Source organism: Mytilus californianus, unplaced genomic scaffold, assembly GCF_021869535.1.
Source record: "Mytilus californianus isolate M0D057914Y unplaced genomic scaffold, xbMytCali1.0.p SCAF_3, whole genome shotgun sequence".
Taxonomy (NCBI): Eukaryota; Metazoa; Mollusca; class Bivalvia; order Mytilida; family Mytilidae; genus Mytilus; species Mytilus californianus.
In genome coordinates this window covers 112,909,116-113,029,288 of record NW_026262679.1, presented here as the reverse complement: position 1 = coordinate 113,029,288, position 120,173 = coordinate 112,909,116, and the positions used below count along the sequence as shown (strand labels likewise).

The 120,173-nt window shown below is 31.8% G+C and overlaps 1 protein-coding gene and 1 long non-coding RNA gene across 6 annotated transcripts; one reads left to right on the top strand and one right to left on the bottom strand.

The window, feature by feature from the left end:
- Window positions 1–19,000: 19,000 nt before the first annotated feature.
- LOC127735859 (golgin subfamily B member 1-like) lies at window positions 19,001–100,633 on the top strand. Of its 5 annotated transcripts, XM_052246256.1 has the most exons (38): window positions 19,001–19,143; window positions 23,845–24,009; window positions 24,975–25,022; window positions 25,775–25,915; window positions 26,673–26,843; window positions 28,174–28,245; window positions 29,185–29,301; window positions 31,597–31,725; window positions 33,539–33,622; window positions 38,576–38,641; window positions 39,268–39,378; window positions 55,967–56,089; window positions 57,141–57,284; window positions 58,535–59,197; window positions 61,162–64,230; window positions 67,017–67,123; window positions 72,290–72,614; window positions 73,689–74,600; window positions 75,255–75,533; window positions 76,040–76,111; window positions 76,600–76,660; window positions 80,758–80,954; window positions 81,578–81,640; window positions 83,849–84,332; window positions 85,419–85,570; window positions 85,971–86,036; window positions 86,493–86,555; window positions 87,859–87,954; window positions 88,205–88,351; window positions 89,058–89,234; window positions 93,565–93,660; window positions 94,083–94,208; window positions 94,921–95,107; window positions 95,439–95,717; window positions 96,133–96,230; window positions 96,610–96,963; window positions 98,815–98,880; window positions 99,650–100,633. In XM_052246256.1, the coding sequence occupies exons 1-38, from the start codon at window positions 19,063–19,065 to the stop codon at window positions 99,686–99,688; spliced, it is 9,630 nt and encodes a 3,209-aa protein (XP_052102216.1). In that variant the 5' UTR covers window positions 19,001–19,062; the 3' UTR covers window positions 99,689–100,633. The 5 variants fall into 5 exon arrangements, with proteins under 5 accessions (XP_052102216.1, XP_052102217.1, XP_052102218.1 ...); XM_052246257.1 differs by lacking the exon at window positions 58,535–59,197; XM_052246258.1 differs by lacking the exons at window positions 19,001–19,143; window positions 23,845–24,009; window positions 24,975–25,022; ... (5 more) ...; window positions 33,539–33,622; window positions 38,576–38,641 and adding an exon at window positions 38,914–39,008.
- Window positions 100,634–110,624: 9,991 nt separating this feature from the next.
- On the bottom strand, window positions 110,625–114,330 carry LOC127733604 (uncharacterized). Its single transcript, XR_007997140.1, has 3 exons — window positions 114,224–114,330; window positions 113,544–113,658; window positions 110,625–110,729 (listed from the first exon to the last, which is right to left on the bottom strand). It is a non-coding gene; the product is annotated as an uncharacterized LOC127733604 (long non-coding RNA).
- Between the last annotated feature and the right edge of the window lie 5,843 nt (window positions 114,331–120,173).

Below are 120,173 nucleotides of genomic sequence, written 5' to 3'. Positions count from 1 at the left end.
TTATAAGGTGTCACCTATCCAATCTTAGCAGAAACCTTTCCAAATGTTTTTCAGGTTGTCATCCCAATACCATGATGGAGTTAAATATAGGAAACTGTAACCTGTGTACTTGGAATGTGTCATAGGGTAAAGACAAAAATGATTTTATTTTGCGAAATCCAGTTATTTATAAAAAGAAACATCATAGCAAAATGGTTGCATTTTTGTAAAGCCTGCGACTTCTGTCGCAGAATGCGAGACATAGGGATAGTGATCAGGCAAGGCATTAACTAATTAATTAAAAGCTTAATATTTCAGAAGGTAGAAGACCTGGATGCTTCATACTTTGTATATAGATGCCTTATGTTATGAAGTTTCTGTCTGTCATATGTTCATTGTCCTTGACCTCATTTTCATGGTTCAGTGACTACTTGAAAAAAAAGTAAAGATTTTTTGTAATGTTAATTTCTCTCATATTATGAGTAATAGGATAACTATGTTTGGTATGTGCATACCTTGCAAGGTCCTCATACCTGTCATACAGTTTTCACTTGACCTCATTGGCTCAACCTCATTTCATGTATCAGTGAACAAAGTTAAGTTTTCGTTGTCAAGTCCTTATCTCAGATACTATAAGCAATAGGTCTACTATATTTGGTGTATGGAATGATTGTAAGGTGTGCATGTCCAACTGGCAAGTGTATTCTGATCTTGACCTCATTTTCATGGTTCAGTGGTTAAAGTTCGGTTTTTCTAATACTGTATGCAATAGGTCAACTATATTTGGTGTATTGAAATATTTTATGATGTATTTGTCAGTCTGGCAAGTATCATCTGACCTTGACCTCATTTTCATGGTTCATTGGTCAATGTTATGTTTTCCTGGTTAAGTTTGTTTCTTAGATACTATATGCAATATGTCAACTATATTTGATGCATGGAATGATTGTAAGGTGTACATGTCTGTCTGGCAGGGTTCATCTTACCTTGACCTCATTCTCATGCTTCATTGGTCAATATAAATTTTTCATGGTTTGGTCTGTTTCTTGTATACTATAAGCAATAGGTCAACTATAATCAGTGTATGGAATGATTGTAAGGTGTACATGTATTTCTGGCTTGGTTTATCTGACCTTGACCTCATTTTCTTGGATAATGTTTAGTTTATGTGATACGTGTAGTAAAACTTTATATGTAGGACAATCAACATAAAATCAATGGTCAGTATAGCAGGTGAGACATTTCAGTGTGTGCACTCTTGTTAAATCACTGAGCTTATTTTGTTATTTGTGTTGTGTATCAAACCTCAGAATTTTTTTATAAAAGATTTCATAATAGCGAAACTGCTGTGAAATCTTCATGTTAAAGAAAAAGTGAAGACAAATTGTTCAGAAGGGACAAGGTCCTAAAATAAAAAACGCAAGTGCATTTACGATGTTTGTACAAATAGCAACAGGTGCCTTTGTAATGGTGATGAATGGGGGTATGGTAAATGTCCAGTTCTAATGAATAAAAAGTCAAGAGTAATCAAAATCTGATCTTAACTTTGGGTGCTTGAAACATTGGCATCTATGTATAAGACATTAAGTCATATTTATGGTATATTCCTTGTCAATAAAATATCCACATTGTGCAATATTTTTTTTAATAAAGCCATTTTGATTTTTTTTGTATCATCTGTTTTAAAGAAAAACATGTGATTACTGCTCATAAGTTGTTAATTTTTTTTTATGGAAACTATGTACAGTTAACTTTGCTGTACAACTGTATCGGAAAATGAAATAGATAATGTATATTTTGTAAATAAAGAAAAACTGTGTGCTATAAGTAATTGTGGGTAATGCAGTTTATTGGTTGATTCTGCTTATTCCTGCTAATCTTAATTTTACTACCTCAAAATTTAGGAGAGATGTTTTGATGCAATATGAATTAATCCTGTTATCTGTTTGAAATGTTTCCTGTTTTTATTAATTTACCTTTTTCATAGATACCTTGATCAGCAATTATGTACAGATATCACCTAACAAGACTGCATGCAATTGTAGGGAACATCAGCTTTTTCTAGTTGATTTAATCCTGTATGTTTTGAAATGTTGAATTGCATAGGTCATACATGCTCAGCATTGTGGCTACCATTTTTTATACGACCGCAAAAAAATTTTGAGGTCGTATATTGGTATGACGTTGGCGTCGTCGTCGTCGTCGTCGTCGTCGTCCGGCGTCGTCGTCCGAATACACAATGGTTTTCGCACTCTAACTTTAGTTTAAGTGAATGGATCTCTATGAAATTTTACCATAAGGTTCAATACCACAATAGGAAGGTGGGGATTGATTTTGGGGGTTATGGTACCAACAGTTAAGGAATTAGGGGCCAAAAAGGGGCCGAAAATAAGCATTTTTGTAACTTCCAGACATAACTTGTGTGTTAGCATATGGATCTCTTTGACATTGTACCACAAGATTCCATATCACAAAGGGTCAATGCTGGGATTGATTTTGGGGTTAATTGCCTCAAAATTTTAGGAATAAGGGGCCAAAAGGGGGCAAAAAACAAGCATTTTTCTAGTTTCATGACAATAACTTGTGTGTAAGTGTATGGATCTTTCTGAAATTTTACTACAAGGTTCCATTTCACAAAGGGAAAGCTGGAATTGAGTGTTGTGGTAATTGCCCAAAACGTTTAGTAATAAGGGGCCTAAAAAGGGGTTTAAAATAAGCATTTTTTAGTTTCTAGACAATAACTTGTGTTCAAGTGTATGGATCTCTCTAAAATTGTATTACAAGGTACCATACCACAAAGGCAAGGCTGTTATTGAGCTTGGTTTGGGGGGAAAGGGGGGTGGGGGTGATGAATCATAAGGGGGGCGGGGGTCAAAAAAGGGGTAATTTTTTTTTTTCCTTTTTTTTTTGTTTAAAATTTACATTTTAAGTTAGTTATTTTTTATCACGAAGAGAGAGTAGGAATTGAGTTTTGGGGTTAATTGCTCAAACATTTATGAATAAGGGGCCAAATATTGGTCGAAAATAAGGATTTTTTTAGTTTGCAACAAAAACTTGTGTTCAAGTGTATGGATCTCTGTGAAATTGTATTGCAATGTACCATACCACAAATTGAAGGTTGTGATTGAGGTGGGGGATGATGAATCAAAAGGGGGTTGAAAAAATGTGTGGGGGGTAGGATTTTTTTTTTTTCCTTTTTTTTTCTTTAAAATTTTCCATTTAAAGATGGTTGTTTCAGATTTATATATGAAAGAAAATAATAATGATACGGTTATATATCATGAGGAATTGAAATTTAAAATTATGTATATTGGAAATTTAGGTTACATTGGAAAGTAATAATTGGCTTTGGGGGGGGGGGGGGGGGGGGGGGGGGTGGTTATTGCTCTAATGTTTAAGGAATAAGGGGAAAAAAGGTTAAAAAACAAGGGTTTCCATTTTAATAGACAAATAATTGAGTAAAGAACATTATTTAAAAGCAGTGTAAGGTTGGTAATTCAAACTCATTTAAATATCTCATCTACACTGCTTTTAAATTATGTAAATTGGAAATTTGCCAATAACTTTATTGTTAATAAATGCATTGGAAATTTGCCAACAATTTTAGTGTAATAGACTTCATTGGAAATTTGCCAATATAAAATTTTGCTGATGAAGGTTTTTTGTTTACCTTTAGCCTTGACTATGAAGTCATTTTCTATTTTTATAGCCTTATGATGTAGTTGAATTATTTAATACTTTTATGATGTGTTTAAATGGGGTTTTATCATGTTTATGGTTGCAAATTTATTGTTTTAGTATAATAAACTCCATTTAAAATTTGCCAATAAAAAAAATTTTTGTTTATTTTTAGCTATGATTATGATGTCATTTTCTATTTTACTTTTATGGTTACAAAGAAATTTTTATTTTTAGATATTACTGTTAAATGATGCTGATTAAGGTTTTTGCTATGTTTAGCCATGACTATGATGTCATTTTCTATTTTAATATCTGTTATGATGTATTTAAATGGGCTTTTATGGTTACAAAGGAATTTTATTTTTAGATATTACTATAAAATGTTGCTGATGCTGATTAAGGATTTTGTTTATTTTTAGCCATGACTATGATGTCATTTTCTATTTTAATACCTTTATGATGTAATTTCCATTTTTAGATATTACTGTTAAATGATGCTGATTAAGGGTTTTTTGCTATGTTTAGCCATGACTATGATGTCATTTTCTATTTTAATATCTTTATGATGTATTTAAATGGGCTTTTATGGTTACAAAGGAATTTTATTTTTAGATATTACTTTAAATGTTGCTGATTAAGGATTTTTGTTTATTTTTAGCCATGACTATGATGTCACTTTCTATTTTAATACCTTTATGATGTATTTAAATGGGCTCCCATGTATTTAGATTTTTGATTATTTATACATGTTACCAAATTGGTCCACATTGAACAAAAACGGTCCAAATTTCAACTTTATTACATTACATCAAACATTGAATTCTACATATTCTTTGATATATTGAAATTAACAAACAATTTAGTTTATGGAGATTCCACCATAATAGGTAAATTAAATTTTTTCCAGTTCTTACACCACATTCATTCTGTGTCAGAAACCTATGCTGTGTCAAATATTTAATGACAATCCAAAGTCATAGCTGTATCAAGCTTGAATTTTGTGTCCATACTTGCCCCAACTGTTCAGGGTTCGACCTCTGCGGTCGTATCAAGCTGCGCCCCAGCGAAGCATTTTATTTTATTGTGATGTTAAAGTTGCTGTCTCATTGAAATTTAAGTTGCATAGCTTTTTATTCATATTCATGATACTAATAATTGTTATATACAATATTCTCCATGACAACTGCTAGATCTGTTTATAATTTACTACACATACATTAAAGTGTGGATTATGCAATCCTCCACCAAGCATTAACTCCGTCTTTTTACCAGATGACCAAAATGCCCCCTCCATTTTCTTCAATATAATTAACTTGTCAAAATAAATGGAAACTAAATATTTTGAAAATTTATTGAAAATGCGCAAACTGATGTGTATTAATGTATGTAATAGCTTTGTTTGGTCAGTTTTTCCGTTTTTTAAATGCATATAATAATGACTTTAGTATTTTAAATATTTACATTGTGTGGAAGACATCAATGATCTTTCATTGATTTTCAAATCACTAGTCTTAGTCCTATTCTTGTTTTCAAGCTTTGCCTTTTTTATACAACTTATAACCAAAAATAGAAGGAAACCCTTGAGACAACAAGTTTTTATGTTTTTCATAATAACATCTAGTCTTTGATAGTTTTTGATACCAACATAGGCATATGGTGATGGTATTTTTTTATTATCTATTATATTGTAGTTTATCCTTTATTGAGGATATTTCTATAAAATTTTGAGTTCTACTGTTTTTCATGTTATTATAAGTTTATATGATTTTTTTTTTTTTTTCAAAGATGATTGATTCATTGAGGAATATCTAACTATGTCATTAAATGTATAGCTAACTATGTTACCTTCAATTAATAAAGAACTTTTATTATTATTATCAGTATAAAAAAAAGTTAAAGAATCTCATAAACAAAAGACATTTTCTAATTTATACAACTGGTTCACTCTTTGAAGTATTTCATTAATTCTAGGATATTGGAAAAGTCATTTTAATTGTCATGTATGCTTATTTCAGTTATATAAAACAAACTCATTAAAAAATATCAGTATAAAAGTTCCATACTTAAATCAAACTTTTTTACTAGTGTTCTGAATAACAGTAATTGATAGATTTGATCAGTCTATACTTGAAAGAGAGAATTTTTGAAATTTCATGTCAAGAATATTTTCATTACACTGCTCCAGCTTTATACTGATAAAAACCTTTCTTGAGTAATCAGCTGAACTTTATAACAATTGGTAATTAACTAGTTTGAAATTGATTTAAACTATAAATTAAAATGTGTTTTTGCTATTTTTATTGTGAATAAAAGTAATATCATTGCGATTTATTGTACTTTCTGTTGTTTACTGTCTATTGTCAAAAATTTACATTTTTGTTTAGAATAATATATATGTATTGATAGACAAAGACTTGTGCACAAAAGTAACTTGTACTACTTTTAATAAAGCATTTTTGTTTTATTGTTTCTTATGTTTTGAACAGTTCATAAACCTTTTGACAAAGTGAGACCAGACAAAAGTCAATTTCAGTTTAGAGTTAAGTATTTGTTCATGAGACTACTGTACATCAAATAAATTCTTACATAAATCCATAAATTAAATTATTCCACAATTAGCAGTGTTGTAATTTATTAAATAAAGATAAAATAATTTGATGGATAAAATATTTTTAAACAAAAAAGGAAAATAACAAAAAATACCAAAAAAAACTCCCAAGGAAAATTCAAAATGGAAAGTCCTTTATCAAATGGCAAAATCAAAAGCTCAAACACATCAAACAAATTATTTTGATTAAAATTGAAATGCAATTTGTTGTAATTTATGTTACTCATAGTCTTGTATGAAGTACAGCCACATATATTAGATGGAGAAGTGCTCCTACTGTATCAATTATTATGGTGTGATCTTTAATGTACCTTTGGTTATTAATCCACTTATGTAAATTAAAAAGGCTGAGGGTTGATATCTAAAAAAGTACTTTAACCCCGCCAAATTATCATGTGCTAATAACCAAGTCAGAAATCTCATCCATTTTTTTTCATCGTTTGGTGCTGATAGTAGAACTTTGATATTCTTTGTTAAAATTAGTTCACCCTTATATAGACTAGGGACTATTTAGACACACAGTAAAAAAACTTATCTAGTTATGAAGACTATGTTGATCAGTAGATGTCTTTCAATTATTTGTGTTGTTAAGTTGCTATCCCATTGACCTATAACCTATGTCTCCTTTTAGTCCTAAATGATAGATATTAGATATACTTGAAATGGTACTACGGTACTATTTCACAATAAACATTGTTTTGGTCTATTCATTAGAAGGTGCAAGATGCTAGAATAAAAAGTATATCAAAACTTTAAAGTTATTGTAGTTAAAAAACAGAAGTTATTACTTCGGTAAGTATGTAAGTAAGTAAGTAAGTAAATTTTATCTAAAGTTGGCATATATGTACATAATAACAGAGAGAACATGAGCTCTGATGAGCTCTTTAGCCAGTCTATGTATTTGTTGAACCGTATCACTTGCTTAGGAAAATAAGCAAATTTAGTATCGATAGCACCCCCTTCCATCTTTGCACATATTCAGAGACTCATGTCATTGTTTCATTCACAAAGTCAAAATCTATAAGTTGTCGGATCTTATTAGAAATTAAATAAAAAATGAGTATTCTATAAATTGAAAATAATTTAAGACCCTTAACATATTTCCTTAATCTCAAAAATGCTTAGGAAATAAACAAATTTAGTATCGATAACACCCCCTTTAATCTTGGCACATATTCAGAGACTGAATAATGAAATGGAGGTTATAAGCTTTGGTGAAAGATTATAAGCAGCATTTAGTCCCTTAGTGAGGAGAGAAACTACTGTCAAGTATTTTGCCGCTATTCTTTCACGGACTGTAACTAACGTTACCTTTGTAACGTCAACACGTTTATTACGTTATTGTAGTCATACAAGCAAGTAGAGTCATTAAAAGCAATTAGAACTGTTCACACGTATTCTATTTACACAAGCGAAGTACTAACCAACTAAACCCAAACATTGATCCTGGTCACGGCACCACAATGTTTGGGTTTAGTTGGTTAGTACTTCGCTTGTGTAAATAGAATACGTGTGAACAGTTCTAATTGCTTTTAATGACTCTACTTGCTTGTATGACTACAATAACGTAATAAACGTGTTGACGTTACAAAGGTAACGTTAGTTACAGTCCGTGAAAGAATAGCGGCAAAATACTTGACACTGGGGGCGCCGAGAAGTGAAAATGATAAAAATTCTTAATAAATACATAGATATCGCAAATAACTACCAGGACAGATACTATGTATAACCCTGCATCACATGGTGTTGTTTTTAAGAACAGCCTTTGTGTAAAAATGCTGTATTCACTAATTTCATGAAATGAATTACTTTTAGGTGAACTGCATTACATGTATGTATATATTTGCCTTAAGCTTACAGATGTTTCAATTGGAAGACAAGCAGACTAATTTTTTTAATAAAAGAACGGAGTTCCAATGTCTCCCGAATTGCACATATTTTATCTGCCCAAGGGCATTAACAAACAAACAAAAATTCAAGGGGTTCTTTAAAACATTTTATAAATATCTTTAAGAAATGAAGGCCTGTGATCTTACTATGCAATTTTCCATATGATTATTATTTCTAAGGGGCATCACTCAAAAGTACTTGATCTGCACTGATTTTCTAACTTATCCAAGACATTGCTGATATAAACATTCAATATAAATCTCATAACAATGCTTAAAAAAATGTAGGTTTGAGGGTGCTTACAAAGCAATTTTCCATAAAAGTAATATTTCCAAGGGGCATAACTATTTTAAAAATATTTGATTGGCACAGATCTTCGAAATTGTCTGAGCCATTGCTGATATAAACATTTGATATAAATTTTATAAAAATCTAGCAAAAATTGTATACTTGAGAGAATTTACAATGCAATTTTCCATATACATTGTAATTAGTATTTCCAAGGGGCATAACTCTTTAAAAATAGTTGATCTGTACTGATTTTCGAATTGTTTGAGACAATCCTGATATAAACCATTGATATAAATTTCATAATAATCTAGAAAGAATTGTAAACTTGAGAGAACTTGCAATGCAATTTTCCATATACATTGTAATCAATATACCTGTTTACCTTCTCTAACAAAGAGTTCCATTTCTTTTGTTTAATTGCAACTGGGTTTCCTCCTGAATAGTTGTCTAATTGGCAATCTTATCATTTCTTCTTATATCTAAATTATAACAAACAAAACTCAGAAAAGTGCAAGCCTGGAAACATGCTATTGTAAAAATAGTTTCCTTTCTATAAAAAAAAACAAACAACACTTTATAAATGTCTTGTGTCTGAAGCACTTTTCTTGATTTACCTTCATCGGGGATGCTCAAAGCCACTGTCCTGAAGAAATTATGCAATAAAATTAATAGTTTTTCAAAGCTATTATTTCTGGAACAGGTATACTTCATTTCCAATGTAGAAGAGGAAAAGTAAGCAATACTAAAAGCAAGAAGTTCCTCACATAGAGTTGTCTTCCTTAATCTCTTCATAGATATGTGTACACAGCTGGTGAAAACAGTGTGAAAACAATAAAGAGCCCTGGTAGTCTGATTACTCATAAGGATGATTAAAGTGATACTGTGTGTTCAACTAATACAAAGGATAACTATGGTGATCTCCTGTTTCAGAAAAGGGTGTTTAAGGTGGCTGGGGTGTCTTCCTCCATCTTGGATTTTGAAGTAGCAGATGACAATTGGTCTAGATCTTTAATGAAATGTGCAAATTTTGAGAGTAGTATGTAATTCATGTGTAAGACTTTTCATATTAATATAGAAAATAATGTGTTTTATCATATTTACGGTTGTATTTTCTTAAAAAACAAATATTTTTGTTTGATTCATTTTTTTTCAACTTTGCCACATAAGGGGAGATAACTCATATAAAGTAATCTTTATAATAGAAAGTGTCGTGAATTTACCTATTTTAATATGTAGCAAGAAAACAAGTCCGGTTACCCCATTATTTTTTTTCCTATCTGAATAAGAGCTATCTTCTCGCATTTTATCTTTAAATTCTATGGTGTAGTTATCTTTTTATCACACAAAATTTGATTTTCCATACATAATTTATACAAAATCTGATAATTTTGCACAACCTGTAGCGTGAAAAAAAGTCCGGTGACCCATACTTTTTTATTATATTTTGAACAAAAGCATTATAAAAACTACATTTTGACAAATTATTAAAAAATTCTTTGGGTTTTAATAAAGACCCCATATCCACCTTAAGTTGAAGTAAAACATTGGTAATGTCAGATATTCTGTAGAGATCTTCCATAGTGACATCATGATCTCATGTGCTCCATTTTCATATTCAAGTTAAAGTAAAATTATGGTAATGTTAAGTATTGTGTTTATCCCTTTTACACTGTTCTGTTATAAACAAAAACACATGACCATGATAATGTTATGCTATGAAGTGTATAGTGACATCATGAGTTCATGTGTTCTGATAATATTACAGTCCTATCATAATCTTGAGTGTTCCAGTAATACATTTTATGTTATAATAAAACCATACTAATGTCAAGTTGTCTGTACAACTCTACCATACTGACATCGTGGTCGTCTGTTCCAGTAATACATGTTTATTACAGTACATGGTAATGTCAAGTATTTACAATTCCACCATATTGACATCATGACCATGTGATCTAGTTATACATTTTTGTTATTTAGTGTTCAAACATAGTAACATCATGTCACAGGAGCGGATCCAGGGTTGCAACCTCCCGGGACTCCCTGGAGTATCGTATCAACTGGGTGATGTATACTCCATATGAAGGCGCTGCCAGAATGTTGCTAATTAGACATGGAAAGTTCACAACTGGAAGCTGAAATCATCTCTTTTGTAAAGTTTTGTTCTCAACCGACCTTCATTGTTAATTTCTAGATAAAAACCAAGATATGAGGCAGACTTAACTGTATCTGTTGTATCCTTTATCTCAAGTTCAATGGGATAAATGCGCTCAACATAGTCACCAAACTTTGAATTATTTAGTGAGAGGACATAATCTACATGGCGGAAAGTAAATTTAATTCATAAAACTAGCTTCTTTTCATTCTTCATAAGAAGCTCCTGTATGATGTCAGCTTCGTGTGAATAAAGGAACAAGTCGGCAAGAAGAGGAGCACAGTTGGTTCCCATGGTAATGCCGAACGTAACAACTATGTTGTCAATCAAGAAAATGAAGCATCTTGATAGTGTCAGTTTCAGAGAATTGTTTGTTTGAATCAGTGATTTTTTACAAAGTACGATTTATCCCTCCCTAAGACAAGATACTTGTATCTACGTTGGCTATTCTTTAAGAAGTGTTCAGTAATACATTTTTAATATATTAAAACCATGGTGTGACAATCGTGATTGGGGACTTTCCTTTTTGAATTTTCCTCGGAGTTCAGTATTTTTGTGATTTTACTTTTTTCTATACAGTTCTTTCATAGTGACATCATGATCGCATGCGTTATACATTTTTGTTGTAGTCAAAACCATGGTGATGTCGAGAAGTCTTTACGGTTCTTCCATCATTACATCATGGTCGTATTTGTTTCAAGAACATATTGAAGTTTTATTTAAACCATCGTACTGTCAAGTATTCTGTACAGTTCTACAATGGTGACATCATGGTCAAGTAATCCCGGCAATAAATGTTGGTATATGCATCGCGAACGGTAAACGCAGGTCTAGTAACCGCTTGACAAATTGTCAATATCAAAACCACGCTGATGTTAAGTATTCTGTGCACTTCACCATGGTGACCATTATCATGATCGCATGTGTTCCATTAATACATTTGAGTAATACATGTATGTTATAGTAAAACTGTGGTAATGTCAAGTATGCAGTACAGTTCTCCCATAGTAACACCATGGTCGTATTTGTTCCAGAAACATATTGAAGTTGTAGATAAACCATCGCATTGTCAAGTATTCTGTACAGTTCACCATACATAAAAAGTGGCATGATGATTTCATGTATTCTAGTAATACATGTTTGTTATGGTAAAACAAAGGTTATGTCAAGTATGCAGTACAGTCTTCCCATAGTGTCTGTGATATCATTTCTGTCAGGACTGTCTGTCAAGTCGGGAATATGACACTTGTCAGTTTCCATTCGGTTGATGTGTTTGAGCTTTTGATTTCGCCATTTGATAAGTGACTCTCCGTTTTGAATTTTCCTTGGAGTCCGGTTTTTTGTTATTTTACTTTTTTTATGGTGCCATTTGAACTATATTACATATGCAGTAGCATTCTCCTGTTTTCATTGGATGTTACGATCACGTGTTTCAAATAATATTTCATGTAAATGAAACCTTGTTTCTATTTTTAAGTATATTGACGCTATGTTTCTATTTATACGTTTATTGACGGTCAATATTAAAAATATGTGACGTCATACATAACAATCATGGCGGAAGCGCCGCAGAGTCCGAAAAAGAAAATTTGCAAGTTAACTGAAATGAGTTCCATTTGAATTCTTATTTGTTCTAAACAGAAAAAAAAGTTGTGTTTTTGTTTACAATAAAACAAGTTAATCTTATTTATTAATATTTTCAATAGCATGTTAAAAATCTTGCAAAATAAAATTTCAAACACATAAAGAACACTGAAGTCCATTTTTCTAATACATTATTTACATATGTAATATATAAATTAAGGACTTTCACTCATTCAATACGTTATATATGAACCTGTTAGATTATATTGACACCGTCGGACTTCGTCCTCGGTCAATATAATTTGAACAGGTCCATATATAACGTATTGACCTCGTCAAAAGTCCATAATTGATAAATATATATATATGTCTTATAGTAAATAATCAAGTGTATTAATTTGGGTCACAATACAAAGTCTCTACTTAATATTCATATGATTCATCGGCGTCATAGTGACGAAAAGTATTCTGGTTATTTAATTGACTCGCAATTGTAACACTTCAAAAATTCGGGTACTATGGACATGAAATGTCTTCATCTATTTACAACCACGTTTAAATCAGCCATTGTAATTGGCACACGTTTGGTGTTATAGTAGACAATAATAATTTGGTATTCTGGTAATGTTTTGAAGGCAAACAAAACGATGACTCCAATATTCTGATGAACCATTTATTATTTATACTCATACTTTAATGATAAACTTAAGTTTATGAATTCCGTTTGAAATCAGGTCAAACACGATGGCTGAACTCTAGTCACTACCTTGGTAAAATCATTGTTTTCATACCAAACAATGTGTTCCTATTTAACAAAGGCAGCTTTTAATTAGATAATTTGGGGAGTTGCATGTGCTTTATTTGTCCTTTGAATATAAGACCTAATGTGTTCTGTGACATTTTGTAGTCGTAGTATTGCGATCCATGTAAAGTCTTAACACTAGTATACAAACCAGTAAAAGTTTGAAAGGGGTAGTATTTGCTTTGTACTCGATTGTATTGATTCTTACTCGACCATTCTGAAAAGTCTTAGTCAGTTTGCTTGAAATTGCTTGACCCCAATCTTACCCATACTCGGCTGTGCTGATTTGTACACAACTCTAATGTGTGACAGTACTGAAAAGTTTGAACTAGTTCTGGAACAGTCTAAAAAAGTCTTAACCCATTCTCGACCTGTACTTAACCCATGCATTCTTAATCTGTTTTCAATGTCTGAACCATACGCAAGACAACCAAAGGTCCGAACTGAATTATTCGGGTGTCGGAGCCACAGGATCTTGGTGAAAAGACCCCCTTTTCTAAATAAATATTTTTATGCATTTCAATTTTTCTTAGAAAATAATCATCTTAAAATATTTCAACCTATTTTCACTTGTTAAATGTGTTCTTGTACTTATCCATACGATATTACAATAACAGCAGTTTATATTTGACGCCCTTCTATTCTTCAAGTGTTTTCCACTGATAAAAAAACAAATATTTAGTAAGAAAAAAAGGGGTCCGTTCCCCAAGGTCCTGGGGTCGGATCAATGGGGTGTCGGACTAACGAGACGTCGGAATGTCGGGGTTGAGTCGCGCAGGACAATTTTAACCGCCAAATATTCAAAGGGAGTGAGCGGCATGCTATCCACTACACGTAACGTCTCTCTAATTGGTCCGTAGGCGGCCTATTGCAAGGCAAAATTTCTGTCCCTGTCCAACATCTGGCCCAGCCAAACATACACTCATTTACCAGTAGCTGTCCAAATTTCCTGCCCTTCATTCATCCCGGTCGATCCATACCTTTCAGGACCTACCTATTCTATTAAATAAAATTATTTATTTGTTCTCGTCCTGAACAAGCCGCAAAACAAAACTTCAATCAATTAAGAATTGAATGCTTCTTTTTGTAAATTTATTAGGGTGTAAAAGCGTTGACAGAGTACATTTTGCATGAAGTGCGCAAGCGCTTCATTCTAAAAATGTGCACAATGAAATGAAGGTTAATTTCAGAATGACGCGAGATTGCTGTTAGCCAATCAACTTCTTCTTCTTCCGAATACGGGAGTAGACTCCTAGATAGGAGTGTAATTACTAAAACTTCCCGGAACTTGTGTGGTATGTACATATGGACTTCATTAAATGAACATTTATGTTGCCCAATAGTACGTCTATCAGATTTTGTTAAATTGTCATTTGGAACTTCTACTAACCCCCAATTAATTTTATATAGCATTGTTAATCCAGCTTTTTTTCGTCTATTTTTGTTAACTTTCCCATTGTAAAGAATTTATCATAAAGTATTATAATGAAACATACAATTATAATTACATTACATGTATGTTTCATTAGAATACGTTATTTCGATTGGATAACAGCAATCTCGCGTCATTCTGAAATTAACCTTCATTTCAAAATGAAATGTAACATTCATGATGACCCGAGCTTCCACAATAAAGTGCACAAGTAAATAAAAGAAAAAACTGGATATAAATCGTGTTTTCATGATCCTAGCTTCCGCGCTTCATTCAAAATGTACTTCGGTCAACGTTTTTACATCCCAAAAAATTTACAAAAAGAAGCATTCAATTCATGAACAAATACAAATATTTTATTGGTACAAACACAATAATTATTCAATGATGAATCTTATTGCATGTAATGGACCCGGAAATTTAAAATACGTGAACCTGTTGAAGTTTAGTATTGAGACATCCGGTGTGCATTTTGACTGGAAGGAAAAGGACAGACAAATGCTGCGGTACTCTACCAATTTAATTGAGAATATGTAGATTTCGTGACTTATCTGTTATGAGGGGTAGGCAAGGGTAAGGGAACACGGGAATGAGGTAGTCCAAATAATTATGACGTCTTGAAAAGGCTATTCTAATTTTTTGAATAGTCCTTTACCACAGGCACTTGTCTTTAAAAAAAATTTCCTATATATCTTTATATAACGTTATATAAAGGTAGTATACAGGAAAAAAAATCTCAGAGACAAGTGCATGTGCCCTTCAGTGCTTCACCATGTTCACGTATGAAGGCATCACAAAAAAATTAAAATAACCTTTCAACTGTTCAACCAAGGATTTGTATAGTAAGATCTTACTATACAAATCCTTAGTTCAACAAGGACAACATGTTATAATTATTAGGACTAGGAATGAGGGTGCGGGAAGCGAAAGTCAGGGGAGGAAAATCAGAGTTGGATGGTACGGAAATGGGAATCAAGGAACAACCCCCTCTGTTATATCAATTTGGGTCACAACCTACAGTGGGCAATACACAGTCCTGTAGGTGAAGATTTATTTAACACCAAAGGGATATATTTAAGTGGTAACACATAAACAATAGATAATAGACAATATTTATTAGCACAAACACGTTTACATTAAATAAATGGTTATGGCATACAGTATAGTACAATTGAAATAATAAACTGACAATAATTAATTTAGAGTGACAGTGGTATTCAATCACACAAAAAAGAAGACTACAAATATGTGTGTATTGACAGATACACAATTATTAATGTCCATGAACAAAAAAGGATGCATATCAAAAAATATAAATATAAATTTTATACAGATTTTCTCAATAAAAGACAATCATTAATATATATTTTTTGGTGATTTTTATAATGGCTGGCAAACTGCTATTCAAAAGTGTGGTCATATGCCTCAGTGTTATAGCTGATTGCAATTTAATAAAATTGAACTTAAGATTTGTATTAATTTTTTGTATATAGGTATTCCTCCATTATATATAGCATGGACAGACTGAGAAGAAATGGTATTCATCCTCAATTTCTTGCCTATTACAGGATAGGCAAATGCGTTGTTTTCTTTTAATATTGGTATAACGCCCCCTTTCAATTGCTAGGCAATGGGCACTGAGTTTAAATTTACTGAAAACTGATGATGATCTGTCAGTTTTTAATTTACATATATTGATATACAGGGGCCTTTTTCCAATTTTTTTAGTCTTACAAAAGAAATTTAGTTTTTCACATTTAAGGATAGAACAGTTTCATAATTTGATAAACCTGGTCAACGATTCTTTGTTGGATAGTATTTATATAATATTTTATATTAATATAATGGGGTCAAAAGTAAGATGGCAAATCCTAATTTATTTAACCAGTCTTTTACAATGTTAACCCATTTACATGTTTTCTCTACATTATTATATATTTTATAGACCAATGTCATTAAATTAGGTGAGTTTACAATGTGGTTTAGAAATTTTATAGCTGAAAGCTGAATTTTTAAGTGCATATTTCTTTTTGTCTCAGCTAGACAAGCTACATTTGTTGTTTTGCATTGTAACCCTAAAATTTCCTTAATATGTTTAACTTTTAGGCCTTCTGAATTTGAACACCCTTTACAAGTGATTGGACAGGTTTTTAAAATTCTAATAGTCATTTGGCTTGCTCCATAGAGCTCAACTTAGAAATGTTTTTTTGTGCTTTAAAAATGCCCCAATTTACCCTTTAAGATAACTTATAAACACTTTAATCTGTGAGCTAATTGTCCTTTGCCCTGGACCCATGGGAATCTTAACTGTTCCTAAGGACCCTTGCTGATTTTCCTCAGGAAATCTCAAATATACTGACAAGTATGATAATTTTCATATCTTTGTGAGTTAATTTGTTTGGCATTTATAAGACATTGTATATATTTTGCCATGAATCTAACATGAACAATTCAGTCCCTCACTGTGATAGACTCTCCCTCTGGAGTGGCCCAGTAGTAAAGTGATTCATCTTCCAATGACAATGTGGCAAAGTTCAATCTCCATTTGTGGAAATGTGTAAAAAAAATCCCTTTTAATATATTCAATGTAACATTTAACTTTTGAGTTGCTTGCAACTAAATTTCAAACAGAAAAGTTTATAAATCACTATTCTTCTCAGTAGTTTTATGGAATTTTATAGTACTACATGGTGCAATAGGGCCCTGGGGATTACATTGGGATAAAATAATTCAAAAGAATATTTAAAGATTAGGTATGGTCATTTATTGTGTCCAACTGCACCCCCTCTCATCTCTGACGCCAAGATTTGACAATCTTTTTTGTAAAGATGTTTGAAATGAACCTTTGGAAAATGGTTTGTATTTTGTTAATCCAAGATTTATAGTAGTTGGCGTCAATTGTCCAGCCAATAAAAAGAACTTGATTTCCACAAAAATTGATTTTAGAATGGATTATAATTTGTTATGCCCCTCTGTGGGCAATGGGGCATTAAATTTTACCATTGACTGTCGATCCTTCTGTCAGTCCTGTTTTCATTTCTGCACTCTAATTTAAGTTTGCCTCATGCAAATTTGATGAAACTCATACACAATACTTAGAACTAAAACTTGCAGACAGATTTTGAATTTGGGCAGTGAGTCACTTACCGTTCTAGAGTTATGCCCCTTCATAACTTGAAAAATTGGAATTCTTTTCGTTCCCACGCTCTAATTTTAGTTTTCTTCATCCAAATTTTATGAAACTCATACACAATTCTGAGGACCAAAACTCGCCGACAGAAATCGAAATCGGGCAGTGAGTTACTTACAGTTCTAGAGTTATGCCCCTTTATAGATTTGAAAATTGCAATATTTTTCGTTTCCTCACAAGTTTTCCTCATTCAAATTTTATGAAAATATCATACACAATGCTAGGAACCAAAACTAGCAGACAGAGTTCGAATTTGGGCAGTGAGTCACTTATCTTTCTAGAGTTATGCCCCTTTTTAACTTGGAAAATTGAAAAGCTTTAGCGGGGGCATTCATGTCCTCAGACACATTCTTCTTTTATTTTATTTTTTGAATAAATTAAATTTATTATTTATTGAATGAGAATATCTTTCTAAATTCTCTAGAAATTCCATTATTTCTTTGTTCTTTTTATGAATCATGCATGTTAAGTTTATTTCCTATGGTATAAAGATTGTCCTAATGATAGTGCTATAGAATTAATTATTAGTCATTTAAACATCTGTTTCTGGGAGGCACTGCAGATTATTGTTACATAACATTTTAAAAATAACTTCCAGAAATTGCATGTTAAAATTAAAAACCCTCAAAAAAGAAATATATTGAAAATCAAAATTGTACAGACATTCATGTACCTTGAGGATTTATATATATATATAAACTTTATAAATCCTTGCATGTATCTACATATCTGAGTTCTTTTGTTTCTTTTTTTTTTTAATTTGTCTATTTTGTATAGTAGATTAAAAAGCTATTTACTGCCAAGGCCCATTAAACATAGTAGAAATATCATTAAAAAGTAGTAAATATATTTAAATTGACTTTTGAACGAGAGGTAATCAGTGATAAATCTGTCATGATTAATTGTTAATCAACTTGAATATCAGACTTGCAAAAACACACAATCAACAGTAACAGATGAAACAGTCTGCATCACACTGGGAGGTACCAAGTGGGTATCACTGGAGAAATTAATATAAACAAAATTACAATTAAATTTTAACTTTATAAATTCACCAATAGTTAAATGGTTAAAAATTTTTGTCTAGCGAAATAATTATTACTATATCATTTTATTTTTACCCATAATTTTATAATCTTTAGTAAAATACAAATTCCCCCCTTTTAGATGCCTGTTATAATTCTAATGAAAGAGTGAAAGGAATAAAGAAAATGTATGCATGTATGTAAGTTATAATTAGTTAAATTAATTCAATTATTCTGCTCTTTGCCTCCTGTGAGTGCATAAAGTATCATGCAATCAACTGCCAAATTCCACAAACTGTTTATTTAATAGCCAAGTATTTTTTTATCCTCTATTCTCCATGGCAATCTGATTTTGTGCCAAAGTTTGTGATTTTTCGTCAGTAAGAACAAAACCCTGCTGTAGTCAACACCTCTGTTATGGTGGAATGGAACTGTGTCATTCTGAAGGCTATGACGAGTGTCATGTGAGGCCTATTTATAGTACATTGGGACATCTTATCGCTATTGTAAGTTTCTTTAAAATTTTAATCTCTAAAAATAACTTTTTATTTGTTCAGGGAAAGCAGTTGAATGGGAGAATTGAAATAGATATTCAAAACACAGTTACATACATTTAATGTATTTTGCTCTTTGAGGACAATTTTCTCACAATGAAAAAGAAAGTAACTTTAATTATAAAAATCTAGTCATATAATTTTAGTCGAAAGTTGTATACGCTGTCTACTTGTATTGTACAATGACACACCATTGTTGAATATATATATGATGTTGATATAAACAATCATTTAACCAATAGAAACTCCAAACAAATATAATTATCCCTGTTCTTCATACTTAAGCTACCATATGAGCACATACCGGTAACAATATTATCCTTATTATACCCAAGTTTTGGGGGTATTATATACAGTTATCACCCTGTCTGTCAGTCTGTCTGTCCATGTTCCTTGCAAGGTCAACTTATAACAAGCTGTATGGATATTGATGAAACTTTACACAGTTTTATAACACTACCTAAGGATTAGCATAAAAGAACATAACCCTGCCCAACATTATAAAAGTAGATTATCAAATTTATGGAACAGGTGGGGTATCCTTTTTGTGAGTTAACTTACAGAACTTTCTAAAGTTGACAATTTTCAGCTGTATATGGCTGAAATTACATGTATCTTTAGGAATATATAACTTTCCATAGGTTAGCTGAATTGTGTTAAAAGAATGGATTTTGGGTGCACACAATGTTACAATGATAATGAGGATAAGTTGTAGTGTGTAAGTAATTTTTACATCTGCAGTGCAACCATTTCCTGTTTGTTGATAGTTTCAGATTTTACAACACTAATTGTACAAGGAAAATTTCCAGTCAAAGTTTTCTTGGCTTCAATGAAAGGGAATGATCAGTTATGCTCCAGTATACATGTTACCTCCATCAATTGCATGCATCGATGTAGGTCCAGACCCTGTGTTGGTCTGGTTAATGACTTAAAATGCCAACTGTAAAGTTTTATACCAGCACTTTTTGAGTGAATGATTTCAAAGTTGCACAACGGGTGTCACATGTCAAGCAGAACCTGCTTACCCTTCTTGAGCACCTGAGATCACCCCTGGTTTTCGGTGGGGTTCATGTTACTCAGGCTTTAGTTTTCTATGCTATGTTTTGTGTACTGTTGTTTTTCTTCTTTTCGTTTTTTCCTTGGCATTGTCAGTTTGTTTTCGGCTTTGAATTTGGTATATCTTTGGCCTCTCTTTTGCAGGTCTCCCCATATCCTCAATTAGAAGAGTCAGCAAACTCAAAAAGAAGTCCTACCTAACTACAGTACCCTATTTTTCTCATGTAGGAAACTCTTAACACACATAGTTTTTTGTTCAATCTTGTAGTGTATTATTGTCAATCTGAGCTTAACCTCTTTTCAGGGTCAATGCAATTTTTAAGAGCTTATGTCAGTTTATCATTTACATGGGTAATGAATATATATGGAATAAACTACAGTTGTTTGTAAGCTGTACATGTCTATCCTGCATTAGTTTATTGATATTTACAGTTTAAAAAATGATATGATCATCACAAATATGTCAGTTTCTGGTTCACTATGGATATGAGTAACTCAGAGTAAGTTGTAAATGTCTAGGTCTGTTAACAGGAGTCATATCTTTTAAATATTCACTGATCAGTATCAAGTTTTCATGATTATTAAACTGATGTCAGTTACTCAAGAACTTAAGTAATTTATCAGCAATTATGTAATGGTGAGTCTATGGAAAGGTATATACTATGAAACTTGGAGGGCAAATTCCATCAATTTGATTGGAGGAGGAGTTTTAAGTATGTGCTAAGTGTAAGATGTATTTGACCATTGGACAGGAGAACCTCAGCTTGTTCTCATTTTCATGGTTCAATGATCCTCAAGTTTAAGTTTAAGTTTAAATGTATTTGATTTGAAGGGAGACAATCATGGAAGCCTCTTGTGTTTTTGTGGTGACAACTTAAACACTTCTTTTGTAGTTTTATAATAAATAAACTGGAATATCCTCCATCACCATGATCACTGTTTTCATTTTTAACCGGATTTTTAGAATTACCTTAGCATTTTATTTGTAATTGATTGTCCCACCCTATGAGGAATAACTCCATTACAGTTTGTTATGCAGAGTTCGCAAGGTGTTCACTTCCATTTGATAATCAGTGTTGAAAATGGTACTTTGATAACTTTCTCAGTTATTTTGAAGAGTAAGAAAATTATATTTATAGTTCATAGAATCACTGTGGTGTATGTGCCTGTCTGACAGGAATTACCTGACTTTGATGTAATTTTCATCTTTAAAATTTATTTTTATACACCCGTTTACAGGACATATTATAGTATACTGTTGTCCCTCTGTTGTCAACACTTCCACCAATTGTCATGAAACTATCGTGAATTGATTATATCTATTTACATAAGCACCCTTTCGATTTTTATAAATTTTAGTTTTTACGTTTCCGAGTTTATATGGGATTTTATTCATGAAAAATTAGTGATTTTTCTGTTTTTGTCGAGCCTACGACTTCTGTCGCATAGGGATAGTGACCTGGCGGCGGCTGCTACTTAAAAGCTTTATATTTTAGAAGGTGGAAGACCTGGATGCTTCATATTTTTTATAAAGATGCCTTATGTTAAGAAGTTTCTGTCTGTCATATGTCCAATGTCCTTGACCTCATTTTCATGGTTCAGTGACTACTTGAAAAAAAAGTTAAGATTTTTTGTAATGTTAATTTCTCTCTTATTATGAGTAATAGGATAACTATATTTAGTATGTGCATACCTTGCAAGGTCCTCATGCCTGTCTGACAGTTTTCATCTGACCTCGACCTCATTTCATGGATCAGTAAACAAGGTTAAGTTTTTATGGTCAAGTCCATATATCAGATACTATAAGCAATAGGTTTACTATATTTGGTGTATAGAATGATTGTAAGGTGTACATGTCCAACTGGCAGGTGTCATCTAACCTTGACCTTTCATGGTTCAGTGGTTAAAGTTAAGTTTTTGTTTTTTGGTCTTTTTTCTAATACTAAATGTAATAGGTCAACTATATTTGGTCTGGGAACAGTATATCTAACGGGAAATGAATCTGATAGGCTTTTCAGTATAAAGTTGATAAAATCTCGGACTCCACGAGACTTCGCGAGATTTATGGATTCTGGTGGCGTCTGACTGAAAAACTATCGGAATTGCTCAATAAATCAACCACATAATGCTAATCGTAAATAAATACAAGTTTTATCATAAAGTAGATATAAATTGTCATATAAAATTATCAAAATAAGTGTGATTTATTTGATGTGAAGTGTTTTATAATGTTTTTAAATTTGGGATTGCAATGGACGCCATTTTTTTATTACCCTGTTTGTATTCTGTACCATTCTGTGACAAAATGAATGCCATTATAACAAATTTGAAGTGATAGAATACAAGTTTGATACACTGGCATCACTGTAAAACTAGTTGGAATGACATTTTATTGATATTATCAGAAATTATTAGGATAATAGCGAGTACGCTTTTAACACATGTCGGTTTCCGTATCGTATCTTTATTACCTATGACCCGACGATAAAATCGGCTACAATTAGGTAGTGTCAAGTCCCGTCAATATATATGTTCCTGATTTGGTGTATGGAATGATTGTAAGGTGTACATGTCTGTCTGGCAGGTATCATCTGACCTTGACCTCATTTTCATGGTTCATTGGTCAATGTTAAGTTTTCATGGTTAAGTTTGTTTCTTAGATACTATAAGCAAAAGGTCAACAATATTTGGTGTATTGAATGTTTGTAAGGTATACATGTATTTCCAGTTTGGTTTATCTGATGACCTTGTCCTCATTTTTCTTGGATCATGTTAAGTTTAAGTGATACTTGTAGTAAAGCTTTATATTTAGGATTATCAACATAAAATCAATGGTCAGTAAAGCAGGCGAGACTTTTCAGCATGTGCACTCTTGTCTGACTATAACTCAAAAATGCTTTGAACAATTTTCATGAAACTTTGGTGAATTGTTTATATATATTGACATAAGTTCCCTTTCGAACAAAAAAATTCTGATTTTACGTTTTGGAGTATTGGGACTTTATTCATAAAAAAGGGGGGATTTTTCAGTTTTTGGACAATAACTCAAAAAACGCTTTTGGCAGTTTTCATGAAACTTTGGGGGCTTGTTTATATCTATTGAAATAAGCTCCTTTTGTTTTTTTTTTTATAAATTTCTGATATGACATTGTGGAGTTCTGAAACTTTATTCCTTGAAAAATCATTGGAAACTCCATTTTTCACACTTTGGACTGTTATATAATTTTATTTGTTCAAAAATCAAGGCCACAACTTAGTTATACTTGAGGTAGCCTTATAATAGTGCCAAAATATTCATGTTTTGTGTAAATGGGTACTAATGTGTGCATGTTGTTTTTTTTGGGGGGGGGGGTATATTTGAGCAGTGCTCACTGTACATGTATTTCTAGTTGATCATACAAATTCATTTAAAGCATAAAGACCAGGTAAAAGGCAAAAAGCAACAGGCGTATCATGCACTCATGGTTATTATTGATACTTGCAATAAGGCCTTTATCACAAAAAACTGTCAACATATTCATTTATTAACAATTAATAAAATAAGATATTTTGGTGTGTGAGCTAATGTTTTGAACTTTGAAAAATATCTATTTTCAGATTGAAAAGCTGAGAAAGGAAGATGATCCCGACCCAGACCTGCCCAGGAATACAATAAAACTACTGCTGGAATGTGAATCATGTCTTGATAAGATGGCTGCCCAGGGCAGTTCTGGGATAATGGCATTATCACAAGTCCAATCAAGGACTTCTAGCTCCCAAAGTGTAGGTTTTAATTTATTAGACACAGCTAAGCTAGGATTGTTCTTACATACATGAGGTATTTGCCACTGCATGCTAAGCAATCTAATAATCTTCATGATCTTGTTAAAGATTCAAATAATATATGAATTCTGTATAGTGAGAAATTTCTAAATGGCTGCTTCATTTTAAGGTAGAAGTGAGCTATTCTTGTCTGTCTTCTGTCTTCCATTGTCTTGTTAACTTTTACAAAATTATTCTACTCTGAAACTACTTGGCCAATTGGAAGCTGCTATAGAACAGAGAAAATCTGAAAGTGGCAGAAATGTTCAGTCATTTTCATCAAAACTGTCAGACAACATCTTGTATGATTTTTTTTTTTTGCTTTTGTCTATTATCTTGAAAACTATAATAGGTATGTAGAAACTTTAAGTAGCAAAATGATCAGCAAGACAAGATCTACTATTAGGTCAACATGGCGAAAATCTTCATTTGACTTCTTATATTAGGTATTCCCCTGAAATGTTGATTTTTACAATTTATTTTTGCATTTTGCCCATTATTTTAGGCTTGAATAGGTAGAGAGAATTTTTAAATAACAAAAACAATTCAAAAAGACAAAATCTACAAGTCAGTCAATATTGCTGAAATTGTTGTCGACATTTAAAGGAGTAATTACCCTTTAATGATGATTTTTGCCCATTTTTTTCATTTTTGACAAAAAGTTTGATGGATAAAGAAAAACTGATGACAGCAAAACTGATCAGCAAGACAAGATCAACAAAAAGAGATTTTAGTCATGAATTATATACTAGTCTACAATGCTGGAGAGCAGCCATTGTTGAAGATGCATATAGATCAAAGCAAGTGAAGCAGGCTCTTTTGAGCCTCAAGTTTAGTTGTTACTTTCACATTGAAATGAATATTTCTTTTTTGGCAGCATAATTATCATCCATTGTAATGATTTACATAAAGCATCTTTTTTTTAGGAAAGGGAGTCAATTAGTTCTGAGCTTGATGTGAAAAATTCAACTATGGTAAGTAAATTCTAGAAATAGATTTATTCTGTAATCAGAAATATGTTATGATTCTCCTCTAGCAATAAATATTAACTACAAAGAAATTTGTATGGATGCTATATCTAATGAATTCAGGAATGAATATAAGTCCTCCCAATGAGAAAAAAGGGGGAGTTTTGAGATTTAAGATAAAACTAATTAATCCTGCCACATGTTCACGTGCCTATCCTAATTAAAACCTGTGTTAGTTGTCGTCTTACATCATTTGTAAATGTCATTGCCAATAAATTTTGTGATAATGGCAGATCTTTGAGAGTTTGATTATTCACAACTAATTAGACTATGGGCATTTTAGAGCTTAACATATTGCATAGATACTCGTTTATTGTTGAAGATTTTGGTTCATTATGTCATTGGGTTGCTGTCTCATAAATATATACCAAGTCCTCCATATTTCCTTCTATTCATATTGATATGCAGTGACAGATTCAGGGGTGTGGGGCCTTTGATTGGAAAACATATTTTTTTAACAAATCTTCTGTTAGAAATTTTGCCTCGCTACTTTCAGCTTTTTTCTTAATTTTTATGGAATTATGTCATAAAACTGCCACTGATATGAAACATTTGTATATTAGGAAACATCTTAATTTGAAGTCACTCAGATTTTTTACCAAAAACAGATCATGGGATATAATAATCATTAAGGGTTTGGTCTTGTAATAAATATATTCTCTAACATGTAAGTAAGTGTGTTTTTTTTTCTTCTTCAGAAGTTGAAAAACTGTGAGCAGAAACTGAAAAACTTTAAAGAAAAGAATAAAAAGTTTCTGGAGAAGAATATAGAACTGACTTCTAAGAACAGAGAATTGACAGATAATATACAAGCAATTACTAAAGACTACAATAAAATGGTAATGACTATGGCTTACATCCAACAGTACACTGACTTATTGTAAACATATTATATATACAGTTATTGATGGTGTACTTAAACTTGTTACAAGTACACTGTGGAATTTGACTTGGATTTAAGAAAGAGTAAGACCACTCAAAAAAAAATCAAAGGGTTCTGAAATAATCTGATCCACTGTTATAAACATTACTATTTATTTACCTGTAGAACTTTAAGCTCCACTTAGTTGATCAGTTGTCCTGAAATTATACCTGATAATTATAATGAAACTAATGTAAATTGGTACAAAACCATTTTTTGTGCACATTGTATATGTTTCTTTAAAAATCCATGGTCTACATTGCTTGAAGGCTTGCAACCATAGTTTTTGTTCAATTAAATAATTTATTAACTGAAAATTTACGCACAAAATGTATCATTTCCAAAGAACTGGCCATGATACTGAGCCAATGTTTCTGGAATAACCTGCATAAGGTGTGCTTGAGATCTTATGTTTGAAAGGCAAACAATCTAAAACCTTTGAGAGGTTTGAAACCAAAGGGACCTAAACATAACATGCCTGCTAGTGTTGAAATCTTAGTTTTATTACAATTACAAAAGCACTGGTCATTGGAATACAGTTCATTTGAAAGTCTGACTTAGTCTTTCTCATGGTATTAAAGATTAAAATATTTTTCAATTACAAACACTGGAATTCATGTTGAATAGTCTTTTTACAATATTTAATTAAAGTGTTTTAAATTTGTTTTAAACAGAAGGAGCAGCAGGAATACTCAAAGAAGAGAATAAAACAGTTGACTCAGCAGATAAACCAAGAGAAAATGACCAATGGAGAACTAGAGATAAGACTCCAGGAGATGGAAAAGTTAAAACTGGAACTGACTGTTCAAGATAAAGCTGTCACTGCTCTCAGACTAGTATGTGCTGTAAGTAATATACATTGGTCAGGGGAGGAGAAATGAGAACACAGAAGGGAGTTTGGAAATTGATTTAAAACTTATAAAAAATATATATGTAACACTCCCAAACGTGTCCATCCCCCCAAACGTGTCTTTAAAAGTTGATATCGCCCAAACATGTCCGATTTCAAAACGCCCAAACGTGTCCGATAATTGTTATTCGCCAAAACGTGTCCACTGTTTTACGCCAGAACGTCTCACGTCTTTTAGCGCCAATACATGCATGTCCTAAATGAAATTAATAACGTTTACGGCAATTCTATGAGGTAGTCATTTATTAACATAAGTCTGTTCAATGCCGGTTGTTTATGATTATCATAATTGCAAATTTAATCTGTAACATATGAATTAACATTTGACTGAAATTGTCCAGTTGCAAGTATTTCATGCTCTTTAAGAGCGAACATACAAATAATTCTAGTACAGTTGAATTAATCTATGTAAATTATTTTGTACTAATAAATTCCGATGATGCCTGAAACTGTTATATTAATTCGAATATTGCACGGCGGGCTTTCGACTTCCCTTTTTTCAACAGTTCTGATATTTTAAAAGCTCTTCAAATCATAAACTGGTTATCAGGTTTTTTAATAAATTTTAGGTTTCAAGCATCACTAAAGACACACGAACAAGAGACATAACGTCCAGTGCCAAATATTTCATGCATTATTGAACGACATCATGTTAACAATAAATACTGTAGATACACATGTAGGTTCTATCATCATACCGGGAGTTTAGGATTTGGCCTAATTTTTTACGGTTATTCGGGATTAACTCTAGTTGGGATTTTAATGTAAAAAATTTAGGCCGAAACTGACGCCCCCACTTTTACCCAGGTTATACTGCCAGTTTAAAAAAGACCTAAAGTAATTTATTTCTATTTTTTAATGAAATAGTAAAATGATTATACGTTAATGAAAAAGCAATAACCAAATAAACTACGTATTTATAATATGGACACGAATGATAGTTCCAGTAAAAGAAAACAATTAAGCTTGATATGGACACGTTTGGGTGTTTAATAAAAAAAATGGACACGTTTGGGCGTTTATACAAATGACACGCTTTGGCGTCCTTTTACAACTAGACATGTTTTGCAGTTCAGTGACGTTATGTGGACACGTTTGGGGGAATCGGACACGTTTGGGGGGAAGGACACGTTTCTGAGTGTTACATATATATATATGCAAAAGGTAAATAAGGTAGTCATTAAATGTGTGTCCATGGAATTAAATGTCCATACATTATAAAATCAAAGTCCAGTGTCCACCATTTTTTGTTTGTTTGTTTGCAGGAGAAAGACAGAAGAATTGAATTATTACAACATAGAAAAAAGAAAAAAAGACTGTATAGAAACGTAGAAAAGGTAATTATTATATCAAAGATCAAGAAAAACTTATATTTACAATATTGTTTAGCATGTTAAGATAAGACTGAATAATACTTATAGTTACTGCTCCTTGGAAATATGTATTTTCAAGATATCCAGTACATCTGACAGGTATTTGATGTTATATAATTATATGGTATATAATCCTTTATATGTGAATAGAAATACATAGAAGCTGTATCAGGGCAATAACTTTGTATACTGTTGATTCATTTATTATCATGGATGGTTTTGACAAAGTCAGCATACTTGCCTATAGAAATATGTACTCCCTTGAACATTTGAATTGTGGTTTACCTATTTCTACAAAATACATGAAAATTGGTACCCCATGAATAATATTGAATCCCCATTATTGCCTGCTTCAATTCCATAGTCCTACTTCACATTATTGGATAATACCTAAAGGTTAATCATGACCATGACCTAACCTACATACATCTTTTTGAGATCTGGAATGTCATCAGATATATTAACTGACAAGATGTATTTTTAAGAGCACTTGTTTTAATGTGTGTAATAGCTACTGTAAAAATAAATCAACTTACAACACCCAAAAAAATGACTTCTTATTCAACATAAACATTTGTAAGTAGTGCAAGTCTGTCTTAGATTAAAAACCTTATAATGAATATTATCCTTCATCGTTTCAAGGTCATTGGTAACAATTCTTTATAGTTGTTCCATACAATTTTTCAAAATGGCTCCATGAAAATTCTATTTATTTTTATGAAAACCTGGTACATTTGATTCTTTGAATTTGACCTTGAAATTTTCTCCATGTGTAATGTTGGTTACTGTAATAAGATTAAGTCTGATTTATGTAGGTATTGTTTCTTTCATATTTAATGGTTTTCCTTTTAAATGGATGTGAACTATTTGAAAAAATCCATTTTCACATATTTTATACTTCAGAGTTCTCGTGGTGTAAAGGAGACATTTTTCGGTTATGAAGAAGACTCGATAGATTCTTCAGAGACGTCTTCCATATTGTCTCAGAGCACTATATCTGACGAGGAACTTTGTGATGAGGTATATATAATGATAATTACAGAATATGTGTAAACAGGTCGATTAAAAAGTTTAAATCTTGTTCTTTATTCTATGTAAAAAAAAAACAGATCTAAAATGTTATCTTTAATAGAAAACTATTTTAATTAGTTTAAACTAAAACAAACTTGAAAAATGTGGCCAACTTGAAAAGATTCTTGTTTATATGTGTTACACTGTAGAATGAGAAGATCTGATAATTAAAACAATCAAGAATGAACCATAGCCTAACTAGCCTTAAAAAGTTGATCCTAGATTAGCAACCAGTTTTGAAGGCTTCTTTCAAAGAAGTAGGTTCCATAAGGCCATAGTCAATGCCCCTATTTCTAGCTAAAAAATTCAAGTAAGGATTTATTAACCATTATAATTATTATCATATCTCTAGCAATGATGTCACAATTAGCACAAATTTGAATTTTCAGTGATATACAATGAAAACAGTTCAATTTCCATCAAGCTCCAAAAAAAGAGTTGTGAATAAATTTGACAGAAACAATTAAAGATCCCTGGTATAATTTGTTTATTGACGAATACTGCTGATGTGAAAATAAGTTCCATTAACATGTTATCAAATTGGTTATCTGGTGGTAGTTGATCAAATAGATTAAACAAAAAAAATAAATAGATAAAGGCTTCTAGAAATTTATTATTAACAAACAGCTTTTAACTCTTAGTATAAAGATGAATTAAGTCTATTTTTGAAACCTATAAATTCTGCCAAGTTACTTTGGATGGCATCCAACACAAGAAACATTCTAAGTTTTATCTCATTCTCCTGGATTAAAGATTAAGAATAATTTATGAATCCTCTTTGTTCAATATAAAGTTCAATCTAAATTGTTTGTGATAGTTAATTATACTCTGACAGATCAAAATGAAATTCTCAGACTTATTCTGTTGAATTATGGCGCTAGCTAAAAGTCTACCATAGCTGACTATGTCGTACACTTTTTGTCTCGCCTTGAAGGAGTCAAAAAGCGAGACATAGGTATGCTGTTTCCAGCATCGGTGGTGGCGTCAACAATGTATTAGTTTGTGACTAGGTCTAGTTCATGGTGAACCACTAGTGGTAGGTCAATGATATTTGGTATGCAGTTGTATTAGCATTGGCACATCTCATTACCATGGAGATTATTTGGCCCCGCCCCCTCAGTCAAGGTCTATTGACTTTGAAACTTTTCATAGTTAACATGTATTAGTTTGTGATTAGGTCAATTTATGGGGAACCACTAGTGTTAGGTCAATGATATTTGGTATGCAGTTGTATAAGCATGGGCATATCTCATTTCCATGGAGATTATTTGGCTCCACCCCCTTAGTCATGGTCTATAGACTTCGAAAATTTTGCTAAGTTTACATGTATTAGTTTGTGATTAGGTCAGTTTAAGGGGAACCATTATTGGTAGGCCAATGTTATTTGGTGTTCAGTTGTATAAGCATTAGCACATCTCATTTCCATGGAGAATATTTGGATCTGCCCCCTCAGTCATGGTCTATTTACTTTGAAACTTTTGCTTAGTTTACATGTATTAGTTTGTGATTAGATTAGTTTAAGATGAACTGCTAATGTTAAGTCATTGATATTTGGTATGCAGTTGTATTAGCATTGGCACATCTCATTCCATGGAGATTGTTTAGCCATGTACCTTCACTCATGGTTCATCGACTTTGAATATTTGCATTACTTACATGTTAAAGTATTGCAATTTTAATAGCAATATTTGCATTATCAAAATTACAAAAAGGCGAGACATATCTCTGTGATAATAGTTTATGAGAATTATTTATAAGATTGAGAAAGGTTAATTGTCAACTTTTCACATTTTACATACCCTTATACCAATGAAGCACTTGTCTTAAATCTCATACTTTATAAAGCATTACACCAATGGACAACTTTTTAAAATCCCTTTTTATACTTTCTACATGGTGTGAAACCATTGGAGTGGACTAGTTTTCATTTTTGTCCCTGAAAATAATGACGACTATTAACCAAACTTTACCAATTTTAACCAAACTTGCCAGGAATGATCTTATGAAGATCTATAACATATAATCCTTAGTTGGTTCTTATAGTTCAAAATACTGCCACCAGAGAAAATCCTAGATTATGAGTGTCTTAAGATAGTCCCCATGCAAATGTATATCAGATAACCCCTTCAACCCTGATGACATCTACAATTAGTTGCTGTCAAGAATTAAATAAAAGTGGAAAGTTTTGCTGTTAAGGGAACAGAGAAAAAATATTCAGCATGTAAACATAATATTCTGTTTTAGTTATCAAGAGAAGAGATAGAAAAGAATTACCAGAGACTAATGAAGGAACATTTAGAACTTCAGAGATTACACAACATATTACAGAAATATTGTGGTAGTAACACCATGGATCCAGAAAGACATTTTAAGGTATATAAAAGAAAAGAGTGAAATTTGTTTGTAACAAGAAATCATAAAGAAATACCAAGCTATTCAATCTATAATATGATAGTCATATCTGCTTAATTTTGCCATATTGAATGCTTTATAATGCAGATCAACCTGAACATGCATGAACTATTTGCCACTAGACGTGAAGCGAACAACAATTAACCATCAATTTTATAATACAGATCACCATATCAGTAAAAAGATGTCTGTCAGGGAGAAAACTGTTTGACAAGAACCAAAAACACCCCCAACAACATGATAAAGCCAAGGGAACTGAAACTTACTTTAATACCATAATTAATAAATCAATCTTTGTCAAGTTGCTAATGCAACATTAAGCAATAATCAGTTATTCAATGAATCAAGCGAGGAAATTGTATGGTCAAAATGGATGAGGAATTATTTATATGAGATGATATCAAGATAAACGAACAGTGCTTCTATTGCTGTTCTATATCTTGACAGTTCCTGAAATGTCTTTTGGGATCACAGCTCACTCAACACCAAAACGAATCTGAGTGTAACTAATTAACAAAAAATTGCTGGTAGAATCATTGTCGATTTACAGTTTCAATTTTGAGGCTGCACTGGAACACTTTGTAATGCTTTGATACCTCTATATGAAATTTAATATGTATATGTATTAGTCATGTGGTTGTTATACGACTGCAAAAAATTTTTGGAATCGTATAATGGTATGATGTCGTCGTCTGCGTCTTCGTCCTAAGACACATTTGTTTCCGGACAATAACTTTAGTTAGGTGAATCTATGAAATTTTTTTAGAAGGTTCAATACCACAAAAGGAAGGTTGGGATTGATTTTAGGGATGATGGTCCCAACCGTTTAGGAATTAGGGGCCCAAAAGGGGCCCAAAACAAGCATTTATCTAGTTTCAGGACAATAACTTGTGTATAAGTATTTCAATTGCTCTGAAATTGTACCACAATGTTAAATACCACAAGTAGAAGGTTGGGATTTATTTTAAGGGTTATGGGGCAAACAGTTTAGGAATTAAGGGCCAAAAAGGGGCCAAAAACAAGCATTTTTCTAGTTTCCAGACAATAACTTGTGTGTAAGTGTATGGATCTCTCAGACATTGTACTACAAGGTTCCATATCACAAAGGGAAGGCTGGGATTGAGTTTGGGGTTAATTGTCCCAAACATGTAGGAATTAGGGGCCAAAAAAGGGCCAAAAAGAAGCATATTTCTAGTTTCGAGACAATAACTTGTGTTTAAGTTTATGGATCTCTCTGAAATTATACTACAAGATTCCATACTACAAAGGAAAGGTTCGGATTGAGTTTTGGGGTTATTGCTCCAAGGGGGGTTTCAATACGTTATGAGGGGGGGGGGGGGGGATTTTTTGTTTACAATTTTTTTAAAGGATTCATTTTTTTTTTCAAAATTTTTCGAATTTCGAATTTTTGAAAAGTTTCAAGAAGAAATCTTCAATTGCACAGTATTGCGCAATAGATTTGTAAGATCTTTGACCACATTTGTTTTGTGTCAGAAACCTATATAATGTCAAGAATTTGATCACAATCCAAATTCAGACAGTATCAAGCTTGAATATTGTGTCCAAATTTTCCCCAACTGTTCAGGGTTCGACCTCTGCGGTCGTATCAGGCTGCGCTCAGCGAAGCATTTTATTAAGGATGTACTTAGGTGAGGTTTAGGAATTTTTGTCCGATGTTCGACTGACTTAGAGTATCAATTTTAAATTCTAGATTTTTTTAATTTCACCTAAGTACATCCTTAATATATTTACATCTCATAATATCTATATATAGACTTGTAAGCAGTTAGAATCTGATCTGTTTGATGCCATGTTGAATATAGAAAATCTGAGGACGCAAATAAAAGAAACCAAGGAGGTATTGTGGCATGATCTGCATGTGTTTAATTAGCACACGGTATGTTTGAGTGTTTCTTTTTTCCTATTTTTCTTTGTTTGTGTGTTTATTTTTGTTTTGCAATGTTGATTTTAGTTTAAAATTTTTATTGCACATATTTTAAGTTTCTGAAATCCATGTAAAATTTTTTAAATTTGATATTTGTTACTGTGCATTTATTATTATTTGTTGGATATCAATTTTCGTGGATTTCGTGGGTAGAGGGGAACCATGAATTGAAGTGTTCAACGAATAACAAAAGGAGTAGGCCCGGTAAGACCCCTTTTTGGCCCCAAAATATAGCATTTCAAAAATTTGTTAAAGATGTAAACTGTAAGCTATTTATTGGAAAGAAGAATACTTATGTTACATAAATATGGGCTGTTTTTGACAATACAATGCACATGCATCAGGTACTAGCATCATTAATTCATGCAAAATTACTGAAATCTTCACAATTTCAGCATTTGTGCTTATTTTTAGGCGGTTTTTGTCTAAAATGGAAGTGGCCGCACTTGTGTTCAGTCTTAATATTTAAATATGTGTTGTATTTGATCATGATACATAACATATATAAAGGTTGAGACTGAACACAAATGCGGCCACTTCCATTTTAGACAAAAGACCATCTGAAAAGTGACGTTTTGTGGCATATTTGATAGATTTTTCATATTTAAGCTTGAATTAAGGCGTCTTTTATGACAAAATCAGTTCAAATCTTTTACATAAACTGATTGAATCGACTGAAGAAGACACTTAATTGTTTAAAAAATGTAAAAAATCTTTTATCAGAGTAAAAAATGTCAAAAATCTTTTATCAGATGTACTTCAAATTTTAGGCCAAAATAAGCCCTTACCGGACCTTCTCCTTTCCATAGGAATATATGCAGACTTTGGCAAAGCCATGAAATCAGATATTCATGATTTGAGTTTTCCTCAATTCACGAAAAATTGGTACCTACGAAAATAAATGAATCCACAGTATTTATTTTTTTGTTTTGTGCTATTGTCATATTTGTTGTGTAACAGTTATTGCATGTTTGTGAGATGCCCTCAATGAAATGAAGGGAAGTGTTGTCATGTATCAATAGTTTTCCTTCAAAATTACTACTGTGCTAGCCTGAGTTTGAATCCTCGACCCCTAGCACAGTAAACCACCACTCTACCAAGTAAAGCAGTTATAAATCTTCTAGGTAACCACTACATTTACATGATTGTATTAGAATATTTAAAGCAAGTTCTAAAAAAAATGGTTGACATTCTAGGTTACAATTTGATATTCAAATACATCATTGAATATATATAAAAACAAAATTAAATTTTTGGTCTCAGTTCTGTAACCTTATTTACCATAAGTAAATTACCGGTATTTTAAATTTAGAAGTTTCTTAGTAACCAATTATCACAAATCTCATTTATGCCAGTTCAATAATTATTTATTAGTTGGAAATTCAGACACATTGTGAAAGATTACACACATAAAATGTTGAATTTTGCTATATTTTTCTTTTGTATTTTTTTGCTCACCTTGCCCACAGGGCCAGTGTGAGCTTTTCTCGTCACTTTGTGTCCCTCGTCTGTCATCATTGTCTGTTAACTTTTACAAAAATCTTCTTCTCTGAAACTACTCAGCCAAATTTAATCAAACTTGGCCATAATCATCATTAGGGTATCTTGTTTAAAACATGTGTCCAATGACCCCGCCTGCCAACTAGCATGGCTGCTATGGCTAAAAGTAGAACATAGTGGTAAAATACAAGTTTTGTCTATTATCATGAAAACCACTATAGATCAAGAAATTCTGAAGTGGCAGATATGTTGAGAATGTTGAGATCTACCATCTGTCTAATGACATCAAAACTGTCAGACGACTTGTTATAGGAGTTATTCCCTTAAATGATGAATTTGACCAATATTTTTCATTTTTGCTTATATCTTGAAAACTGTAATAGATAAAGACAAACTTTGAATAGCAAAAATGATCAGCAAGTCAAGATCTACAAATAAGTCAAACTTGGAGGAAATCGTCAGTCAGTTTCTTATAGGAGTTATTGCTCTTTAATGACAGTTTTTACCAATTTTTGGGGGGCATTTTTGGCCATTTTTGTCCATTCTATTGAAATCTATTATACAAATCAGTCAACATGGTCAAAATTGTTTATGGACTTCTTATAGGAATTATCGTCCTTAAAAGACAATTATTACCAATTTTGGATTTTTTTACCAAAACTAAAATTTTATAAGATTAAAAAAAAACTGCAAAAATTATCACCAAGACTGATCAGCAAAAAAAATCAAAATGGCCAAACTTTCAGTGTACTCCTTATAGAAGTTACTGCCCTCTTATGATGATTTTTACCAATATTTATGCATATTATGCAAGAATTGTAAAAGATAAAGAAAAATGTAAACAGCGAAAATTATCAGCATGACAACATCAACAAAAGAGAGATCCTAGTCATGAATGATATTCAAGTCTTCAATTTTGAAAATGCATAAGATCAAGGTGTGCAACACAGGCTCTTTAGAGCCCTTTGGTTGTGTTTATTTGTGGTAACTTTTGAATATAGAGAGAAACTGTAAGTAGCAAAATGATTAAAAGGAAAACATCTACAAGTAAGTCATCATTGTTGAAATCTTCAGTTGACTCCTTATAGGAGTAATTGTCCTTTAATGGTAATCTTATGCATTTTTGTGGGCTTTTACTTTGTGGAAACCTTAGAAAACTAATATAACCAAAATGATCATGGAAATAAGATTTATTGATATGATTGAATGAACTACAAATAATGGAATGTGGTTGAAATCATCAGTTGACTCTTAAGGATGTATTCTTCTAACGTTTCAGTCTCGTTGAAATCTCGTTTTGGAATTTTTTCCAAAACTTGTGAAACAAGTGGAAAATATCAACGAATTTAGTAAATATTATAATCAAACTTAACTCTGTGAAAAAATTGTGTATTTAAAATAAGTAGTCTTTGAGTAATAAAAATTTCAAATTTTATAACCAATCAAGTCAGTCTCATTAGCCAAAATGTTGAGATAATGGGTGAGGGGTACAAGAAATGATTTTACCAGATACATGTACATCCCATATCAATTTTTTCTTTTCAAATTTCTAAGATGTATTTTTTCAATCATTTATAACAAAGAAGTTGAAATAATATGCTTTTTGTTCTATAAAAAGAGAAAAATCCAAAATTGACAAAATTGACAACATGGTAAATTTGACACGAAAAAGCAACAAAATTTTATAAAACTTTCTTATGAAAAAAAGTTTAATTGTGTAACTGTGATTTTTGTCTCGCCTTGATGGAGTCAAAAAGCAAGACATAGCTAGGTATGCTGTTTCCGGCGGCGGCAACAACGGCAGCGGCGTCAACAATGTATTAGTTTGTGATTAGGTCTAGTTCATGGTGAACCACTTGTGGTAGGTCAATGATATTTGGTATGCAGTTGTATTAGCATTGGCACATCTCATTACCATGGAGATTATTTGGCCCCTCCCCCTCAGTCAAGGTCTATTGACTTTGAAACTTTGCTTAGTTTACATGTATTAGTTTGTGATAAGGTCAGTTTATGGGGAACCACTAGTGGTAGGTCAGTTATATTTGGTATGCAGTTGTATTAGCATTGGTACATCTCATTACCATGGAGATTATTTGGCCCCACCTCCTCAGTCAAGGTTTATTGACTTTGAAACTTTTCAAAGTTTACATGTATTAGTTTGTGATTAGGTCAGTTTATGGGGAACCACTAGTGGTAGGTCAATGATATTTGGTATGCAGTTGTATAAGCATTGGCATATCTCATTTCCATGCAGATTATTTGGCCCCGCCTCCTCAGTCAAGGTTTATTGACTTTGAAACTTTTCATAGTTTTCATGTATTAGTTTGTGATTAGGTCAGTTTATGGGGAACCACTAGTGGTAGGTCAATGATATTTGGTATGCAGTTGTATAAGCATTGGCATATCTCATTTCCATGGAGATTATTTGGCCCCGTCCCCTCATTCATGGTCTTTTGACTATGAAACTTTTGCTTAGTTTTCATGTATTAGTTTGTGATTAGGTCAGTTTAAGATGAACCACTAATGTAAAGTCAATGATATTTGGTATGCAAATGTATTGGCATTTGCAAGTTTCATTTCCATGGAGATTATATAACCCCACCCCCTAATTATGGTTCATTGACTTTGAAACTTTTACATAGTTTACAAGTTAATGTTTTTGTTTAGGTTTGTTTAAAGGGAACGACTTACAAAAAGACAATAGTATATGGTTTGCAGTTGTATTAACATTGGCACATCTCATTTCCATGGAGATTGTTTAGCCCTGTACCTTCAGTCATGGTTCATTGACTTTGAATATTTGCATAACTTACATGTTAAAGTATTGCTATTTAATTTCAACATTTGCATTATCAAAATAACAAATAGGCGAGACATATCTCTGTGTTAACAGTTTATTTTTCAAGATAATAGCCCAAAAATGGGTACAAATTAATGAAAAATGGGAAAATCATCAAAATTGGGTACTTTGGCTGTAGCAAAAAAAAGAAGTGCACTACCATATGATTTTTTCTTTACCAATTATTTTTTTACAGTCATATAAATCAAAAAATCTGGTTGAGAAAAAAAGTTTAATTCTAGAAATTTTTGGCTCCTCAGAGGTGTACATCCTTATTTTGGAGTTATTGCTCTTAAATATTTTACCCATTTTTTTTCCTATTTGGAAGTATTCAAATTGCAAAAAAGTTCCAGGTGAGCAATGCAGGCTTTGTAGATCTTCTTGTTGTTTGCTGTGAACTGTGATGCTTGCTTTACATAGCTAATATCAAGATTGAAACAAGGATATAAAAATAGTAAGAAATAATTCAGCTTTAATTTTTTATGAATATAAAATATAATCAGTTTTCTGATGGGTATTTTTTTCAGGAATCAAGCAAACTGAAAACAGAAGTTAAAGATATTAGAAGATCTGAAAGACAATTGAATGAGAAGGTAATTAGTACCTAAATATTGTACCTGCTTTGGTTGATAGATTACCTGTTTAGAAGGTCATGTTACACTACTATCATTATCAGTCAGTTTCATTAGCAAGTACCTACTTCTGGGAGACAGACATATGTACTTATGCTGGGAATTTATTTTACTTGCCTGTCATTACAATTTATATGAGTCTTATGTTTTTGAGTTACTATTACTTAAACCAATGCCAATGAAACTCTGTCAACTGTTTGTTGTTGTCTGTCATCAATCTCTCTGGTTTGACTGAGAGTTTTAGTGCATTCTGTTAAAGATGAATTACTAAATGGAGAGGACTGGTCACTGTAATGAAATAGTTACTAAATGGAGAGGACTGTTCACTGTAATGAAATAGTTATAAATTGTATATTTAAATTAGATCAAATCTCTTACAAAAATGGTATTCAGAGCGAATGGATATTTTGTGAATTTTTTTATCTTTCAAAATGGCAGTTTTCTTATACATGTTATACTTATGACTTAAACATAATAATGTCAAGCAATTACTTTGGAAAATTTGTAAGTAAGATAAAATATATACCCGAATCAGATATTACTGCTATATATCTAATGATTTTTTCTCCCATTTTCTTGCTTTTTAGAAGAATGAGTTGATATCAGAAAACTGCAGATTAAAGGATGAGTTAGTGGAGACTTATGAGAAGATAGATGATTTAGAGTTCAGAATAGTAGAAATAGAAAGCCAGAATCCTGTAAGTAAATTATTGTCAATTCTTATGCATGCCTTATATTTAACCTATAATTATGTTCATAGGCTTGGATTAACATGTTTTTAACTTTTCAGTTATAATCAAAGGGAGACAACTTAGAATATGTTATTGGCATATTGATTCAGTTATATCTTGGACAATATTACCACTAAACTTCTGTCTTGATGTTTCTATGAAAAATTAGTTATATTTCTACAAAACTAGTTGTGTATTATTTACTTGTAAATCTTACGAAGATGCTTTACCCATAAATTGTTTGTTTTTTTTTATTATATGTTAAAGCCACACATGATATATTTAAAGTTTGTTTCACATATTTGTTTTGGGTCTTCAACATTTGTCCAATTAAGAGAAAAAAAAAATGCTAAAATTGTCTCTGTGGAGGTACTCCCTTTACTTTTTTATACAACCGCAAAATATTGCGGTCGTATATTGCTATCACGTTGTCGGCCCAAAACAAGCATTTTTCTAGTTTCTGGACAATAACTTGTGTATAAGTATTTTGATTGCTCTGAAATTATACCACAAGGTTCAATACCAATAAGTAGAAGGTTGGGATTCATTTTAGGCCCAAACCATTCAGGAATTATGGCCCAAAAAAGGTCTAAAACAAGCATTTTTCTAGTTTTCAGACAATAACTTGTGTTTAATTATATGGATGTCTCTTAAATTGTACCACATTTGACAAAAAGAAAATTTCTTCAAATATTTTTTTTTCGGGGGGGGGGGGGGGGGGGGGGGAAATTTTCTCAAGATTTAAGAAATTGTCAATTTTCCAAAGAAAAATTGGGGGTCACAATTTATTTTTCTAATTCTTTGTATATAGTCTGAAAACAGATTTACTAAGTATTACGCAACAGCACAGTGTATTGCACAACAGCAAGAAATCTTCAATTGAATATAAATTCAAATCATATAACCGATTTCAAGTTCTTTGACTACATTTATTCTGTGTCAGAAACCTAAAATGTGTCAAATATTTAATTACAATCCAAATTCAGACCTGTATCAAGCTTGAATATTGTGTCCATTTTTGCCCCAACTGTTCAGGGTTGGACCTCTGCTGTCGTATCCAGCTACGCTAGGCGAAGCAGTTTATCAATACTAATTTAGTAATTATGGTGAATAATTTAGAAATTAGTTCGAGTGCATTTGACAATGTGATTGACGATTAACTGACAAAAATATTAGATTTGTTAATGTGATATCAAAATATGCTGCACTAAAATTATGCTATTATAATACAAAATGTGTATTCTTTTCTTGTCCCATTTTTATACGACTGCAAAAAATTTGCATTCGCATATTGCTATCATGTCGTCGTTGTCATCGTCCGAAGACATTTGGTTTCCGGACAATAACTTTAGTATGAGTGAATGGATCTCTATGAAATTTAACTACAAGGTTCAATAGCACAAAAGCAAGGTTGGGATTGATTTTGGGGGTTATGGTCCCAACTGTTTAAGAATTATGGGTCAAAAAGGGGCCAAAAAAGGCATTTTTTTTTGAATTTTTGGGCCCTGTTTTCAAATTAGTCCATATTAAGGTCCAAATGGTCCAAAATTAAACTTTGTTTTAATTCATGTTTTTTTTTTTTTATACAAGCTGAATCTAACCATGGAATTAGATTTTGGATATTGGACCATTAAGTAGATTAAATGTCCTGTTCCAAATTTTTAAGTTATCTGACCACATTTATTTGGTGTCAGAAATCTATTATGTGTCAAATATTTAATCGCTATCCAAACACAGAGCTGTATCAAGCTTGAATATTGCGTCCATACTTGCCCCAACTGTTCAGAGTTCCGCCTCTGCGGTCGTATCCAGCTCCCTCAGGCGGAGCACATTTTTCACATTGATGCAAACATTAATTAACAGTATGAGAAACCACATTACTCAAAAATATATTTTGCCATTCTATGTCTTATACAAAGATATTGCTGTAAGTCAGATTCTTTTAAACTGAGTTTTACTGTGTGTATTGCTGTGTTTTTGTTTATTCTACATTGGCTAGAGGTATTGAGTGAGGGTTGAGATCTCACAAAACATGTTTAACCCCGCCGCATTTTTGCGCCTGTCCCAAGTCAGGAGCATCTGGCCTTTGTTAGTCTTGTATGTTTTTTAATATGATTCATTTATATGTTTCAGAGTTTAATGTGATGTCCATTTTCGCTGAATTAGTACACATTTTTGTTTAGGGGCCAGCTGAAACCTGCCTCCGGGTGCAGGATTTTCTTGCTGTTTTGAAGACCCATTGGTGGCCTTGGGCTGTTTTCTGCTCTTTGGTCAGGTTGTTGTCTCTTTGACACATTCCCCATTTCCATTCTCAATTTTGTCGTTTAGAGTAAGGCAGTTACTAGTATTAAATTTTACCAAACATTATATGTAGAATGAGTGTTTTGATCAAATATGTCAGATATGATTTGACAGAGACAACAAGAGTGTCATCCTGCACTTAACTAGACAGACTATATTCAGGCCTGTAGCCAGGATGTAGCCATGTTTTCCCTGACTTTGATGGACAAACTTTAACCTGAATTCAGCTTTAATAGTCTTTCTAGTATTTTTTTGTTTTCTGGGCGGTTCTAATGAACCTCCCTCCCCTGGCTACTGACCATTGTGAAAATTGCTGATTGATTTATCAATGAAATCAATATAAAGTTAAAAGCATTAGGTATTTCAATTGTCAAATAATAGTTGTTATCATTCTGTCTCCTGGATTTATCATTAGTATCATAGCTGGCAATTTTTTGTTTCCATAATTGGTGTTATCTTTTAGTTAAGTAGATAATCAAAATGTACAATCACACAATTTTTATAAACTTTAAACTTAATAGAAAATATTAAATGTAAAGTTTTATTTTGTCATGCTTTTAACTTGTAATGAAAGACATTTCAAGTCAATAATGTGTTCTTGACTCTTAGCTTCTTAATAATTTTAGAACGTATACATATTGATAGTTTTGTCCAACAAGGATAAAACATAGACTAAACTTCTGTTTAGGATCATTGGAAGTCCAGAAAAAAGGTCAAAGTTATTAGCTTAGGGAAAGCTGGAACTTAAAATGAATAGATTAGAACAAATTTTAACATTAACAGTGTTTTATACATGAATGCTTATAAAAAGTATTAAAACATCTGTTGATAAAATATAAAAAAAATTCTACCATTGTGGTATTTTTACAAACTTTTAGTTTAGAAATGTTTACATTCAATCAGTTTCATATCTGTTATTGTATTTTATCAGCATCTGTCTGATTAAGAAGTGGAAGCAAATACTTGATGTTAGTATATCTAGCTAAAAGAGGCCTTGAAATGTAGTTGTATATATTTTCTTTGTGACTCACCCTGCAGTTTGTCAGGATATTGCCAAATTATAGACATTACAAAGATAACATTTTCTGTTTAATGTGCTTGAAAATACAGAATTTTAGATTCCTGTTATTATCAAGTTAATTTGAAATACTGAAAACTAAATGGAAAAAAAACAGAAATATTTGGCAAGGAAACAAATAGTGTTAACACATACATTTCAATTTAGTAGTAGTTTTAACCTGGCAACAGAAAGGTATCTAATGCTTTAAAATTTGTAAATCTGGACCTTTTTTTGTTTTGTAAGGTTATTTGAGAAATGTAAGTTGATATTTCTAAATTCAGTTAAAACCATAATAACTTATTTCCTATTGACCTATGTTTTCACTCCTTAATATTTACAAGTCATGATGCTTTCAGTAAAACATGTTTTTAAAAAGAAAAACATCTATCTGAATTATAAAATATGGAAATGGGCTCATTTACCCATGGTGTGTCTTCCCTGTACTGATTTAATTTTAAAAATTGTCTATCAGAGAGTTATGGATGATATGAGAGTACATATAGTGAGTGGTTCAAAAACCTTCAATTTTCAAGTTTAACTTCAATATTATTTGTGTTTTGCTCTTTCTTCATGTTTTGCTATTTCAACTTTTTGTGTGATGACCATCTTTAAAGATGTTGTGTCTGTTTATACATTATTTAGTTTCCAGCTCAAAGAGGATAATTGTCACAGTCAATAGAACAGAAAGGATAAGAACTATATGCTTTTTTACAAATCTACCTGATTTTTTTCTAAAAATAATTGGAGAAAATATAAGGTGAAAATGGTGGCAGATAATAAAACAGATAGAAAGATGGAAAGATATGATAATAAAAGAAAATATATAAATTGGCATGGTTACAGAGAGTTGATTAGTGTAATGTAGATAACATATGTCTACCATTAGTGTTAACTATCTCATTAGTCTAGTAGTAACTAGTCATTAGTCATAATTATACTGTGTAGATAGGATCTATAGAGATATATTTATATGTGAGGTATCTCTAGTTCAGGTAGTGGACAGAGGCAGACTATGATCAGGTGGATAGTTGTCTCAATAGAAATAACACCACATCTTTTTATTTTTATATAGTAAAATTGCTAAAAAGGGATCTTAATAAAGTAGAACACTTCATTGTTCAGTTGGCTTATTTTTCTGTATTATTTTTACTTCAGGATGTTCACATGTGCCTACATTAGTAAAATGAAGGTCTAGAAAGAGTTTGGCTTATTTTTACTTCAGAATGTTCACATGTGCCTACATTAGTAAAATGCAGGTCTAGAAAGAGGTTGGCTTATTTTTACCTCAGGATGTTCACATGTGCCTACATTAGTAAAATGCAGGTCTAGAAAGAGGTTGGCTTATTTTTACCTCAGGATGTTCACATGTGCCTACATTAGTAAAATGCAGGTCTAGAAAGAGGTTGGCTTATTTTTACCTCAGGATGTTCAGATGTGCCTACATTAGTAAAATGCAGGTCTAGAAAGAGGTTGGCTTATTTTTACTTCAGGATGTTCGCATGTGCCTACATTAGTAAAATGCAGGTCTAGAAAGAGGTTAGCCTATTTTTACTTCAGGATGTTCACATGTGCCTACATTAGTAAAATGCAGGTCTAGAAAGAGGTGGGCTTATTTTGAAATCATGTATATTTATCTTAGGGGTGGGGGACTTTAAATATCTAACAGTACCCATCTTAGGTCTGTCACTTGTCTTGAAAATATCTGAAAATGTTTAGGTATGCCAATATTATCAATATATGGACTTTAAACCAACAGGTCTTTTGAAGAAAACTTTCTTTTTCCAATTTTGAGAGCATGAATTTTCAGTTCAGTACCCTTAGAAAATATTTACTGATAGGTATTTCAGACAGAGATTTAAAGAATACATTGTGTGCCGATCATCATTCATCAACACTTTACTGTAGTTTCATTTCCAGAAATATTCCTGGCCTCCTGGCATGGGTGTCTGTTGTATGTTTTTCATTGCCTGTGCTACTCCATTATTTTAACATTAGTAACAGAACCACACAGAATCAATTCATTAATTACTTTATAATTAGATCATAAATCTTTTCTATAACAAGGAGTCAACAGATGACCAATATGTACAAAAAATAAAGGATGTTGAGAATTCAGTTAATTTGATGGATAACAAAAATACATATTTGTTAAAACTTCAGAAATGTACTTTAAAAAAATTAACAAATGAATAATTAATTGAATACATATGTAACATTAATATATGAAAATCAACAATAAAATAATAGTCAAATAACATTAAAAATATTAAGAGGAATTATAAGTAGATTTGGTTAAATCAACATATACAAATGAAGTTTGAATAATAATGTATGGTACAAGTTACTTTTCATACAATATTGTATCAGTTTTTGGATGATTTCACTAATTCTTCAGACAGACACGATTGAACAATATTAACCAACTGAGAGTCAACTAACGGAATACATAGCTGAAAGAAATTTTGAAAGCGATATACTGTGAAATTGACAATTCAACTTTTAAATGAATAATATAAATATTGACAATGTAATATAATTCATTGTCACCTTTGAAGATATATCCATTAAACCATAAAGTCAGTTTAAAAAGAAAAGTAATAAAAGTTATGTCTTAATTCCATTTTAAGTTAACAAGATTAAATACTTCTTATTTAGTTTATAAAGTAAGTAATTCAATGATACTTTTCTATATATTACCCAATACACAATTATCACGAAATAATTATCTTTTTAATCGGATCAACATTTAATCAGTTTTTAGGTAAAAAGATATGTTAATTAAATGTCAGGTATGTTGTTAGTATAACAAACTTTCAAGCTGAAAATGATAAATAATGTTGTTAATTTCCCCAGGTAAAATTAGGTCATTTCTTGAATTACGTCCCCTTATGCCATTCGAATGGTAGAGAGATAAGAGAAATGAACATCTATAGCTGGTAGGAATTGATTAGAAGTGGCAATCAATTTCATACCTGGATATCTTATAACAGGTTTATTGTTTTCTTATTAATGTGATTTCTGGATAAATGTATTCTCTCTGAAGATTTATTTATGGAATATTTTATATATTAGCTGCAGGTTTGTTATTTTTCTTCAATACTTCGATGTTTTAGCCAATTTTTTTTATCCTAGTATGCATCAATTGTAGTATTTGTTCAGGTGTGTATAGATTGGTGCATCACAAATATATTGTTTATTAAATGATAACCATGTGGTGTTACTATTATTAGAAAAATCTTTTATTATTTTCTTTTTTGAATAGAAGGAATTTAAGATCATTCAGAGGCATTTAAATTTATAGTTAAAAGATGAAATATAATAATACTGAAAAATGTTATTATGTGAAAAATATGTAAGTTGTTAAAGGCAAACAGCTTTAAAAAAAAAGATTTGAAAAGAATAATTGGGAGGGAAATAATAGATGAAAAGTTCAGCTGTTAAAAATACGGGATAATTTTAAAATCATTTTTTGACAATTTAATTCCATGACAACCTTTGTATGGCAATTGTAGTTGTTAAGCATTTAAGTGTAATTTTTACCATAATGTTGAACTCTTGTGATAATATGAAGCAAATTGAACAAAAATGACTTGCGTTTTGACTGGTGTCTGGGTGACTCTTTAGGTGGATTTAATGATCTTGGGTGGGTTTCATGATCTGGAAACTTCATACATTGCAAAGTAATTACTCATATAGTCCACAAAAATTTAAGAATGCACTTTTATATGTTGGTTAAAAGTTTTATCTTGAGGAGCGATATTGATTTGTATTAAGTTTGAAATAGAAAATTTTCTGTTTGATTTTAACAGTAACAAAATCTTTTGTTTAACAGACAAAACATAAAGGTTTTAAGTGGAAATTGATATTGTAAAACAGTCAGTTGAAAACTTAACAGTAGATTATTGTTACAAATTGTAGATATAGAAAGGTATATATATATATATTTTCATAGTATTTGTGAAGTGAAGGAGTAAAAGATTTACTTTTAATCTGATTAGCAATTTTTTCTTGGTATAAAAAGTATTTCATAGAACTGTAAAAATGACTGAATATGGACATTAACTAAACCAATGACTGTTACTCTTTAATTGAAACTTTTTTTTGAAGGTATAGAGCTTTAAGGTTGAATTTATTCAATGATGTAAGACAATTAATATAAAATATATAAACTTAGATTGTCTCTATGATATATAAATCTGTGACTGGCCCAAGATGAAATTGGCTAGTTTGATAATGGACTTCTGTTGTCTCAGATTATTGACTTAACCTAGGAAACATTAGATAACTTAGATAGGATATGTTGGGTATGACTTATCTCTAACATAGAAGTGGACATTTGAAGTATGTCTATAAACAAACATCTTGTTAGGCTTTACAAATCTTAGTTTGTGATTATCAGCTAAAATAAACACCACTCAATTAACATAGTTAATTTAGCACTGAAGCTGTATATGATAAAAGTATGTATTAAAGAAACTTTTCGTCAATATTTTAGGCAAATAGTCAAAGATTAGTTTAAAAATATTCACTTGAAATATCAGAATACACCAGCTTTTATATATTTATGACAAAGAATTTATATGAAGCTACCTTTACTTAAACAGCTTCATATAAACCTATTTCAGATTTTGAAGGTAATCTGATATTTGGAATTTTATTACTCAAACATTTGGAAAAAAGAGTTAAATTGATAGGAAATATAGATTCAAAGAGAACTATAGTCATTAAACTCTACTAACATATGTGTAAATGTGTTGTTCTGATCAGATAGTAGTGTACAGATTATTTTTTCTGCTCGTGGCAAGGTAGACAAATTACTGTACAAACATAAAATTGTCCACCATATTGTTGATTGGACCTTAAGGACACTTTTACCTGACCATACCTCCATAATTACACAGGTCATTCATCACGTACCTGTCAGACCCTCTGGTAAAATGTCACCACCACTTCTAGGAAGGGAAGATCGCTGATGTCCATTTAATTTCCTGTTTACATACCTTGTTTTCAAGAGAATTTGAGTGTTTTATAAGATTTTCCCTTCCCTCTTAAGCTGCTAAATATGTACACAAAATATTGACGCTTTTGAAAAGTTATTGACTTCATTTTAATTTTATTAACATTTATGTATTTATTGGGAGGGGAAAGTAGACATTCTTCAGAAAAAAATAAATACTTTAATTCAATCTTAAAGTATAAAGCATTGATTTAAATATTGGCTCAAAATTAGATGATAAACCACTGGCATTGTAAGATTTTCATATGTTATTTTTAGAAACTTTTCTTTCCAATTTGCATAATTTTAATTATACTAATTAATCATGGTTTTGTGCATGAATTACCATGTCTAATGAGTCGTAATTAAATTGATGTGTCTGCTATACAGGCCAGATCATGGGAATTATTTACCTATTTGTGGACTCAATAAATGGTAGACCCATTTCAATGTCTCTTATGTTAATGCTCCTACAGAATATTGGTCAATATTAGGTGTTCCATTCAAGGCTACTGAAATCTGGCTTTACCTGATAGTTTAGGCTCCAAGTAAGTCTGGAACAGGAACAAATTGCTAGACTGTCTATAGTTGATAGAAGTGAACTGACTGAGACTTTTGCATTACTTTTTTAACACAGTATTACCTTTCAACCCTATCCAACATTAAAGAGTTCCGTACTATAGATATTAACATTCAGGAGACCTACGCTAGGACTCGTACTTTATATCAACCATGATTTTTCATTTATTAAAATCTTTTTTTGACATGTAATAAAACAAGGACTAACTAATCAAACAAAATGGGATACTTTTCAAATAAAAACCATTTATTTTATATCATAAATTACTGATATATATTTACATAAGATGTAATAAACATTTTTTAGGATAGACTTTATAGCTTGTACTCCCCTACCTTGATAAACAAAAAACATAGGCAGTTTCAATATCTCTATTGTTTCATGTAATATTTTTAGGCCAGAATTCTTCACAGTCTGAACTATGTTAAAGATTTACATTAATCTTTATAGTAAATATAGAAATACTTCCTTTGGTTTCAAACAACTTTGAACATCAGTTACAAACAAAGTGAATAAATGCATACGTATATATCAAAGTAACTTTGTAAATACTTTAGCTTTATTTCTACCAAAATCATGTTCTGTTCTATTCTATGTGATGTTTTCTCAAAGAGGGTCCACTTATGTAAAACAAAAGATGAAAGAGTAACATGTATGAAAAGTTATGAAATGATTGGATGTTTTGTAGGATCAAATTAGATAAAGAACTACAATCCTAACTAATGCTTTTGTCAGAAAGATTAAAACATTTAAATAGGATGTGCTAGAAGTATGCAAAAACAAAGAATCAGTCTTAAATGTCCCCTGAAACATTTAATTTCTATACGAATGTACTACATAAACCTTAACCTTGTCACAGGCTTGTGAAGCTTGTAAAACATGTATGACAATGAAGGGAAATCTTCCTATCAGGAACTATCTATATTTGTTCTGCAGGACATGTGTAAAATTGAAAATGATTTATTCATTGAGGACAAAAAATAAATGCACACGCATAGATTTAAATTTTGTTTCCAGCTAAGTTAAAGCTTATTTTGTGTGCTACAAATTATGTTTGACACAGTTGTTGTTTAAGTAATAATTTTTCTTGATTGATTAAATTGTTGACATGTATACCACAGAATTTACCACATTGTAAACAACATATAGGTATGTTTATATATATTTTTTATGACAAATTAGTAACAATTTGTAACAAATATTTGACATAATTTAGAATGATTTCTGTCACTAGTAATAGATCTTAACATTGAATAGCCTTATTTTATACTCATTTTGAAATTTTGATCTGTAAAGATATTCCTGTCCATACCTAGCATTTCCTGTTTTCTTAGGAGGACAAAGTGGACGAACCAGAATGAAGAGCAGGATTGTTTATCTGGAGACTACCTGTCTTATTTATTGTTCAACTTGTTCTCATCCTGAATATTCATGAAATATTTGCCACTGGGCTTTTAGCAAATAACAATCAATCATATAAAAACAAACAATCATGAAGAAATACAAAACCAGTTATACGAGAAGTTAAATGGATAATAAAGTTAATCATCCACCTTAGAATAATTGTCGCTTACCTAAGGAAGGATCCAACTGACAATAAATAAATTAGGGAATAAAGTTCTCTAAACACGCTAAAGAGATTTAGAAAAAAAAAACTGAGTAAGGAAATAGAAAGATATAAAGGAAAAACAAATTGACAAAAGGAATGAGAGTTAAGATATGTTAAAAAAAGGGGGGATAAAACATTGCAATCAAATGACATGGAGTTGATTTTTTTTCTCAGAAGTTACCTTAAAGAGTGGATGTTTATACCATATTCTGATAATCAATGCACAGGCAAAATCATCATGCAAATTCAATATTGTTCTCTCCTATCTTTCCTGTGCAGCCGGTAGATGTTCAAAGTTAAGAGGAATAAACAGGTGATTCATGTGTTCTTTGATGTTACTAAGGTAAATAGGTTTACTCAAGAAAGTGAGTGAAGTGATCATTAATTTTTGAGAAAAACCTAGTCTGACAGATGGTTACCATGACAATTGCACAACAAAATAATTATCTCAACTTCTGAGGAAATTAACAAAAAAGGTTGTACTTGAAGGAGAAAAGAAGACTATTATATAAACAGTCATATCACTTTAAACCCACTTTTTTACTTAGATATTTGAATATTCTTTCAGAAACATATGTTGCATAAATGGAAATCGTATCATTTGTTTTTGTTTTGGGACATTTTGAAACCCTCTCATTCTTGAACCCACAAAGGTTCTTGCTTTATTACTGTAAAACAAGTATTTCAAACTTCTATACTGTATTTACGCCCCATCTACAAAAGAAAGGGGGCATTATGCTTTCCTGTCTGTGTGTCTGTCATGTTGTTAGTCACTGTTAGTCTGTCCATTATCAGGATAAAGATTTGAACTTAATACACAAGTTCATCATGATATGAAATTTTAAAAAGATCTTCCAAATTAGGGTTTTGACCCAGAATTTGCATATCACTGAACATGGAAATTTGATGGTGCCAGTGGGGCATGTTGTCCTATGAGACAAATATTCTAATTCTTTCCTATAATCATGTTTACAATCCGAATTTGTAACTGTCCAGAAAGAACTGAGAATGTTTAGTACTCCTTTACTAGTTAAGGTTAAGCTGATGATCTTAAAAGTTAGTGTTCTCTGCTGGTAAATATATTGATAACTTAAGACTGGATCAAAACTGATGGAAACCTTTAAAGATTAGATTATTGTGAAGGAGTTTAAAGTTTTGTTGCAAAAAATTCCCTGCTTTAATATCAGCAAAGACTCTGATAATCAGATGGTTGCATCATGATCTGGCTTGAATTCCTCATGAGTAAATAGTTGAATCAGGGCTAAGGGGCTCTCTTCTCTTCATATATGATCTTAGTGTGGCTTGATAATCGGAAGACTTCCTTGCATGTATTATTACGTAAGGAGTAGGAAGTAATAATGTAGTTAAGTACATATATTTTTGTATAATTGTTGACATTTGTAAGAGAACAATAACCAACAAAAATTCTTCACCTGTTTTGAACAAGAGAATAAAACACTTTACCAAACATGCCATAACAGTAGTTTTGTTGTAAAGTTTTAATTTGACATGTAATATGTCTGTATTTACATTCCCCTTGATAACAGATGCAAATCTTTGAAATCAATATATCATACCATGTGCTGACAAATATACAAAAAACATCACATCAATGAAGTATTAAATTTTATCATGGTGATATATTTCACCGAAAAATGTACCCAAAAAAAAAATCCTTAGCACAGGTGAACATTTTGATTAAAGGAAAAGATCTGCCATCAACCCTATGGCCGTTAATACAATGGTAATTATTGACCTACGTTAGGAGGATTTTAAATTTCTACATTAAATGTCTTTTTGTTACAGTATCAGTATAATAATCGACAAACTGTAATAATAACATTACCCACCACAAAAGACAGCTGACAAAATTATTACGATAATTATTTCTCAGCACACATACAGTTTACTATGCTACTACAATGGGGTGATTTTTACACATGGATTTTCAGGTCAGTTTTATACAATTTTACTATAAGAAGAACCTGGTGGCTACAAAATTACTAACATGTACATCTTAATTTAAGTCATTATAATGACAGTAATTATTATATAGATATAAAAGAGATGTGAGGATTAGAAGACAGAAACCCAACAAAAATAACTTTAGGACACCTTGAAGGCAACATAGTCATCAACTATGTATACAGGTGTCTATAAAATATGTCAAGCTCTCTAAATTTCCCCAGAGTCTATTTTCAAGTGTAGAAGAACACTTCTTAAGTTTTTTCTATTTTTAATACACTGCTGCAAACCATCTTTACAAGACCAACAAGAGCAAAGTGCAGTGAATTTAAAAAAAAATTATTATTGATGGTATACCTATTCTTGTTATGACTGAACACAGGGTCAAGAAAAATTCTGGATTTGTTTTTAAGAAGGGCTGTTATAGCAAGCTGTATTGTCATTCTGTGCTGTCTTTATTAGACCAAATCTGACAAAAGATAAGACGGCAGGCAAATAAAATCTATTTACTCTTTGAAGATGAATTGTTTTAAAAAGTCTTAAAATTTACTGTAGGACATCCTTTCCACTAAATGTTGCAGGATAGGCAATGGAATGTTTCTGTTGTTTTGTTATTGTTCATGTAATTTGAAAACAAAGAGTTTGTATTGGAGGAATAAGCCAGGTTTTACATTAAAACATTTCTTAAAGGAGTGGAATTTTACATTGCTAGAATGAGATAAGTTGTAAATGTGTAAACAAGGAATGAAATAGTATCTGGTTTGTTTGAGATCAGATAAACTGTGACATTTGTAATTGCTAAAACTTAGTCATCTCTTCTCAGTTGTGAAAATTACATAACTTTTCAATCCTGATCAATCTATAGCTAGTTTATAAATAGTTTTTTCATGACTGATAAATTGACAAATTTTATGGTCACTAAAATGAGCTATCATACAATCGGTGTTGCTTTAGTTTTATACTATTGGAATGTAATTGAGAAACCCCATTATTTTTCTAGTATTTCTATAAATTAGTATGTGACAAAAGTTGTAAATCTAGCCTTTCTGACAGTGTTGTTTATTTTATGTTTTTTATTCCTAGAATTATTTATAAATCTGCTAAGAATTTCAGAAATTTTGGGACAGTAGCATCTCCTCTGGTTTTATTTTTTTTTTTGAAATATAGAAAATCTCCAAAAACTAATTTGAACTTTTCATTATTTGGATGGTAAACTGTCCAGACACAAACACATCTGTCTATTTATATATTAAGGTTTTTACAAATTGATTAAATCTTTATAATTGACTGATGCTGAATTATGCAGCCAATAATTGCTAGCTTAATGTTTTGGTTATTATTTCCCCCCCAAAAAATATTGGAGTTTCATACTACCCTGCCTACTGCTACTAGTCTTGAATTAGAATGAGTTTTCCCATAAATCATGTAGGTAATATTGCCTCCTGTCTATACAATTCCCTTCAAGGTAGATATAACTTATGTTACCTTCATGAAATAATCCCCGTTCATAGCTACTGATCTGGACATATTTAGTTTCATTCACGATAAGAGGATGGCGTTATAGAAAAATAATTACTGGTAAGGTCAGTTTCTTTTATACATAAGAACGTGAGATTTCTAAACAAACAAATATATTTGTAACTTAAAATGTTTAAATAAGAGGATATAATATCTTTGTATAGTTCTTATTCATTGATCCAAGCTGTTTAGCCTGTTTTGACACTGTTTATAATGATAAAATCTTATTATTAAGATGTTTAGATCAAAATACCAGTTAGGTCTTGGTAAGTTGACAATTAAACAAAATATAAAGGTCATCAGACCTCCTAAACTAACATCTTCAAAGGTCAGCGGACCTAAAAGATGAACCCATAGGTAAATAGATTACCCCAAATAAGCTTAATGTACCTTCTGACATCTTTTGGCTTGAGTTCATTTTGACACTTTGCTATGGTTTATAATAAAGTTAAGTTGATGCTTTTCTCACATTTCCACCTAAAAGTGATTGAGTATTGTTATTCTGTATAGGTAATTTGATGAAGTATCAAAATTCTGATATGTTTGTATCAAATGAAATACAAGTTTTAGAAATATAATTCTTACTGGACTGAGGACCCTCCCTGTTGATAAAAATAGTTAAAATTGACAATTATTCAAAGACTAGTTGCCAGTAAAACTGCATTTGCCACCGTCAATACACCAATTGATGGCGGTATCTCTTCAACTACAGTACTGTTATTCCTTAAATCTCTGGTTGTAATTAAAAAGATAACTATGAAAATATAAGATGGTACGAAAGTTTTTATGTTTAATTTAAAGTTTTTTTTAATTTCTACTTGCGAGACAATTTCAGACTATAGAATGAAGTGCTATTTAAAATTGACTTAAAAAACTTAAAGATTGAAAATAAATGTTTGGAATGAACTGTGGCAATGTTTTTAATAACAATTGCTAAGTTCCTGATCATATGCTTTTAGATGATTTGACTCAGCACATTTTCTTATTAGAACAAAAAGTAATGCCAAGAAAGTTACATAACATTACATTCTTTTCCAGCAGAATATTAAAAAAACAAAGTGCTCTGGAATCTTAGACTATAAGTAAGATTAAGGTTCAGTTAGTTTTATTATTAGAAGAGTACATATGTTATTGAATCATTTCAGTTTATAATTGTTGATTGCAAGAAATCATAAAGTTTCAATTCAGATTCAATTGTGAGGCTGAAGTTAGAAGAGCATTTAATTGATACAATATGCAGTATATTACATTCAGTATGGAAAATAAAAACTGTATACCTGAAAACTCTGGGAAGCCAAGTTTTTTTTCTCAGAATTTATTATTACCTAAACAGTTCTTTCCATGAAATTTACCTGATTGTTTTAAAAAAAAAATTAAACCCTTCCTAACTTTAGGGAGGAATATAATATGTGTATGTAATGTTAATATACCCAAATTTATCAGCATTGTGTTCAGAGAGAATGAAATAATAAGATTAAGAATAAGAATATTTATTATTCCAATCAAGGGCCCTTGATGGGCAGCATAACATGTTCACATAAAACAATACATCATGATTTGTAACAGAAAAACATTTTTATATATTAAAATGAAACATTAAAAAGTTCAGACAGATGTTATTATCTTCATTCTATAAAAAATCACATACATTTAATTCCAGGCAGGATCAGAACTATAAAATCATTACAATTATCATTGTTATTACATACATTAATTAACATTTCGTCTAACATCTAAACATGTAATAATATAGCTCCCTAAATATTTAAGTATAGACAAATTTTCATTAGTAAATAACCAAACAAATTTTGCCTCATTTGAAAGATATATAAAATTGGGACAGATGCAGTTTATCTCCTTGAAAAATATCTCCCTATCATTATTGTATGCTGGACAACTAGTAATAAAATGTTGTTCATCTTCAACCAGATTTAGAGTACATTTCTTACAAAGCCTTTGGTCTCTTTCTATATATAAAGTTTTATACCTGTCTCTTTCTATTTTGAGATCATGTGCACTGATTCTGATTTTACATATGGCACTTCTCAATTAAAAATATATAAATTTAAAAAACATGATATTTAAAGATAATTAGTTACTCTACATTTGCCAATCTACAAAAGCTATCAATACAAAAGTTAATCAACAATTGTTTTATAATTCCAATCCATTAGGGTTTACTCTTTTTTTTCCACAGGGGTTCAGTTAAAGACTTTTCCCTGTATTGAAAACCAATCTATGTAAGCTTTGTATACTTATCTCCTGTCTATATTTCAGATTCTATACAGCTACCATGAGAGTGGTGTGTTGGAAACCATTCTGTGTAAGCTTTGTATACTAATCTCCTGTCTTCATTTCAGATTCCATACAACTACCATGAGAGTGGTGTGTTGGAAACCATTCTGTGTAAGCTTTGTATACTTATCTCCTGTCTTCATTTCAGATTCCATACAGCTACCATGAGAGTGGTGTGTTGGAAACCATTCTGTGTAAGCTTTGTATACTTATCTCCTGTTTATATTTCAGATTCCAGACAGCTACCATGAGAGTGGTGTGTTGGAAACCATTCTGGAAGAACCTGGTGAAGTTGATATAAACATGGATAGTAACTCTACCATTGAAAACATGGACAAAGACAAATTAGTTCAGGTAAACAAGATGGAAATATTTTATTTCAGAAAATAAAGCCAATATAGGTTTTTATTGGAAACAAATGTAACAAACAATATTTCAAAACAGCCTTTTACACAGAATAAAAGAACTTTTTATGTTATTAGATAAACATATCATGTGATAATTTGCATATTTGCTGAGTATTAGATAATTGGATGGCCAGTGGCTATCCAGAAATTTTCATAAGTGGGGGCCCACTGACTGCCTAAGAGGGGGCCTGCTCCAGTCATGCTTCAGTGATTCCCTATATAATCAGCCAATTTTTTCCCCAAAAGGGGGGCCCGGGCCCCCTGAAAAACCCTCTAAATCCGCCTCTGATGGCAGGCACTGTTAGCCTTTCGCAATACCTCAGACTAATACAGCACGTCTTAGACATGTAAGTAGTTAAAACCATAATGATGGACCACTTAAAACTTCTGAATTTGAACACAATGTGTTGGACCACAAAATACAGGTCAAGCACAATTTTTTATTGTTTTGACACTTACCATCTGAGAGTTATGCCCCTTAGTAGTTACCTTTAAGAATGTGATGTCTGGTTTCTGGATGATACTTAATGTTCAACTGACAGAATATGTTTAAATTCAAACACTATTTCAAGTTCCTTTTTAACAGTAAATATTTACCATTCAAGAGTTTTGTCTAGGGTTGGGATATCTTTGATCACGAGATCCCTTTAATTTTAGTTTTTAATAGGAAAACTGTCATACTAATTTACTCAAATCATTTTTGCTAAGAAGATAAATGTTGGCTCCTTTTATGTTGGCTCCTTTCATAATTTTGAGTGCTTTACTTTGAAATATATGAGTGATTTAAAAGTATATCCCAAATTCCCAGTATCCTATCTATGAATTTTAGTTCACCTATTTCACTTACATCAGTGGATAAAAATATTCATAGTATGACATCAATTTAGGAAACTGACAAAATGATTTTTTAAACTTTTACATTACAAAGTGAAACTATTGCAAATCCATGATCTTTTAAGAAAACTATAACAATTATAGTTTTTCTTATTTCCTTTTAGCATGTCCAAAGTCTAGAGCAGACTGCAAATGAACTTCAACAGAAAGTTATTACTTTACAACAGGAGAAAGAAACAATGGAAACTAAACTAAAGCATCATGGGAGTTTGGAAGAGAGGGAACAAATGGAAGTGATGGAAGCTAAGGTATTGTTAGATTTCTGTCATCAATCATCCACTTTAGAGTTATTATGAATCTTTCTAGTTGAAGAGGAAATTTTTATGGTTGTTTTTTTTTTTGTAAGAAGCACACTTTTGGGATATTTTAAAAAATAATTCTTAGTTACTCAAATATCACAATCTAATGTTTAGGATTGACTTTTTTTTTTAAAGTGTCTGTTTGACTTGAATACCACCTGAATTTTAAGTTCATTTAGCTGGCTAAAGGAAGCAAACAAATATTAAACAATTATAACTGGAAACAGTAACTACCTGTTGACCTTTGCTATTGTATGTACTAGATTTTTTTGTCACTTTATTTTTCTCTCTAAATTTTGATTGCTTTCATGTACCTTATTTTAACATTAAGGGTTGTATTTTATTTGATGCTAATTGCACATTTCGTTTTTGAACAATAGATAAATTCATGTTTAAGTATACATATTCAGTGTTGTGTGTAGAAGATTTCTAGAAAGGTTCATAATTATTCCAAAATTTGCTCATCTGATATAATTTGATATTAATCAGTTACATATATTTCAAAGCTTAAAGTCATTTGTGCTGTATCATCTTGTTCTTTTCATGTACACATTTTATGTACTTTTATTTGAAAAAAAACATAGGTTTAAATTTTGTATATCTATTCATTGAACAAAATTTAAACCTATTATTGAATTCAATATTTGTGGTGAATGAGGTCAAGGGGAGATAATTACACATATTATTTATTCATAAATCTTTTTGCTCCCATTTTTCAAATATTTTAAATATTTAAGCACCTAACATTTTGTTGTGAATAATTTAATCACATCTTTTTTTTGTCTGATTTGTAATTAATTATTTAAAAAGTCAAATATCCATTACCAGTATTATATGCTAAAAAGAGGGTATAAATACAGAAATGATTAAAAGAAGAAATATTTTCCAATAAATTCAGATAATTCAATCATGCTTTCTTTCATTGATTTCATGCTTTATAAAAATAAACTGCATCACTTTTATCTAACTTCTACAAAAGACTTCAGGTACACTGTATAAGCTAGTTAAATAGACTTTATTATTACAATGTATACTTTTAGACCCTCTTTAAAGCAATATCATTATTATTCATTTCATTTGCATGAAACATCAACTATAATTCATTACATTGGGTATTGATACATGCTGGGACTAGGTTTATTTGGTGTTTGGTATAACACCCACTAACCTAACCTGCCAATTTAACACTGATATTACAGGTTCAAGAGGTCGACGAAGATGGCGGAGAGGCCTCTCCAAGACATAGAGCTGGTTCTTTTGACTCAAATTACTCCTCGAGAGAAATGAGCAATACTAGCTTGGACTTAAGTGGCGATGCAAATCTTTCCTTTATGTCAAATTCCGATCATGGCAATGCATTTGCAGACAACTGTGTTGATTTTGAAACATTGAGTCGTGAAACAGATTTCACACTGAGTCGTATTTTTGACACTCAAAACATGTCCTCCAGTGACTTGTCACAGCTGAAACTTCATCTTAATATGCTTAGCCAAGAGGTATGCAAAATGCATGCAGGAAATGTGTCGCTTAAAAATGAACTGCATAACAGTAGTGTTAGACAAGAGGAGCTTGAGCAAGATGAGAATAAATTACTCCAAATCATGACACTTTATAGAAGTTTACAAGATCAAGTAAATCAGTTTGATGTTACTGAAAAACAGCTGCGGGAAAAATTAAAGTTAACAGAAAATACATTAGCTGAGTTGGAACAGAGTGAATCTCAGTTACGAGAGAGGACATTAAAGGCGGAGGAAAAAGAAAATAGTGCTAGGCGACAGACTCAGGAATATTTATCTAAAATAGGAGAGTTGAAGGAAATTATATTAGACAAAGATATGGTGGAAAGCAAACTGAGCGAGAAGGTACAATATATGGAGCATGCATGCTCAATTGGTAGCATGCCCCCTGTTAGTAGTGAATTAGCAAGCGCATCTTGTTTAAATTTATCGCAGTCTCCTTTAATAGATTGTTGATATTTTTAGCATCCAATAATGGATAAGAGTGTGATATGAATATAGCATAAGATAGTTCCTTATTTGGTTTATAACATATATTTTTTTGCATGTTAGCTAATAACTTAATTGCTGAAGAACTTTTTTTTAAATATGTGTGTGCATGATAAATACATTTAACTTTTAAGTTGGTGGGAGAGACAAAATAATACTTTGTGATGAAATTTGACCTTGTCAAAAGTTCTTGCTGCATATACCTTTCTTGTTTAGTATCTGATAAGTTTTGTGTGATAATTTTACTGTAATAAATCATTATTCATTTTGCATGAATTCATGAATTCATAAACATGACATCACATATTACTATGAATGATAACATTTCTTTGCTTGAGTGTGCATGGCATTCATTTGATTTAATCTTATCATCTTAAGCTTTCAATAAATGCATGTATCATAAATAAAAATCATTTTTATGACATCAAATATTACACAATATTTACATTCCTTTTAAAACATTTAAAATGACATTTTATTGACACAATAAATTTGTTGCTTATTTTATTGACAAAATGAAGACATACCTTTTAAATTGATGAATTGTATTTAAGGAGACAGTTTACTTTTATTTGATTTTATCTCAGTATCTCAATAAGTTTTTGTTCAAAAATTTAAAAATTGTCTGTTGCTGAATTTCTAGAGGGAATATTACAGTGTATGTCAAAACAAGGAAAGACAATAAAAAAGGAGATATTGGAAAAAAAAACAGATAGTCAATACTTGAAAAAATTATAAAAAAAATGAAGAATTTAAAGAAAAAAGTAATTGATCAGTGTACTAATAACTACCATAAGATATTCACAACACCCTGAAGGTGAATGTAATGAATATATATATTATCAAACTTATGAATAATAATATTTAGTCTGTTGTGGAAGGGGCCATGGTGGCCGAGTGGTATAAGTAGTCGAACTACTGTACCAATAGCCTGTTAACACTGAGGTTGTGAGTTCGAATTCCGCACATGTCAGGTGCGCTTGACTTCAACCTTAATTGACTAGGATTGTTAGTTTTCCTACCAAAGGTCGGTGGTTCTCTCCAGGCACTCTGGCTTCCTCCGACAATAAATACTGACTGCCACGAAATAGAACAAATCACCAATCAATAAATCTATTGTGGACTAAACAATAAAATACAGTCTGAGTCTGTTTGTTTACTAGACCAAATGTCTGTTTGTTTACTTGACCAAATGTCTGTTTGTTTACTAGACCAAATGTCTGTTTGTTTACTAGACCAAATGTCTGTTTGTTTACTAGACCAAATGTCTGTTTGTTTACTAGACCAAATGTCTAACAAGTAAAATGTCAGCTATTTCTGATCAAATGCTTAACTGAAGTAAACTCTACAACATCATCTTGAGCTCGCTATGGTATTTTCTAATATTCAGTCACATCAAGACTGTTCTTTTTTCAATTTTGAAAGAGATAGGAAATAGGAGTAATGCCATGAGACAAAATATAGTGGATTATTTCATGTTACCACACAGTATTAAATACTTGAAAACATGTAATCTGTGTCCAACATGTTGAAAAATACAGAATTTTGGTTGCCAATTTCTCTGAAACTTACAAATGCATTAAGTGAAGTAAAAGAGTTAGGAATTATTTCCGTCAACAGACAAATATTAAAAAAAAACAAAAACAAAACACTGCAAAACTGTATTGACATTGTCACTTAAAATCAAATAAATTTACTTTATGAAATGTATTGATAATAACTTGTTTATAATCCTTATTCAATTTCACTTGTCATAAACAGTTTTTTGTGAAAGGGTTTTTGACAGCACATTTAAATATTTGAACTCCTGACTATTTTAGGTTACAATTTTGGGAAAGGCAGAACTGATATCCACTGAAAAAATAAAGGAATTAGAGGCTAGAAACAATGAATTGAAACAGAGGCTTGATTTGAAAGAGGAATTTGAAGCAGATGTTACTTTTGAGAAAAATCTAAATGACACAATATCAGAACTTCAGACTGAAAATGATTCTTTGACAATGAGATGTTCAGAATTGGAAGAAAACGAGGAAATATTGAGAAATAATTGGGAGAAAAGTGCTCAAGAACACATCAATAGGATACAATCTCTAGAGGAAAAAATTGAAAGCTTAGAGTCGAGTAATATCGAGCTGAAGAGTAAATTGGAAGAGCAGGATACTGAAGCAGACGCACATCGACCATCATTAGCTATTGAGCTTTCAGAAGTTGACCAATCAAAAGATGATTCTCAAATCAATCAAACCATAGAGTTTTTGCTCCACCGGATAAATAACTTGGAAAGTACATTAAGTTCATTGGAGGAGGCAAAAAATACAAAAATTGAAAGTTTACAAGAACAAATTGCCAAATTAAAAGAGAATGAAATTAGATTGAGTGAGACTGTTAGTGAAATGGAGCGTGAAGAAAAAGAATTGAAATGTCAATTACAATTTAATCAAGGGAAAAGGTATTCAAATGATGCTGTTGTACAGTATGAAGGCAAAATCCATGAATTACATCGGTCACAGGAAAATCTGCTTGAGCATTTAGATTCAATGGAAGATCACGAGTCAGACTTGAAAGAAAGAATGAGAGAAATGGAGGAAAAATATGAAAGAAAAATTGACCATCTAGAGAAAGAAATAGCAAATTACATAGAACAAGAACAGATATTTACAGAAAAAATTTGCGAATTTGAGAAATTTGAAACAGAAATGATGGAAAAGTTAGATGCTGCTGATGAAGAAAACCAACAATTAGCAGAAGAAAATAGACAACTTATTGACAAAGTGTTAAAAACTAGTCAACCTGATAGAGAATTAGAGGAGAGTGAAACATCTGGAATTAATGGTCAGACTGAAATGATTGATCAATTAAATAATGAATTAAGTGAAATAAAAACTGAAAAGTGTCGCATAGACGAACTCTTACAAAGAACTGAAACTGAACTGCAACAAGTCCAGTCGGAAAATGACGATTTAAATGAACGCTTGATAGAACTTGATTCATCCGAGCAGGAGTGTTTAGAAAAATTACATAAATACGAACATCAAGGTGCAGAGTTAACACACCTCCGTAAAAAGGTAGATGTACTAGAAGATGCTGAGATAAAGTTAATGGATCGAGTGACTGAACTTGAAGAGATAGAGCAGGGCCTTAGGGCTCAGTTAGACAATAATAACAAGGATGTTCAATTATGTGTTCATGATCAAGAAACTGACACGAATGACCTCAATGATAACATTCCATCATTGTCGACAGAAGGTGAAATCCCTCTTAATGACACTTGTGTTGAGGAATTCTGTGTTAAATCCCAGGCTTTAATCTCCGAAAGTAAGACTGACCACTTACGTTGTGATAAACAAACTGATACCATTGATCTGATGGATGTAAAAAGTGACGGATCAAACAGTCCTGGTAAGGTCACTGGACTGTTTGAACGTTTACAAGATTTAGAAAATGAAAATACAAGTTTGACGGAGAAATTGTCTAGTTTGACATCGACTGATAAACAAGTAAGACAGTTATCAGAAAAAATTAAAATGTTGGAAGGATCAGAGGATAAATTGATGGAGAGAGTCATGGAGTTGGAAGAAATTGAAGATCGTGTCAAAGGAGAGTTAAGGAGAGCAAAGGCAGCAGAGAATCGTCTTGCTGAAGTTGAACAAGAACTGTCAGAAGTACAATCAACAATGGAAGATATGGAAAACAAAGTGGAAAGTTTAGAATTAGAAAATAATACATTAAGAAATGAACTTAATTCCTCTGGTGTTAGCCAAGTACATAGTGAAGCAAACTTTGAAAAGATCTTGGAACTGGAACATGCCAAGGCTGATCTGACCAAAGAGAAAGATAGCTTATTGTTGCATTTGTCTGAGGAGAAAACTAAAGCTTTGAAAGCTGATAATGATTTAAAAGAATTACAAAATAAATTCAATGAAATTCAAACTAAACTGGATGAAACTGAAAATTCTGAAAAAAGTCTTAAAGATAATCTGAATTCTTTAGAAAAGGAAAAGGAAAAATTGTTAGACACTGTTGATGATTTAGAACATAAAGTTCAAACATCAGAAGAGGACATAGATCAGTTTGATATGTTGAAAGATAAATTGGAAGACAAAATTCAAAGGCTTGAAAATGAATTGGCTCAAGTGGAGGAAAGTGAGTTTGCATTGAAAAAAGATAATATTGAGGTGCACAAACTTAATGAACAGCTAACACAAGGGAATAAGGATTTGGAGGGTCGGTTGGAGGAGACAAGAAATAAGTTACGTGTGACAGAGGATGCAAAAACAGAAACAGAATCAAAACTTGAAAATTCTGAAAAATCAAATGTTGAATTACAATCAAATTTAGAAAGTGTTCAAAAATCAAAAGATGAAATTGAAAAAACAATTAAGGATGCAATAGAATCAAAGAAGACTGCAGAGAGAAAAATGGAATTTGCAGAAATTTCACGACAGCAAATGGAGAGTAAACTTAAAGAGATGGACCAACTATATGAAGAAGTGCAATCAAATTTAGAAAATTCTAAAAAGACGATTCTGAGTTTAAAAAGAAAATCATTAACTGCTGAAACATCAAGTATGGAGTTCCAGCTTAAAGTAGAGAAAGCCAACAAGGCAAAGAGTGATGCTGAAAAACAATTAGAAATAGTAAGAAAATCAAATAGCTATTTACAATCAAAAGTGATGAAAGGATCGGGATCAAGATTAAGTTCTGATAATAATCAAAACTCAGTGGAAAGTATCCACACAGATACATGTATGACATGTGGATCAAATCTGAAACTGCCAAAACAGTTGTCCACATTCCAGGGTGGATTAGATGATTTAGTTCAGGATTATAGGGACCAATTAGAACTGGATACATCTTCATCCACTGACTGTATACTCCCAAGTCATCTGGTAAGTAAAAATATACGTTGATTCTGTACTTTATAAAAGATATAACATCAACTGCCAAAAAATATTTAACACTGATACAACAACTGAAATTTGATTGGTTCAGAAAACAAACAAAGAACAATAAAATAAACAAAATATTTTATTAAACTGGAAGTGAATTCAAACTAATACTTAAATTTTGAATATCAGTGAAATTCAAAGTTTTTACAAAACTCAGAGATTTAGATATTTATTGAAAGAAATAATGAATGTATTTTATTAATATAGTGATATTGAATTTAGGTGTACAACTTAGAATTGGCAATAGCCAAAATCAACAAATCGTCTCAGAATACAAATTTTTTGTCTACAAACATAAAAATTAATATCTTGTTTTATACTGCAACTGGGCTATTTGCACAGTCAGATTGCATTGACAGTATATTCATTTGTGATTTACAGTCACTGACCATTCCTAATGTGTTTCTGTAGAGTTTTATTTTGATGCAACACCAATAAAGGAAAAAGGTTTCTGGAATTTTTATGTAGTCCGCTTCAAATTGAAACTTGATGGTTTTTACCCAAAATATTTCATTTGGAACAGTTGTGAGTGCTGTAGTATAAACCATACATCGTTTTGTTATATAAATTTTATTTGTACTTGGCTGGTAATGTGATTGGCAAAATCTTGCATCCTGTTTCTAAGCCTTGTACAAATAAATTTTATATTCGGAGACAATGTACCTGGTATAGTTATTCTATATATAAAGTTTAAACTCATCATGTGTAGATGAAGAATAGCAATAAAAAATATAGTGTTTTTGGCTATTTTCAAAGTTTCCTTTCCTTTTCTGAATGTTAATTTTTCATCTCAGTGGAGTGATATGGGTTTTTCTCATTTGAGTAGAACAAGAATGCATGATATTGTATGTCATTCATGTTGCATAGGAAAATATTGATATAAAACAGATTATCATTGTCCTTCTAACTGGAGGAAGTTTTTCTGATTTATCTCATCTCAGATCTATCACCCATCGATGATATTGTAGCAGAGAAATTCCTGTTGTTTACAGAATCAAAGTTAATCTATAAGAATTTTTTCTTTCTCTACTTTCTAGTATTTTTATCCCCTGTATAACCAGCCCATATTTGTTCTTTTCCTGATTTAAGGTACAGGTTAATGTCAAAGATATTATTTCTATTGTCCTGCTGTGCTCCTGTATTATCCTAATCATTAGTGTAAAGGGGATGATTAAAAGTTTTTAAAATATGGTAATATTATAGTGACAAGTAAAACTAAAACAGCAGGAAACTACTTAAACATCTTAACTGGACAATCAAAACAACAACAAATAAACATCAAAACATTGACCTCTAGACACAACATGTTATAAAGGTGTAAACTATTGTCCAGTCATCGGAAGGACATTTATATCTTATTCTTCACTTTTGTTAAAGTTTTGTCCTGAAGCTGAATGAAATAACAAAATGTCTGGATGATCATAGCTATAAAATAAATTTATTGGATTTAGAAAAGAAAACAAACTTAAGGTGATTGTCTGGTATAAGTGTGAACCTTTAATAAGAGGACCACAACATCTTAATACCAGTGCAGTGTGTTTTCATTAAATTTGCTATTTTAGTCTATTTGAGTATTATTTTTTTTTATAAATTTTTGAATTGAAACCCTGTTTTTCTGATTTTAATAGTGATGTTCAAAATGACTGTATAAGTAATAAGAGTAAATCAGGTGAGAAAAAACATGTACATTTTTCGTCTTAGAAGGAAAAGGAAACTGATATTAACAGATGTATTTTGTCTGTCCTTTGTCAATAGGTTTTTCTTCCCCATGTCATGTTGTTTGTCACAGTTCACACAGTTGAATATTGATTTATCCTGACAAGGTCATAGACAAGGTCATAGGCAGACAGGATCAAAATATCTGTAGAACACTTTTAACACTCTTTTTTTTTACTATAAACTGATTTCGGATGTGAAACCTATACAAAAATACAAGATCCCAATATAAATTTTATTCTTATTTGAAGCTATTCTGCATCACCTGATTTTTTTTTGGCTGATTTAGAACTATGATTGCACTGCATGATCATAAGGGCCCTGCATCTAGGATTAGGTAGCCCTTATGGCCCCACAACAATTTTTGAAAACAAAACAGTACTTAGTTTTTGTTAAAAAAAACTTCAAATTTTGAGAAATATTTTTTTCTTGTGAATAGAAAAATTCCAAAAGCATGGGTAAGAGGCAAATGAAATCCTTCACAGTTGCTGTGCATAAAATGTAGATTTTGTTAACTTTTATTTTTGGGGGAAATTTGCAAATTAGATTTGTTGAAAAAGTAAGTTTTTGTAAAAAAAAACAATCACAAATTTTGAGAGATATCTTTTTGTGCCAGGATTTCAATGAAAATTGGAAAATATGTATAATTACAAGATATTTTTTTAAATTAGAAAAATAATTGTCAAATACTGGTTAATTAAGCACAAATTTTGAGAAAATGTTCTTGCTAAGCATGAAAATTAATATAGAGGTATAAAATGTCATTCCAAAGTGATTTCAGTGGTAAAATTTGCTGATTTTTTATGAAACGGTATTAAATGTATTGCTTTGCTTGTATCAAATTAAAATTTGTTTTTGTGCCTCACATGAAAATGTGTGAGTTGGACCCTTCCTGACATTGTCAGTTTTCTGATATAACTCATCAGAATAAGGTCCATCTCATCCTTGTATTACATGAAAAGAATTTAATCCAGACAACAGTTTCATAAGAAATGTATTCTTTTTTGCAGATGACCTTAGACGAACCATTCCAAGTTATAATGAAAGATCTTATGACATGTAAACTTTGTATAGTGAACAGAATATCTGGTCTACAGGAACAAGACAAGTCACTCAGGTAGGTCTTCTGAGGGGGTCAGGACAGGTCAATGAGGGTGGAAGGGGTCTGTTGACATGTTAAGTTTGTATAGTGAACAGAATATCTGGTCTGCAGGAACAAGACAAGTCACTCAGGTAGGTCTTCTGAGGGGGTCAGGACAAGTCAATCAGGTAGGTCTTCTGAGGGGGTCAGGACAAGTCAATCAGGTAGGTTTTCTGAGGGGGGTCAGGACAAGTCAATCAGGAAGGTCTTCTGAGGGGTCAGGACAAGTCAATGAGGGTGGAAGGGGGTCTGTTGACATGTTAAGTTTGTATAGTGAACAGAATATCTGGTCTACAGGAACAAGACAAGTCACTCAGGTAGGTCTCTGGAAGGGAGGGGGTCAAGACAAGGACAAGTCACTCAGTGGGAAGGTGGTCTAATGATAAATGTATAATGAACAGATAATCTGGTTTGCAAGAACAAGTTACTAAGGTAGGTCTCCTGAGAGGGATCAGTACAAGGCATTCAGGGGAGGGGGTCTAATCACATGTAAAGGGATCAAGACAAGTCACTCAAATTGGTCTTCAGAAGGAATCAAACCAATTTACTTAGGTGGGTCTCCAAAGGGGTCCAGGCAAGTCACTCTAATCTATCTAAAGAAGGAATCAAGAAAAGTCACTTAAGTGGGTCTTCAAAGGTGGTCAATACAAGTCTCTGAGAGGATGGGTCTAGTAGATATAGCTCTTTACACTGAATGTAATGTCTATCTCCAGGAACAAGACAAGTGTAATAGTTTGGGTCACACAGGTATACTGTTTGGATTGGGTGACGTAGAATTAATAACTCAATGTTAAATAGTGAGGCTACAGCACTATGAAATGTCCATGTACAAAAATAAAACCTTGATTTTTTGGTATAATTAAATAAATGAAGGAAATCTTGGTACACATGTTCTAAACTTGGAAAAGTTAAAGATGTAAGTTTTATATACATCCCACTTATTAGCGACGCCCCTATTTAGTAGTCCATTAAATAGGCTGTTGTGGAATGTACATGATTCATTTCTCTATTCAACTTACTAATTCACTTTATATTCTAATATATATGGAATGCAAAATTATATGATAATAATAATGATGATAATATCATACTACAAATAAATAGAGGAAAGTTGTATATAGTACCACTATCATAATGGGTGGGGTACATTTTGTGGTATGATGAAATTTGATGGTTGAACGATAGGTACATATTTACATTGAATGGAAAAAAAATACTGTAGTTTATATTACATGTTGTTTTTTGCTGAGTCAGGAGAATTGCCAAAACTGTACTGTTTTCAGTATTTCTTTAACGACCTTATTTATGTATGCCAAAGAATGTCTTATCGGTAATTAGCTAAAGATCTAATTGAAAACTTTTAAATACCAGAATATTTTGGTTTTAAATATTTCATGAAGATATTTTGCAATTCTTTTCCATAAAACAGCATTTAATAACTGAAAACTTTTTGAAATATAGTAAACAATCCATTTCCATTACAAGAAACTCATTCTAAAAATAGATATTAAATGGAAATAAGAATTGGATCCCACCCATAGATCTGTAACTCCAATATTGATCTTCTACCTGTTTTATTAATTAACCTTTAATTAAGTGGTCATAGAAAAGAATACCTTGCCATTTGGCATCAGTTTCTTCTAGGTCAATAATTAATGTCTTAAACAAATAAAGTTAGATTGATTATTGATTGACTTTAGTTAATCTTACCTGTCCAGGTAATCTAGGTGTAAATATATTAAATGTTGACTACATGCTGTATCTTGTAAATCAAACACTTGGAATTTTACTCTCAATAAAGGTAAACTTTACTTATCATTTTGTTCATTCTACAAATTTGTAAACAAACTTTGAATTGGGAAATTTTTGAAAGAATGTATATATTTGTGATGCTGTAGATTGTCAGTTCTTGGCATTCTCTGATGAGACATTGTCATATATGTTGTCAGTTTTTAATCATTTGATTGAAATCATGTTAACATCTAGGGATATGGCTTTTTATACAAACTGGGTTCATACCAAGCATTGTTTTTTATAGATAGTTTGCACAATAGACAGTAAAACTAGATGTTATTTATGTTTTTTTTTGAAAGTGTTGTCTAGAACTTTTTAAATTTATTTCAAGGGAAAAGTGTTTGTCACACTGAAAACAGTTTTACTTGTTGACCTAAATAATGACTTTGGCCTTCATTGATTTTGATAATACTTGAAATATTAAAACAAAAGTAATGCTTGTTGTATAAATGCTATTATGAATTCATACTGAAGTCATTGTTGACCAATGATAAGACAGTTATATTAAGTTTATATCGCTTCCCTCAAAATGATTTTAACATATATATTCTATTATCTAAAGTATCACACTCTTAAAAAAGAAATTATTGGTAAAAATCCAAATTACGAATATCCTAAAATTAAATGAAGTTGAAATCTGAGTTGATTGACATTTATAAGGTTGTATATCAAATACAGCAAAACAGCCTAATGAAAACAAGGCTTACATTACATAGGGTCCATTGATCTCCAAGAGCAAAATTGTCAAATATATGTGATCCCTATATTGATGAAAGAAATTGCTTTTGATAAACTGTGGTTGAATAAGTTCATTATACTAAGCAGTTCTAAGAGAATCGTGCTGACAAACAATTTCAATACCTGACATAGTTTCGTAAATTTCTTTTGTCAGTCAAAAGTTTTAAAGGAATTTACAACACCCTGACAATTAAACCTAAAGAAGACATTAAGATAGTTTAAATGCTTGTTTACTTTGTGAGATTGAATACCTGAAGGTATTTAACCCAGATCATTATAATCATGGAAAATAGTCCAGGAGATGTCCCAAAATATTTAGATATACACTATAAAGCAAAAAATACATGTAAATTAAAAACTCAATTGTGACTTGCAGGGTTTCATGTTTAATATTGCAGTCCATAAATAATGTGACCAAATTATTGTTTTATCATCAGTCCTTACAGGTTAGGTTGCATGAAATTTGACCAAAATTTTTAAAGAGATTTAGTAAACAAGTTTTGTTCATTAGAATTATGATCAATGGAAGAAAACATGCCTATAATCTTATAGAAATGAAACCAATTTCCATAAGACAAGAATGTAGACAAATTAAAAGAGTAAACTGTTAAGTCAGATCTGTTGAAACACTGAACAATCTCAGTGATACAGGAATAGTAAACCAGTTTGTTAAGAAATGGCAAAAGTTTTTCTGAAAGCTGTATCATGAAATCCCTTTTCTGGTTAAGGAGCAGTTGTGGATACATAGGGCCTACAGACAAATTACAAAACAATTGTACCAATAGACACATCATCACTATAGACACATTATCATTATAGACTCCGATCCCCTGCTTTACTTAATGGAGTATAAAAAGTATGATATGCAAAATTCTTATATTCTAAAGGTTCAAATTTAAATCTGACTGCATAACATATTTGATAAAAATTAAAAGGATTGCACTTATGTGAGTGTGTGGTATTTCCTTTAGACTGTAAACAAAAAGTCGTCATGTTCAGTAATCTGATTAATTTGATTATTAAATCACTTGAATTATTTTTGCCTTTTATTAAAACCTTATAGAAAGTCTTATTGAACCTGATTAAAGGGAGTTTTATATCTTACCAAGAACTTCACATCAATAATTATATAGAATTCTCATATTGCATTCTCATATGAATATGACTGTTGTTATAAGATGCATTGGATATGACCTTAACTAAACAGTTGAATAGAATGATGGTTATTTTACACCTCTTTTTAAATAGACTTCATAAGTTACCTAGGAACCATAGTTCTGTAAAAGGTACTTATGAATTCCAGTAGATATGCATAGGTCTAATTGGTCTTTGGTATTTACCGGTAATTAAAGGAATACCTGTAAAGTGAAAAATACAGATTTTATAAGTATATTTTGACTATAAAAGGTACTTTAACAGATAGGCCTTGTGGAATACAGTTTTATTCATCATATTGTAAGTTAACATTTATAGAAAGTAAGAAGATGAGGTATGATTGCCAATGAGACAACTCTTCACCAGAGACCAAATGATGCAGAAGTTAACAATGAGCAAAACCCATACCGCATAGTCAGCTATAAAAGGCATGGAAATGACAAATGTAAAACAATTCAAATGAGAAAACTAACGGTAACATTTGTTTACCAATTAATTATTTATGTCTTGCAGTCATCACATTATTCAGGTACTAATCTATAATTACTCCTAGTCTGATATAGTAAAAAAATAAAACATAGTGACTTACAGTAAATCTTAATTCATTAGGAGTCAAATTTGGAAATTGTTACTGTATCCATTTTAAAAAAACTAATATAAATGCCTTTCTTTTTAGCTGTTTCTGAAAAAGAGTACAGTGGGGTCTTTGAAAGTTCTATTTCTGAAATCTCAAAAACCATAGAATATTCACCATACACTTTATGTAAAAATATGTTCTATAGCTAACAATCCATAGAAATTTATGGATGTACCACAAAAGTTTTTTTTTTCGGAACAGCCATTTGGCCATTATGGTCATATGACTGTAACCAGTCGGGAACCTCGACATTTTAAGACTTTGGTCAATTTAGATCTAGACATATAGTATAAACACTTGTCTATTTATTAAGACTATATATGAATAATATAGTTATGTGATATGTGTCCTTGGGACAGTAACCCAATGACACAAATAACCATTAGAAAAAAATATATGAGATATGTGTCACCTCATTTTTCTAAATCAGGGGTTTGATCAGGCTGAAAAACTAATTAAACCTAGCACCATGTTTATATGTCTTTCACAGTTCTGAATTTCAATGATTGATGTTCATTATCCTCATGTATTTGTCATTCAGGGATTCATTTGACTTTGGTGGCAAATTTATGTTAAATTTATTCACAACTTTCCCAGACTTTGTGGATTATAGAGCTGTACAAACTGTATAGATGGTTGTCTATTGTTCTATATATTGACCTCTAGATGTCTTTGGGTTTTTTTTTTTGGTGTCATTGAGTTACTCTCTGAATTATGTATACCTTATATCTCATGAATTAAAATTTGTAACCTTCTGACAATACCATTAAATAAAAACTTATCATACAACTATTTAACTTTAACTTTTGTCTTTTCAGAGATGCTAACAAGTTGTTAGAGAACCATTACAAGTCAGAGATAGAGGAATTGAATAAATCTATATCAACTGTCCAAAAAGATAAAGTTACACTTCAGGAAGAATTATCTGTGTTGGAGAAGAAAAACCAAGAATTCCATCAACGACCAGAGCAAAAGTTGACCCAGAATGTAGATACTGAGGACAGTTCTAGTCAAACTAATAACTCTGACGAAGACCAAGCCAGAGAACCCTTAACCATGACGGGAGAAATAGAAAAGCCAGAAGATATTCTTCGGCAGAGAATCATGGAGTTGGAAAAATTAGAAAAACATTTAAAGAAACAGGTAATGTAGTCCAGTATTCATGTATAATAAATACATGTATTATAATAAGCATGATGATAATATGTGGTATGATTGCTAATGAGACAACTATCCTCTAGATAACAAAGGACCAAAATGTTCTGAATGTGTATGTTTGGATAAAAAAGAATCTTGTTCCAGACAGGTAGCTCTTTTCATACTTTCTATAAAAGGAGAGTATTGGGTAAAGGTCAGTTGAGACAAGAACAAGCTGATTAAAAGACATATCCTGTGTCTATTCTATGCTTGCTGACAAGGATCTGACAACGCGCTGTTCTACTTTTGGTTCTGGTAATAAGTACACCAGCAAACTAAATAGTTATTGAAATACAAATTGCTGTATTATTGTCTGTTAGGAAATCAAAAAAAGCAAACAAATTGTTCATAAAAACTAAGAATAATGTTATGATTGTGCTTTACAATATCAAAAACATTTACTAATCAGATATGAAACTCTCCTAGACAAAACAATACAAGAGAAAAGTATAAAACAGATGATGAGTGTCTCAATAAAAGGTTTAAAACAGATGATAAGTGTCTCAATAAAAGGTTTAAAACAGATGATCTATTGTTTATTACATGAGAAGATTTTTTTAAAACAATACATTAGATTTTATTCCTAAACAAACTGCAGAAATTTGGCATCTTACAAAGTCAATATAAAATCATTTACAAAACATTTCCTATCTTAAACTTTTATATTGATGGTATGGTTGATGTGAGCATATTATATCTTTATGCTGTATACAATAAGATGCTTTCAGTATTCTGTAACACTTTTGATAGGATGCTACATGTTATTGTTGTCTTGTTGATGATAATTAAGGGACACACATTTAACTAGTCGTCCTGAGTATGCATGAAATATTTGCTACTGAATATTAAGCAAAAAATAAGCAAATCATACATTTTTGATTAGAGGCAAAGATGATAACAATTGCTAATATTTTCTGTAATTTATACTTTATGGATGATAACTTTCAAAAGCAAAAGTGTGATGCATTATAAGATTATATCAATATTCCTTAATAAAGATATGATTTTTACGTTTTTAAGGTAGCAGATTTAGAAAGTGATAGAGAAGAATTGCATGATATCACAAGGAAAGACAAAGCTTTGATTCATGAACAGAATGTGAAAATAAGGGAATTACAGCTAGCAGAGAAAATGTTAAAGGTTCAAGTCTCAAACTATGAAGCCTCAGAAAATAAGTTATACAAGAAAGTTGGAGAACTTGAAAATGAAATAAGCAAAATGGAGGACAGAATAAGTGATCTTGAAATTCTAGAAATGAGACTAAAAGAACTCGTAAGGAAATATAAACTAGATGAAGAAGTGTGGTTATCAAAATCTGCCAATTTGGAAACATCAGTCTCAGAATTAACTGTCTCTGAATATAATTTGAAAAAGCAATTAGAAAATGTTCAAAAGGAGAAATTAAGTTATTCAGAAAAATCAGAATATTTGGCATTACGATTGAAGGAATTAGAAAATGCAGAAGCTAATTTAGTTCAGAGAATGAAAGACCAGGAGAATAAAGAAAAAGCTATGAATCAAAGACTAGGGGAATTAGAAAGTTCTGGAAGTAGCACAGAGGCACAAGCTGTGGAACTTCATAATTCAAACATAGTGTTAACACAACAATTAAATCAAGCTATTCAGGAAAACGGTGCTTTAGTCCATCAGACCTCTCAGTTACAAAGTCAGCTGATCATGTTGGATCAACAATGTGTTTCCTTACATGAAGCTTACTCACAACTCAAGGAAGAAAAACATGTGTTAGAAAAGTCTGAGAAGGATTTGGAGAGTAAAGTGAAGGCAAAACGGTTATCTGGAGTTGATATCGAGGAACAATTACATAAACTGGAGGAAAATGAGAAAATGTTGAAAGAAAAAATCAGTACATTGCAGAGAAGTGAAAATAGACTGAAGTATAAGGTTCAACAAATAGAAAGTTTTGACAGTCAGGTAAGCTGTTTTATTTCCAGGATACTTAAATAGTATCCAGAATATCAAAACCAAATCATAGTCTATGCTCAATTATCTTTGTTGAAACTTGTAATTTTTGTGCATGCTAAACGCTAGACATTACAACAGATTTCAATTGATTGCTGTATAACCATGTCTTTATCCCATTCAAATTAAGTTAAATAAGTATGATAAAACAAAGTGAATTGGTTTTATATGTACATACAGGTAACAAAAGTTACTGAACTGAATTCAATGTCGTCATACTCAGTACATTCCTCTGTACATATATTAATAGTATGCTAAAAACTATTTGATGTTTTTTATTCCCCTGACGTAGGCAGCGAAGGCATTACGTGTTACCCTTGACCATCCTACAATCCATCTTTCCATGATTTTTTTTAATCAAACCATATACAGAGATATTAATGGCATTATGCATTATCATATTTAATAATTTATTTTCCAAAAAGTTATTCTTGTCCCATTCCCATTGTCACATGTTATTTATAGTATTAAAACAGCTGTAATTTTAAGTGTTAATTGCCTAATTTCAATATTTTGATAAAAAATTACATTAAAATTTAAGTTAATATCTTTGCAAAAATAAATGTATACCAGGTATATCTATAAATTTTTTTATAATATTCACAGGAATTATCAGAGGTGTCAGAAAGTAAAATACCTCATAAACTGGAGGAATGTCAACAAAGATTGGTCATTCTGAGGAAACAGAATATTCACTTGAAGAGCAGATTACTGGAGTATCAGAACCTAGCGTCTTCAAAGTCAGTAGTCAAACTCCCACAGAAGGAGTATAAACAGATGGAGGCACGTGTGGCCCTGATAGAGCATACAGAAGCTCAGTTACATAATGTTGAGCAGTTGAATGCTCAGTTACAACAGAGAAATGACCAGCTGCTACAGGGAAAGGTTTGTACTACACATATAGCTATATTTCATATTGAATTTGTAATGTCAAATGTTTTCCCTATGGCCTCCGTGCAAGATTACTCTAGGTAGCTGGTTGCCATTTTCCCATACGAATCACAACTTCAAACATGGTCATGATGGTAGAGGGTTTTAATTGGTCTTTTATTTCAAATATTGTGAGGTACAGTAAATCTACTGGGATGTAATAGATTTTCTCCATTACCTTCTGTATTGATAGATTGAAACACATTTGAGGTGCTGAGTTTTATATTTAACATGTTTCAAAGGTTTAAATAATAAATATTTGTCTTACATTGAGTAAATTTTGTCTCATTTCTCATTTGAAATCTTTCTGAAACACATATAAACATTGTCATCATTGTAATGATGTTTTAGTTGAAAGGTTTATGGGAAGTGGCCTTAACTGGAAAGTACAGAATACGTATATTAAATATAAAAAAAATCATAAGAATAATGAAATTCAGTACTTTGTATGTATTTTACAGCAAGCCCCTGAAACTGAAGAAGAAATGAAAATTTTAAAGGAAAGATTGAAACAGAATGAAGTTCATCTTCAGGTAATACATGTAATAGTAGCATTGTATTAGATAATATTATAGTACAAGATAAGTAAGTTTTTGTAGTTAACTCAACATTGTTTGGTTTAATTGCATCAGAACCTATTATAAATACAGCTTCTGGTTTCCAAAATACTGCAGATTATATGTAGATATTCAATAAGCTTGCCAGAAACTTTATGAAAGCCTTTGAATATAAATGAATCTTAATGCAATTAGCAACAACATTGGGATGGCAGAAAAAAATTGTACAACGATAAGTTATAACACATGCAAAAATATTATATAATATCTTTGCATCCTTTATTTTAGCTATGAAAAATAGAAATACTGTGTGAAGAATCTTTTGAAAGAATCAATACTTTTTTCCACTTATTTACAATATAAGAATTAAATTAATAGCCAATGTTGTTTAATGCATAGTGATTAACTTGTTCAATAAACATACTTTACAAATTCATCAATAAATATGTGTTCATATATTTCAGATTTTCAGACAGCTTGCTATAGATGGTCAGTGGGATGAGATTCTCCCTATATTAAATTCAGGTAATGTACAAATTACTTCTGTATAATTTGTAGTAAAGTTGAAAGTTACACTGCCATGAACCATTAATTCTGCAGTGAAATCCAGTCTTTATCAAGCAGTGATTTCTAACTACAAGAATATTTAGTAGTAATGTTTTTAAATAACTATTGCTAGGATTTCAGACAGCAGAGATAAGACACTACGGTACATAGGAGTGGAGAATTTCAAAAGAAAAATGCCATTTTAACGCTGATCTTATTTTTTTCAACATTAGAAATCCTTTTACCTTTATCTGGTCCATATACAAATAAAGTTTTGAAATTGTCATTTTGATAAAAAAAAGAATACCTTAGATTTTTAATGACCTTGTTATTAATATATAAAATGTATAAAATTTTAATAAAATATGGTTCAAATTTTCCCATGCATGTGTTTATGTAGATGGTATATTTTGTCACTGACTTTATTTGTATGTTATGATGTTGAGTCATTTAACAAAGGCTGGTTATTATTACCAAATAATAAACTATAAAGCTCTCTTTTGATCATAAAGTAAACATAACTCAAGAATTAGCAAACCTTTTATCCACATTTTTTGAAGGAATTTGCTGTAAAGTGAAAATTTGTTTTTCCAACAGATTGTTATGAAATTTTTATTGATATTCCCAAGAGAATGTGTGGAGGCAGTGTTTTATTTATTATTTATTTTATTGATCTATATTAGACAACAGATGCTGGGAGTGAACCAAGGGGACATGAAAAGGCTTACCATGTTTAGTCATTGATCAATTCATTTGAAATTTGAGTCTAAACCTGACATCTTATTGAACCATATGTTCTATTTGTTAAATGATATAATGTTATGGGAGGAACAAATGACTTCAGTGAATAAAATTAGTTTTATAAAAAAAAAAAAAAACTTAAAAGGATCAAAAAGTTAAAACATTGAAGAACCCAATGAAGTTTAATATCTAGGAGTAGGAATATCATTCACCGAAAAAGATCTTTAAAATTCAAAGTGTAAATCCATGCATTATTCTACAGATTTAAAAACTAAATCTGGTTTTCTTAACTTTGTGCTACCTATATATAAATAGACCTGACTATTTTTAATAGATGATTTCAGTAGGATATTTATTTTTATAGACATTAATTTGCCGCCATTTCCATGTATTAGTAAGGGGGACATCTATGTTACATCAATATGATAAGTGAACTATTGTTGGCAGGATATTAACCTACAAGAGACCCCATTTGACGACACAATAAAGCTTACACTGTCAATATCTTATACCCTGTTTCTTTGATTTACATTGACAGGTTAAATACCTTTTACACTGGTGGGATTTAAATATTTTATTAACTGGATTATAATTATTGTATCATTACAAGCAAGGTTTTGACTTGTAAAGGAATTTTATAATACAGCAATAAGGGGACCATATTGTGGTCAAATCCTTGTCTAAATTTTCAAGTTGAGATAAATTCTTTTCCTTAAAGATGTTGCATAAATTAAACATTAAATTATTGGCTTGACAGACTCTAAAGTTGTATCAGTAGTGTATTATAGAATAACTACGGAGTCATTGTTATCTTTTATGGTAAGCTGGTTAGAGCCTTTTAATACTGATTGATTTGACAGCTTTCTATGGAATTTTGAACACATTAGCCGATTAGCGTAATATAGGATAAGACTAATAAAAAAATTGATTTGTTAGTCTTTTGAAATATTAGATTTATCTTATTTTAGTATTGGCCTTTTTATATGAGATTATTATTAATTAATTAGTTCAGCTATTGATTCCACAAAAAACATGAAATGTCAGCTTGGAAAATCCAGTTTCTGAATTATTAATGTAGCTATCTAAGCAGGGGTGGTGGCCAATGTAGAAGCAACTATCTTGATTGGGATAGGGCAATTCATCCTTTGTACAAATGACTCAGATTCTAACAAAAATGTATCAAGATGCTTAATTTTTTTTACAATACATGTATATTTGTTATGTTTTCAACCATCAACAGTCCTATTGGATTGCCTTTTGTGGTGCTGACTTGTTTATTTATCTCTAAACTGGGCCTTTTCAAAGCTAGCTTTACCCTTTAAGATCAGGTTCTTCTGTGTATACTTTATATAGTGACATTTCAAATCTAGCATTACCCTTAAAGGTCATGTTCCTCTGTGTAGACTTTATATAGAGACATTTCAAAGCTAGCATTACCCTTAAAGGTCATGTTCCTCTGTGTAGACTTTATATAGTGACATTTAAAAGCTAGCATTACCCTTTAAGATCAGGTTCCTCTATGTAGACTTTATATAGAGATATTTCAAAGCTAGCATTACCCTTTAAGGTCATGTTCCTCTGTGTAGACTTTATATAGAGACATTTCAAAGCTAGCTTTACCCTTTAAGGTCATGTTCCTCTGTGTAGACTTTATATAGAGACATTTCAAAGCTAGCATTACCCTTTAAGATCAGGTTCCTCTGTGTAGACTTTATATAGAGACATTTCAAAGCTAGCTTTACCCTTTAAGGTCATGTTCCTCTGTGTAGACTTTATATAGAGACATTTCAAAACTAGCATTACCGTTTAAAATTAGGTTCCTCTGTGTAGACTTTATATAGAGACATTTCAAAGCTAGCTTTACCCCTTAAAATCAGGTTCCTCTGTGTAGACTTTATATAGAGACATTTCAAAGCTAGCTTTACCCTTTAAGGTCATGTTCCTCTGTGTAGACTTTATATAGAGACATTTCAAAGCTAGCATTACCCTTTAAAATCAGGTTCCTCTGTAGACTTTATATAGAGACATTTCAAATCTAGCTTTACCCTTTAAGGTCATGTTCCTCTGTGTAGACTTTATATAGAGACATTTCAAAGCTAGCATTACCCTTTAAGATCAGGTTCCTCTGTGTAGACTTTATATAGAGACATTTCAAAGCTAGCTTTACCCTTTAAGGTCATATTCCTCTGTGTAGACTTTATATAGAGACATTTCAAATCTAGCTTTACCCTTTAAGATCAGGTTCCTCTGTGTAGACTTTATATAGAGACATTTCAAAGCTAGCATTACCCTTTAAAATCAGGTTCCTCTGTAGACTTTATATAGAGACATTTCAAATCTAGCTTTACCCTTTAAGGTCATGTTCCTCTGTGTAGACTTTATATAGAGACATTTCAAAGCTAGCATTACCCTTTAAGATCAGGTTCCTCTGTGTAGACTTTATATAGAGACATTTCAAAGCTAGCTTTACCCTTTAAGGTCATGTTCCTCTGTGTAGACTTTATATAGAGACATTTCAAAGCTAGCATTACCCTTTAAGATCAGGATCCTCTGTGTAGACTTTATATAGAGACATTTCAAATCTAGCTTTACCCTTTAAGATCAGGTTCCTCTGTGTAGACTTTATATAGAGACATTTCAAAGCTAGCATTACCCTTTAAGATCAGGTTCCTCTGTGTAGACTTTATATAGAGACATTTCAAAGCTAGCATTAACCTTTAAGATCAGATTCCTCTGTGTAGACTTTATATAGAGACATTTCAAAGCTAGCTTTACCCTTTAAGATCAGGTTCCTCTGTGTAGACTTTATATAGAGACATTTCAAAGCTAGCATTACCCTTTAAGGTCATGTTCCTCTGTGTAGACTTTATATAGAGACATTTCAAAGCTAGCATTACCCTTTAAGGTCATGTTCCTCTGTGTGGACTTTATATAGAGACATTTCAAAGCTAGCATTATCCTTTAAGATCTTGTTCCTGTATGTAGATAAAGTCTGTTCACTTAGTAATTCAAAATCCTGACTTTTTTTTATCACATCTGTTCTGTTAAAATTGAAATAAAGGAATTACCACAGATACAGCAAGATCTGCTTTATGAATTAACTTATACCTAGATATCAGCAGTGAGAGTCATTTTCTATGTACTGTTTTGTGCACTGGTTTCTCCTATCCATGCATCTGCAAAAATAATCTAACAGAGACAGCTAAACTCCTTATGTATCATTTGATGGATTTTATTTATATTTGGTATGTTGGTTTTTACTTATTATGAACCATTGAATTGAATTTTCTGTGCACGAATTTGTGGTAATATTTTGAATGTAATTGTATTTTTAGTGAATTTAATAAAAGGCTATCGAACTGTAGAATCAGCTGGTCTCCAAACAGAGGGACGAAAGACTGTTACCTCTATGGCTGGTCAACCTTTAGAAGAATTGGCCAAACAGATGGTCAATACTGACCTACATATGGCCAGATACCCTGATGACCAGTCAGATGATAGTATGGTAGATGAGTACCGGTATATAACTCCGGTAAGTATTACTCACAGGGATGTTAAGAGCTTTAGTGAAACACTGGTGGATGAGTTACTGAAAAGAATTTGTGTTTAAAATGTATATAAAAGTAGTGAAATAAGAACTATAAATTGAGTGATGCTGTTGATTTATTATTATTTATGGGATACTAATTTTTGTGGGTAGAGATATAAGTCTATGAGACAACAACACCAAAAACCAAAAAACACCCAGAGGTTAACGTGTAACAATATACAGGTATCTTTACACAATGTTAAGCTTTAAACTGCCAAGAGTACAGAAAAGTAGTGAAAACATTTAACAGAGACCATCAAAGATCTGATCAAATTCCAAAATTGACAAAAAATACATTAAGATATGACAAATGACATTAATTAAGTTCCTGACGTGACAGTCTCATGAAGATGTGTGTAGTAAGATCTCATTCTTCCCCATTTTATCATTGATCAGTGGACACACAAGAGGTACACAAAAGGTACACAAAAGTTTCACAAATTCACAAATGACCATACTAAAAAAAATCAGTAGAAAAAGCACTTTACATTTAGTAAAGCAATATAAAGTATATTTCACAAGTTTTGAGTTGCTAAAAATGACAGTATATAACGTTCTGATAAAAGGTAGAAAAAAGTTGTGCTGAGTTAGAGATAACTGAGGATGGACATTTTATTCTATTGAATCAGGTAACTTGCTGCTTTGGAGAAGGATAGCATAAGCATGTCAGAGAAGCTCTATTAAATATTTCAAATATAAGCTTTAGCTGTAATGCTGCTGCAGTTTTATTCCAGTATTTAAGAATAACTCAAATTTGTTAAAATCTTAAGAAATCAGATATTAAAGTTTTTTTTACACAAGTAACATCAGTCTCCATTATCGGTAATAATATGCTATTTTAGAACTTTCTTGTTTGCACTTAAGTATAAGAAAACTCTGAATGATTTTAAATTGTTAACACAAGGATGTAGATGTAACTTAAAGTAATTTTGGACAGGGGGCGAAGTTAGACAAAACAATTGATCTTTAATTCATTTGCACTAAATTTACATATATTGGTAGATATATAGTTTATTTTGATTATTATATTTTTTGTCGAGCCTTCGACTTTTGTCGAAAAAGCGAGACATAGCGATCCTACATTCCGTCGGCGTCGTCGTCGTCGTTGTCGTTGGCGGCGTCCACAAATATTCACTCTGTGGTTAAAGTTTTTGAAATTTTAATAACTTTCTTAAACTATCCTGGATTTCTACCAAACTTGGACAGAAGCTTGTTTATCATCATAAGATAATATTCAAAAGTAAATTTTGTAAAAAAAAAATTCCATTTTTTCCGTATTTTACTTATAAATGGACTTAGTTTTTCTGCCAGGAAACATTACATTCACTCTGTGGTTAAAGTTTTTAAAATTTTAATAACTTTCTTAAACTATCCTGGATTTCTACCAAACTTGGAAAGAAGCTTGTTTATGATCATAAGATAGTATCCAGAAGTAAATTTTGTAAAAAAAAAATTCCATTTTTTCCGTATTTTACTTATAAATGGACTGTTTTTCTGCCAGTTAACATTACATTCACTCTGTGGTTAAAGTTTTTAAAATTTTAACAACTTTCTTAAACTATCCTGGATTTGTACCAAACTTGGACAGAAGCTTGTTTATGATTAAAAGCTAGTATCCAGAAGTAAATTTTGTAAAAAAAAAATTCCATTTTTTCCGTATTTTACTTATAAATGGACTTAGTTTTTCTGCCAGTTAACATTACATTCACTCTGTGGTTAAAGTTTTTAAAATTTTAACAACTTTCTTAAACTATCCTGGATTTGTACCAAACTTAGACAGAAGCTTGTTTATGATCAAAAGCTAGTATCTAGAAGGAAATTTTGTTCCATTTTTTCCGTATTTTACTTATAAATGGACTTAGTTTTTCTTCCAGTTAACATTACATACAGTCTGCAGTTTAAGTTTTTAAAACATTTATTAGATTCATAAACTATCCTGGATTTTTACCAAACTTGGACAGAAGCTACTTACAATCAAAAGATAGTATAGAGAGGAATATTTTTATTAATTTTTTTCCTCATTTTTGCTGAGCCTGTGATTAACAGCAAAAAGTAGGCGAGACACTGGGTTCCGCGGAACCCTTACGAATTTTTTAAGTAAACTAATATTAAAGAGGTAGCAAGAATAAAATAATTCCAACTTATGACTATTAGCTATTCTGTAAAATATGACAAAGGCTGTACTCGCTAATCACAAATAAAATGCTTTGACCATATTGAACATTATTTAATAACTAGCTAGAATGTGCTGAAAATAATTTCAGGGATAATGAATAAAAAAATCAGACATTTCATAAATATGTTTCAACCTTTATTCATTTGTGTATGTCGTTATCAAAGAAATATACTATATATAAACATTTAGAAATCAGACTTTAAAGAAAGTCACATAACTGTCAGTAGTTTTGTTTTTTGCAAAGTTTGAAATGCAAAGGAAAGGAACAGAAAAAGAAAAAAATGATTATGCAGTTCAACTTTGAATGTTTTAACAAACAAACAAAAAATTTATCTGCCTTAAGATTATGAATTAAAAAAAAGGTAAATGAAATGTGTTTGTTTTATAATTTTTTTCTCATTTGGCCAATTTCATAAAGGTAATTGACCTACTATATTACATACAGCCTTCATTTACTTCAGGGGACCTTGTACTTTAGGGTTAGTAATCAGCTTATGCTTAGGAATAGGTTAGGTTTGAGTTTGAGTTTTAGGACTAGTGTTAGGGGTAGGTATGGGGAATTGTTAGTTTTAGGTTTGAATTACTTGCGGATAACTGTATATGGGTTGGTTACCCTAGAGTGAACAAAGGCCTCACATACATAAATTTGTTTTGGTTTTAGAATAAAAGGGGTACAGATCAAAGTAAACCTACAGCAGAGGAGAAGAGGAAATTAATAAATGATCTAATCAGCCATCTTGATAAAGATAGTGATGACCTTGACAGTTCCATAGAGGAGATTCATTGGAAAAAGGTCGAATCACTCCTGCCTGTGAAATCACAGGAGAGAAAATGGATAACAGTTGGGCAAGCAACTAGTCTGCATTCCAGCCGACCGGGTGATACCAGGAACAGAGAAGAGGAACTGGTTCTCGGTCTTGAATTACCTTCAGAGAGTGAAGGAATGACACAGAATGGCACAGATTCCAATACATCAAGTCCTGTCCTGAAAAGACGAAAATTCCTTTCAGCTGACAGCACTGACATGGTAAAGTCACATTCAGGGCAACACCACATGATGCCTCCATCGACAGTCTCTAAAACACCTGATAGTCTATCATACTATCTACCAAGCTCAGAACAGAATAGTGGGGATGATATGCATGGTAAGAAGAATTTATATCAGAAATCAAAAAAAAAAGAAAACTTTAAAAAGAACAGTACAAGATAAACTGCAATTTGAACTAAGTTACCTTAGAAAAACAAACCAATCTGAGGAAACATCTCTTGTGAATCAAATTTTTTTCCTTACGTACGTCCCAAAATTGGTTTCCGTTCTCTAACTTTAGTTTGCCTCAATCAAATATTATGAAACTTACACACAATGCTAATTACCACAAAACACAGATCAAGTTTGAATTTTGGTGGCGTCACTTTTACTGTTCTAGAGTTATGCCCCTTTACAAATAGAAAAATTGACGAACTTTTCATTTCCGTTCTCTAACTTTAGTTTGCCTCAACCAAACTTTATGAAACTTATACACAATGCTTATTACCACAAAACACAGATCAAGTTTGAATTTTGGTGGCGTCACTTTTACTTTTTTACAATTATGCCCCATTACAAACGGAAAAAATGCTGAAATTTTCTTTCCGTTCTCTAACTTTAGTTTGCCTCAACCAAATGTAATGAATCTTATACACAATGCTTATTACCACAATATACAGATCAAGTTTGAATTTTGGTGGCGTCACTTTTACTCTTTTAGAGTTATGCCCCTTTACAAATGGAAAAAAAGCTGAAATTTTTTTTCTTCAGTTCTCTAACTTAAGTTTGCCTCAACCAAATGTTATGAAACTAATACACAATGCTTTTTACCACAAAACTCGGATCAAGTACAAATTTGGGTAACGTCACTTTTACAATTCTTGAGTTATGTCCCTTTATAACCTTATATGCAAGCGGGGGCATCATCTGTGTCCCATGGACACATTCCCCATTTATTATTATTAAATCAAATGTTTTGATATAAACATAAGATCAAATGATATAAACAATAATTAATTCTTTATCAAAAGTTTCTCATTTCAGTCAAAATGTTTATTGGTCAATTGCAATATAAGATTTCAGCAACAAACTTTAAAATGCCATTCTTTCTGGAATTTTGAATTATATATTACTTTATTGGGAGAGACATATGGTTTGACACTGGGATAATTTATTCTGTAATGTAAATTTGTTTGTATTTCAGGTTTTGTAGAAGAGATAAAAAGCCATGCTGCCCCTGTTAATTATGCTGCTCCAAGATCATCTAGTCTACATGACAGTGGTCATGTGACTGCCTCGACAGGAAGAGGCACATCTCTGCGGGAGCGAATTTTGGAAATTGGGAAAACACTGGAGGTAAAGTTTATTATTATTTAATAACTATCAAAATTGGTGATCAGTAATTATATGTGACAAACTTAGGTTAAATACTAAAATAAGAAAGTGATTAGAGAACTAAAAAAAAAGATTTAGACAGATGACTTTAGTGGTCAGGATTCCCTCCACAGGTTGTTCCTCCTATTACCACTATCTCAAATATTCAAGCCTTGCTCTGTAATTTGGCAGAGTGACCTTGGTCTATTGGTATGTGAGTTACTCACAAAATTGGGTCCTGATTGGTCAGTTATAAACCTGGCTGCCAGGAAACATTACGTATTTGAAGATGATGATGTTAAAAATCATCTAGCAAACAAATATGAAAGGATTTTTTTGTAATCTGTATTTTATGTATCAAATTTATTTTGTTTATTTCCAGAAAAAAGTAGCTCCTTATTCAGAAATATCAGATGAAGAAGAGAGTCTGTTTACGTGGAAGACAAAGGTAAATGAGGACTAATGAAATAAATCTTTATCTAAAAATTAATGGCTCAAAGGAATTCCAGTAATGTGTTACATTAAATTTGTGTGCATGTGTCCCAAAATATAGAATTTTACACAAAAACAAGTTAAAGTATGTATTCTCGAGTCAATAAAATTCTAGTTATTCAATTACCTTTGAAATACAATATATTACTTATTTGCTGCTTCTGGCTGTTTACCCTTCATAACTCACATGCACTTTAATTAAGACCTGGGTTTTTATCACAAATCTAGAATAGTCAATGTTAATTCCTTTTGGGACAAAAGTAAATGCCATATTTATAGATTCCTCCTATTTACCATGAGAAAATCAATTAATACCTGTATAAGTTTCTTCCATTTTTTTTTTAAATGATTCACAAAGATGAGTCCCAGTGCTTATTTATAAGAATGTAAGTATGGTTTATTTATGTTTTAGGCTTATGAAGCCAGAAGAAATTTTGATAATGCAGAGAAAGAAGTAAAACACAGTAAAGATGAGGTACATGTACTGCTATATTTAATCCATCTGATTTCTGATTCCATTTATGGTACATGCATTATAATACGACATGTAAGAGAGTACTTCTCCATAGGAAGTAGTTAACTTGCCTTTACCTCTTGTTTGCTAGGAATATTGTTAATATTTATGTTTATCTAGTAAGAAATGTTTCTAGCTAGTGTCTAACATATCTAACCCTTTCAAGAGTTTTAACAGAACTACCCCTTTGTTAGTAGCAATAAAACAAAACATTCTTTTGATTGAAATTTGTTGTTATATAGTGTGATGTCAATGTGTAATAATTAATATATTTCTATAGTTTATCAGGGCATTCTCTACACACAAAAAAGACCAATAGATTTTATGTAATCATCAGTGATCACTAACAAATCTAAAAGGTTGAGAGTATCTCAAAGTATATCAAATAATTTAAAATCAACTGTGAATAAAAATTGAAAAAATAAAATCCACCATTTGCCTTTAAAGAAGGTTGTCAGATAACAAACAAACTATACAACAGATTTTATTATGATTTCCTTTTAGAATTATTCACATTTTTATTATTTTGTGAATTTTGCAGACAGCACATTCTGTCATCCTTAAAATTCTGACACCATTAGCACTACAATACATAATTTACTATTATGGGTTTATAGCCATTTACATTATATTTAAAGCTTCCTCCTGCCAAAAAACGTAGACAAAGGGTATGTCATATGTTGTCAACATCACTTATCATAATGCATGTTTAAAATTGCACAAATGTTTCCACCGATATCTAAATTGATAAATTTTTCCGTTTATGACCATATTTTGTTAGAAAGATAATGTGTGGACAATGTAAATAAAAAATACTCAGAGTTGTTGGATATGAATATTTTCATTGGACATGAACACCGATGGTCAAGCATTCAAGTTTACCAGATGTAGATCAATTCAAAACTGAAGATGACTTTTCTTTTTTAGGAAATTAATTTTATGAATGAAATTTTGAAAAGTATGGTGGATAAATATTTCTGTATCTTATAAAATTTATCATATAGTTTACTTTTTGTAAAGTGTGGGTTGCATATTAGTTGTTGTTGTTTGTAGATGTTAAAATACTATAAAGTTCTTGCTTACATGTAGTTTCATTATTATGAATGCTATATTGCTATGCTCACAGAATTATATCATATCCTTTAAATGTCCAATATTACACTATGTTCAATGCCAGAAACAGTTCTGGTATTATGCAAGGGCAATTGAGCATCATTTCAAAACAACCCTTGTCAAACAAGTCACCTTTTTTTTTAATTTACAGATTAACAAGTTAGAGAAAGAACTTGAAGAAAAGTGTAGATACATAGAAATTTTAGAAGCTTTTGTAGAAGTATTACAGAACCTACTTTGTAACAAAGTAAGTAGACTTATATCAACAAATGGATTTGTCTTAATGTACTCCTATATCAGTATTACAGTTTTTAATGATTTTCCTTCTCTATCTAGTTGAATTTGTGAATTCTACAAACTTGATAATTATTGTGTGATTTATGTGCTGTTTAATACATGAAAAACAAAAAGAAGACAATTGATTCCGGACTCTAATTAAACCTTTAACCAATTTCTTCAATGTGGTAATGTATGTATGGATTTTTTTTCTATTGAAGGAGAATAAAAATGATAAAGAAGTACTGAACGGAATTGAAGTTGAGGTGCACAGAATGAAACAAAAACTTACCGATCAGGTGACACATAGCACAGGAAGTGATGTCACAACAGAACTCAAACGTAAAGAACGAGAACTTCAGGCAAAGGTATATAGATTTATAACCTATAATGGTTTACTTTTATACCAAGGCTCCGTGTTGAAGACCGTACTGTGACCTATAATGGTTTACTTTTATAAATTTTGACTTGGATGGAGAGTTGTCTCATTGGCACTCATACCACATCTTCTTATATCTATTATAAGTATTATCTGAATTGATATTCTATTGGTAAATATACAATACTACATGGCAGAAACTTTCACACAAAAAAATAAGGTGATGATCTTAGTTTACTAACTGATTAATTAAGTGCACAACATTTCATTTGCCTAAATGTTAAATATATATATATAGGGTTTATATGTAGGATATTTTACAGTTTAATAATAGTTATATTTATGAAGTTGACTCTTCTACTGGTGAACATTTTTATTAAAACAAAAACTTGCATTGAATCAAACATATTGTCATTTACACACACCCCTCCTACTAAAGTACATGGTGCTGGAAAATTTTATTTGATATAGTAAGCTATGCCTTAACCATTTAAACATAGAATTTTTTTTTTTTTAATTCTTTGATACAGTTGTTTGAAAAAATCTGCAAAGTTGAACAAGTCTTTTTAAATCCTCGTCAGAACTCTCCTTTTTCTGTGTCAAAATGAAATAGTATTCATGATTTAAGACAATGGCATGAGGAGACTGTATTTGACAGTATAATACTTCATTTTAATGTTTGATCTTTTCTGTAGAGAAATGAAGTAGACAGTTTACTGGTGGAGTTAAGACAATGGCAGGAGGAGTGTAGAACAATAGAGGATATGAGAGTGAATGCCCTTGAATCATTACATTGTCTAGAACAAGAAGTATCAGAAACACATACATCAGAAAAACACCTGAAACAAGACTATAATCAACTGCACGAACAGGTAAATTCTATAAACATTTCATGTTGTCCTTATTAATCTTATTAATAGTATATTTATTTCATTGTATGTCCTTTCCGGTTTTTTTTTTAGCTTGAGTAATTTTCACACCAACCAGTAAGATTACATCTATTTTTTTCTAGGTCCTTTTGGCAGAGCTCCAGATAAGCTGCGTATTTGCGTGATCACGCAATACAAATAATTAAAAACCCAATGCAATTGCCCATTGCAGGGTTCAAAAACCCAATTCATTCAAAGGAAAACCCAATTATATGCCAAAACCATGAGTTCTTAACGCTTTTATTCGCTATCGTTTGCGTTATTTACCCTTATCTGATTACAGTCGTCGCGTAAATCTATTTTTATAATATTTATAAATGGAAATGTCCTTTCGTTCTAAAAATAGAGCCCTGCATCAAGTACCCTGTTGGAATTTTCCGTTGCTCAAAAGGTACACGTGTTTATGAAAACATTTCGATCTTCTCGGCGTTTATCCAATTAGAGTTTGTCTTGTTGTCATATTTTTTTCGAATTGCTCGGGATTTATCATAACATACAATGAATTAAAACGAAAGTAAATATCCGATAAAAATATTGAATAGAAGCATGTTTTCAGCTTCTTTTTGATACTTTAGGGAAAGTTATTATGATGATAACAAGACCCGTTTGCGTACCTTAACGAGAACATTGATAGAACGATAAACATGGGGTTTTGTCAAGAACGAAATCAGTTGGAAAGAGTGAAAGGCCAAATCAATTATGACATGATATATGTACATTTTGTAGTTGGAAAGCATCAGAAACCAAAGGTTCTAATCAGCTGGGACAACTTAACCCAGATTTATGTAAATTAAATTAAACAAAAACATTCAAGTATAATTTTAGTTTATATATTATTTTTTTCATTTTAGTTGATGAGTGAATACACATATCCGTTTTTTACGTCAATGCATCTTGACACTTTCTTTGTTTTGGTCTTATTGTTCTGTATGCTTATGATAGTTGTCTAATTGGCAAGTGCAGTTTAACATTGTCATTTATTTATTTGATGTTGCAGAATTATTTGTAAATTTAACTCTGTTAATTTAAGTTGAATGTGGTCTCCGTCATTAAACCTATAAACCTGGTCAAGGTTTTGGGGTATATCTTAAATCTGGGAACTACTTATTATTTTTATTAAAAAGTAGATCTGGCAAATAGGTGAAAGGACTGGCAAAACTTTCTTACAGCACCTAAATTTCACATATATTACATAAAAATCTAAACACTTAGCCACGCCTACCCCAACTAAACTGTAGGGTGATCATATGGGATCTAGAAAGGTAATTAGTAACTGTCCAACTAGTGACACCAGCTGCAGTTTATATAAGTTGTGAGAAAATACAAAACTGGCAGAACGTTTAAAATCAGACACAAATTAAACGTACAATTGCTCGTCAGTGAATAAACCAAATAAAACAGCTAGCATATATACAAAGAAAAAAAACACATTTAAGATGGAAAAACATCTGCATGGGGTTGACATAATGTGATTATAACATGCCTAAACATTCAATATTGTGTTGATGAAAAAACCCAATACATTAAGGAGCTTGGTGGTGAAAAACCCAATTTGATATTTGCTTGAGGGGTGAATTGGAATTGATAATGCAATTTAAAAACTTTATCACCCAATTACATAAAAAAATGGTGGGTAAAAACCCCAATTTGTGAATTCTTATCTGGAGCTCTGTTTTGGGTATTTAGAAACTTAAATAAGTGTTGTCTTTTTGGACTGGGATGATTAGTGCTACCCTTTTGAGTGCAGAGAAATATGTGTGTACATTCAAACTCTATTTTATGTTCAACCCTCTACAGATATTATGCTTACAATATAGAGTAATAATACTTTGACATTATGTTATTCCGTCTGACATTAACAAGAAAGATCAAATTAAAGCTTCAGTTATGGATACAAACATATTCAATAATTCACAAAACCTTATTTTAGTCTATACTGCACAATAATCTATCATTTAAAAACTGATATTTTGACAATTTTTGTAGTACATACCAATTCATGTAACTTTTACTAACAATATAAGCTGTGATTACTTTATCTAACATTATTAGCTGCTATCCATGGAGACTGAAGCTCGTTCAATGAAAGTAGAGAGAGATCAGCTCAGATTTGAAATTATTCAGTTGAAGGGGAAAGCCAAAAATTTTAGTCATCTTGACTTTGAGAAAAATAGTCTTGATGAAAAAATGCAAAGTGTTTCAAGACTTTTAGAAGACAAGGTACTATCTTTATTTGATAAATAGAAATAATCTTAAATTTACAAGTATCTATAGCTTGATTCAAAAGTTCAATTTGAAAAGTATCTGTTTTCTATTTTTGTTTGCCGTGGATTTTAATTTTACTATTTAATGTTTAAGAATTTGTTTTGATTTGAAAAACATTTGGATCTTGTAAGATAAGCTGTTTTGTTTATTACTAAGTGGTATGATAGATATTTTTTTAATTTCACTGTGAAAGTGTAATTATTCTTAAAAAGTGAAACACTTTGCAATTTGTATATTTAAAATTAAACAGACTGAGACAGTAAACAACCAAATGAAGGAGGTTAAAGAACTCAAAGTATCTATTATCTCCCTTGAGGAAGAGAAATATCACCTACAGAGGCAACTACGAGATTATGTTAACACTCAGACAAGGGTACTAATAAGTGTCGTTTTCACTTGTTACAATTATATTGAATGTCACATTTACTTATATTTATATATATACGGATCATGTTAATTGTTTGTTTTATTATTTTGAAACCAGTTGGAGATATTAGGGTTTTATGGTCCAAAGAAGCGACACTATTCATATTTTAAAAGGATTTAGTGCCTTTGTGGGGATTTAAATTTCCTCTTTTAATTAGTTTCTATTGATATCAAAGCCAAAAACTTTTGTTTTCCTTAACCATCTTGGTTGTCTTGAGGTGGTGTGCTTGCTTTTCGTGTGTAAGCTTCAAGTTTTAACCCATTTTTGTTAAACTGAAAAACCTGTGAGAGCAACAATCAGTAAGTTTGGAGTGTCACAAAATGAGGATTCTGTGAAATGTTACTTTGTTAGCTAGCATGGTGAAACATTATTTTTTAGCAAGTCACCCACTACAAAGTGGGGTTTATTTTCATATAACATTACAACTTTTTTTCCTCACCATTTCAAACAACTTGATAACATTTATGATAAACATAGTAACTGTTTTATTAAATGGGGATGTCATTTCCACTTTAGATTTAAAGGAAACTGCAAATTCAATGGTATTTAGTTTTGTATTACAATTTAGACATTAAAATTGGTGGTGGGTGGGTTACATGTCACAGAAAAATGCCAGTCATTTGTGAAATGTTAAATCTCTGTTTTGTGTGTGTTTGTTTGTGTATCTATATGTGCATGCATCAATCAAAACTTTTTGCTGTGATGTTTATGCAGCTATAAATCACAGCTTACTTAATTTTATGAGCAGTTAATTTTTTAAGCTGAGTTATTTATAGGTAAATTATACTGTGTAATATATTGTCACACCACTTTTTAATGTACTTCCTGTTCTGTTGATACAAACAAACCTCAAAGGATACCTGTAACAAATGAGTTTTCCTCATTTTTTGTCAACATCATTAATTCACAGGCTCTTTAACACCTTGCTTCATCTATGAAAGTTATGAAATGAGGTATAATTTCATTGATATTGAGGATACTATAGGTAAGCTAAATCTTGAGTTCACTTTCAACAAGCTGCTTGCCTGCTTTATGTTTTCAAGACTAATATATTTACCAGGGACAAATTCAAGGTTAGAGGAAAGTGGGGCTTAATTGTGCCTAATGGCAAAAATAGTGGATTTTGAAGATTTAATTCTAAAAAATAAATTTTTATTCTGATAAAAAGGGCGTACACCTTTGCCCTCACCAGCTGATTTGCCTTTGTTTATATATTAAGTGTATAAAGGAGTTAATATATTATGGCTGATTTTTTTAGTATTTGCTTTATGTGAAGTTTTGTATACATATTAATGTCTGTTTTAAGAGCTTTTAAAGCTCAAATTTTATTGTTAAATTTCAAATATGCTGACTCTAAGTACATTTCTTACTTACTGACTTATTGACTTATTTGATAGTTAGAGTTGCATTTTTGCAAGATTGGATTATAAATTTAAGAGTGAGTATTATATGATTATGAGTTACAGTTAACTGGTGTATAGTTACATAATGTTGTTTGATCCTTAAACACAGCTTAAATAAATGAATGTTAGGAAGAAAGATATAATTTTAATACCTGTTATTCTGTCTCTATTTTCACAGATATCAACATTAGAAACAAATAAAGAAGATTTAACAAAGAACATTGCCATTTTAAAAGCCAGGATTAGTCACCTGACACAGAAATGTAAAGAAAAGGTAAAAAAAAAGCTACTGATGCTAACACTGTTAGTTAGGCTTTGTAAAATTAATTACTCCCAGTATATGGATCTTATCTCATTTGTTTTATATTAGAATATGTAAGTAGTTACTATTTGCATTTTGTAAGATCATGGTGAGACAACAGATTAGCTGCTTGAACTCTCAACCTTCATATTTCTGCATAAATTGTTATCCTTTTATCATTTGTTATCGTGTATGTTTTTTTTCCTTACTTAAGGATAAGTGACTGTTTTCATCTAATGGAAACTAAGTGATATTACAACAGTCATTCTTAAGGAATTGTGAATCATCATTTAGACAACAAAAAAGATTTGGATCAGCTGTTTTATTTTGTATCCACTGAAGGTAATGATTTAAAAGAATCATTTGTTTAGTCATTTTGTATTATTTGATTTCAGGACAGTCTTTTACGTCGCCTTAAAGATGAATTTTGCCAAGGATCTGGAAAATCATCAGCTCTGCTAGAGGAGCTTAAAGTTATGGAATCTTTTATGGACAAACAAGATTATGATAGTCCATCAATGGTATGTTGTATAGTTACAATATAGATTTTTTTTTAGATGAAATATGAATTATTTAAGATTTGAAAAATCCAAAAATTTTGGTGATATACTTTCATCATCAAAATTAAGATGTATAAACTCTGCATATATGTTATCTAATATCTCAGGGATATACAGCGTACCTGCCAACACACCTGATTTCGGGGGAGACTCCCACTTTTTACTTAAAAATTTGAAATACCAACCTATCGAACTGTACTCTTAATACCAAAATTTGAATGAAAAAGGTTGTCAAGCATTATCTCCCCCTTAGAGGAGCTGGAAAGAGGGAGATCTCCCGCATTGTGGCTCCAAAGGTTGGTAGGTATGATAACAGCTTTCTAGATCTTCCTTCAGAGATCAAAATCTTGCAGGTCTTGTAACTATGTACACTTTTAGTTTTTATGGTAAAATAAACCTTGATATAACTGCATGTAACTTCATGTGTTTTTGGTTTTTCCTGAGAGGCACATATAAATTAGAACTGGATATGACATAATCAGGAGGCTTCTGAACAAAGTGCCTGTATCAAGCCACCCTTTTCCTGAACAAAGTGTTCTATCAGTGAACCTTTGCAGTGTAAGTTTTATAATGGTGTATGTTCCAATATAAGTGGGAAAATAAGTCAAGTATAGATTAAATCTTGGTCTATAGCTACAAGTATAACATCTATATTTAAATTTGTATTTTATAGTTATCTAATGGTAAACCCCCTGACCAGAATGACAGACATTTAATATCAGAACAGTTTGTACAAGGAGAGATACCTAAGAATCCACACTTCACAGTAGTATCCGATTATGATCCTTCTCTGTTTTCCAAAAGTAACAGTCCGAGACTGGAACTACAACTGAAAAAGGGAGATAATGTTCTCATTACAGGTAGGTTCTATAATTAAACGTATTGATTTCATAAGGAATTTTTGACTAGAAATGCAACTGAAAAAAAACAGATGCATTTTCTTTTTCAGGTAACTTAACAATAAAATGAATGACAAAAATTTCTGTTTTTTTATTAACACACCATGGAACATAATTTTATTACTTTTGGTGAAAACCATGACCAAATTTAGATAATTTAAAAAAAAAATATTTATGTGCAGGTTATATATAAGAAAATAAGACCCTAATTGTTACTACTTGTTCAAGATAAACAGGAAAACTAAAGATTGAAAACTTTTACATGACATAGATTACCGGTATTGTTTTACAGGTCCATTAGATGACAGAGGTTATTTTGAGGCTGAGGTTAATGGAAAAGTAGGTTTGGTACCAGCAGCTTATTTAGGTAGACCTCCTGTAAATGGCCACCATTTTCCCACAGCTAAAGACAGGCGGTGGCAACAGTACGAGAAACCACCAAATCACCTGGATACCTCACCAGAAAATATTGTTCAGATGTATGGCCAGTTAGTTAAACAAGGGAAATCTGGTTACTCCAGTCCCAAGTTTAATGGATTAAGGAAAACAACTGGTCAAAACATCAATCAAGGTAACAATTTACTTACTGTTGGACCTTTTTTAATAGCCAATTTATCTACAGAAATGATTAACATTTTAAAATTGTCATAACTTATATATATGTTTAATTATTATGTTTGAACAGATTGATAAGTCCAAAGAAGAAAATTCTAAATGTTAAGAACATGCTGAAAATTTTTAAATGTCTTATTTTCTTTTATTATCCTTAACATGAATAAAAGTAGTTCTGTGGTGTACATCAGCAACTCAACAACACAAACAACTGAAATATATCTTGATATCAAACTACAGTCTTCAACAAAAGAACAGTGTCTATACAATATGTAAAGGTTTCAATCGTCTTAAGTTCCAAAAAAAAAAGGAAATAATTATACAGTACAGAAGCTATTAAAGATCTGGCTTCAACATTTTTTTTTTATTTACAGCTGTTCCTGATCCACCACAAGATTTCCAGGCCGTGGAAACAGAAAGGGGGATAACTTTGTCATGGAAACCTCCTGCAACACCAGTTACTGGATATAAGGTATTATTTACATTATATGTTCAAGTGTTTGAGGTAAATTATTATTCATTGGCAAACAATTTTTGTGGATTTCGTGGATACAGATGAACCACTTAATTAAACGTTCAATGAAATATAAATTTCCTAAAGGTTATATACGAACTGTGGCAAAACAGTAAAAATCAATTATTCACAAAGACACAGATTTTCTTCAATTCACAAAGGACAAGGAATGCAAAATTTTGGTGCGCCTTCTCTTCTTTTTACACAAAAGCAAAATATGACATTTATGTCCCGATTTAATGGAAATTCTATATTTAGTGGCATTTAAATATCACATAACAAATGATACCTTTATGTATTTTACTTGAATTCCTTATAATCTGTTTGCTGTTTGTAGATATTTGTGGACGGAAAACTTCACCGACACCTTACCAAAGCAAGCATAACCAGACTGGTCCTCCACAGTATCAGTATGGACAGGGACCACATATTTGGTATCGAGTCAGTCTGTGACAGACAAGTGTCGGAGATTATAGATATCTTCTATGGAGACAACGATTCTAAAGAAGACAGAGTATTAACAAGTCACGAATTTATAAAGTTACATCAGAGACAATACTTGGGCATCTATGATTATGACCCACAGAAACAGTCTCCGAGAGCCGATACATCACAGGAACTGGCATTTAGTGCTGGAGATTCCATAACGATATACGGAGAAGAAAGACGGGATGGGTACTTTTATGGTTGTGTAAGTAATTGATAAGGTTAAAAGTACAGATTAAGATAAAGCTTATACATCACATTCTTATTGCAAAGGTAGAACTTTCTATCTTACTAGTCAGCAGAATTCTGAAGGTCAGACTGTGTAATGTTATTACCTGTCAGGTAAATGTTTATGAAAAAAACATGAGGTTTGGGAAATAACCTGTAATCCTCAAAGTTTTGTTACCTTTTACCACTGTTTATCAAAGAAACAGTCTTTTTTTCATTTTTGTCGAGCCTGCGACTTTTGTCACAAAAGCGAGACGTAGCGATCCTGCATTCCGTCCGTGACAGCGGCGTCCACAAATATTCACTCTGTGGTTAAAGTTTTTGAAATTTTAATAACTTTCTTAAACTATCCTGGATTTCTACCAAACTTGGACAGAAGCTTGTTTATGATCATAAGATAGTATCCAGAAGTAAATTTTGTAAAAGACTTAGTTTTTCTGCCAGTTAACATTACATTCACTCTGTGGTTAAAGTTTTTAAAATTTTAATAACTTTCTTAAACTATCCTGGATTTGTACCAAACTTGGACAGAAGCTTGTTTATGATCAAAAGCTAGTATCTAGAAAGAAATTTTGTAAAAATATATTTTCCTGTTTTTCCATATATTACTTATAAATGGACTTAGTTTTTCTGTCAGTTAACATTACATTCACTCTGTGGTTAAAGTTTTCAAAATTTTAATAACTTTCTTAAACTATCCTGGATTTGTACCAAACTTGGACAGTAGTTTGTTTATGATCAAAAGCTAGTATCTAGAAGGAAATTTTGTAAAAATATATTTCCTTTTTTTCCGTATATTACTTATAAATGGACTTAGTTTTTCTTCCAGTTAACATTACATACAGTCTGTAGTTAAAGTTTTTAAAACATTTATTAGATTCATAAACCATTCTGGATTTTTACCAAACTTGGACAGAAGCTTCTTACAATCAAAAGATAATATCTATAAGAAAATTTTTAATGATTTTTTCCCCATTTTTTGTTGAGCTTGTGACTAGCAGCAGAAGTAGGCGAGAGACTGGGTTCCGCGGAACCCTTACAAATTTTTTATTTCTATATAAAGTAATGATACTATTGTTCTGACTACGGTAATATATTTTCAAAGTATCATATGATATTACATTCTTTTAAAGCTTGCTAAAGCTATTTTAGTTCTGCCAAATAGCAATTCTGACTGTGAGAGAGCATTTTCAATTATAAAGAAGATTTACACTGAATTCAGATCAGAACTCAACAATGATACATTGTGTGCATTGTTACATGTTTCATGTAAATTTAACCAAACTGGCAGTTGTTTTGAAAGCAGCAAAACAGGCCACTGTTGAATACAATAAAAGTTTACAGTAGAATATTGTTTTTTTACATTGAGAAATTTGTATAAAGTTCATATTAAAAAGTCTGCATCTACGTCACACGCTTTTTTTCACGCTTTTTGACAGGTCATGTCATGTCATGACATGATTTGTCATTGTCAGAGGTTGGCAACTATGATCATACCGTTTCATTATCATATACTGTTACAATATGAGAGATCAGTGTTATCAACTTTTCTTTTATCTGGAGCAAACCATGTAGGAAGTGAAGTGGTTTCTCCTTATTACATCTTTATCATGGGTTATGCATGTCTATGCTAAAAGATGTACATTATACTGGGTAAAACATATATGTTTAGGTTTAAAACTTCAATCTATTCTTTGTATTGGCTGGAAGGTCTACAATAGGACAATACATGTACCAGATTGTGCTTTAAAATTCATTTTGTAAATTTATTCAATGAAGATTTTTAATTTATAAATATTAATTTAAGATTTTTGCTTTGTATTTATAGGTTGATGGACAATATGGTTTAGTCCCATCGTATTTCGTTGAGGAAATTCCAAAGACAAACAGACAGGTAAATAGTCTTATCATATACCCCTCCTGTAAATATTGAAAAGTCTATTCAGAACCCCACCCCTGAACCATATATTTTCTTCCAGTTCATGAATAGACGAAAACAATTATTGTCACCAATTAATGACATAGATATTGACATGATCAGACAGCCATAATGTTAAATTTTGAAATGTATGAAAATTCATCAATGGTACCCAAGACGTCTGTTTTGTCTACTTAAGACTAATCAGTGGTACTTTATTCAAAACAGTAGGCAGGCCAAATTAAATTGGAAGTTGATGGGCATATAAAGGGAAAGTTCCGAAAATGGCTTAGGCAATTAATCTTCGCCTGAGGTATAAAAACCTTAGTGTTTCAATTAATTAATTTAACATTTTATAAACAGTAAATTTACAGAAAATGAACATATCATTGATGTTTCATGTCAGCAAAAAAGTGCTGACTGCTGGGCTGGTGATATCCTCCATGACGAAACGTCAACTAACAGTGGCATTCACCCAATGGTATGCAAAATTCAACAAAGATACCAGGCTTATAATTTAGCACACCAGACATGCATATTGTCTGCAAAAGACTCTTTAGTTGCTCTCGAATCAAAACAGTCAGGAAGGCAAATCAAATACAAATTTGAAGAGCATCAAAAATGAAAAATCAGAAAAGTTGTGCCAAATACGGCTAAGACAATAAAAGCCTACTAAGTTTTTTTTTATTTGCTAAATTATTTATTTATACATGAGATTTGTTATTATAATGGATTTTTATTACAGAAATTTAATGTTGATTCACACAAATACAACACTAGATGACACCACACATAAAGCAGTTGAACAGTGCTATACCCAACTACTCAGGAAGATTATAATTGGTCACATGATCCAGTGTTGACCAATGACAACAGTGCTATATAAACTGTACTAAAGACTGGACCACTGTGCATTAGATTCAGTATCATTATATTGAGAAATCATTGAAAACGTGCAATATATAAACTTCTTAATTAATTAATTATAGCTTTTACTGCCGAACCATTTATCTGTATCTATTGTATGGCATCATAATAATAGTTTAATCATTTATTTTTTTAGTTTTCTGTTTAAACCAACAGCATTGTCAAAGGCCAATCTATACAATTCATTTAAAATTTCATACAAAGGATTGTTATCTTGCCAAAAATTAGTTTTTATGGTATATGCTGATATTTAATTTGTTATCAAACTTTGAAAATGAATAGTTAAACCCAAAAATTTTGATTAGAAAATTGAATTTTTATATATGATTTTACACCATTTTATTGTCTTGTTGTTTAATATTTTGTTAAAATTTGCTATGCAATACATGTTTATGTTTTGATTAAGAAATTATATTTTGTAATTTAAAATATATTTCTAATACTTGTATATTGTTATGAATCAAACATGCTTAAAAGTGTATATTTTGTGAAATATATTTATAAGTAAAGTCTACCATTTGTGAGTCCATTGCTTCCAATAAAGTAAATCATAGTTAAATATTTACAAATATCATTATTAAAGACACCTTGTAAAATTATCATGTTTGTTTATAAAACATTTAATGATTGTATTGAATAAAGAAACATTTCGGTTGTGATAATATGAATTAATGTTTCAAGGGCACTTCACTCTGTTAAAGCATCGAAAGAAGATCATGTGTTTTGCAATCTCTTTGTTACAAAGCTATTTGTTATTTATATATTTTTATAAGTAAGTAATAAACATATTTTATGAAACAGATACTATTTATATTTAATTTAGAAAAAAAGAATGACAATGAATATAAAAAAAACAAGACTTCAATCAGGAAAAAAACCCCAAAAAAACAAAAATAAAGTTCAACAACAAAAAGGACGAACAAAAACAATAGCAAAAAACATCTAAAACAATAAGGTATATACTAAGGGTAACCGCCATAAGGTATGTAAAAAATTGCTGACAAGAAAAAGATGTCTAAATATTGTGAAAATCAACTCTAAATTGTGGCTGACAATTACAACACTATAGATGCATACATACACATGCATTGATACTCCAAAGACAAGGAGAAGTATGCTGGCACTTACTATGAAAATCAGGAAGTTACAGGGAAAAATGTAAACATCATTTTAGTAATCCTTGTCAGCAATGTAAATTGACAACTTTTTCATGCATGCCAATCTCCCAAAATAAAATTTATAAGTTGATTTGCTATAAAAATACATTTGAATGGACCAACCATAGATTTTTTCTGTCATAACACAACATGAATTCTTATGAACAAAACAAGATGGGGTAGACTCATCAAGGATACAGCAACCCACCGACACAAATTACTAAATGACATCCAGAGGACAACTTACAGCCTTCAACAATAGACGGGTATCTTTATAACATGTCAAGCACTTAATCATCCTTTTTTTAAATTGTGAATAAATCCAACAGAAACTATCAACGGTCTGCCATCAACACCAAATTCTCAAAATAACAAAACAAGAATTGACACAAGAAAGCCACAGACAATGTTCCTGACTTCAGATAGGTACATGAATATGAAGTTTGCTGAAACTAGTTTCTAGCTCAACTGGTCCAAAGAGTAAAAATAGAACATAACGGTAAAATGCAAGTATTTTCTATTATCTTGTAAACATACACTGGTATAGAAAGAAAAATTCTGACAAATGCAGAAATGTTCAAAATGTCAAGATCTACCTTCAAAACTGTCGAACCACTCCTTGGGAAAATTGTTGCTCATAAAAGACGATATTTTTGTTCTGCTTTGACAGAGTCAAAAAGTAAGGCTTAGACGTGCTTAGATAGCTACATGTCTAACAATTTGTTTAAGTTTATGATTAAGTCAGTTTAACGGGAACCACTGACATTTGGTATGCAGTTGTGTTTAGCATTAGCACATCTCATTTCTATGGAGATAATGACTTTGAAACTTTTGCATAGTTTACATGTTAAAGTTTGTGATAGGGTCATTTTAAGGGTACCATTTATGATAAGTCAAAGATAATTGGTATGCAGTGTTATAAGCATTTGCACATCTCATTTCTATGGATGTTCTTTTGACTTTGAAACTTTGTTTTGCACAGTTTTCATGATATAGGTTTTAATTAAGTTTATGATGAATCTTCAATGGTAAGTAAATGATATTTGGTATGCAGTTGTATAAGTATTAACCCATTTCATTTCTATGGAATTTATATTGGCCAGCCCCCTCAGTCATGGTTCGCATAGTTTACATGTTAAAGTTTATGATTAGGTGTTAAATGGAGAACCACAAATGACAAAATCGTCAGTCTACACTTATGGGAGTTAATGTCTTTAATGAAAAATTGTACCATTTTTTTTGTTTTTGCAGAAAGAGAAGCTGTAGTTAACTAAATACAATCTACAAATCAGTCAACATGACTAAAATCATCCACTGACTCTCCATAGGAGTTACTTAGTATTACCATATGAATCGATATGATGATGATTTTACCCACTTTTAACCGGATTTTAGAAGGAAATATCGGTTATTGATTTGGAGATGTACAGCGGGCGGGCAGGCGGACGGGCGGCTACCAAACAGTGTCTCCTCAATAACATGAAAACGCTTGGACAAATTTTTTTCAAATTTAGATATGTTGTTACCTGTGACTAAATGAAGGTCAAGTTCAATTTTGACGATTTTAGCTTTTCTCCTTGTTGAGTTATTGCCCTTTTTAATATCCAAAAGAGGTATTTTTAATGTGATTGAGTTATTTCTCTTTGAACAGAAATGGTTAATTATATATATAAAGTTTGATTACACTAACATGACTAATTTTCACCTGTTGATAGATAAGAGCATCTGGTAAATGTCTCACACAATTAAAATTGGATTGACAGATTTATTTGAAAATTTTCTGTTTTCTAAGTGTTGATGATTATAAGCTATATAGGACTGTATAAATAAAGTTAGAAATTTACTGTTCATTATTAGACATTTTGAAGATAATTACAGATAAGTTTTATAGATTTTTAAAAGACATTGTATTAATGATAAATAAAATTTTGATTTTTTTTTCTTTTCTTTGGTAAATTGTTTGAAGAATTTTGTGGTAGGTTTGTTTGTTATTATGTAAAAACTAATTTTCTGAATGCTATATATATTTTTTCTTTTCTTTGTTAAATTGTTTGAAGAATTTTGTGGTAGGTTTGTTTGTTATTCTGTAAAAACAAATTTTCTGAATGCTTTATATATTTTGTTGTTGAAGTAAACTCCTTTAAAAACTAAGCTTATATTGTCTATTAATAAATATATATTTAGATTTCTGATTTTGGGCCCAGTTTTCAAATTGATCCAAATGGGGTCCACAATTAAACTATGTTTGATTTCAACATAAATTGAAAATTTATAGGGTTCTTTGAAATGCTGAATCTAAACCTGTATTTATTTTCATTATTAATTAGATAATATCACATTAAGGTCCAAAGGGTCCTAAATTAAACTTCTGTTTAATTTCATCAAAAATTGGGGTTCTTTGATATGCTGATTCTAACAATATTTTAATGGTTGCATCATATCTAATTTTAGAGTATTTAAATCATCACTGGTTGTTTATTATGATTACTGATTATATGAAATTGAGTTATTATATGAATTTTGAGTTATTTCCCTTTAAACAAATGAGTATTTCATAAAAAAAATTAATTCTTGGTGTTCTTTGATATGCTAATTATTACAATATACATGTACTTAGATTTTGAATAGTGAACCATAATAGGTAAATGTCTAATTTCAAATTTTTCCGTTCTTTGACTACATTCATTTTGGGTCACAAACATATGCTGTGACAAATATTCAATCACAATCCAAATTCAGAGCTGTTATAAGCTTAAATGTTGTGTCCATACTTGCTCAACTGTGCAGTGTTTTACCTCTGCAGGAAAATCCGGTGTGCTGTCACTCTGACAGCTAGCCTCTTGTTTACCTTTTTTTAATAAAAACTATCATAAATATTCCCCCTATTGCTTTGTATCAGTTTAATGCAAAAATGCAACGTGAGATTATTTAAGGTGCAGGTTATAGCAGCAAGTCTGCTTTTTTTTAAAGAATTTTAGTGGCTTATAATTTGATATGCCAGAAGCATGCTTTGTGTACACAAGACTCACGAAGGCCGCTGGAATCGAAACAGTTAGAAGGCCAAATCTATTAAGAAGTTAAAGCACATTGAAAACCAAAAGGTTTTAACAAATTTGGATAAGGTCATCTATGCCTGGGTAAGAAAATCCTTTTAAACCAGATAATAAAATTAACTTTTTAATAATAAATTAATAAAATTAGAAAATAATCACTCATTCACATCTACAACGTTTTTTTATTAAAACAAAAGAGCTGTAATTCCATCATGGCAAATTCTGTTATGGTCCCATATATTGACAGCCAACTGATTACATCCATGTTGGATCACTTCACATTCACGTGGGTGATGTGTTATATGAATACCTTCACTGAAAAGAGAAAGTTATTTGTGTAATTTAGAAACAGATGTGTTTTGTGACTTGTGTCTTGTACTTATTCAAAATAAGGGGACACTTGCATACTAAATAAAAGCAAATGTTCGATTTGTAAAAAACACGTTTTCTGCATCATTAAATTAAAAGTTTTAACTTTTATATCTCAATTGTCGATAGCCTTTTATCAAATGAAGAAGAAATCTTATGAATTTGATCAATTGATTCGTATATAGTAATGTATGTCAATTTCAAAGTTTGTGTTAAGGTTAATGCAATTGTGGTATAGAACTCAATTGGCCCTGACTTAGAGGCAAATAACAACGTTATTCCACAGTTAAAGGGCGTCATCACAGGAGTGTGCACGTGGAGAAACGGTTATATTTTATAGATGGCTTAATGTTTAATGTTTCTCATTGTTTTTTTTGGTCACGTGTTTCCCAATATCTATTTTGTATTTTTCACTATTTAGACATATTGACTCGACGTTACTATTTTTAAAAATGATATTGACTCCATGTTACTAAACATAGTAACATAGAGTCAATATCATTTCCGAACATAGTAACATCGAGTCAACATCATTTTTAAACTTACACTATTTACATATGTAATATATAAATTAAGGACTTTCACTAAGTCAATACCTTATATATGGACCTGTTAGATTATAATAACCTCGGACTTCGTCCTCGGTCAGTATAATCTGAACAGGTCCATATATAACGTATTGACCTCGTCAAAAGTCCATAATTGATAAATATTGCAGTGCTTTAAGTGATTATACCAATCCTAAGAATGTCAGTAACCAGCCATCTGTATTGACCTCTTAACGACATTTAGCAGCTCTCCGTATTGACCTCTCAACGTCATTTACCACCTTCCCTTATTGACAACTTATTGACATTAACCTGCTTCCAATATTGACTTCTAAATGACAGTAACTTGCTACCCGTATTGACCAATAACTGACATTAACTAGCTACCCGTATTGACTTCTTAAAAACAGTAACCAGCTACACTTATTGACGTCTTACTGACATTAACCAGCTACCCGTATTGACGTCTTACTGACATTAACCAGCTACCCGTATTGACGTCTTACTGACATTAAACCAGATACTCGTTTTGACTATTTACTGACATTAATCAGATACTCGTATTGATTACTTACTGACAACACTCCATTCCGTTTCTGACACATTGACACTTCATACATAAGTCCCGGTTCACTACAGATGATCCATGTGCTATCAGTTTACCACCATGGTGACAATGGTGCATACCAAGTATTCCAAAACCTGTTAATGTTGTACTAATGTTAAACATGACCCGATTCAAAGTATATGACTAAAAGTACTGTATAATTTGGTATGACAATTACAGACGCACCAGTCTAGTTGAAACTTTTATGGAAAACATTGATGTATTAAACTAGGGTGGAGGATAATAATGCTGATTGGACCAATTATCGTCTGAAAGGAGATAACAGGCTAGCTGTAAGTTACTACATGATCATTCTTTATCAGTCTTAATTCAAGTTCTGAATTGCTGGAAATCTTATCTACACGAAAAATTAAATGTATGACTAGAAAGATGCAAACATCTGTTGGTTGAGATTAAGAAGGGGAGGGTTCAGCTCCAAATTAAACTAGTTTAACGACCCGTCACATTTCTATGTGCTTTTCCCAAGTCAAGAACCCGGCTCGTCAATATTTGTTGCATATCTTATTTAATGATTTTCGTTATTTGAAGAATTTGGTGTTGATGCCAGATCTTTGATTGTTTCTGTTATTCACAACTAGATTCCGGACGACTTAGAGCTTGGCATATTGTACAGACACAGTCCTATCTATTGTTGTAAACTATACGTTGCCCTCTATATTTCTTTTTGTTATTTTTGTCGTTGGGGTGCTGTCTCACTGACTTATACCCGATTCCTTCATTTATTTATATGTACACTTAGTATTTCAATCGATAATTTCAGTATGATTATATAAAAAGGGAATGTGGTATGATTTCCATTGGGTCAACAATCCATTAAGACCAAAAGACGGTTTCGCGTTAAATAACAGTAAACTGTTTATCTTTTTTATATTCTATATAAAATCTATCAAATGCAAAAGAGAATACATGTACAATGCCGAATCTAGGCTAGTCATATTCATATTAGAAATTACATTTACCTGGACGAAAAGAACAATGCAGACAGCAATGCCCAGACACCATAGTAAGAACTAACAGCATTCTAGTTACTGGTAAAGTAGCTTTCATCTTCCTTTCCTAGCTGTATATATGTCTATATCTGACTTATACGACCGTCTTTTTAGTTATGTGCATATGTATCCGAATGGTCATGTTGTTTACTATTACAAAGTAATCAAGCTTCAGCTGTTTCAATGATTATTCTCTTAAGACCATTGCTACCCTTTAACTCGTTTATGAAAAGTGATTTGTAATTGAAATCAACGATATTATTGATGAGTGCGATTATTTCAAATTAACACCAGTAAACTGAAAACAATTGTACTTAAAAAGGCTGTTGTCTGCTTGTACTAATATTTTTTTACATGGATCAATAAGTGGGCTCGGTAGGGTAAAGGACATATTCAAATCTTCCTGCAAATATAATATTAAGGGAAAATGGATATGCGATTAACACATTTTCGACAATAAAGTTTATTGGCATGTTGTAGGTATTCAAATAGGCACCAATCACGACCAAAACTGTAAATATCCATCTAAATTTCATTTAAAAGAAAAATGAACAATAAGACTTATATAACTATCACTACCCATCCGAAACTTCTTTCTTTAAACAATTCATTTTTGGAAAACCCTGTTAAAATACTCGATCTGAACAATACACAGCTACCGAATATTACCCTTCAGAGACTTTTCAGACCGATTTGCAATTGGAAAAGAAGTCACGGAGAACGACTGATGAGCCAAGTTCTTCCGATCGATTTAAACAGAATGTTCTTACAAAGGATGTACTGTTACACTATACTGCCTTAGATTGAGAAGAGAAATGAGCCCTCAAAATCATATTTAAGAAAAAAATACAGACCAAAGGAATATCACCGTCCCAAACAATAAAAAAAAATAAGAATAGAAAACAAATATTTTTTTCTTTTGTAGTACCTTTTTGTATAGAGTTTCCCGTTTGAAACTTACATATCCAAATCCAGAAAACAATAATTATTGCTGTTTATATAAGATTTATTTAAAGTAAGTTTCCGTGGGTAAATTTCCGCAGTACAACTAGAGATTCGGTAAGTGTTATTATTTTTTTCTATTACATTCAAATTAAACGGATCTGTACTGTGTCTGGTCACAAAATGGGATTCAACTATGTTTATCGCGGTCACGTTCTCTATGTGCCTTACCCAAGTCAAAGGCCTGTTACATGTATCGAATGGTTGTCGTTGGTTGTTGTCTGGCATTGTAATTTTTCGTTTATTGTGTTAGTATAAATCACGTACTTGGTTTTCCTTTTTGAATTGTTTCACATTATGCCATGCCGGAGCCTTTAATATTTTACTTTGAAATTAGTATATATACGGTATGAGTTTTGTTCATTATTGAAAGCCGTACGTATATCCAAAAATATATCCATGAAAACTTTAGAACAAATCAAAAGGGCATAAACAATTTTATACAGAAACGCACAATAATAATAAAAAAAAATTACCAAAATTAGTTGGTTCCACTAGTGAAACAAAAACTGGATCCCTTCCAGAGCACCAGCTGAGTTTTCTACTTTTTTTTCGTTTGTGTTGCTCATTGTTTATTTTTCTGTTTAGAATATTGTTATCTGGTTTTTGTCTTTTACTTTGGCCTTGGTGTTGCGTTTTTGATTGATGAATTCCGTTGCATCCTCGGTAGAACGATACACTTTCATTTTAAATCTTAAGTTGGCGAATTACTTTTTGTTAAATGTTGGAGACGATAGCATGAGGACAATCAAGTCGTAGAACAGACAACACAATGATCAAAAGCAAAACGACGACAAGACAATAAACAGTCTAGAAATACTACACAGTAAAAACTTAAGCCTTTAATGTACTAAATATAATAGTCTAACTTCCTCATGCCAGATTAAGTTTTGAAGATTTTGGCGTTTTTTTTTAGACTCTTTTTTGGTTGTGATACTATTAAAAAATACATTTTGTAGTTTAAGAATTTGCCACCCAAACGTTTGGTTTTGAGTGTAAATGAAGAAAGTTATTCCAGCAAATATTTAATAGATATCAATAGTTCGGTTGATATTTGCCTTTCAGGAGCACCTGCATTCAGTCGTATTAAGAGGTTGATATTTGCCTTTCAGGAGCACCTGCGTTCAGTCGAATTAAGAGGTTGACATTTGCCTTTCAGGAGCACCTGCATTCAGTCGTATTAAGGGGTTGCTATTTACCTTTCAGGAGCACCTGCATTCAGTCGTATTAAGAGGTTGATATTTGCCTTTCAGGAGCACCTGTATTCAGTCGTATTAAGAGGTTGATATTTGCGTTTCATGAGCACCTGTATTCAGTCGTATTAACGGGTTGATATTTACCTTTCAGGAGCACCTGCATTCAGTCGTATTAAGAGGTTGATATTCGCCTTTCAGGAGCACCTGCATTCAGTCGTATTAAGAGGTTTATATTTGCTTTTCAGGAGCACCTGCATTCAGTCGAATTAAGAGGTTGACATTTGCCTTTCAGGAGCACCTGCATTCAGTCGTATTAAGAGGTTGATATCTGCCTTTCAGGAGCACCTGCGTTCAGTCGAATTAAGAGGTTGACATTTGCCTGTCAGGAGCACCAGTATTCAGTCGTATTAAGGGGTTGATATTTACCTTTCAGGAGCACCTGCATTCAGTCGTATTAAGAGGTTGATATTTGCCTTTCAGGAGCACCTGTATTCAGTCGTATTAAGAGGTTGATATTTGCGTTTCATGAGCACCTGTATTCAGTCGTATTAAGGGGTTGATATTTACCTTTCAGGAGCACCTGCATTCAGTCGTATTAAGAGGTTGATATTCGCCTTTCAGGAGCACCTGCATTCAGTCGTATTAAGAGGTTGATATTTACCTTTCAGGATCACCTGCATTCAGTCGTATTAAGGGGTTGATATTTACCTTTCAGGAGCACCTGTATTCAGTCGTATTAAGAGGTTGATATTTACCTTTCAGGAATACCTTCATTCAGTCGTATTAAGAAGTCGATATTTACCTTTCAGGAACACCTGCAATCAGTCGTATTAAGAGGTTGATATTTACCTTTCAGGAGCACCTGCATTCAGTCGTATTAAGAGGTTGATATTTACCTTTCAGGAGCACCTGCATTCAGTCGTATTAAGAGGTTGATATTTACCTTTCAGGAGCACCTGTATTCAGTCGTATTAAGAGGTTGATATTTACCTTTCAGGAGCACCTGCATTCAGTCGTATTAAGAGGTTGATATTCGCCTTTCAGGAGCACCTGCATTCAGTCGTATTAAGAGGTTGATATTTACCTTTCAGGAGCACCTGCATTCAGTCGTATTTAGAGGTGTCAAGAAGATGTGGAATCAAAAACATTTAAAACTTTAACAAAACCGTCTTTAATCAAAGTCGCTCAAAATGTTGGAACAATATCAAAACGTTCGACTTTATAACTTTAACATTCTTAACCACTTTCCCTTGTGATAACTTGAAATGTCGTTTAAGCACTATTACTTCAATGTGAATGGTAGACGCAGATACCAGTTTTTCGTTCGAAGTCTGGAAAATCTTACTTTGTCAAGGACCATACTGATTTCAATATAACTACTCATAAGGAAAAGGTGTCGTATGCTGGAATTGATTATCTGATTCAATACCATATCATGTTTTTAAATCATTGATATTCTACGTACAGTCGGTATTCCAATTGGTTATCATGATAACCTTGTTAGCCGATTTCTAATTGTACCCATTTGAAGCTGAATTAATGCTCAGACTTTATAAAAACCTTTCTTTTTCGATACTTTTTTTCGAATAATTTCTTCACATATTACTAAAAACAAATCGCAACAGGTATTAAAGGTCATATATGTTAAAAATCAGGAAAGGAAGAATGTACCGGTAACATCTTATTATTGTTTTTAGGTACAAACAAGTTAAATTCAGGAGAAAAAAATGTTTGCGTATAGGTCTATGAATATTTATATATATTTCTTGGTGTTCGAAAAGGATTATATCAAATGAAAAATAAACAAATTCTACTTTTCAAAACTTTTTATTCAGCTTTTGTGGCATGTAGCCACCGCCATATCTATGTATGTTTTTCAGTTCTTTATACATAATTCGATGCAGCATTTTAACTGGCTTTTGTCGACATTCTTCGCCGTTCATTGTGCCCCTCGTCCTGGAAAAGACATCATATCATATTTCAATTTTCCGAAAGCAGATTTTGATTTCAGATTTCTTGTGAATACACCATAGTTATTGAAACACACACTGCCTCTCATGAGAAACAAACGAAAAAGGAAAAAAAAACACGTATGCTTACTTCTGTAATTATAACTCAGTGAATTGACTTTGTCAGGATTTCTGAGTATCATACAGTTGTAAAGCTTTTCACATTCATATCTATCAACAAAATCGTTCATATAATTCAAATATTGAAATAATTGTTCTCAATAAAGTTAACGTTGAAAATTTATCTGTCTTACCAGAGACATAAATTATATGTCTGTAGACACAATCATATGTCTCTGGTTTTTGTTTGAATATTTTTTTCAAAGTTTATGATGAAAATTGGAATCATAATCAATAATTTGAAACCATGCATTCTACTTTTGCAGATCTCTATATGAATCGTAACTATCACATACATTCACAGACAACACCTAAGTAGTCCACTGTGTCTGCAGAAACAACTCGTACAATACTTACGGACAACACCTAAGTAGTCCACTGTGTCTACAGAAACAACCCATACAATACTTACGGACAACACCTAAGTAGTCCACTGTGTCTACAGAAACAACTCATATAATACTTACGGACAACACCTGAATAGTCCTCTGTGTCTGCAGAAATAACTCATACACTACTTACGGACAACACCTAAGTATAGTTCACTGTGTCTACAGAAACAACTCATACACTACTTACGGATAACATCTGAGAAGAACCATGTCTGCAGAAACAACTCATACAATACTTACGGACAACACCTAAGTAGTCCACTGTGTCTGCAGAAATAACTCATACAATACTTACGGACAACATCTGAGTAGTCCACTGTGTCTACAGAAACAACTCATACAGTACTTACGGACAACACCTAAGAAGTCCACTGTGTCTACAGAAACTACTCATACACTACTTACGGATAACATCTGAGAAGAACCATGTCTGCAGAAACAACTCATACAATACTTACGGACAACACCTAAGTAGTCCACTGTGTCTGCAGAAATAACTCATACAATACTTACGGACAACATCTGAGTAGTCCACTGTGTCTACAGAAACAACTCATACAGTACTTACGGACAACACCTAAGAAGTCCACTGTGTCTACAGAAACTACTCATACACTACTTACGGATAACATCTGAGAAGAACCATGTCTGCAGAAACAACTCATACAATACTTACGGACAACACCTAAGTAGTCCACTGTGTCTGCAGAAATAACTCATACAATACTTACGGACAACATCTGAGTAGTCCACTGTGTCTACAGAAACAACTCATACAGTACTTACGGACAACACCTAAGAAGTCCAATGTGTCTACAGAAACTACTCATACACTACTTACGGATAACATCTGAGAAGTACCATGTCTGCAGAAGCAACTCATACAATACTTACGGACAACACCAAAGTAGTCCACTGTGGTTACAGAAATAACTCATACAGTACTTACGGACAACACCTGAGTAGTCCACCGTGTCTACAGAAACAACTTATACAGTCCTTACGGACAACACCTAAGTAGTCCACCGTGTCTACAGAAACAACTCATACAGTACTTACGGACAACACCTGAGTAGTCCACTGTGTCTACAGAAACAACTCATACAATTTATCACTTTTGTTTGTACATTCGGTATGTAGTCTCCTCCATAGTAACAACCAACTCATACAGTACTTACGGACAACACCTGAGTAGTCCACTGTGTCTACAGAAACAACTCATACAATTTATCACTTTAGTTTGTTCATTCGGTATGTAGTCTCCTCCATAGTAACAAACAACTCATACAATACTTACGGACAACACCTGAGTAGCCCACTGTGTCTACAGAAACAACTCATACAATTTATCAGTTTTGTTTTAACATTCGGTATGTAGTCTCCTCCATAGTAACAAACAACTCATACATTACTTACGGACAACACCTGAGTAGTCCACTGTGTCTACAGAAACAACTCATACAATTTATCACTTTTGTTTGTTCATTCGGTATGTAGTCTCCTCCATAGTAACAACCAACTCATACAGTACTTACGGACAACACCTGAGTAGTCCACTGTGTCTACAGAAACAACTCATACAATTTATCACTTTTGTTTGTACATTCGGTATGTAGTCTCCTCCATAGTAACAACCAACTCATACAGTACTTACGGACAACACCTGAGTAGTCCACTGTGTCTGCAGAAACAACTCATACAATTTATCACTTTTGTTTGTACATTCGGTATGTAGTCTCCTCCATAGTAACAACAAACTCATACAGTACTTACGGACAACACCTGAGTAGTCCACTGTGTCTACAGAAACAACTCATACAATTTATCACTTTTGTTTGTACATTCGGTATGTAGTCTCCTCCATAGTAACAAACAACTCATACAGTACTTACGGACAACACCTGAGTAGTCCACTGTGTCTACAGAAACAACTCATACAATTTATCACTTTTGTTTGTACATTCGGTATTTAGTCTCCTCCATAGTAACAAACAACTCATACAGTACTTACGGACAACACCTGAGTAGTCCACTGTGTCTACAGAAACAACTCATACAATTTATCACTTTTGTTTTATCATTCGGTATGTAGTCTCCTCCATAGTAACAAACAACTCATACAATACTTACGGACAACACTTAAGTAGTCCACTGTGTCTACAGAAACAACTCATACAATTTATCACTTGTGTTTGTTCATTCGGTATGTAGTCTCCTCCATAGTAACAAACAACTCATACAATACTTACGGACAACACCTAAGTAGTCCACTGTGTCTGCAGAAACAACTCATACAATTTATCACTTTTGTTTGTTCATTCGGTATGTAGTCTCCTCCATAGTAACAACCAAATGGAAAGGGCACTATCTTGTAAAACAAAACGATAAGTATATCTTAAAGAATTACTGAAATAGATAATCAGAATATTTAAAGCGTTCATATTGTTTTTGTTTACTTAGAAAATGTCCATTGGCACAGAGTAAAATGTGCTATGGATCAAGGTAATGTATGATCTAAACTTAGCATGAACATATACAGACTTGAAAATTAAGTGGCAAAACATTTGTTTGTAGGAAAAGATACACCGCTCTGTGTGTCTGTAATCGATCAACCCTATGTCAATTGGAAATATTTAATCTAATTGGAGTAAATTCATTGTCATTTTTTACTGTCTGTATCATCTTATAAAATGTATCACCAAGACATCTATAACTGAAATAAGATGTTATATGCGATTTATTACAAGCTTCATGTTCAAATGAGAAGATAAAATATGTGTTAAGTTGTGTTTTCTTTTTTTATCAAAAGTAAAATAGGGATTTCACTTACCTAACTTTCAATCCATGGACATTCATTCTTTGCATAGCAATAAATATTTGAAAGGCAGTTTATATTATCTTAAATGTTGTAATATGAAAGTATACCTACCTTGCTTTTCGTAATAAATGCACCAAGAATAGCATTGTTTTTCAATTAGTACATACAATAAAACCAAAATACAAAACTTCATCACGTCGCAACTTCATCGATATTTTCACTTCATAATCCGTCGTAATACTATGAAGAATTGTACTTTGTAGGGGATTAAAATCATTCCAACCTGTTACACCAAATAAGTTATAAAATCTTAATGTGTTTGGGTTTGATAATAAATGTTAAAATAGTTAAGGTGGATCGTCCATTTAACAGTGCGCATTTGTAACGCGTGTTTATAACGACGAGCGGGTGCTCGGTGTCTTATAGAAACAATAGCATCGGGGGTCTTCCCAAACATAATTTTTAACACGTTGAAACGCAGACAATTCAGAGAGCACCCTCTTTCCGATGTCAAAGGCGATGCCTTTACGGTATACTGAAAGTGTGTGCAATTTTGTTTAAAGGTTTTTGTCATGATTTAAATCCAATACCTGTATACTTCTAATAAATGAATGGATCTTTATTCTCGTTAACTAAATTAAGAGAGATGATAAGATACATAATATAACAAAGATTACATAAATTATTGCACTTTAACCAGTAGGACAGACTTTCACTGATATATAATTTCAATAAATCTACACAATTTTTTCTAGTAAATCAATTTTAACTGCGGTGAATACTTGATTGAATTTAAGAATATCAACATTTCAATTTTGTACGACAATAGTGTTGTAAAAATTTATATTGTTCTTTTTTGACAAAAGGACAAGACATTGCATAATAAAATTCATCGCAGAAGTCAGGAGGGTCGCAATGGTGACAATCTCACTTCTCTTTGAACATTTATGCCACCTTCCTGTCTCCACTAGTAAACAGTGATTGCCACATCTAAATTCAAATAATTTCATATTGGTCACATTCCTTGCTATATGCTGATAAAAGCTAGATAGAGCTTTTTCTTGTTGTGAATTTTACAACTTACTATAACTTCATTGACCGGGCTGAAGTACGTTCACTATTCACTTTTCACTTTTCACTATTCAAAATTCATGAATAGTGAACTGTGTTTTTTTGCACTATTCACTATTCAAGTTTATTCAAATTGAATAACTTTAATATATACTTGTATACATGAAAATTAAAAAAAAGATGTGGTATGATTGCCAATGAGACAACTCCTTACAAGAGACCAAATGACACAGACATTAAAAGCTATAGGTCACCGTACGGCCTTCAACAATATGCAAAGCCCATACCGCATAGTCAGCTATAAAAGGCCCAGAAATCACAAATGTAAAAAGAATTCAAACGAGAAAACTAACGGCCTAGTTATTGTACAAAAAAAAATGAAAAAAAAAACAAATATGTAACACACCAAAAAACGACAATGACTTGGGACAGGCACATACATACAGAATGTGGCGGGGTAAAACATGTTAGCGGGATCCCAACCCTCCCCTAACCTGGGACAGTGGCATAACAGTACAACATAAGAACCAACTATAATCAAAGTACTGAATATCGTGGGACTCTAGTTTATATGTCTCTGATTGTAGTGATACAAATCAGTATACTCTGGTTTGTTGTTGTATATTATATCAATATTTGTATATAAAAGTTGCATGTATATATCATTTTCATCCATTTGTATATTATTCTACTTTACTATTCTAATAATAGTGCAGTGCAAGTGCATGGTGGACACTCTTCTGTAATAATTCGATTTTTCTAATAGATTGGATTGAATAGGCATTCATGTTTTTCCGCAAAACGTTCTTGAGATATTCTTCCGCATGCGTTAACACAATTCTTCTAAACCAGTGCAAAGATATTAATGATTTTTCACTTAAATATATATATCTAACGACAAAAATTATTATTTATGTATTTATGCGACATTTTAAAAGTGCTTCTGACCCTAATTTTGTTTTATTACAATCTGATGATTATTTTATTGGATGCTACTTTGTGTTAATCTTATTACATAATTGTGTGTTCTAATAGCTTTATACTTATGTGTATTTGTCTTAGATGAGACTTTGTCTATTGTGATGTTTTGTATATATGTTATAGTCGGTTGTCAGAGCTTTCTTAAGCTCATGTTTATTGTTAATTGTACATACTGTGATTGTGTGCTGACTCTAAATAAAATGTACTTACTTACGTACTTTCCTTCTCACTTACTTACTTACGTACCTAATTATTTACTTACTTACTTGCTTACTTAACTGCATGTCATTTTGAAAAAGAAGTCACAACAATAGTTTATAAAAGATACATTGCATAAGCGTTGGATCGCTAAAAAGATTTCATTCGCACTCCGGGTTCATGATATCCTTTTAATGAACCATCGCCTATCCACTGTATCTCCTGTACATGTATTGAACCCTACTATTGACCGAACCTAACAGCAAATTTGGTATATTTTGATTTCATACCATTCTGTCGTGGGACAATCATTCATCGATTGTATCCTCGGCCAAAAAGTCAGTAAGTTCTCCAACGATGGCAAATACTTCTGAGGAGAAGATACCAAGGGACAGTCGAGGAATTACCAACAACACCATGCTCTCTAAAAATGTACAAACAGACAAACAAGTTTATACAAAGAAAACTCCACCAAAAACCAGGGATGTAATCAATCTATAAGGGTAAGCAGAAACTGTTTCTACCCCATTGGTGGAGTCAATCTATAAGGGTAAGCAGTAACTGTTTCTATCCCATTGGTGTAATCAATCTATAAGGGTAAGCAGTAACTGTTTCTACCCATTGGTGTAATCAATCTATAAGGGTAAGCAGTAACTGTTTCTATCCCATTGGTGTAATCAATCTATAAGGGTAAGCAGTAACTGTTTCTATCCCATTGGTGTAATCAATCTATAAGGGTAAGCAGTAACTGTTTCTATCCCATTGGTGGAATCAATCTATAAGGGTAAGCAGTAACTATTTCTACCCCATTGGTGGAGTCAATCTATAAGGGTAAGCAGTAACTGTTTCTACCCCATTGGTGGAATCAACCTATAAGGGTAAGCAGTAACTGTTTCTACCCATTGGTGTAATCAATCTATAAGGGTAAGCAGTAACTGTTTCTACCCCATTTGTGGAATCAATCTATAAGGGTAAGCAGTAACTGTTTCTACCCCATTTGTGGAATCAATCTATAAGGGTAAGCAGTAACTGTTCTACCCCATTGGTGGAACCAATCTATAAAGGTAAGCAGTAACTGTTTCTACCCATTGGTGGAATCAATCTATAAGGGTAAGCAGTAACTGTTTCTACCCATTGGTGTAGTCAATCTATACGGGTAAGCAGTAACTGTTTCTACCCCATTGGTGGAGTCAATCTATAAAGGTAAGCAGTGACTGTTTCTATCCATTGGTGGAGTCAATCTATAAGGGTAAGCAGTAACTGTTTCTACCCCATTTGTGGAATCAATCTATAAGGGTAAGCAGTAACTGTTTCTACCCCATTTGTGGAATCAATCTATAAGGGTAAGCAGTAACTGTTCTACCCTATTGGTGGAATCAATCTATAAAGGTAAGCAGTAACTGTTTCTACCCATTGGTGGAATCAATCTATAAGGGTAAGCATTAACTGTTTCTGCCCATTGGTGTAATCAATCTATAAGGGTAAGCAGTAACTGTTTCTACCCCATTGGTGGAGTCAATCTATAAAGGTAAGCAGTGACTGTTTCTATCCATTGGTGGAATCAATCTATAAGGGTAAGCAGTTACTGTTTCTACCCATTGGTGTAATCAATCTATAAGGGTAAGCAGTAACTGTTTCTACCCATTGGTGGAATCAATCTATAAGGGTAAGCAGTAACTGTTTCTACCCATTGGTGCAATCAATCTATAAGGGTAAGCAGTAACTGTTTCTACCCCATTGGTGGAGTCAATCTATAAGGGTAAGCAGTAACTGTTTCTACCCATTGGTGTAATCAATCTACAAGGGTAAGCAGTAACTGTTTCTACCCATTGGTGTAATCAATCTATAAGGGTAAGCAGTAACTGTTTCTACCCCATTGATGGAATCAATCTATAAGGGTAAGCAGTAACTATTTCTACCCCATTGGTGGAATCAATCTATAAAGGTAAGCAGTAACTGTTTTTACCCATTGGTGGAATCAATCTATAAGGGTAAGCAGTAACTGTTTCTACCCATTGGTGTAATCAATCTATAAGGGTAAGCAGTAACTGTTTCTATCCCATTGGTGTAATCAATCTATAAGGGTAAGCAGTAACTGTTTCTATCCCATTGGTGTAATCAATCTATAAGGGTAAGCAGTAACTGCTTCTATCCCATTGGTGGAATCAATCTATAAGGGTAAGCAGTAACTATTTCTACCCCATTGGTGGAGTCAATCTATAAGGGTAAGCAGTAACTGTTTCTACCCCATTGGTGGAATCAACCTATAAGGGTAAGCAGTAACTGTTTCTACCCATTGGTGTAATCAATCTATAAGGGTAAGCAGTAACTGTTTCTACCCCATTTGTGGAATCAATCTATAAGGGTAAGCAGTAACTGTTTCTACCCCATTTGTGGAATCAATCTATAAGGGTAAGCAGTAACTGTTCTACCCCATTGGTGGAACCAATCTATAAAGGTAAGCAGTAACTGTTTCTACCCATTGGTGGAATCAATCTATAAGGGTAAGCAGTAACTGTTTCTACCCATTGGTGTAGTCAATCTATAAGGGTAAGCAGTAACTGTTTCTACCCCATTGGTGGAGTCAATCTATAAAGGTAAGCAGTGACTGTTTCTATCCATTGGTGGAGTCAATCTATAAGGGTAAGCAGTAACTGTTTCTACCCCATTTGTGGAATCAATCTATAAGGGTAAGCAGTAACTGTTTCTACCCCATTTGTGGAATCAATCTATAAGGGTAAGCAGTAACTGTTCTACCCCATTGGTGGAATCAATCTATAAAGGTAAGCAGTAACTGTTTCTACCCATTGGTGGAATCAATCTATAAGGGTAAGCATTAACTGTTTCTGCCCATTGGTGTAATCAATCTATAAGGGTAAGCAGTAACTGTTTCTACCCCATTGGTGGAGTCAATCTATAAAGGTAAGCAGTGACTGTTTCTATCCATTGGTGGAATCAATCTATAAGGGTAAGCAGTTACTGTTTCTACCCATTGGTGTAATCAATCTATAAGGGTAAGCAGTAACTGTTTCTACCCATTGGTGGAATCAATCTATAAGGGTAAGCAGTAACTGTTTTTACCCATTGGTGCAATCAATCTATAAGGGTAAGCAGTAACTGTTTCTACCCCATTGGTGGAGTCAATCTATAAGGGTAAGCAGTAACTGTTTCTACCCATTGGTGTAATCAATCTACAAGGGTAAGCAGTAACTGTTTCTACCCATTGGTGTAATCAATCTATAAGGGTAAGCAGTAACTGTTTCTACCCCATTGATGGAATCAATCTATAAGGGTAAGCAGTAACTGTTTCTACCCCATTGGTGGAATCAATCTATAAAGGTAAGCAGTAACTGTTTTTACCCATTGGTGGAATCAATCTATAAGGGTAAGCAGTAACTGTTTCTACCCCATTGGTGGAATCAATCTATAAGGGTAAGCAGTAACTGTTTCTTTCCATTGGTGTAATCAATCTATAAGGGTAAGCAGTAACTGTTTCTACCCATTGGTGTAATCAATCTATAAGGGTAAGCAGTGACTGTTTCTACCCATTGGTGGAATCAATCTATAAGGGTAAGCAGTGACTGTTTCTACCCATTGGTGTAATCAATCTATAAGGGTAAGCAGTAACTGTTTCTACCCATTGGTGGAATCAATCTATAAGGGTAAGCAGTAACTGTTTCTACCCATTGGTGGAATCCGTCGTGTTGCTAATGGCAATAAAAGATATGGGGATAATGAGCATTCGGAATTGTGGCTACGGCACGGGGAAACAGAAATTCCTTAGCAGTCAACCAACTTTACACCTTTTTGA

Coding starts and splice junctions, on each gene's coding strand:
- LOC127735859 (XM_052246256.1), top strand. CDS start 19,063: ATGGAACTGTGTCATTCTGAAGGCTATGACGAGTGTCATGTGAGGCCT. Junction 39,379..55,966: donor AAATAGAAAGCCAGAATCCT/GTAAGTAAATTA, acceptor TTTATATTTCAG/ATTCCAGACAGCTACCATGA. Junction 72,615..73,688: donor AAAAACATTTAAAGAAACAG/GTAATGTAGTCC, acceptor TACGTTTTTAAG/GTAGCAGATTTAGAAAGTGA.